The 144,179-nt window shown below is 40.8% G+C and overlaps 1 protein-coding gene across 24 annotated transcripts; it reads left to right on the plus strand.

Annotated features, from left to right (window-relative positions):
* The first annotated feature begins 21,706 nt into the window (after positions 1-21,706).
* Positions 21,707-102,263, plus strand: adgrl2a (adhesion G protein-coupled receptor L2a). 24 transcript variants are annotated; one of them, XM_027017368.2, is made up of 25 exons: positions 21,707-22,465; positions 40,601-40,779; positions 55,523-55,736; positions 63,866-63,975; positions 67,172-67,186; positions 68,387-69,187; positions 78,491-78,793; positions 79,171-79,274; positions 79,807-79,992; positions 80,377-80,415; positions 82,745-82,928; positions 83,058-83,180; positions 84,818-85,023; positions 85,660-85,833; positions 86,048-86,257; positions 87,020-87,240; positions 88,202-88,268; positions 91,543-91,634; positions 94,053-94,221; positions 94,417-94,545; positions 95,119-95,215; positions 96,449-96,577; positions 97,292-97,309; positions 99,550-99,588; positions 100,187-100,276. In XM_027017368.2, the coding sequence occupies exons 2-24, from the start codon at positions 40,704-40,706 to the stop codon at positions 99,585-99,587; spliced, it is 3,705 nt and encodes a 1,234-aa protein (XP_026873169.2). In that variant the 5' UTR covers positions 21,707-22,465; positions 40,601-40,703; the 3' UTR covers position 99,588; positions 100,187-100,276. The 24 variants fall into 24 exon arrangements, 23 of the variants coding, with proteins under 23 accessions (XP_026873169.2, XP_026873170.2, XP_026873155.2 ...); XM_027017369.2 differs by having other exon boundaries at positions 99,550-99,602; positions 100,187-100,267; XM_027017354.2 differs by lacking the exon at positions 99,550-99,588 and having other exon boundaries at positions 100,139-102,263.
* Positions 102,264-144,179: the final 41,916 nt, after the last annotated feature.

Below are 144,179 nucleotides of genomic sequence, written 5' to 3' on the forward strand. Positions count from 1 at the left end.
TTGACATATATTGAGAATAAATTGCAAGTGTTCTGTGTATAAAAGCTGCTGGACTCTGTTCTGTTTTTTTTTTTTTTTTGTACATATGGCCTTGAATTACAAACCAAGAACAGAATACAATTGAATTTCTTTATTTGATTTGATTTCTTTGAACACATAGGGTCCTTTTGAAAGAGGACATTGCAGGGTTTTTTTTTTTTTGGCCTTACTACAGTGGGGTTTCATTGCCTGCTGAGCTAACACTAATCTTGGATGTTGACCTCATTTGCCCAGTCATTTTCTTAGACCCTATTGTTTGCTCTGAAGATTGCTTGGCCTATACATTTATCTCAATCCTGTTAAAAAATAAAAGTGAGTTTCAGGCATCCCTTGGTCCTCTTCTGTGTTCTATACCTCCCTGTATGCAATCTTTAATCATAGATTGAGGAAAGAAGCACTCTGGGCCAGACATGGCCCAGCGTCTCTCCACTGGAAGGCGTGTGACAGTGACTTTGATCTTGTGCAGAAAAGGGGCAGAAGCTTCAAGAAAAAAAAAATTATCAATAAGAACGGGGGTTGTGGGGTTGGGGGGAGGGGAAAAGTAAACATTGCCCCAGCCAATTATCAGGAGTTATGTTTTATTCAGGGCTAGAGCTAGCTAGGCATGAATCTGCTGTACATTTGCGGTGGAAAATTAAAACAAAGAAATTCTTTCACATCACTGAGTTGTTTCATTTGTATCATGGACTCATCACCATCTCTTCTCCAAATGCCTTTTGTGGGGTTTGTGGGAGAGGCTGTCTGCTTTTGTCTATTCTATCAGGAGTACTCTACAAAAAGAGAGATTTTTAATAGATATATGACAGATGTCAACAATCATCCTTGTTTAGTAACAAGGAACATGCGTTTCTGAGACTTTTCAAATTCTTTGGCCTTCAAAAAGATATAAACCTACAAATGAAGATTGAAAATAATAGGAATTCTTAGGTTACACAAATCGCAAATTGGACATCCCATTTTCTCAAAATTAGCCTCCCCCAAAATAATATGATGGCTAAAAACTTGAATTCATTTTTAAGTTCCACAAACTAACTGGAATTTGATTAATACCTGACTGTAAGAATGTTTTCCAGTGTATCAGTCACATTTGTTCCAGTCACCAGGACTATGAAGAAAAGTGATAAATGTTGAGTCTTCAGTGGGTAAACAGTGCATGGTGTTAGGAAGCCATACATTGAATTCTGATTTTATGTAAGTTGTCCTATCCCATGCTGCGGTGACCTAATATGAAAAGATGCAAATATAAGTTATGTATCTGAGATAGGATACATGAGCAATGAAGTTTGCCAATTAACGTGGATGATAATATTCTTCAGAATGAGGCTAAGCAGCTCACTTATATGCTTAGCTAGCTGTGTAACCTGATTGCAATAATGAGAACATATTTCAACAGCAGGGTGCTTATTGCAACCATACACCATAGTTTTTCTCTTGAGATAGACCGGCTGTCAATCTGAGAAAAGCTACAGACATGCAATATGGCTTCCTAGTGGTGGAATAGGAAACATGAGGTTAAAGTTGTCTCCTTGTCTCTTGAGAAGATTATTATTGTAAGCACGAGAAGGCTAGAGAATCTAATGCATGCTTAGATTATTACAGCTGCCCCCAAGACACTGGGGCAAGCTGGAAATATTTAAAAAGTATTTGTATTCAGTTGGCTGCTGTATACAGCTGTATACAGTGAAGCGAATTTGTTATTATATATATATATATATATATATATATATATATATATATATATAGTATATATATATATATATATATGCCTAAATAAAAAAATACATACATATATGAAATATGAGAGAGCAAATAAATAGACAAAGTGAGTGTAAACATACATATATCTGCAAAGGCATTTTATTGAAATGTATTTATTTAAATGAACCCAACCTTTCACACTCAACCTTTCCATATTCTTTTCTTTGTAAGACATGGGCACGGGAGCAGCAAAAGCCCAGCGTTCTGCCTCTCCCTTCTTCTAGGTGCTGTCCATCTCTTTATTCAAAGAAAGCATCGCGTCAGACTGCAGCCTATGGCCTTTAGGCACACTGGAAAGCCGGGACATCACGCCTCTGGCATGAAGAGGGAGCCACAGCGTCTCGCTTATCCCAGCGCTCCGAGGCACCTGACGCCATCTGCGGCCCTCCGTCACCCCGGCATGACACAGGCGCGTTAATGCAGCCACTGAAGAGAAAGAGAGAGAGAAAAAACAATCAATGAAATCATTTTGGCGGCACTCATGAAGTGAAATGTTTTTCTTTCTCTCTTTTGTTCAGCCATCATTTTTTTTCTTTCATTTTCTGGTCAGTGTGTTGCATGTTGGGTTATTATAAGGGCAGAGGGAATATGGACAGCAAATGCAGCTAGAGTTGGAGGTAGGCTGAGGTCTATCTATACGTTTATTTAGATTGTAATATAAAACATTTATAGACGGGTTCTTCTGGTTGAAGTGAAAGTGTCAGAAATTGCTTGCATTTAAGCCTGAGCAACCCTACGTTACTCAAGATATACACAACATGTAAATGTTGTGCATGTGTGAAGGAATTAAGTTGGGGCTCTTTGGAAATTCCTGTGCGATGAAAGGGAAAGAATATCCACCCCAAAATGATTAATGTGCTGTTCAGGTACACAGAAGATTGAGCGATCCTGTCATCGCACCATATGGTACCAATTTATCCCAGCAAACTAAAAGGCCAGTTCACTTCACAGACTACTGTGGCTCTGTTTTGCCTCATTCTCATGTCCTGCTCACAGAGCAACTGCGGTTATTCCAAAGTGCTTACACTAAACAGAAGTAAAATGTATACATTTTTAAAAAATAACTAGATCAGTTAATTTATTTATTTCACTATATTTGGAGATGCACATTTTTGAAGGATATTATGAGATTTTAAGCAATTGTCCTCTAGGTGAGGCTGTATATCTGTTTACGGTTGTGCAAGTTTAAAGGCGTGCATGATCAATAGGCAAAAACTGCTCAGATAAAATTCATGGAACTTTAATGAATATTAATTTAATGATCCAAAAATTTGGATCAAATATTAGTAGCTAGAAAATTTTATGTTGCATTACTTACAAAATAAGAAAGGCTGCAAACAAGTATTTTCAAAAGAAAGCATTAGTGAATGAATAAAGAACAAACAAATAATGACCTCTGGTTTTAGGACAGCAGTGTAGTGACCTTGCCACTTGACTTGTTTATCTGAAAGTGGGGTTAATGGTAGGCTGGCCATCTAAAAGTAGAAACCAACTGAAAAATAATCAGTTACCTTGTCTTTGATACTTTGAAACATTTTGTTTCTTCTGTACAACCTTTAATGTGGTGGAGCAAGAAAGTTGCTTCAAACCTTTAGAGAAATGGGACATCTCAAAATTTGTTATTTCTAAGAATAAATGTATGCAGAGTTCAGCTTTAATACTGATATTCAAAAAGGTGCACTAGGGAGATGAATGTTCATGGTTCTCACACACACACACACACACACACACACACACACACACACGCACACACACACACGCACACACACACACACACACACACACACACACACACACACACAAACAGTCTGGTAATGTGGTAATATTACAGTTTCTTGTTACCGTTGCCTAAAGGGCTATCAAAAAAATAAAGGAAAAATGAAAAGTAAAAATAGAGTAGTACTGAGCAGCGTGAGCACAGGCCAACTGATGTATCGCTTGGCATGTCGAATTAAGCTGAAAGGTGTAATTTGCCATGTCTTGAGGTTTATCCTTTACCTCGTTTTCTGGAGAGTTTGCTATAGATTTAGAAAGGGACAGATAGATTCACTGCTCACATTCAATGATGAAAAATAAGGTTGTTGGGCTTTGGGGATATAATTCATAGCAGTCTTTTTGTGGATTGTTAAAACTTTAAACTTGGTAGACATGCTGAAAGTTGCTGCATGTCTTATTTTCATTTGACAGTTTGTTTTTCAATTCAAATATTATAATTACTCTTCTCACGGCTCTAAATTAGATGTCATATTTCAGTACACTAAAGGTTAAAAGTAGCTATTTCTATAGTTCTCACACATTTTATCACACCATTGTATAATAATGATTCATAGCATGAGCCCTTTTTGGCTATTATGGGTTACTGTAAGTTATAGTTGCTTGATCATAATAATAACAATGATTTTGACTATTTTTCAGTTTACTTTAATTGTTCTTCTCATAAAATATTTTTACTACAAGGACTTTATTGGTAGGTATTTCACGAAATCTCTAAAATCCTAAAATAAAGAATTAGATAGATAGATAGATAGATAGATAGATAGATAGATAGATAGATAGATAGATAGATAGAGTACAGTATACACATTTCTTGGGATGCTCTTTTCCAATCAGACACCTCTTTAAAATACACTAACAATCTTCTGTAAATGGGTATTTGTTTAAAATAAAGATAGGTATTTAAAGAGAAATACAGATTCATAGATTTTCCCCACCATTTTCCTCTTTTCCAGATTGTTAATTTTCTTGCCCCTGCGGGCTAGTATGAGTACAGAGGATAAACCTTTTTATAGGCCAAACTCCATTGGTTTTCATTATCTAAGATGTGATTTTGGTTTAGATTTTTTTTCTAATCCAGGGCCAATCCTTATTTATTTACTTTTCTCTCTTATTTGCCCCTCTCCCCCCTCTCTATCTGTCTGTCTGTCTGTCTGTCTCTCTCTCTCTCTCTCTCTCTCTCTCTCTCTCTCTCTCTCCTTCCTCTTTTCTCTCTTTGCTCTTTCAGTTGCTAGGGAGAGCAAAGAACTCACCCTCAGAGTGAATGGGTTGAATATGCTCCCTTAGCTAAGTCATGCTGACACCCATTGTTGCTGTATTGCAGTGTACAGTATCACCCTTTCAACATTTCAGCATTCGAGCTTTTTTTTGGCATGCTAAAGAACGGAATACTCAGAGTCACAGATATGCCATGCACCAGAGTGCTAATGGTGTGTTCTTCATGCAAAGGAAGATGACAGGCCTTGTAATTTGATCAATGTTTTCTCATTTCTCTTCTGAACGGTATACTGATGGAAAATAGCACAAAATTGACTGTTGTTGGACTAGTCAGCTGGAATAAATATTTCCCTTCCAACATAGTCATCTGCACACCTAATAATTACAGGGACACATCTTGCAGACTCCCTGGCTAATGAGTCTGTTCAATATTGGCATCATTGTACTGTGCCAGTATGAAAACAGGAAATCAAACTGAAAGCGGACAGAAGTTTAATGATTTGATAATTGTGCTTTATGGATATTTTTATTAACGTTCAATATTATCCAAACAAGAAGTGTGCAGTTTTTCTCAACCTCATATTTACTTTCATTTGTCTTAACTTTCTTTTATGCATTTGGCATTTATAATAAATTAATATGCACAGAAAACTCAAGACATGCACACTTGAAATCCTTTTCCTTAAACAAAACCTTCAATTATGAATCCATTGTATAGATTGGAAAATACAATTTGATTACTGAGTACCAGTTTTAGGTCTTAGGAATTTAGGATTTTTTAAAAAAAGGTTTCTGAAAAAAGGCTCTATTAGAACATAGCACCAAGAAAAGACTGCCAGTTTCCATGATATATGATTATGACTGGTTGCTTTTGTTTGAACTTTATACATACTTCTAAAACAAATGACAATGAGATGCAATGGAGAAAATGCAAAAATGCTCAGCAGAGTCACGCATGGGGCATTGCACTCTCTTTGAATCTTGTTGTACACTGACATGTTGCATGCTGATTTAAATAATACACGAGCTGAAATACTGCAAGGTGATCTTCAGATTTCTTCCTGGCTATTTCTGCTGCTTTTATTGCCAGTACAGGCACGTCTCATAACATGGGCTAAAGATTGTGCTCACTGAAACAGGGCAGATATGCAATTCAAACACAGCCACTAATACATTTCTGTCCATGCCAGTGTATTCAGTGAAAGATTCTAGTGTGTAAGCTGTAATTCTGTCACCTGATCATTTGCCTGACTATTTTTAGGAGTGTAGTATAAAATTGACATGCTATCGAGGTTGGAGGCATGAAAGGGCTGTAAATGTTGAAAGATGGATAAATGGTTGGAATGCAACTCTTTAGTAAAAGAATGACTTGCTTTCACAGTGTTCATATAGAACACTTGCATATTATAAACCTCTTTGTACCAAGGTAATTAATGTGTAGTGAGACTTATTTGTCAATTACATATTGCTGTCATGCAGTTTCAAAACAGGAAGAAAGCTCCTTGTTGAACCTGTTTTCTGTAGGAAATGTCCATTATTGAAATGTATTGATTGCCTTTTATAAGACCACAGTGATCTGTGCTGTGTATCCAGAAGAGGCTAATAGCACAAATAATCAATATTCAATATTCAAACTTTCAGTGTCATTCGCATCCAAAGTGTTATGGTCATCGCAGTTTTATTCAAGAAAAATGTATAATTTCTTTCTTTCTTTTCTTTCCAGTGTTGCTTCTTTGCTTTATTCACAGTCAGGCTTCTCCCACAAACTAGAACAACCTGAAGAAGATAAAAGATATTTGGGCTGGCTATTGCAGCTAGGGTTAGCTGCTGCACAACTGTCTAGAAGTAAAAGCAGTACAAGTTTTCTCACACAAACCTCTCCCGTGATCTCGTCACTGAAAGGTTCCTGAAGTTCAGAAAGTCCAAATGGAATTAGGGTAAACCAGAGCTCTGTAATGATTGGAACAGCAATGCCTGCTTGTAAGTTTACCGGGGACATTGACAGAATGATAGCCCCCATTTCACTGCTTAAGGACAACAATACAACCATTATGGATTAAAGGCTTTGTATTTTTCCCATTCACAAAGACTTAGGGAATTACTAAAATGAGTTGTTTTGTTGTCATACACCTTTACTCCAGCCCGGTACACCCCCCCCCACACACAAAGACACTCTTCCCCCAAAATACACACACACCCACAGACACCCACACACACCTATGCACACACACAACACACACACACACAAAGACACTCTTCCCTCAACACACACACACACACAAACACACACACACACACACACACACACACACACACACACACACACACACACACACACACACACACAGACACACACATACAAAAAGACACTTTTCCCCAACATGCACACACACATACACACACACTGAGTGAAACATGCTGTTAATTCATATTCACACTATTAACACACTGGCACCTGACCAGTGTCTGTACCTCCCCAGTGCCCCAGAGTGGTGGATGCTGCAGCCCACAACAGCAGGAGCTGAAGGGAGGTCAGTTGACAAGATGTCACAGCGAGTCTCTGATCATCAGGCTGTAATTAGTGCCTCCTCGCTCTCAGATGTGCAGCGAAAGGATGCCACCAGCAGCAGCGCTCTGCTTGGAGACCCTGGCCCAATTCCAGATCCTCTCAAATTGCTTCCTCTCCCCACCCCACTTCCTCAGCGACGGCTTGTGATTGGTGGAGCAAAAGTGGCAATAGTGCTCGTAGAATTAATCATAGGAGAAAGCAAGGAAAGGACACTCCTTCAGAGTGTTAGTGTTTGTCCTATCATCTCCTGCAGATCACTGGGCATCAGGACATATGAGAATCTTTTATGGCTGCAGATGGCGTCTACTTTGGCATTGTCACTTATTTACAGCCCTGAAGGATAGTGCCAGGGGGAGGAAATAAAGAGATAGTAGCTGTCTCCGTTTTACAGAACAGCTGGAACCCTTTCGATCATGAGGTTTGGAAAGGACCCCAGGTGAAAACCAGAATGAAACAACAATCAGGTTTGGGGACTACTGTGATATAAGAGTTTTTCCTCACAACCGAACTCGTCTTTCAGAACAAAGTCTGCCAAGCCCATCAAAACCTAAATGGCAACATAGCACACTTCTGTTGCAATTTCCATTAAAGGCTTTCAATGTTAAGTATGACTCAAATCATACTTATGTAAAACATATATTGACACTATAAAAGAAAAAAAAAATTTTACATCATGATGTTGAAGGCTTCTATATGAGTAAATTCATAAAAATTTCTAATTTAATACATATAACTACATACATAATATATAGAACTACTTTGAATTTTCATTCATTAAATATGTAAGCTAAACTGGCCATTGTCATTTAATTTCATGGATATTTGATATTTTTGTGAATTTTCTCTTGGTTTCAAGAAAGATTGGAATTATGGTTTGAAAGTTATGAAAGGAGGTTTTACTATGTCTTTTACAATTTTTCCATGTATGTATTTCACTCTTCAGATTTTCACAGGTCACAGTTTTAAAAGAGCAATAATTCATCAAAACAATTGATTCTTAGATAACAGGCAAATTTGTGATAAATGAAATTAAATTTCAGTAGTGATTAAATCCTATGTGAAATGTAATGTAAGTTGATGTAACCTGAAACTTAGTGAAAGGTTAGTTGATAATAACATTGGTGTATAATTGTGACTGGCTATTTTGAGGTAGTTGTAGTATATAAGGTTATGTGTTAGCATATGACTAGAGATTAATTTAGAAAAAAAAAATGGCCAGGATTTTATGTGCTTAGCTTGAGTCTTAATTTTAAGCCATTTTACTGTAATTATGCATTCTACATGTGGTATTTCCCCTGCTAAATGGCACAGTTCTTACTCTGTTTATTGGTACAATTACCATCTTATTTTTCAACTCATTTTCCAGTAGTGAGGAGGAAAAAACTAATTAAGGCTCAATGAATTAATAGGACAGGGATTCTTAGTTATTTCTCTTCATCACTGAACTTCACCAAGCGTCCTGTGCTTTATCACATAAATGGCCGGAACCAATAAACACAAAATATGTTGGTCTATTTAAAAAATGAATTTGAAGTCTCTACAGAGTGTGCTAAATTGCTTTCACCCCCTTTAGTTGACCCACTGAATAGAGAGTTAAATTAACTATACTAGTGGCTCTCTCCTTTCCTTTGATGCAAATAATTGGACATTTTAATAAACTAAGGAGACTTTATTAATTCTACAGTCGACCTTAGCTACACTGTACAGTGTATATTTTACTAGAGGACTTGCTTTGAAACAGCAAACAATCAGACATCCAGCTTGCATCAGGCAACCATTCATCTCACTAGAATCTGGACAAGAATTATTATAGCCCTTCTCAAAAAAGAAAAAGCACACACAAATAAGTAAATAAACAAAACATTCCCCCTAAAGGGCATCACTTACTATAAGATCTTTGCTGAAGCTTTTTAAAATGAAGTATTTAGGCAGCAGTGTTGGTAACATGGCCCCACCCTCACTCAGAGATATTATGAACTCAGACCAGTCTGCAGTTATTGCTTCCAAAACTCACTAGTGTGCAACAAAATGCCCCAAAATGCCCTTAGCACTGTTGGAATTCTTGCTGATTTTTGAACTAACATATTGTTTTACTGTCCTCTTAAGACAGGCCACTGCATTCTTGGTACCACACTGTTGTATATATATTTCTCCTAAGGCATGTATTAAGCATCATCCAGGTCTTTGAAATGATTTTCCAATGGACAATGACTATAAATGGTGACATTTAGTCCACATCTATATCTGGACTTAATCTGTGTCCAATAGCCCACCTTTTCTGTGGTGTCCTGAGTGTTACAACCTGACAAGATATGATCAGGGCTCTTAGCACCAACCTTAGAGGGCTGCTAGCAGAACTGGCAGTGCTGCCAGCACATACAGATTTTCTACATACCTGCTGCTCCTGGACTGACCTGTGTGCTATTGTGTCTTGATCAGAACTCTTCCCTGGTTTTGGTCCCATTCATTTAGTTTAGTTTTTTTGCTCAGCTGAAATAATGTTGCACTTTACTGTCGGCAGCCACTAGTCATTGCTAGCCTTGCTGGATGTTACAGTACTAATTCAGGCTAACAACTGACAGGACTTCCCTTACACTGTTGTCTGGCAACTTGGGGAGCTGATTTATGTGTAAAACAGTGAGTCATCGTTTTGTCGGGCATTGCAGCTTTGCTCCTGCTATTTTGTTCTTGGCTTGTCATCATAAACAAGATGAACAGGTTTGTGTTGGTCCATCAGCTTGGCCCTGTTAGAATTCTTACATACGTCTCCTGTCTTAGCCTCAAACATGCCACAGATAGCCGGGCACAAACAGGACAGCTGCTGGAGTTGTTCTCAGTTTGACATTTGGACCTTACTGCTACAGTGAGAATGAACTGCAGCCTGTCTTGTGCCCTGCTAGAGGAGCTCTTGCCTTGTGCAGGGTGGTGGTCAGATACCATGACACCATGCAACGGGTTATGATTAAGCGAAGGACATTTCACCAGGTGCGTCTAATAACAGGTCAAAGGATGGAGGGGGGAAGATGTAAGCCCTCCCAGCTGATCAGGTGACCTCTCTCATGCACAGTCTGCTCAATTCTGTTAGAGAGCCACAACATCAGCCTTATCTTATTATATTAACTTTCGTCCAGGCAGTTTCGGATTGGAGGTTTGCCGGGCGCGGCGTCCAACAGGGTGGAGCGCGCGGTCTGCGTGCTCCGTGCACTCCTGCCTCCTGCCAGATCTTTCTGCAAACCTATCGACAGGCATGGGGGGTTGGGGGTGTGGCTGCACTAATCCCTCCTCGGCAGCCCAGTGTGGGCCCAGTTTGGGTCCTTTCCCAGTCCCCCGGCAGGCTGCGCTGTCCCCCTCGTCCCACTGCCGCGTCCCTCGGGATGCGAGCCCATCTGTGTTTGCCCTTACTCCTCCAATCCCTGGCTCCCCCCGGCATACACAGTCCAAAATGCGGAAATGTCATTTGCACACATTCACGCATCACAGAAGCAACTTGGACATGTTTCCTTTTACCTTTCGGCACCACGTCCAAGTACAATTTCTGGCATTTCCTTTTGTAATACATTATTTTTTTGTAGTACATTACTAAAAATATTTAGTTTTATTGACCAGTTATACAACACAATCTTGGGCTTCTTAGGTCATTGTAAATTTCCTTTGATTCAATAAGAATGCACTCCCAACTGTAAAATACACAAGTAAACTGTAAGAGAAAGAAATTCTTTTTTATTTCAACAGTTTCAATACTCATAATGCAAGCCACTGTCATATATATCAGCTGCCTTTCATCTACACAGGCCATAGTAAAATGAGACTAGTCAGGTCTTAATGTAACCAACAAAAGCCGGATACAAAATCCATACAAACTCAATTAGGAATCAATTTGAGTTTGTGTCAGACAGTCTGGTGCCAACAGAGAGGGTTTTCTATCAGCTTATGCGCTAGAAAAAACGAAAGAAAGAAAGAAAAAAACCTCAAACAGTTTTCATTTGAATATTTCTCATGGCTTGCTCGAGAGGATCTTAGACATTTGCTTTCTCGTTGTTTTGCTTCTGAGCTCTCTCACTGTTTTGCGTCGTGTCTTCCCTCATGGGCCAATCAACGTACAGCGTTAGTAGATAAGTGGTGTCCTGGACCAGCCGGAGCGCGTAATGAACGGTATGAGTGAAGAATGTAGGTTCAGCAGCAAAGAATCAGTGTATTTGTGTTTGCAACACACCTGCATGGGTTTCTTGTACTGAAAACAAGCAGCCATATGCTGGAGTAAATAAACAGAGGCAGTAACAACACCAACAACAACAGCAGCAAATGTTTATCTTTTTTCTTCTCTTCAGGTTATTGAAAAGAACAGGCAGTTGGAAAACATTAGGTGGCTGCCACATTTTACGTTCATTTGGCACATCAGCGCTACACATTTTCTTGTGTGGGCTTTACTGTAAAAAAAAAAAAAAAAATCTTTTTTGGGGTCAATTTCTTTCTGGATCTGAAGTGGATCTGAAGATGTGCTCAGAACCAGTGGGGGAGCAGACAAGCTAACAGTGAACACGGTATACCACTGTGAGGTGCTTTGATTTCCTTCTCTTTTAAAAACACTCCCTACCCCCACTCTTGAAAATGTGCCATCCTCCTTTTGTGTTCTCATTTCTGTGTTCTTTTTCTTAAAAGGAGAGTTAAGTGTCAGAGAGGATCTTTATGATAATTATCCATTGGGATTGAAGTTCTGTTGCTGTACCCACCGAATGGAGGGTCTTGCCAGGCTTGCTTTCATAAGCAAGAACAAAGATGACTGCAGACAAAAGGAGAAAACAAGAACTGGTGGGTGGTGTGGTGGTGGACATGAGCCTTTGCTTAGATGTAGCAAAAACAGGTGAATTTTAAGTGTGACATCAACAATCAAGACATGGTTATTTAACATGTTTTAGGAGTGACAGCTGACCAAACAAGAGTTCGAGCTAACCTCTGATCTGAGTGGCCAATCAGTCTTAAAGGTACGGGTGTTGGTGTGGCAAGTCTCCAAAACAAAACAATGAGCTCACAGACCTAGACAATGCCCTAGTGGTTACTAAAAATACTTTTGCTTATTTTTGCGAAATTTCATCCACTTCCACTAATTCCAGAATAGTCAAAATATATCTACTGTCCTTGACAAATGAATGAATAATAAATGAATGGATAAATGAATTAACAAAGGAAGAGCACATTCTTCCTCTTTAGCATGGTTTGAGAAGGGAGATGTGTACACAAGCATGGCTGTGTAATTTGCTTGTAAAAATGGCGTATATATATCACTCCTAAGATCTTTAAAGCATTTGCAGTTGTAACACTGATTTTAAAATGATTGTATTTGTAACACTGATACTAAAATTAAGCTGCAAAATAAAGCTGCTTTTTTTCTCAAATGTCACAGGTTTAGATTTAACACAGAGCTGCACAGATATTTAAACCAGTGCTGGAATACTGAACCTGTACTGGATCTGGTTTTTATATGTAGAACACAGAACCTTCACTAGGATTGTGCTCCTCGCTGCATTGTGAAGAGTGCCATGTCTTGGGACTGGAAGTGGAATGGGAAACATTTGCACACTGGTTGAATGTAAGTGTGACTGATCAATTGCAGAGCAAAATGGCTGTCATGCACCTTCCACTCACATGCTGTGCCTTGCTCATATTTGTTAGTGCTGCTACCCCCTATGTCACAAATCAGACACCGCCTATGCACCAGATCGCTGTTACGAACTACACTCATACAGACACTATTAGGGTGAAATTTTGGCACGCTTTATTACCTCCAACCGGGTAGTAAGGAGTCGAGTGGGAAGTTTTGCTCAGTATCTTAGCAATATTATACTGTAATAGACTTCAAAGAGTGAATAATACAGCAGAAGGGTGTAAAATTATTGTGGTTGTGAGTGAGTGCCTTTATATGAGTTAACAGCAGTATATATAACCAGGCCCACTGCTCTGGCCCATTGTTGAAATTGCAGTTTCTGATGAGTGAATCCTGACAGCAGGACAATGGTCTATTAGCTCCTGGCTAACATTCAGGGACGCCGACTCTTGATCTAATTGCATGCAGTGATGAGTAACGGCGGGCCCTGACGACTCTCCGAAGAAAACCAGAGTGAGGTAGCTGTGAGAGGGTGGAGCCAGCCTCGGGCTGAGGTGTGGCTGGGCTCCAGGGAATCTGCATGGAGCCTACGGGAGCGTACAGGCTTCCAGTCACCTGAGCTCGGATCTTTTCTGAAACCAGAGTGCTCTGCTGACAGGCAGTCACTCAGAGGTGCAGCCAAGCCTTTCAGCAAGGCTGCCCAGCGGCCAGTGACCAAAAGAATATCCTATCACAAAGGGGCAACTCAGATTATGCCACCAGAGTAATTACCACAACTGGATATGTGGGCAAACGTACAGTTGTCTGATGTCTTAAATGACTAATTAAATCCAAGAGTTTTGCAAATGAGCTACTGTGATAAATATTGAGGAATTGCTGATCAGTTACCACACCTGAACAACGTTTGTGACTTACATTAAAAAAAACAACAACAACCCTACCTTGAGATAACTAGCCTTTTTTACATGCATCCTTCCAATAAGAAATATTTTACTTGCTGGACAGATTATGGAGCAGTGGTGCCTTCAATCAAATCTATGAGTGAAATGATTTCATTCTGAAAGCAGCTTGGTGAAGAGAGGAATAATGTACTCTAGGTGAGGCACATTTTAAAAAGCCTGCCTACAGTCCATATTTGTGGGGAATTCAACACTACTAGCATTAAAATGAAGATTCAGCTCAGAAATGTCTCAAGCACTGGAGAGTGATGCAATTGGATACCTTATTTGCTGCATCTGCGTCTTCATTGGTGCCCTACATTTGGAAGAGTTTCAGCCAATGAGTGATTTAAATGTGACTGCTGACATCACCAGCTTTAGTCTAGCCTGCACATACCTCTTGGAGCAATTGGTTTCTTTATTTAGAGGCAAAGAAGCATTGGCATGGCCGTTTGCATTTGTTGGGGTACAGAAATATGAGAGCTGTGAGGTTATGAGATGGTTTGTAGAGTCTTCCAACATTTATAAATGACATCCTCAACCCTTCAAAGATGTGTGCTAATTGCCTGAAATGCCAAATGCCTGGTTTGTTTGTTCAGGTTAACATTTAGTTCCCGCTGGTTGGGCTGTTGCAGGAGCCCCACAGTTTCATGTGTCGGCCCCTAAACAAGCACAGCCTCTCTAGGGGCAGGACTCAATCACGTAGCCCACACAGCAACCTCAGAGTGGCTTACTAACGTAACTGCCACTGAACAGGCAAGTGATATTGCATCAAACATCGTGGACGTAGCCTTATTACATTGCTAAGGCTATGGAAGAACATTCACCAGTGCTACAATTTTTAAACTTCCAGGTTTTGATGTTTTTTTTGTTTTGTTTTTTTGTTATCATACAGAAAAAAACTATACTAGCTTGAATTAGGCCGTAGGCAGAAGATTGAATGAAAGAAAGGGGGCATACTCGGTTTTCTCATGTGTATTGTATGGGTTAACAAAGTTTGACAGGGAAATAGGCACAGATTTCAGTTGCAGATTATTCCTATTCGTAAGAGGAGTCCGTTACCGCATGTCGCTATTTGGGATTTTGTTGACAAGGATATCTCTTGTGCATTGTGCCCTTTGTACTTTTACAATGGTAGAATTAACATTAAAATCAGACTGGATGGGGGGACGGCTCCAGTGCACAGTGAGCTGCTCCCATAATCCAATCTTCCTAATGGAGTCTGTGTGGTGACTGTGAAGCCCAACCAGCAGGGATGTCTTTTGTGGGAAAATTGAAGGTCTGTATGATTTTGGGCCCCGTACCATATAGAGGTCATTTTCCTTTGCTTGAGTTATATCCTCTAGCTGTGTTTACAACTGCTCGCTGGTAGGTGGCAAATCTTAAAATTAATCAAATGCCAGTTAGCCTTCTTGCTGTGGAACGGCAAATATTTATTTCCACTTTTTTCTGTCTCTTGCAGTCTTTGTTTGAGGGGTTAAACTAAGCATTGCTTTAATTACACCTTTGGAAATCCATTCAGGCAGTAGCTGAGGAGAAACAACTGAAGGATGCTTTTAATGGAAGAGCTTTCATATTATATGTCAGGTATGGTAATTTCTGATTCTATTCCTGAAAATGCAAAACACAAACAAGTAAATATACATTTCACTGAAAAGTTGCTTAAATCTGGATGATAGCAGTGAAGTTTTGAGGCCTTTTATATGGATCAGCAGATATCCATATGTAAAGTATGACCTTTTTATTATTTACAAATGATACTAATTGAACATATGATTTTGACAGCATTACACATACTGTAAATGAAACCATATGAAGTACCATAACCTGAATTATAGGTATGATTTCACACATGTCTAATTAATATTATTTAGAAATACTATTATTTAGATTTTGCATAAAGGTGTACAAATTACATTTATTTAAGTAGAGTTTTTTTGACATTTCTATAGTACATGTAAATATTTTCCCTTGAATGAAAGTGATTTACAGCTATTAAAGCAAAATATAATGAAATAACACAGCCAGCCAAGATAGAAATAAAAAAAGGGCAATCACAAACCTCAATTAAATTCAAAGCCTCAGTTCATTAAGTTTTTTTTCCCTAAGTGAAGAAAAGTCATCAGGCACAGCAAGCAGAAATTTTAAACTTACCAAATATGGCATTGTATGATTACCATTTATACAACAACACTCAGCATTGGTTGCCATTCATACCATATTATGTAGTATATCCACTACACTTAGAAGCACTGGTTGTATCAATTCTTGAAGTAAATACCCAATACTGAAACAATGCATTCAGAAGATTCATATTTTTTTGCTCCACTTGCTCTTCCTCATGAGACCAAATATCGTTAAAATTAGTTCTAGCAACTAAAGCTGTGCATTAATTTTGTGCCCTTTTATGCATTGCTGAACACCCCCTGAATATATTTAATAATTTAATAATACTTTATGGGAATAACTATATGTATTTTAAAAACTTTAATAATTGCAGCAATTTATACAAGCCCAAAGAAGGTCCTTTTAAATTAATACAATTAATAATAATATACTCCTGGACTGTGGATTGTGCATTTACAATTATGCATGTCTATGAAGATTTTTTTTTCTTCTCAATTAAAAATTCAGGCAATTATGAATTTCATAAGATTATTGACCTCTGAGGGGCTTTTTTCTCTTCTCTTATTATTGTATTCACTTTAAATCATAAAAAAAACTATTGATTAGCTTGTCCTCTATTACAAAGGTGAGATGCCTTTCTGACTACATTATGTTCAAGGAGTAGAAGTGTATGAGTTCCTATAGGTGTTAGATAATGGTGTTAGATAATAAAAGCTCTCAACCCAGATGAACACACTTACACTCTACAGCCAAATATATGTGGACTCCTCACCATCATACCTATAGTATATGAGCCATAGGCGTTAATATACTGTTGACCCTGATACTCCAATTTATGCCAAACCTGTTCAGTGGGGTTTACGTCAGGGCCCTGTACCATGTCTTTATGGAAACCATGTCTTTATGGACCCAATTTGTGTCCTGCATTCATGCTGGAAAAGACCTTCTCCAAACTGTTGGAAAGCATAGTTGTTTAAAATGTCTTTGTATGATGTAACAATAACACTATCCTTCACTAGAAATAAGGGGTCTCTTCCAAGCTTTGAATAATAGCCCCAGACCATATCACTCCTCCACCAAACTTTACTCTTGGCATTATGCATTCTGGTAGGTAGGGTTCTTTTGGCAACCTAGTCTCAATCATCAGACCACCAGATAATGAAGCGTGGTCCAGTGAACACATTTCCTCTGCTCCACAGTCCAGTAATGATGTACTTCACACTGATCCAACCTCCACTTGGCATTGCGCATAATGATCTTTGGCTTGTTTGCAACTGCTCGGCCATGGAAACCCATTTCATGAAGCTCCTAATGTATAGTTCTTGTGTTCTTGCTGCCAGAAGGAGTGTGGAACTTTGTAATGAGTGATGCAGCAGAGGATGGGTGATTATTATGTGCCTCACCAACAACAAGGCTGCTGATCTTGGTCCTAGATGTTTCCATGTCACGGTGACCAGGGCAGATCTAGCAGGGCAGAAATTTCACGAACTGACCTGCAACAAAGGTGGTGTCCCAAGACACGTTTAAAGTCACTTAATATAACACATTCCACTGTCAGTGTTTGTGTACGGATATTGCATGGCAATGTGCTTGATTTTATACACATTAGCAATGGGTGTGGCTGACATACCTGAACTAAATAATTATTAGGGGTGTCCACATACTTTTGGCCATATAGTGTATGACTGATGGTACATTATCATATCCTACAAAGAGTGTTCAACCTAATAAAATGAGTTTATAAACAAATGGATTTTCTAGGATTTTTTAGTTTTTAGCTATGTAAACCAGATCTATAAACCAGATCTATTATGTCATTTAGGAGAAACATTAGGAAACAACTGACTTAATTGGTCTAAAGCAATATTGTTCACAGTGTGATTTTAGGAGGCATCCACATATAGGCCCAAGTGTGGTGCACTGAAGTGGATCATTGGAACATTTGTTAATACTCTGCAAATACGTTTGTGTTTCAAAGTACATATAATTGTCTGTTAGAAGTGCAATCACTGTTGGCAAGGTACACTTTTCCAAGGATGTTTGTTGGAGTGATTGCTGTTTTTAATCAAAAGCCCATGTATTGCAGGTGATAATGTCACAGTGTCTGAAGCTCTCAACTCATGACCCTGTAGATACAATGCAAGGTCTTTTTTTATTTTTCTTGTGGCTTTTTAGAGTTGTTAATATTCTAAGATGCTCCAGTAAACATATGTAAGAATATGTGCAAGTGGGAGGGTATGTGCGAAACCAAGAGTGCTTGTGGAATGAAGAGTAATAATTCTTATCTTTACACAGTTCTGCAGGGTTCTTGTTTCAATTTAAATATCTAGATTTACCTTAGCTGGCATACATCACTACAAAGTAAACCAAACTAGAGTTGCTAGCTGCTGCTGCTCTATATTATGGGTCACCATATATCATTTCTCTTGATGGGATACAACTAAGGAACATCTGTTTCCACTTGGCTGTAGCCGTCACTCCATTGAGCCCCTAAGTTCAGACTTAACATCTAGTTTTAATTACAGTGACCTTAATAACAGTTGCTAAACCATTTACCACTGGTTGGATTTGTTTCACAGATATTTGTTTTAGCTGATATCTTATTTCAGAGCGAGAGAGAGAGAGAGAGAGAGAGAGAGAGAGAGAGAGAGGCAGAGAGAGAGAATAGCAAGTCATTCGATGTGGCATATACACACATGAACTGTTAAGAAAAATAAGGTACACAAGCAGACATTTTCTGGAATGCCATTTGTTTGCATAGTCTGTTCTCTTAACGGTCAACATATTTGACATTTGTATAATCCAGAAACAAGTGTGGTCATAAAGGCTGTTAAATCTGAACTTCCTCTGGGGCCTGCCAGCATGATTCCATCTGTGCTAGCCAAACAGTGACATTTAATATGAAGTGTGAAAATGTATTATTATTAAAAAAAAAATGTTTTGTTAATTCGGACTGATTTATTATTTGCGTATATCTCTATACTTTATATATAAAATATGTGTGTGCGTGTGTGTGCGTTTGTGTTTGTGTGTGTGTGTGTGTGTGTATGCGTATTTCAATATTAGAGCTATGTAATGATTTATTACAAAAATATAGAAAATCTGTTTCCCTGATAATAAACCTCATATTATTAAGTGATTATCTATACAAATAAATAAATTACTGGAAGGTATGACATATTAGTAGTTTTTGCACCCTGCTCATTTTAGCATCATTTATTTCCATTTATTTTCAAAATGTCACTATTTGACATACCAAGAGTCCTTACCTCACTTCCTTTTTGGGTCTGAAAATGCAATTAATAGAACTTCATCATGAGTGAGCACTCCCAAATCTGGAAACCAGTGTGAGCAATGAAACATCAATGGAGTCAAACTGAATTGCATTTGCTGAAATGTGTGCTGCCCTTTACTTAGACGTATGAATGCTATAAAATAGGCACCGGTGAAAGAAGGACGTAGAAGAGTTTAGTCATGGCTGCAATGTGTACACTTGCTTGACTAAAGGTGTAAAAGCAGACTGTTTTCTTGTCTTTTTTTGGCTATTTGACTTGGGGAAGCAAAATTACTTTCTGATTTCTTTTAGCACTGGTATTATGTTTTTCCATAATTGGAAAAGAATATTGCTTATGAAATGTTTTACTGTGCTTTAGCTTAATGTATTAGTCCACAAATTCTTCACTTAATGTTGACTTTTTGATTAGTTATACTCCTATTGTTTGCTGATTAGACCATATATTAGTAGATCTTACAACATGGCTAGAAATGATCATTTTAATCTTGTCCCACTACTAAGGCTAGCTCTCACATGAAAAAATATTCTTAGAATCAAAGAACTATGGACCCAATTAGGACACAATATTTAATTGTTGTATGAAATGTGAAGACACCCCCACTTTTCTCATTTAATAAGAGTACATTTGGGTTGCAGGAATATTGAATTTTGAATATGAAGTTAAATATTATTAAAAACATAAGATGATATATGTAGGCCTCTTTTTTAAACAACAAAAAATCCAAAGATATGATGCTGATCTTTAAATAAGAAATAAAAAGAAAACAGTTAACCTAAAAATCACAAGAAAAACAATGTAAACTCCTTTACTGTGTGTGTATGGGGGAGGGGGGGGGGGGGGTGAGTGAGTGCATGTATGTCTGTGGCTGTGTGCTTGTTGTATTTGTGTGGTAGGAAGCTTGATTTTTTTAAGCCAACAGATATTTTTCCATGATGTCTGAATTGTTGAACTGAACATGAATGAACATTATGAACAATATACATTTTTAATGAAAATATCGGGCTGCCAGTAAATGTGCAGAAAACGTTTAAAGTCTGTCCCATCTACCATTGTCTCTTTAGAGCAGTCTGGCCATATTCCATCTCACAGAAGAATATAGGCCTGAATTCAGTCAAGTTGCTTTAAATGCTAAATACCGAAAACAGCAGTAAAACTAAAATGGATAGAAAAAAAATCCACCACCACCAACAAAAAGAGACCTAAACATTTTCTGTACCTTGTTATATTTTTATTGTTATATTGTTTTGTGTTGTTATATTATTTATTACTCATTGACTATGTTTATTTAACTGTTTATTTGATTTGTTTATTAATATGTAAAATATATTAATTGATTAGATTGAATTAATTCATTGACTAATTCACTGTCAAATATATACTAATGTCAACCAACAGTAAACAGTAGGCTACTACGATAATGTTATTGTGCACAGAATAATTTGTGTCATACTCTAACTGAAAGACCCAATTAAATGCCTTAGAAAAGCACTGCAACAGTGTTTAACCCCTCCTGAGTTTGGTTGTTTCAGAAGATTCCACATATGTTTTCACTTGATGCAATGCTAATACATCGACATCACTAGTTCTCGGAGAAGGTATGAATATTTGCCACAGAATGACCTTTATTACATCTGTTTTCTCTTTTGTCCCCCAAAATGAATTGATTATTATGTAAAATTATGCTTACAAAAACACAGGCATGCCCACTCATCCTATAACCTTCACCTGGTGAGAATGAATTAAATTCATATTTCTCTGTGGTGGCTAAAAGACTTGATGTATTAAAGCCAGGTGTATAGCAACTCTGCACATAAGGCTTTTTCAGATAAAATGTGAAAATAGTGATCCAATGAAACAACTGGTTTATATCTTTCTCTAGTCTACTCTGGCCTTGTTTTATTTGACCATTTGTAAATGGTCTTCCACTGTATGTATGATATGTAATTTCTTCTGAGGTGTTTCAGAGAAATTGAATAATGGTAAACATTTTCATCTGTCATTTCAAACGGCGATATTTAAATTTGTGTTTTTGAAAGAGATGAGCAGCATTAGCATTTTTAAAGGTGTTGTGCACTCCTTGGCTTCGTGCACAGCAGTGTAGCTTCAGTCTTTCTGTTTCTGATTGAGGTCAAGTTTAGAAAAAAAGCAACCTGCACTTTTCTGCCTCTTCTTTTTGATGCATACTAGAGTTACAGCAAGAAAATGTCTGCAGTCATTGGTTGAATAGACCGGACTGCCTACTGTGAGAGAGGGACTGAGTCTCCAATGCCCCAAAGAAGGGCACGCAGTAGCTCAAATGGAGTGGAAAATTGCCAATAGTGGCATATATTTCTAGATAATCTACTTCACTTTCCTACTTTGCTCTCTCTAATCTTCTTTCACGACAGTCGGGGCTAAAAAGCAGAGCATTACTCTTGCTGAACATGATAATATGTTCATACGATAAGTTTCTTTGGCCGCGGCAAGGTCCAGTTCCGTCAGGTCAAGGAATCCATGTCAGGTTTTGATGGCAGCTTACTAGCAGACATCTCCTGCAGAATCCAGCTTGCTTTCGACTCTGCACTAGCTCTACCTTACCTTTTGGAAACCCGTTCCCCTATGTTGGGCTGTTCAGCGCAGAAAGCAGGATTCGCTTCAGATGAAAGCTGTTGAAACACCGGTTTCACAGAGACTTACACGTTACAGAAAAGCGCTAACAGGATTGAAATAAACAAAGAAGACGGGCTTTATTCTTTTTCCTTTGTTTTTGTGTTTTTCCTCAGTTGACGAAAAGATCTAGAGCACAGGTTCTCGGTGGATGACTGGTTCCCCTTTATTTACTTCACTGCATCTTTCTCTCAGTCAAAACCCGTAAAGAAGAGGGGAGCTGAGGTTGAATGCTCTACTAGAACTCAAAGTCATAGGTGAACAGTGCACTGTCACTGGACTGTGAACTGTCTGCGGGAATGTGAAGAGTCCGAGCGACCGCGCGTCCGACAAGACGCTATCTGTCCCAGAGACGCTGAGCATGCATCACAGCCTCCGAGCTCTTCATCGCTGCTGGTCGTGCATTGAGCCACGGAGGAGCTCCATTTGCCTCCACTGTCCATCTGATTAGACGTTTCCCGTCATATTTTTGAAACTGACCGACCGATCTCTCAGAGAGGTAAGAGTCCATTTATTTATTTAATTTCCTCCCACAATCATTGTCCGAGGTTGCCCTTCTTTTTTTAAAATCCCGGCGGGGCCATACGTCTTCAAGTTTAGTTTGCGTACAGAAACTTTTCTACTGTGCCATCACACTAGAATGAATTAACAGGACTCTGCCCCGCTTTCAGGTTGTCAGATCATGATATCAATCATGCACTAAGACTGTGTGTTTAACTTTTTTGCTCCACAAATAAATCACCGACCTGCGTAGAACGTTAGTATAAAAGGAAAAGAGCACGACTGCGTTTAAATTGCTTTAAATGAACAAACCTGCTCTGTTTAGAGTAATTAAAATGATCGAAAGGGGTACCATGGCTAATTGAGAAATAGTTAATCAAAACACAACCAGATGTGGATTGATTTGGTCGGCTGCCATCTCTCTTGCTCTCAGCGAGTAGGAATGGAAACTATTAGAGCGAAGGGCGAGTTCATATGAACCCAAACCCATAGAACCATTTTCTTGGAAATTCTGTCCTTAAAATCGTCATTAAATTGTTTATTCCTGCAGAGGTCTGTTTGTTGCCGTTATCTTTTAGGTTTGGGCAATGTCATAATTTTGGCGACCTTCATCATTTTTTGTTGTTAAGCGAATCTTCTCGAGTTTAGTTCGGTTGTGAAATTGAGGCCTTGTCAGAACTTGGCCGTAATTTAAAAGCAGTCGCGTTTTAAACGTCTAAACTTAATACATCGGTGCGGCTACAGTGGGTAGCAGTGGGTTTAAACAGGAGCCTAATAAGTTCGAAAATTCTTGAAGGTTATATCTCTAAATTAAGATATCTAAAGCTTACTAGGGAAAGTTTGCCAATGCTGTGACATTAGGGACTTAAATTAAAACATATAGGTTACGTTGATTATTAACCCACATTACCGTCAACCAAGTGTTAACCGCTGAGAAAGCTCGTGAGCTGTGCGAGACTGTGCTCGTGTCTGGTTCCTAACGGTGCATCAGTGCACAGGAAGGGATATAGCTATTTAGAATATTTCACGTTTACGGATTAATTATTAGTATAAACTAGCAGTAAATCGCAGTAAAGGAAGTGGTCGATGGTGGATTTAGGAGTTCTGTACATGGGAGGTGTGAAACCAAAACTGAAGTCTAATTGGATTTAATCTAGGCTACAGAGGTTCGGTGAGATCTTGCGCAGCACAGTCACAAACACTAAAAAGTCATTCATTCTGTATTTAAATAACGTGAAAATTAAGTTATTCATAACAAATTTAACTGGGAAAAGAATAATAGGAGTGGTGGCTTGTTATTTTCCATGTGAAACTATCAAAGAAAAACTAGATCTTAATTTAAAAAAATAGGATACTTATATTTAATTTTATTTTCTTATATGTAGTTATTGCTTTAGATTATATATAAAGTATATATATATATATATATATATATATATATATATATATATATATATATATATATATATATATAAGTGTATATATATTTAGTATACTAAATACTGTGCAAAACACCAAATCATCTAACATGAATTATGTTTACTCAAAAATTAAAAATGACTGAAAAAAAGAGAATTTTCACTTGCACACCTACTAAGTACTACCATATGGCATCTGAGGCAGATTTTTATGTTAAATTCTGTGCCGCTCATATTTCCCTGTGCCTGGATTTTTGTAGACACACTCTGGCCTTAAATGTTTTGAATTCATGCACGTGTGAATGTCCACTGTTTGAAGCTGTACTATTAGCATTTCAAAGTTGTCCCAGCACCATTTCAATAGGGGAACCTTCAGCCCGTGCCTATTAGTTTAAACAGGGGCCCATAGAGTGGGAGGGGGCAGAATGGAGGGGGGGGGGGGGTCATGCCGTTGGTTTCTCTCATTCTTTGTGTTTCTGAAAACACCGTCCCATCCCATTCATTTCAAAGGAAATTTTCCTTGGGTCTGTTTTCCTTTCTCTCCATCGATAAGCTTGATACATATTGTCGAAAAGGGTAAAGTGACTGATGAGTTACATGAGATCAGTTCATTTGTCGTCACACACAGATTGTGCATGTGTAGGCTCAGTTTTAAGGCAGTGTAAATATGTCTTTCAAAAGGCCCCCTTTCCTTTGCTATCCAAAGGATCATTCATTGTTAAATGACCTGCTGCCTTTCTTTAAACTCGAGCTGAATGGTGTTTGCTGGGACTGGAACTCTGTGAGCTTTGCTCCATCCAAGCATGGTGCACTGATATAGTGATCCAAATGGTGCCATTGGGAATGTATTGTATCTCTCTAGTTCAGGGTAGGCCCTGTGTATTTTTCTTTAAGACCTGTTACCACTTTTGTATAGTGAGCATTTCTCAGCGAAGTCCTCCTCTGTAGAATTTCCAGGAGATTAATGTTTTTTAAAGCGTGATTTGTGAGTTACTATCTTGATTTAAAGATAATCACCATATGTTCCATATCACGGGGTGTGTATTTAGTATTTCATGTTCCCTGCACATTGATATGTGGAAATATGCATAGACAAGGCAATGCAGCACCTACTGTGAAATCAACTGGGCAAAGACGCCAGAGATATGGCACTTATTGTTAAACTCCCAACCATGCTCATTCAGAATTGAATCCAGGACACATGGACATGAACAGAAGTAGAACGGTAGATCGGCTCTAGAATACAGAGAGCCATCTTTTATTTATTTATTTTTTTGCCTTTGTTGGCATGGCATAAGGATGTGGCTTCTGGGACCACACCATGAGACATTTGTCTAGCCCTGATATCATTTGCATTGGTGACCCAAATAATAACCGCAAGCCGCCATACTGATACATGTTGCTGATTCAGACATTGTCCAGTTAGGCTTACCTTGCTACATTTATTAATGAGCATATTGTATGTAAGCTCACTGGCCAGTGGGAAATGTGGCCACTTCAAGTGAAATATGTGCGTGAGAGGTACTTCTCCTGACTCCCGCGTAGCCTTGCTCTTACAGTGCCGAAACACGGAGAGGGCGCGTGTGATCACGCCGGAAAGGGAATAGCCCAGACGCAGAAGTGGGGTAAAGACGATTAAACACAATCAATGCTTCTTCCTTACAGCTCGGCCATGCGCAGTGCAATGCAATAATCTCAAATCAGGCCACTTCTTTCCCCTGGTTTTACACAGCCGCCTGTTTACGCAGTGTTTTGAACCCATGCTGTGCTGATAACTGCTCACCATTTTAAAGGAAATAAACAAGGCCCCCTTTTCTCTGCTTAAAGGCGGCGAACATCATGGTTTACACGCTGGGCTTAAAGCACCAGGGCATTTGGTGGGCTAAAAACAGCCTTTTATACGACAGGGTTTATTTTACGATTGGTAATCACACTCAGGACCCTGGCACTGGCCTTTCTGCCTGTACGTGGAACACTTGCCTGGGCTTCTAAAAAGCGTTTATGTCAGAGGGGCGGCTTACCTTCTCAGACGGCACAAAGTGAGAGAGAGAGAGAAAGAGAGAGAGGGGGAGAGACTCATCGCCTGCCACTTTAATTAGCTTCAGGAGCAGAGCAGCATAGGGTGGTTAAAAGAGAAGGACGAGTCTGTTATGAGAAAGCATTTACATCTTATTGTCAGCTGCTGGTTTTATTTTGCTGGCTTGCTGGTATTACTTTTGTTTGTTTTGTGTGGTTTAAAAGTGCAGCAAAAATGGCAAATAATAATAATAATAATAATAATAATAATAATAATAATAATAATATAAAGTTACAGCATAATAGTAAAATTCAGGATATAAATTATATTTTTCAAAAAATGATTTCATTGCACTAAATCAATATTTTTTACTGTTAAAACATTGCATAATTTGATTTATATTATGCAAATTTTGGTCTCAAATAAAAGATTAAACTCATTAATCTTCAGACACAAATGCTGTTTTGTGTTTAAATGTAAATGAAGCCCAATGAAGATTTTGTTCCTCAGATTTCCAGGAACACAGAACTTATATGAATAAGACATGAATAAGACATGTCCTTATCTTAAAAATTTTTAATTTCTCTTTCACAGAAGAGACGCAAAGAACCAAGGCTGAAAGTAAAGACTGTCTGTGGCCGTGCACTAGCAGCTTAGGGGAAGAGGGATATGTAGAGAGGGACAGAGCGAGGCTCGGATGGCAGTGAGAATTCGCAGGCTGCCAGGGAGAAGGGGTTGTGTCTCTGGCGGATTACACCACAGCGCATCACATCCACACTTAAAAGGCCCATTTTCTACGAGACAGACCTGTTATTTCAGTACGGTGAGGGGAGCTGGACTGCAGTGCAATTTCCCACCAAAACGTTGTCCTTGACAGATGTGAGTAAAAGGAAAGTAAACGGAAAGAAAATGTCTTTTGAAGTTTTAAATGATTGTGGTTTACTCTAAAATGTATCCTTAGAAAGTATTGGGTATTATAGATAATTATAGGCGTATTCTGTGAAGACAATATATTTAATGAAGTTTATTTGAAAACTTAAAAAAAATGTATATATTGTGTAAGGTATGACACCTTCAGCTTTTTAGAATGTGCATTTAGTGCCATTTATTGAGAATGCCTGCATTTCCCAAAGTGCTTTAGCAGGCCCCATGTCGGACGTTTTCTCGTTGACTTCCAGTGCTGCTTTATTGGTGTGGCTATGGCTGGTCACCCTGCCGTAATCAGAAGCTTTGTTTTCTGAGCACTCCGGAGGCTCACTTTATCTGGAGGCTCATCCCCTCCACAGATAAGATGCCTGAAAATGAGGAATCTAAGCCGGGAGCGAGAGTGACTCTGTCTGCTCGTCAACCGCGGGCCTGGCAATGCCAGTCATACCATCGCTGTGGATTTTAAACCCAGAGTCTGGTTGCCTTCCATTGTCTGAATTCCTTGTCTTCAGATCGCATGCAGCTTTTGCATGTGGGTGGGTTACTGCTTGGTATTATACGTAATGCACCTCTAGAACAAGGTGTCGAGTAGCTCTCTCTTTGAGGTTTTCCACCTTGGGCTGCCGTCAGAGTACCGACGGTTTAGCTGGAGGGAGAGGCCGCCGATGCTTTACACCGCTTGGGAGCACAAATTAACCTCCCAGTCCTCGCGCTTACTGAACAGATGACGAGCTCGCACTAGAGCATTTAAACAGATTGCCCAGAGTGTGTTTCTCCACTTATGCAAACCAACAAGTTACAGAAACAGCTTTGTGCTGTTACCATATAGGAAAATCCATCTCCTTAAGAATCTATAGGTTTTTAAGGGATACAAGGACATGTTGATTTGAGTAATAAATGCAGCTAACAGAAGAGACATGCTTGGGCCTGGTGGTTATGTTCATGGTCTTATCAACTGCACACACGTTTCACCCTAACAATGGCTCCTTTTGTTTGGTTCGATTACCTCCTCATGGAGTTGTACAGATGTTGATACTTCTGGATGTTGTCCTTTTTTGTTATATATATATATATATATATATATATATTATAATGGGTGTGTGTGTGTGTGTGTGTGTGTGCGAGTGTCTGTGTATTTTATTCAAAACAGGGAGCTCTTTCTAGAGCAGAGAATATACTTGTAAGTGAACAGTGCTGTGTCGGGAGGCATCGTTAGGTCTTCTGTTAACAGCATTTTTGTTGTGCATCGATATCATGCCCTGATCTTAGAGGAGTGAAGTGTTGCTTCATTAGCATCGCTGAATTTTAGACACGTCTCTTCCCCTCCCTCTATACAAAGCTTAAGGCCTGAGTGCACTAGTATTTACTCTCAGGACACTGTAAAGCAATGTTTTATTTCTTTTGCCTGATTAGATAATAAGTAGTCTGCAGCAAACACCTGAGGGAGGTTCGTACCATGGCCCACGGAGACGTCTCCATTGATCAGCTTTGGTGGCGCGCCGCCGCTTTGCATAACGCTGAGGAATTTAATTCCGACCAACAACGAGGTTGCCGCTCGAAGTTAATTACGCGCGAGGAGCAGTCATTACTCCTCGGCCTAGCGCTGATCTCCCCGATAGGGAACTGTTCCATGCGTTGCACACGCTGTCACGGTTAACCTGTTCATTTGGCTGGAATGGGGCTTGTCAGTGTTAATGTGTTCTGAGCGCTCTCCCCTGCTCATTTGACACAATTACTCATACGCAAGTTGCAGAAAGGTGACAGGGCTTATATTTACTGCTCTTTCTCAAACAAACTGGATGAGCGCAAGATTTATCTTTACTGAGTTTTTTGGGGTTTTTTTTTGTCTGGATTCTTGTTTCCTGCAGCCGGCTGGTAAACACGGAGGCCCGAGAAAGCTAGCCCAGACAAAGAGGCATTGTGCAGAGGCAGGTCTGGAAAGGGGTTCCAGTGAATGACTACCTCTCTGATTGTCATCTTGACCGTAGCGTGGGTGAGAGCGAACCGGACAACTGGCATTCCTGCACCTGCTGCCTCTTTCCTAGAAGAGAGACGCTGTCCTCCCCACAGGGTGGGACAGGGCCTACATGGGAGGGGGGCTGGCCATGCCGTCGACTCAGAGGAATTTCCAGGAACTGAAGGGCCAGTGTCACTTCAGACAGGCCCGTTTCAATCAGCCAGCCAGCCCCGAGGTGAAATGTAGTCCCACCTGAGCTCGACTGTAATTTTTCCTTTGTGACGAGTACAGGACAAATCATGAACTGACAAGCAGTTCAGAGGCCTAATAAAAGTAGCCCTCTTGTAGGTGTGTACGGCTGTTGTGCGTATTCCCGGGCTCTCTGGTTGAAACATAAGAAGGACGCTATGAGAGGGGGACCATTAACTTTACAAAGTGTGATGGCAAGTGATAAAAACCCATCTTTAGCAGCCCCGTTGCTTCCCAGCATTTGAAAGATAACTCCACGATCCATAGTGCATTTCTTTTCCGAGGCCCTCTGGGATGTGTTGGTTAATTGGCGCTTTGGGTAGCGGGCCAAGCGCGAAACGGAAAAATTCGAAGCATTCCATGATAGCAGTGTGAAACCTTTTCAAATGGACAGTGCATTCTCATTCCCCTCAACTCCCTACCAGAGGACTGTTGTGATGTAAGTGCAGTTAAGTCAACTGAAAGGTGCTGCTGTTCGCGTCGACACATGGTGACTGGAACTTCACAATCCGCTACAGGATGCTGGTTTTCAGGCTCCACTTTGCTTTGAACCCAAAAAGCATTGCAGGCTCCCCTAATTGTAGAACAGTAGAACAATATGGTTTTTTACTTTTATGTGGAAATTAAAAATGAAGTGTGTGTGTGTGTGTGTGTGTGTGTGTATATATGTATGTGTGTGTGTATATATATATATATATATATATATATATATATATATATATATATATATATATATATATATATATATATAATTTTTTGCATGTTTGTGGATGTTTTAGGAGGAATGTGACAGAGCACCTAGTGCACTAGTGTATATCTCTCTGTGCATATATATATACTCAGGTGTTTTGGTGGAAGTCAAATTTAATTTAAATAGGTGCTGTATACTCATGTGTTTGGGTCGCAGTTAAATTAAATTCAAACAGGTGTTAAATTCAAACAGGCTCAGGTGTTTGGGTGATAATTTGCTCTGATCACTCATAAAACCATTTAAATATGGTTTGCTTGTTTTTATAAAAAAAATTGTGAATTTAATTTTCATAAATTTGTCATTGTATGCACCCTTGTTTCTACTATAGAATTCCAATGATCTTTCTTAAAATGTGTTTGCAAGTAAATTGTAATGTCCTAATCCAAATGCTTGTTTAACCATGGACCTGTGTATGTATTGAAGAAAATATCAAATATTAAAATCCTTAGTTTGAATTTGGATGGCAATGTGACTTCTTAGTCACCCTAAATTGATAATAAGAATATTCCCTTTTTTAATCAATAGCAAAGTTGTGCATGTTAAATAATTTAAAAATATTTATAAAGTGGCTCTTTTGGGTATAGTGCAAAGATTGATTTACTAAGCACGTCATTTTCTTGCATACTGACTGCTCTTCAGAATTCTTGCTCTCAGTACACTATGGCAGACATATGGCTCCTCTCCGCCTCGTGGTGCTGCTGGCTGATGGGTTTTTGTCTGTCGTCAGATGGAGCTGTTTAGTGGTGAGACCAGCCTGAACGGGCATGAGACGGCTCCAAAAACGCCCAAAGCCAGTGTCCTCTGGGCTGGCCAGATAGCCCTGTCTGCAAAAGAAAAACATTCTTATGTGTATTTCCGTTTTTTTTTTGTTTTTGTTTTTTGTGGTTTGATAAGATCTAGCCGGAATGTTTCTCCAGCTTCCAAGGTCTCCCAGTCGTGTGTCTGGTTACTTTAGTGCAATTAAGAGAGAGATGGAAACACGCTCGATAGTATCTGATAGAAACACTGCTTTGTTGCAGAATTGTGTAAGTATGTGTGTGTGTGTGTGTGTGTGTGTGTGTGTGTGTGTGTGTGTGTGTGTGTGTGTGTCATGTGCTTCATAACTGTTTGTGGGGCATGATAAAGATTTGTAGGGGTTGTCACAGAATACATATGGAAACTGGGTTTCTTGTCTCTCTGTTTTGTGGGATGATGTTGTGTGTTTGTTTCTACAATTGCTTATGCTGACAAGAAACTCCCTTGTTTTCCTGGCATAGGAAGAATTGCAGGCTCCGTCAAAACAATTACCTTAGCTAAACTCATATTAATCTTACAATTGGAGATTGTTGTATTGCTTGAGCTTAACACATTCTAATACTCCAAATGGTTGCTCTCTCTGGATAACACAGCAATAGATTTTGCACAGAGCAAATGATGTCTTGAAAAAACACAGACACTGTTGTAAGGGCATTATTCTGTCACAGCAAGCTGTTACCTAAATGAATCCGTTCTCTCATTGAGTTCTAGTGTTTGTAGCCGACACATGTTTACACTTCACTGCAGTAACAATACCAAGATAGGCGGCAGACTGACTTTGTCAGGGACAAAAGGCAAAAATCGAAAACCAAGTCTTTATGAACAGCATGTATCAGTAGTTGAATTACGTATGCCCCGCTCTTGCTGGACCCACAAAGCTTTTCTGAGCCAAGGCCTTCTGTGTTTGTCTCATGCTTTCAATCCATGACCGACCCTGGATGTTAGAACGCCCGCCTGAATTGAATTGCATTTTCAAACAGTTGCGGTGTCATCCTGCCTGTTCTCTTGGCACTCCAGTCTGATTGTGACGGAGTCACGTCGAACGGCTTTGGCCTGTGACTGGAAAAACATCCCAAGAACGGCGCCGACAAGAGACGAGGACAGGACAGATGAGGAGAGGAGAGGAGGGGGCAACAGGAAAGGGGAAAAGATAGGAGGAGCCGAGAGACTGCTACGACTGCGGCTGGGCTCCTGGTGGCAGAGGGTGCTCAAGCTGCCGGTAATCCATTTACATTCGGCGTGATTCCTCAGCAGGATGAGCGCTTTGATTCCTGGATGGATTCATGGTCCATTGAAGGGAGGTCGTTTCCCCTGAACAGTGGTCACCAACGTGACTCCACTCCTTAAAGCCACTGGATTCCCCCAGCCTTTTCTGGGTCACATGCAGTACGTGCTGTATAAGGGGCTGTGTGATACCGGCTCCATCACACGTGTACGCATCAGCATAGTTCAAGCTATGGTGTGAGGCTAAGGTGGGCTATTTTCTGACCCATTTTAAGAAATGTCTGGGTGGTTCCCTGTAAAGTGTGCCATTTTGTTGGTATGAAACGTAGCCATGGTAAAGGCTGCCAAGGCGAGCGTGACAGGACTGCACTTCTCTAAATTGCCCATATTTCTCGTGCTTCATGAAAAAAGCTTTGCGTCAATAGCATTTATGGGGCATACAGTGGTACTGTTCAAATCAAATTTCTGGTACATTTCCGATTTACCATATGTGACCAGGAGAATTTCATTCTGCTTATTATATTGACTGGCACGCACTAAACCTCATTGTCCTCATTCAATGACTCCGTTATATGAAGTGAGTCGCATCAAAACTTGTTCTTAGTCAATAAAGAAGCAGCGGTGTGGTGTTTAAAAGATTTCCCATTGTGGCGTAGCTACAGATTAATAAGCCCTCTGTAGCTTTCAAATAGTTACTAGCAGAACCAGGCTAGACTGCCCCACACACACAGTAATCCAATGCGGGACAGTTTGCATCTCAATTACACCGATGGCAGCATTGGTTAACACATGTTAATGAAGCTAACGATCCGGGAAGAAACACCGCGCTGGCTCCTCCCCCCATCCCCTCTCCCACCCCCACACCCCCAACCGTCTTAAGCCTAAAGACCTCGCAGAAAGAGATCACCGCACACAATGAAACCGGATCCATCGGAAAGGCGGAGCGGGTCTTCAGCGGCCTGCTCCTGTAACCCACTTTCTTTCTCTCTACTGAACAACTCGCTTTTAATGCTCTTTGATTTGCATTATTTAGGTGACAATTAACAAAAAATGGTGTGTGCAGATTCTTTTTTTTTTTGGTGTTAGGAGGTAGGAGGCCGTTAAGACTTGTAGCAAATTAATCAATATTAATATGTCATTTTGGATCATATTTTGCTCCTCTAGATTTCATCGACTGCCTACTTGGATAAACAATTGCATGCAGGCGGTGATTCACTAATAGGGAGGTGAAAGAGGCTGGCTCAGTACAGATGCAGTGTGATCTTGGCCTGAAGAGAATTTTAAAAAAGTATTTATACAACATTATGTCTGTTCCCAATAAGTTAATCTGCATTATACAATAAAAAAGATCATCTAAATATTTTTTCTTGAAGGTATACAGGAAGTGTAGCAGCCAGGGAAGTCTAATGCAGAATTTCTTTAGGACAGGAAATTTGGAAGACAATGAGATATGTTAAATCTTTATTGCAAAACCAGTGCTTGCATTTTAGAACTAGAAGTTTTCCAAGATATTAGCAACTTCTAACCCTGGGTCAGAAAGACACTTCACCATAGTTGTCTTTGTTATGATAACCAGTACAGGATATATGGTATGTAAATGGAGACAACCCCCAAACCCTCCATAAACCCCCCAAGAAGTAAAACCCCTTCTGTATTTTTTAAATTTTGATTTCCCTGTTAACATCTGAAGTTACAGAAAGCACTCAAGCACCCATTCCAGGCACAATTTCGTACCTGAGTAGCACTGTTGGAAAAAAGTTGGAGATATTCATGAAGACTTCACTCAAAAATAACTTACACATTGTGTGTGTAGTAGCACAGAGGGGAATATGGGCATGAGTTTTCAATAGCCATGTCATTTTTAGCATGCAAAAACAATCCAGAGTTTGAATCCAGGAGCTAATGGCCTCTGAGTTTTCTTGGTGCCTTTGAAAAAGGTCAATATCGTACTGTCAGGTTTAGCAGGCAGCATTAACTGCTGGTTGTGTTGTCAGGAGAGATTTAGACCTGACAACTGATTTCTCTGAGGGAGCAGACTACACCCTCTCCCTTTGTCTCCAGATTTTCAAATGATTTGCTGTCTTGTGCACGCACTCCATCTCACACCAAGACATCACAGTTTCTTTGTTCTGTTTTGAAAAAACTCATTCTAGATGGCCAAAAAAAGCTTATTTGGCTTATTCAAGCAGCACAGACTGGAGATTTCTAAAGACATTTCTAAGTGTGTTCCTGAATAAATCACTTCAGTAAATTCACCACACTTTCAGAGGTATCATTTTTGTTGAGAAACTTTGTAGCTCATGTCTTTATTGCCCTGTATTGGTGTTACACAGAACTAAAAGCAGCCCATTTTACTTTAAGAATTATTTCGCTAAATACTGATACTAATTGTTTATTTTCCCCCACCACCTCTGTCCAGAACACTGCATTTTTCCTCCAAGATATTTTATAAAGCTCCCTTTTTATGTTTTGTGCTACCTCCTGCTATCTTAAAAAATTAATCATGCTGTTGAATAATGCCTCGCGATGATGGTGAATAATTGATGATCTGATGCTTAATAGAGGGACAGAGGAGGCTATTCTACAGTACAGCTGCTCATTCTTGTCTGTGGCATTCTGCGAGGTATTACATGTCTGCCCAGCGGAGCAATTAATTTTAAAGCGTCCATATTTTGGTCTCGCACTTAATATATTCGCCACGTGTGCGCATACCGCATGCGCACATATCCTACACGCCCTGACGGCCAGGTGCTAGTGTGTACTGAGCGTATTACTACGCAACCTTGCGTGAAACAGGGGTTTTGATTTTGTGACAACTTCGATATCCCAGTATCTGTGTATCGAAGCCAAACCGCTACGGTTACCGTTTGTTCACACTAGGACACGACAAAGCAACAGGCGACCATTAAATTTCCCATGAGAGTAGGCGGCATGGCGCTGCGATTTAGTGGCACTTGACAGTGCAACAGACAAAAAATTAAAGACATTCTCAGCTTAATGCAAGGAAGGTAGTACAGGTAGAAGCGACTGTCCTACTGATCGCCACAGCTTGCCGATGTACCCAGAGAGCCTAATGTTATTGCGTTCACACATTTTGGTTCCATGTATTCCTTTTCTATTTGCTCCCAAAAGGTTTGAGAAACACATACATTTGGTTTAATCTAACCCTGTATTGTATTATATATTTTTCCATTTACAGAGGTAATTCCAAGAAAGAATAGCAGATTTAGTTGTTGTAAATAGCAGAGGTTGTTGGCGTTTATGATGAACGTGGGTACGCGGTTCGATGGCTAGCTAACTACCTAGAATAGCTAAGCTGTCAACTCTTTTACAATTTCGAGATGTTAGTTGGAATACTTCGCATGTGTTTGAAAATAGGTAGCTATATCAATTGTATTATGCATTTATTGCACCACTAAAAGTTCACAACTTCAAAAAGCTGGACAATTAAATCTACATCCGCAAGCGACAAATGAATAGAGTGTGAGGCTGGAGAGTTTAAATGCAAATGCATCAGGATAGATGAACTCCAAATGACAGATGAGCCCTAGTCTGAGGACACATGGAGTGAGCCCCCCCCCCCCCCCCCCACCAAGCTATCTATCTATCTATCTATCTATCTATCTATCTATCTATCTATCTATCTATCTATCTATCTATCTATCTCTCTCTCTCTCTCTGTCTCTCTGCCTGTCTGTCTGAATCTCACACACACACACACACACACACACACAAGCGTCTACATTCCTACCTTTACTTTTGCAGTGTTTTAACAGCATTTCAAAGCTTTCATTATTTTAGAGGGAATTAAAAATTCTGAGGCTCATCATATCAGTTTCGACAAATTGCATACATTTTTAATTGCATGTGAAGCTACAAAGATATTTAGTTTTTGCTTGTTTGTTGCATTTTTATTGTGTTACAAAAGTGCGCCATAATCACTATAGATTCTTCAAGCATATAGAGATGCAAAGGATGGCTAAAGTGACTCCTCTACCTGTAGAGGAATAAGTATATTTTTATGTCCACACTGAAGGAGAAATGTAGCATGTGAAGGACTCTTTTACTTTGATTGACAGGTACTATCTGTATGAGAAACCTATATAATGGTGGTCCTCAGAAATTTTTTTTGACCTTCTTATTTATCTAGCTGTATTAATGTCAGCCCATTAACGCTTGAGCAGACGAGTTCTTGGTAAAGCCACCATTAAATAGCTGTGGCAGGATCCTCCTTATCATCTCCAACCTGAAAGGAGGAATTTGACGCTATCGGTTAATGGAAATGACATTTTCAAATTTCATTTTAAGATAATCCACTTCTCGTGCACTAAAACATCAAAATTACTGTTAACAATATGTGAAGGCTGTATTAAAACTTAGTTACCCTCACAAATCGGACCCATTATAATCCCCATTGAAAGACAGGTATAGCCATCTTGCTATTTTAATAGGATTTTCCTTGTGTTGCTCAGGTGATTATTGGGCTGTGCGTGTCATTTATCTGTGAAAATAGAAAGGTGTAAATCAAAACAAGGAAAAATAGTCTTAGGTATACAGTTTCTGGAAAACATAGCAGGTAATCTCATACCCGGTAATCTCTACCAAAGTGAAACTGCTAATTTTAATTCTTGCCCTTAGGAAATGGGACCATTTCTAGAATGACACTTTTTGTATATTTTATACAGAGGGAGCACATGGTTTGGGTTTTTACTCTCCTCCTGTTTACTTTTCTCTCTCTCCCCCTCTCCCTGCTCTCTTTTTCTTTCTTTCTTTCTTTCTCTCTCTATCCCTCTTTCACCTCCACCCCCTCAGCCCAGTGCAAGGGGGTGGATATGCACTTCAGATGCCATAAAGAGGCTTGATTATTCTGATTAATGTGTAAAGTGCATCTGTTTGTGGAAGGGATGGAGATGAAGCAGGAGAATGTAGAGCAAGCAGCGAAGAGAAATAATTGCCGACTTCCTTTGTAAACACCAAAGCATAGTTTTAACGTCTAAAATGTACAATCTACAAAAACATAGATGTACGCATTTACCCCAAATGGTTTACATATTTCATTTTTCGCTATAGCCTTGAATAGAAATAATAATGATACATATTACTAGAGTTGTTGAATTAGCTGTGGAATTCTTCTTATGGGATGTCAGTCACTTTCTTCCTAGAACATCAGAGCCATACACAGCATTATTGAAATATGAGGTGGGGATTCAAACAGCAAGTCATGTGCATTTGCTAAATTGCTCTCCAGTGTACAGTGAGCTGGTCGTAACACTCCCACTGCATGGGTCATGCCTGATAGATCAAGTTCTCGCCATAACCCTGTGATAAGCATGTCAAGCACACCTCGTTTGGTAATCAGCAAGCTTAAACAAAAGTCTCTGAATCTCTTTTATTGAGTCACTTGAGTGAATCTGTCATACCTTGGAAGGGAGATTCGCAAATGCATTTGTGTTGTCCTAAAGAAATGTAGCAGACAGATATCTTTTCACTGTTGTGTCTGGTAAATGATTTTCTTGGGAGCCAACATAACCTGTTACATTGGCTTATTTGAGTGATGGATTATCTGTGCAGTTGTAAAATTATGTGGAAACAACCAGATACCAATATATATTCAATTCCAAAGTTCAATTTGCTCGGTAACCAGGTGTTCTTGCAGATCTCAGAGTATCTGATACTGAGACTAATCTTGTGTTAACATGGCTGTAGTGTGCACACTTTGAAAATACCTTTGCTGCAGTAACAATGAGAAAGAGGTTTCAAAAAATGCTTAACATTTCTATGAAGTACTTCAGATGTCTTAATGTCTGAAATGCATAAGGGCATTATGGCTTTGCTCTATGCCATTACATTCCGACCAGCTGGGAGTGCTGAACTTGATGAATTGAGTGGGCTGTAAAATTGATGGATATACAGGAGGTACCATTAGTAAAACATCATACATCAAAGGATGGTTTTACTGTGCAAGTGTTATAACTGAAACAAAACTACATTAATTTGCCTTTAAAAATCAGTGGTGTATACATACACTATAATGTAGACTGTACATAGAATGTTCAGTCCATTTTGCTGTGTTTCAGACCAGTTCATAGTCTTGTAGGCAGTAAGTAAGTTGGAACATTGATGTTGATATGTAACACTGTCATAACATGCACCCACATAGAAAAGATAAAAATCTTGAAATACAGCAACGATAGCTTTTTTTTTTTTTAATTCAGCATCTTCAGTTCATCAGCAGTCAGAGTGCAGAGGGTCAGTCATATCATCATATGTTGAGCTACATCAGCTGGCCTATGTGAGAGCCATCGATCGATTTTCCTCTCCGATATCTGGCTCAGTGGGACACTAATGTCATCTGATCACTGACCCAATATCGCACCACTGGAGAGAAAAAAGGCTGATTTATGCTGCCCCCATACGGATAATGTTGCAATGGTGAATTCAAAAGGTAACGGTTTGTGTGACAAACATTTAACGCGTCAGCTTATGAAGTTCAGGGCTCCTCGGATTCCTGTGCATTCAAGCTTCACTCTAATGTGTGTGCACATCTTTAATTTAGGCCCATGCACTTGTCTTAGAGTAACGCGCAGTTTTGGCTTGCACCTTTTTTATACACTTGTCATATTCTTTGACAATCAATATTGTGGCTCTTTCTTTTAGTTCACCAAAGGCTTCGGGGGTTAATTCAGAGGTCAAGCAAGACTTGCAAGCTGTCAATCTTGCATTGTAGACACTCCTACCTCCCATCTGTGCCCCCACTCCCTCGTCCCTTGCCTATTATTTCAGGCTCCATTGCCCTGAATGGCCCCTACCTCTTTCTTTATCCTCTGGTGGCCCATACTCGGCCAAGAGAGAGAGAACGTGTCAAAGGAATGCTGCATTCTTTCACATCTGTGTCTTGTTTCCCCCCCAATTGTGGCATTAACATTTCAAACTGTCCCTTTCAGCCCTGATTTTAATGCCTACCTTCTTTGCCCACACTCCTCTTTTGTGGAAGAGCAACAAATGTTCTCTGGCGATGCACACTTCTGCAGCCCCTTTGATGAGGGACCTGTCTGCGGCATCTTCAGCTTTTAAAGAGCAGCTGCACAGGGGTGCACAGCTGTTTCCAGCTTCTGGGTCGATGCCCCTCTGGCGTCCCATCTTTCAAAGCACTTAAACATCTGTTTGCGTTAGTTTTATATGTAGTCAACACGGTGCGGCATGGGTTGCCATTTCACAACATATGCATCAAATCTCCCCACGTGTTAGGGAGCTCCCACGAATGCGCGGATGCAGTTCGAAGTCGTATCATCAGAGAAGGCGTCCAGAGCCTCCCACCGGAATGCACTTTGAGATTATACATCAGACTTCAAAGGCCCAGTCCTTTGCACATGAATGTTATAATTTTTCATGATGCAACAACAACGGCAACAAAAAAAAAAAGAAAAAAAAAGAAGTGCAACAGAGCCACCCCCCCAACCAACCCCCCCCCCCTGCTCTCCGGCCGGGGTTCGATCGCCAGTGCTCGTTTGAAGCACTTAACAGGTGTTGATCGGCGGCCTTCTCCACAGCTTAAGAAGATAAGGCTTCCAGCAGAGAAGAGAGACCCCGGCGCGTCTAATGAGGTGCACGGGAGGCAGACAGGCCGCTTCAGTCCGTGCCTTCGGTGCCTTGCACTGATCAGCATGTTAACCACTCTCAGCATGACACAAAGCTATGAAAGTAGCGAGCTGTTGTCGTCGATTTAGCCTTACACCCATCTGCCCGTGTAAGGGATCGGCCCTCCCGTTTCATGCATTTATTTTCCTTCACTGGGACCCTGCCGCACAACTATGCCGCCTTCCGAATCATTTGTGTAATCTGAAATAAAGTGCCAGAGAGATGGACTGTGAAAAACAATGTCTCGGACACACATACATAGGTTCCAGTCACCAATGATGTCATTTACACACATAGTAAAGTACATTGTTTTTTTGTTGTTGTTGATGTTGTTGTTTTTGTTTCTTATGTGTTTTTGTCTGATACAGTTTGTAGCATATATGCTATAGGTACTGGTCAAAACTATAGCCTTGGATTCTTCAGAATTGTAGCGTTCTGAGTAATCAAAGCATACCCTGCCACAGGTCTCCTTTTTCCCCTGCAGACCAGAGTAAATACCTTAGATTTGGACTGTATGTGCAGAGCAGGGAAGGGTTTGCTCAAGTGCGTCTTAAGCGGAGAGTGTAGGGAGGGGTGTGCTCTGTGGTGTTAATGGGCTCCTAAGTGACTTGTTACTGGAGTGACTGTGCTCCCCTGCGAGGGGTGTGAGTGGCTTTATGAGCAGAGAGCACCGGGACAGGCAGGAGGGGTAAACATGCAGACGGAGGCAAACAGCTGAGAACAGAGACGGACGCACGTCCAGGTGGTCTCCGAGCTTCAGCCAGAGGGCCCTGTGCCATTTAGCGCCCGATCCGGGATCCGACATCCTTGTGGGTAGAGAGCAGACGGGGGAGAGTGCAGGCACGGGTGTAGGTACGTACGCACAGACGGAGCAGGTGCAGCGGCAGTGACGTTGTGTGTTTTGGTGAAGATTCAGATTTGCGAGCTCTGTCATCTGGAAGATGGTGTGCCCCCTTTACTGGCACTGACTCTTTGGGATTTAGTCCTGGCTTATTGTAGCTTTTGTGGATTTGTACTCCTTTTCAGTTGTTTTTCTTTTTTTCTTTTTTTTAAGAATAAACAACGGGCTGGAACGGGCACGGTTTGGATGGAGACGACCGTCAGGGACCTGCAGTGATGGCCTCTGCGCTGATGACTGACTCTGGCTTACTTTGCAGGTGCGGACCTCAATAATGAGCGTCTGTGGGAGCAGTGCTCACAGACTGTTGTGACTGCAGTGAGTTCCGTGCAAACACAAGGAGAGTGTCCAAGCGGAGCGCGATGGCACGCACAGTGTGGAGTCTCTCTACCCTCTGCTGCCTGATATTTGCTTTGGCTGTTATGCAGAGCACTGAAGGTAAGAATCTATGCTATACTGTTACAATCCTTATTAATACATAGGCATCCATATTTGCCTCATGAAACAACTCCACATTATCCACAGATATAGCAAAATTATTTTTTGTCTAGTAAGCTTTAGGGTTCATGAAGATGGTGATGCATAAACACCAATATAGCCTTTGATATTCTAAGCCAATATAAAGCACAAACATTCCAAACATTTAAAAGTGTAACTTCTTGGAACCATACCTTCATTAACATTAAACATGCATTGCTTTTGCTCTCAATTAAATTAAAACCAATATCGAATATCTGACTCATCTATTTGTTTGAGTTATCTTTGCTCCTATATTTGCTCAGATGTCCTCTTCTAACTATAGGGCTAAGCCCAACAACTGTTCATTATAAACAATATCCCCAAGTAAACATGCTTCATTACGCTCCACCCCAGCCGTAATATCTTTTTAATGCATTTTATAATTGAATTAAATGGGTTACTGCCATAGCCATAAATGGCTGGAAGTTTTTTCTTCTGTAGGAGCTTCAAAAGATTAATTGCTCGAGGGTTATTTCCTTCTTTCCAGTATATCCCCCAGAAACGTTGCATCTCATCTTTCCTATTTAATTTTCCAGGGCTGACTGCTGTCTGTATACTTGGATGTAATTCATTTGTATTCATAGCTTCTGTTTCAAGGAAAGACTTTTACCTTGTTTCAGTATCTTGTCTCTCTCTTTTTCTAAACATACTTTCTGTAGAAAAAAGAATGTACACTGTGACACTTTTATTGATTCTTTGGAACAGTTGAGATACCTGCCGTTGATCTTTTTGATGAAGTATGCAAAATCAGCAATAGTTTTTCATATAAGTCCTTGTTTATATTCTCATAGTTGTGACAGGCTGCATTGCAGGTGTTCTCATGAATCAGGAATAAAAGTGCAAAGCTGGGATCATGTTTTTACAACAGTACATTATTTCCTAAGTATTTTTAAGGTGACAGGCTTACTGTCACATTAAACTCAAGAAGAAATGATAGACTTAATCATTGAATGTAAATTTAAGGTAATAACTTATCTTTTCCCAGCCTATAGAAGTGTCACCGTTGCAAAAATTAGGTCCCAAATTGCAACCTAGTAATTCTCAAAAGATCTATTCGGACATTGGAACTAAATAGAAGTCTTGGTTTGGAGTCCTGGTTTTGACAGCTTCCTTTTCTTCTAGTCTTTAAGATTTAGATTAAATTGAGGGGTCTGTCCTCTTCTCTGAAAGAGGGTTCTGTTGAATGTGTGGTGATTAACACTGGTACATGTCAAAGGGGGCAGAGTGACAAATCCCAACTCTTCATTTATCTCATGCTCTCGCTCGCACTCTGTCTCTCTCTCTCTCTCTCTCTCTCTCTCTCTCTCTCTCTCTCTCTCTCTCTCTCTCTCTCTCTCTTTCTTTCTTTCTGCAGTGGATTCTGCTGCACATGAGTATGCACACACAGAATTAGACAGCATCTGTCCAGGCTTGGTGTCAGTGGTACAATTGACAGGGTTGTACATGCAGCCCCACAGGTGTCAGGCAAATATTTTATGAGAAGATCGGGGTGGGGGTTGCTGCTGCCAGACCAAGTGTCACTGTGTCCTGGGCTTTTGTCTTTCCTGCTGGTCTAGTGAATAACATGGAAATATTCCTGCTGGAGATGCAAAAACAAGATATACACCCCCCCCCCCCCCCCCCCAGCTTCTGCCCTGTATCCATCAGTACTAGATTCAGTGCAGATTGTGCTTGTCTTGCTTTAGGGAGTCAAGTTGAAATTTGTGCCATAACAAACAAACAAAAAGAGCCAAATCATCCTGTAAAGCTTAACGTGCATCAGTAAGCCTGCAACTTAAAATGCTTGTACCATCGACATCCCGTAAAATCTTATCTGTGTATTAGAGAGGTTTATTACAATATTCCTACTCATAAAATGGCTCATTGTTTTTAAGAAATCCTCTTTCTAGGGCCAGTTGGCATAAACTTAAACCCGGGGACTTAAAGTCCTTAATGAAGTTAAGTGAACTAATGAAGTTAGTCTGCAGTCCTGGCCTGTCAGCTTCTCGGCCAGACTTAAGAGCACGCCTTTATTAAAACAGACTCGGAGTGTGATCCTTTTGTTCTGTCCTTCACAGTAAACAACCTCTGTGTGAGTCTTTCTTTCCTTTTTCTTTTTTTTTCCTTCATTTTTTTGACACCCCCCATCCCCACCCCCACTTCCCCGACGTCACACAGGGATTTTGTATCGGGCTAGGGGATCAGCCTACCCATAGTGCTAAGCTGCTGCTGGGTCAATACGCCATCGGCCGTCAATGTGGCGCGGGTCTTTCATCGGCAGTCACTCCTCCCTTGATGAGGCTGATAAGAGGACAATGGGACAGAGGACATGCTGCTAGCAAGGTGGTACTGCTGCCACAGGCCCCCACCCAGCGGAGCCCTTCAGATCCTCATTAGGATTTGCTGTTAAGGTTGGGGGGGGTGGGTGGAGCGGAGAGAGTTGGGAAAGGGTGGGGGGATTTGATGGATTAAGGCCCATCAGAGCTGGCTCCCGCTTTGTGTTTGTCATGCAGGAAAAAAAAAAAGAAAAGGCACTGCTAACTTATATTGTGGGATGTCTTAGACTGTATCCCTGATGAGACTACGATGATACTCAGTATTGATTTGGTCTGTATTAATGATTTGTCTATTTTGGGATCGTGCTGAGCAGGGACTTGCAGTCCGAGCTCGGAATCTCTGGCCAAGCAAGTTTATGGTTATAGAAACAAATGGGTATCAATGGAAACTGGCTAAAGCCGTTGTAAGCTAGCCAATGGTAATTTACCTTACATGGTTTCTTGGAAGCTCATCCAGTTGTTCTTTAGGCTATGTATGAGGAGACTAGACAACTAAAAGTTTTGGAAATCGAAGATTTTCAGTGTCTTATTGTGGCTGTTTGCCTTAAGCATGACCTGGGACACTCCAGGTAAAGTAATGTAAGGCTCCAAAAATGGGCTTGTGTTAGCTGAAACCTTTTTAATGACAGCAAATTGGATAAGGGGTTTAATGATGCACACTGGGGTTAGAACGAGGACACTCATTTCCTGGACGAGAACTGAGTTTACTGTTTTTGTCATCTACCCATATCCCTCCTATCTTTTTATTTAGTTTTTTGGTTTTTTCCCCCACTATCTGTCTTCTATGCTTTGTCTTGTCTTGTCTCTGCGTGGGCCCATTTGCGGGCCTTTAACAAACGTATCCCAAGTGATCAGCTTGGCAGAGTCACATAGCAGCAGACCACACCGTCAGAAAGTCTAAAGAGGAAGAAGGAGACCTGCCTTATCTTCCTCCCTTCTTGTCACAGACGGCATCTTGGCCGAAGTGAGCCATGAAACCCTTGCTGTTTTGTTTTGCCTTTTTGCGTCCCATGCAGGCTGACTGTATTGCGGTATTAAAGCACTGCTTGGCATGAAATGTGAGTGAAGTACATCTGAAAGATTCATCTGCAGCAGGATACGAATCTTTCCACTCCTTTTGTTTGTGTTTCTCCCTTTCCTTAAGTTTGAAAGAGCTAGACCCACCGTCTCTGAAGGCACACCATGTGCTAGCTGCATGTAATTCCAAAACAGCTTAAATGTTTGATCGTTGCTCACAGTTGTGGGGACTTGTGTTGCAGCAGAACTGAAAGAGTCACAGTTGTAGGCCATTTCGAAGCAGACTGCCAGAAATAGTATGAATATAAGAGGGGGTGAAGTCTGAGAAAAAGAAGGCATGTATTAGAGGGTCAGAGGGTAACTGGAACCAGTTTCCTGTTTGTTACTTTAATACTGTGGAATTTTAAGATGATTAGGACATGCAGCATTAGGGTCATGTTGTCCTGAACATTATTTAAATGTGATTCCTGGAAGGCTGTGTATTGTCTTCTTTTTTGAAGTATTCAGAAAAGGCTTCGGATAAACATTTCAATTATTAGGTAAACTTGGAGATGAAAGTTTCTTAGAATTGCTATGATCATGGCATTATATCATTGGCTAAGAGTTTAGTTCTACAGAGACAGACAGTTCCAAAACTTGGTAATTTTATTTTAAAATTTGGCAAAATGTAATTCTTCCACTTAGTATTTGCTGGGTTTAGTGGTTTGCTGTTTTTCAGTCAGTCGTACTGTTCTGGATGATTTTCTTGCTGGCAGCAAGCAGGTGGAGGGAAGTTCTTATGACCATGAGGCAGCAGAAAGAGTTTTGTGGGCTACACATGCACAAAGTTTAATTTTAAGAGCACCTCTCAGAACCAACAGTCCCTGCAGACTTCTCTAAGCCTTACCTAGACATCCCCTGACTAAAGTAAGCAGAATTGCTATAGCAAATTTAAATTTAGCAAGCAATACCACTTTAGCAAATTTAAATTGAAACTGGTATTACACAATAAAGATTTTTTTCAACAGAGTTGAAACTGGTCAGCTAAAGATATCATATCTGAAAATAAATAGTGTGTGATGAGTTTACAGGTATTTAATGTTTAAAAAATATTTAATGTTGTTTTGCAGTCTCCAATTGGTGAGCTCCTGGCCAGTTGACTTATCAGAATGTACACAGTAGACAGATGCTGTGTAGACACGGAGAGATGCATATCATATACAGACACTAGTTTCCATTACTACAAGCGTGTTAAAGTAACATATCAAGCTGTGACTTACAGCTGGTGATACTGGAGTTTCTAAATATATAAGCTGGCGTTAATTAATTAGCCTCCTGATTGTCTGTGCTCAGCAGGGAATCAAGCTGGCTAACCATTAGTCCTTTTGATGTATTGTCAGGTATTGAGGATATTTGTTGTGATTTATGTCTCTGAGTGAAACTAGTGTCCTTTTGCCCAGCTTGGATCACTGCTCCATTCAAACTGGCTGGAGTAGGAGCAAAGCTGCGTGATATGGCATCACATGCCACTTGTAAAAAAACAAAAAAACAAAAAACCTCCCATATATATATATATATATATATATATATATATATATATATATATATATATATATATATATATATATATATATATATATATATATAGACACACACACTCTCACACACACACACACACATACGCACACACACACACACACACACACACACACACACACACACACACACACACACACACATTTGTAGCTTGAATAGAATGTGCCAATATATTTATATTGCAGTATTTCTATTTTTTATTGCCTCTACACCAGCTGTTTAGGTTGTATATATTTGGCTACGTTTATATTTAAGTTGTCCACTTTTGTAGTCGCCAGGTCAGTGGCCTTGGTAGCATGCTTACTCTGCTCAAGACAAAGGGCCGTGTTCCAAATCAGAAAAATTAATCCCTCCCTCACTCCTCTTAACTACTTCCACTTGGTATAATCCATGTGGTAGGGGTGCACTGTCTCCATTTTTTAAACAAAGCAGCTTTGTCTAATTCCAGATAAAGCCTTTTAATTTATAGCTAGTATTTATCCCAAATTCTTTGCTTGTAACTGTGGAAACAAGCAATCAGAACTCCATTAATGTGTGCTCCACATCAGACATTCATCCGACCCCGCATCGTGCATGTGTAAAGTGGGAGGCAGCTGTGGAAGTGAGAGGAGCTTTATTTTTCTTTGGATTTGAACTGGCCTGCTATGTCCCTGAACACAAGCAGAGAATCACAATGACCTCACGCTGTGAGTCAGTGGTTGACCTGGTGAGTCATTTCATCTCCTTGAGCTGGAGATTGCCGGAGCCAGACATAGCAAGGCTGTAAGACTATGTTCTGACATGCTAGTGAATGAGGTTGAAATTTACAACTTGGAATGTCAATTATTAAGAGAGGACGAAGAATTGGCAGTCTGGCTAGAATGTCATTTATAATTATTCTATTAATTCATTTTAATGTGTCTTTCATGAAGTTCATCAATTCATATTCATTAATCTGTAAATTACTTACAAAAACTGATGGAACAGCTCTAAAATATGAAGAAATACTTTCAGTAGGCCTCAATACTTAGTGCATTTTTTTTCTGCTGCATTTTCCACCCTGTTTTTGATTGGTCTGCAATTTTTAAGGCTTCTTTTAGACTTTCTTGTCAAATACAATTCCAGTCTCCACAGAAAGCACCTTTTCTCATTTCAATTTGACAGCACTTTGCAACTCCCTCTTCATGTTAGGCATCCCAGACATGGAGTGGCGGTAACTAGAAATGTTCAAGACATTCAGTAGATAAATCCTTTGAGATTGGGGTTTGCACCAGATTTAGTGCTCAATTGAAATTAAAACAACTGGTTTGCTACAGTCAAATATTAAACCCATGCAAATCCAATCCAATTCCTACAAAGCACAGTACCCTGCATGCTGTAACCTCTTCTCTCTGCGGCACATTTTCAAATACAGACAAATGACTAGCCTAATAAGATGATAAAAGACCAAAGTTGAGGTCATTTTTGGTTGAAGTAGCCCTTTAATGGTTTAAATTAAACTGAATTTTCACACAGGGCGCTCATAAGACCTCTGCAGTGAGGCTAAAGGCTCACTGAGGCTTCCGTTGCTTAAATGATTGAGCTTGTTCGGCGGTGTCGGCCAGAGCAAACAGCTTGCTGGTCAAGGGGTTTAAATGCCAGGTGGAGGTCAGGCAAAGCAATGTCTGAATAATGTGTCATCGAGGTATTGACACGAAAGGGCACATTGCTCTTAGTGACAGAGAAGGTAGTCAGAAAGAGAGGGAGGGAGGGAGGCAGAGTGAGGGTGAGAAAAGAGAGAGAAAGGGAGCGAGGGAAGGGGAAAGAACACAATAAGCCCACACCCTTATCTTTAATGATATATGTAGAATACTTCCTTACTGATTGGAGGAGGACGAAATGGTCTATTGGTTTATTGGACCATTGGAGATCTCAAATCATTAACAGTGACTTGTAGTTAGGCCAATGACCTCGTTGTGCATCTGGCAAGTCTACTATACTTAAGAAAAGATGTATGCGTGCCTCTAAACTTAATAGATTCAGCCATAAGTATCACTTGGCCATTTTGAAGCAGCAAAGTGAATGATATAAAAAATACGCTTACAAAACCAAGGCTTTTGGAGCTAAAGAGAAGAGTAATGGGAAGATAAGGAGTGACAGTTCATTCATTAGCATTTTTGCAGTCCCAGAATAGTGTGGACTATTTTTAGAATGTAAAAAAAGGCCAAGTATGTTCCATAAGGTTCATTCCACTTCATGTCCTCACGTGTTAGTCTTTCAGCAAGCCCCCAAAGCCACTGGGGCTCAGAATCGAGGCGGTGTTAGAAAGTCATCAGTTGCCTATAGAAATGACGCTTTGTCAATAACATAGTAAAAGGCGAATTTATGACCTTGATACAGTGTATTGCATTTAATTAGGCTTAAAGATGATTCTCTGATATGATGAAAAGAGGACATGCAACCCACAGGCTCTGGGTTTAATATAAGCACCCTTTTTTTTTCTTTTATATATCTATGTCTATATCTATATGGTTTACACAAGTTATAGTGTAAGGTGAAGCTTTTACATTATGTGAATAATTCTATCCCATGTAACGTTTTGGAATGTGTTGCCCTCAAAAGTGATAAGGTTCTATTGATACCCATGTAGATAGACAGTGTTCCCATTATGCTAGTAATGTACACAATAATTTGCTTTTGTGTGCTTGTGCGCGTATCTCCGTGGGTGAAGCATGAGGGGGTGGAGGTGGAGGGAGAGCTGCTCTAGCGGGCAGATCCTATCTCCACCTTCTTTGATGGACTGAAGCTAGATTTTAAAAGGAACCACCCCAGCAGCGAAAAGGAAAAAACAGTGGGGTATATTTTTTAGAATGTCTATCTCGAGCTAAATGACAATGTTTTTTATTTTACTTTGTCTTTTTTTCAATCCTTCTTTTTTTTTTTTTTTTTTTTTTTTTTTTGTTAACCAGTACGCACCTGTATCAAAGATGCTCCTGATAGCCCAACTGCTGTTGCTATGGAAGAGAAAGATGTAAATGAACTGGGGCAAACCGTGGTCATGAATACCAATGAATCTCAGATCCAGGAACCACAGCAGTCTCAGTCTGACTATCAGGGAGCATATTGCCTTCTTGTGCCTATTGAACACCACTGATGGGCTGCTTATTTTCCTGTCTCGAGTTTTATGGTGTCCATCAAGGCTTGTCCATAACCACAGCAGGAGGAGGGACAGAGAAGAGAGGCTATGGTCTATTGGCTGCTTCACAAAGCAATGTGCACCGTGCTCTTGCCAGAGAAGCCAGACTCCTATTTATGGTGCTCCACATGGGAAAGTGAGCAAGGTTTAAAATTTGATCATTGCAGCTTGTCTGGCTAATAAACCCTAAGATTTGGGTCGTGGATGCCACAGATGTTTGCACGGACCAAAACTGGAGGAATGTCCACAGGTCAGCTAAGCTTTAGTGGAACCTCCTCCCCCAACAGGGAATATTTCTACTCATATCCACAATATTTTTTCATCACTTTCTACTTTTCTCTCTTGCGAAAACCAAACTCCTTAAGACAACATGCTATTGTAAAGGATATTGCTGGATTATGGAATCAGCTCTGTGGGAGGAAAGGTGACTTAGGGTGTCTTTGTCTTCTATAGACTTCTGTAGTGTTTAGTGCTAGTGGTGAACATAAAAAGGACTAAAAAAAGAAAGAGAAAACCCTCTAAAACTCAAGCTGAGTTTTGGCCTGATTCGGTATGGCATGGTTTTCTATTTCCCTCCGAAATCCCCTCAGCAAGCAGTCTTGTCACCCATGAGAGCAAAAGAATAGCAGTCAATGCTAGCCATGCTAGCTTGTTTGCAAGTAGTTGTATGCCACTGTCAGGACAAAGCCCAATCCAGACTACATTAACAGGCCTTGACACTTGCTAGGAGTGTCTTCGGTTCTTTTTTTTTTTTGCACTTCCGTGGGGAAGAATGCAGAGTGTCAGTCTTAGATAATCTCATGAAACCTCCATTCTTTTGCCCATCCCAAAAACACTGTCAGAACAGTTTCACACCAGAACTTAGAAACAAACATCCACATTTTCTAAAAAAATAATACAGATCTATCTATCTATCTATCTATCTATCTATCTATCTATCTATCTATCTATCTATCTATCTATCTATCTATCTATCTATCTATCTATCTATCTATCTATCTATCTATCGTCCTCATATAGGACTCACTAAGTAATAAAAAAAATGCAGAGATCTAAAAAAACATATTGTGATGGCTGGCAAATTTCTCCAAAACTGCATATTTCTTTATTAGGTCATGTGCTGAAGTGAATCATATGTTTGTCATCTGGCTTCTCAGCACTTTTTGTGCAAGGGAGATTAGAACAGTACGCTGCCGCAGAAGACGATGATGATCCTAATCACTCCCTGCATGTTCATTACCTTCACTTCACTGATAGTCATATCCTGGCAGATGGTCACTTTCCAATTGATTTGCCTCGTTGAGGAGATTAAAATATTATTGCGCCGCAGAGACCGGGCACCATCCCCGTCAAATGATCATTCTCGCCTGGCCGCTGCTCTCTGAATGGGCCAATGTCACCCCAAAGGTGCAAAGTGAATTAGAGCATAATCTTGGGACTGTGGCCCCTGTGGTGGAACTCTGTAGCTACTGCTTACTGTGCCAAACTGTGCAAATAGGATGATGTCAGAGTTGTAGGCTGTAGTTTGAAGGAATGCTGTGAAACAAAATGAATAATGTGAAATAAACACATGATTTCTGAAAAAGAATCCAGACAGTATTTCTGTTGGGTAATGTTGATAATGTTACTATAATTCAGTAATGTAGCCCACATTATTTTACTCCATAATCCGTTGTAATTAAAACACAAGTATCATAAGTGTTGTTTTACAGCGCTGAAGTACAGTTGCACAATAGCACCCTGTATTTACCCAAATATTTACATGGGAACAGAGCACTTTGGAGTATAATGGGACCAAGGAGTCATCTGTGCATTTGAACCGTGATTAAAAGGGTCTCCCCCTTTCACAAGTTGCATTGACCAGATTTGTGGAGTCATGTACAGTGCGGCGACTGATAAAGCTCGGCTCTGAAAGGCTTGCATTGTGTGGTGGCGCGGGGCCTGCTTGCCCAGAGTTCAGAGTTGGCTACCTATCTGCCTGAAAGGAATTGAAAAACGACCCTCATGGTGACTGACCAGAATGCCAGATAAGACTTGGTGTCAACAAGGCCAGGATGGAGGGGAGATCACAGCGATTATGGTGTTGCTATGGCAATGAAATCGAGCATTCTGTTTAATATATTATTTACTGCCTCTGATCCTGTTATTTAATTAGAAAGAGAGGAAAGGTCCACAGAGCCGCTCACTTTTTAAAGGCCTGACTGACTACCGACAGGTACAGTTCACTTTCCTGTGTTTTAGTAGGGTTAGGATGCTTCACAAGTAAAAAGATAGGTAGTAAACACATTGATGGGTCAGAAAGGATATTGTACCGTAACGCAGAGAAAAAATATTCTAGACATGAGAGCATAAGATATAGAAACACAAAGGTTGATATCTCTTCTTGAGAACCTTTGCTTTTATATCTTGGAACGTGACAAGCTAATCAAGATGTTAGCGTAAACCAGGAAACAGATACAGTACAATATTTCTCACAAACAGTTTGACCCAGGCAGGCTCTTATTGTGCATCACTTCAAAAGACTGCAGTGCAAAGAGCAGTGTATGCTTCGCTGGTCTCATTGTGTGTTACAGAGCATGCTGCAGCGAAAGGCAGATGCGTGAGTCCAGAGGCCCTCATTAAGGAAATTTGCCTCACGTCACTGAGGTGCTCTTTTCTCTGCTACCCAGCCTGCCTTACAGCCTTGACACAAACAAACACACGCACGCATGCACGTACCCCCCCACCCACCCACACACACACAAGCAAATAAATGTCAAATGGTAAGGATGCTGAACCTTTTTGTTTTTCCTGAAACCAGATGGTTCAGTTTGAATAGGAAGATAGTTATTTATTTACCAAATAAGTAAATAAGTAGTTAAATAATTAGGTAAGTAAGTAAATCCACGAAACAGTCCAAGGTCTGGTTCTTGTTGACTCCACAACACAGATAACATAATTGCCTGCACTTCTGGTTTATTCTAGCGAAAGATTATTCCATGTAGTTGAAATTGCTTGCAGTCTTCTCAACCGTCTTCTTTTCTTTTTGAACTTGTCTTTGTTCCCATGAACATTGTAGGTGTGTGCTTTAGGTTGTGACTGCAACTTTTCTTCAAAGTACTAAAAACATACCACTGAATGCCTTTTTGGGGCCTTTTTGGAGCCTTTAAATTAATAGTAATACAAAATGTTAAATAAATCACTGAACTGGGATGAGGACAATAGGAAAATACAGCTTTATTATTTTGAGCTGTTTTTAAATAGAAATTCTGCACTTCCATTAGTGTGTACAGACTTTGAAATGTTTAGGCTGACTGATTGCCACTGGGCTCCACATACTTTGGAAAAAGCCAATTGCACGAGTAAATCAAAGTGTCAAAACATTAAATGTGTCATAAAAATCAGGGCTGATCTCAAAAGAGCAATAGGGCCCCTTTTTCTGGCAAGTTGTAAGGACACATTTTATTTAAAGACGTGCTGTAGAACATGTGTGCTCCATGAAATGAAAGGAGCCGAGTTAAAGCAGCCTACAAGTTAATGTCCATGGTGCAGACTTTAGCTTAATTTGCACACGTTGCTTTTCTGAGTCGTCTTTCAGTATTTGAGCTGTTCCATTATATTTGCATGTCAGAAAAAAAGATGTCTTCCTAAATATACTTGGAATCAAGCTATTGATTAGTTAGTGGCTGTCTCTCCCACTGTCCTGAAAGATCACCCAGTGTCAGGCTGAGAAAGTACTTCATCACAAAGCCTAATCAATGATTAGGCTTTTGGAAAGCTGTTTATGAAACAGGCCTTGACATCATGATCTATGAACTGCTTTGGTGGCCATGTTGAGGCTCAGACAACAAGCAATTATTTCTATTTCATTTCCAGACATGCGAACAGGAAGGGCATCGTGCGTTATAATCCTGTCATCCCAGGCCACAAAGAAAATGGCAGAATTACTCATTAATTTGAAGCTGTACAAAAGTGGCAGTTCTTCCCTGTCCCACGCCCTCAACATGTTCTGGTTTCCTTTAAAGGGCCGAAATGAACGAATAGGAGCACGAGACGACAAAGTCAGCGCTGTATGGAAGAACCGCAGTGCTCGGAGATGTGAGTGCTTTTGCAGGACTCTTCACATGAAGTTTATGGGTGGTTTTGGCAAGCCATGCCAGATCGCGCCTGTGGCTCTACCTTGGCGTGCGAGGGCTCACTGTGCTCCGCCACAGTGGGAGGTGGCCAACGGACAGTGCTGCAGCCACATTGATTTATGGATGTCCCGTGTAATCTCTCAGTTGAGTCTGACAAACGCTCACACAAATATAGGCCAGGGAAAAAAAGGCAAACGTGTAATGATTTCAAGTGCTAAAGCAATCAGCCATTCTAAGAAAAACCCAAAAAGGAACATGGAAACAGGGAACTGCTTTGTTACGTATTCAAATGTATACTGCACTGAAATTTAAAGTTAACATTTATTGTTTTGGTAGATGTGCTTTTAAGCCCCAAGATGTTTGCTGACTCTGATTTTAGTTGTGAACTGGAAGTACACCAACGTTATATTGAGTGTCAGGTTTCTTCCTAGTTTGCAGGGGTTTTTTTTTCTACTGAAGGATTTTGGCAAGCCAAACCCTCTAATGAATTTTGCTTCACTTAAAAGCATGCCACAAAACTATATAACCCCCCCCCCCCCAAAAAAAAAAGAATTATAGCATATTGTATGACAGCTTTGAAGTGAATGCCCATCATCTCTCAACACTTTCATTGTGTCAGTGTGCATTGGTCGCACTGGAATCCCAAAGTCACAACGAGAGGACACAACAAAAATACAGACTCCTCCCCTGTCTGATTGTTGACTCAGTCATCCAGAAATTCAATGCAGTCGAGTGGACTTTTTAAAGTAATTTTAAATCCATTTTGCTGTCAGTGTACTCCAATACAGCTGAAAACATCTCGGTGTGTCAAAAAATCCAAGCCGGAAATGCCATCATAAAAAGCACTCTTGCTCACCCTTTTTCTTTTTTCGCTGTATAATTAAAGAATATCGCAGCAGTGACTTCTGAATAGGCAAAGCGAGTGTCAAACAATTTCCCTGTTCCTTTCAGAGCATGAATTAAAAGAAATGTGCCGAGCTAATAGCTACTGTATGTGCTCCCTAATCGAATATATTGCCATTAAGTAAATCAAGTGCACTGCACAGCTGAATTTAGTTGAATATTCCCTTAGAGTGTAACATTTTTATAGTTTGTGTGTATAAGCACAAAGAACACTTACTTCATTTTTCTGTTGCTGGAAACCAAGGAAGTGGCCAGTATTTTGTAAGTGGCTTTGATCCTAATACAAATGTTAAGTATAACATATTCTTTTCAGTGTGTCTCTTATTCTACCAGACAAGGTCAGAGATAGAACCTGCTAAGGAACGTTAGCGCTGCTGAATTTCATGAAAGACTCTGCAGCCTTGCAGAGTGGGTGTAGACTGAATAGGTTCTCAGTTCCATGGATACAAGTCCATACTGATTTCCTCTGACTGTCAGAAACTAGTTTGCTTTGCTAGTGAGACCTGTTAACTGTATACTATGCCTATAGCATACTGTATGCTATGCCTACAGCATACTGATATAAAGCACTATCTGTGCTGATACAGATAATAAAAAGACACCGCAGAGGCAGCAGTATGCCTATTTAGCAAAAAGACATGCATGATAGATTAATAAATTGTTCAGGCTTAAAGTCCTGATCTCCAGTTCAGCACAGCACATCCCAAACCACCCACAAGGGCGCTAAACCACTTCAGAGTGTAACTGCACCAAGAAAGCATAGGGACCATCTGCTTGTCAGAGAATTACCAGTGGGTTTCCACCTCGGGCAAATATTAAGTTAATGCCGACACACTCTCACTGGGTTTACTTTGCTTGCTCCATGCAATTAGCAAGCTTCTGCATTTTAGTTGAAATTTCACATGTAGAGTTGTTTGCAATATAAGGACCCCTGTTTATCTAAAATTGGCCCCTTCATGTTTGACATTACAGTGCTAGAAGAAAAATGCCCTCCAAATGATTTGCTGAGAGTAGTTTGCTTCAGACCCTGAGCACAGCTATTTGGCACTGCTCACATTTGCAGAACACAAAGCAAAAGTATTGATTTCCCCCCCCGCAGCCCCCCTCTTTACTTCTCCTCAGCCGTGCACATGTCTACTCTCTTACTGCCAAAGCTGTAAAATGGATAGAATTACCTGTTTCTTTTTGTTGATGCTTGTTTGGTCATTTCTTTTTTAAACCTCTGAAATATTGCAATTCCTCTAAGATATCGCATGTAATTTTATACATTATATTTTTCATTTTCATAATGACCTGGGGTGACTTCTCTTGTGTAAAATGTATTTATCAAGGATGTTCATTCATTGCCAGTGTTAAATCTGGCATTTTTTTCTTGACTCTTCATTGTTGTGTACTGTTTTTTACTCAAGACTTATTCCAACACCAGTATTCATTTCTTACACAGGTCTGAATGTCTCATTCATCTGAATGTCAGCCTGGCAGCCTTTGAAATAATGTCCAGGGTGTTTTCCCCCAATTTTTCACTTGATATGTCAAAGTAGTACTATTTTGTCTTTGATTCCTTCTCTCTATTCCTCACCTAGGGTTCAGTCGGGCAGCGTTGCCGTTTGGTTTGGTCAGGCGGGAGCTGTCCTGTGAGGGTTACCCCATCGACCTGCGCTGTCCAGGAAGTGATGTCATCATGATTGAGAGTGCTAATTATGGGCGGACTGATGACAAGATCTGTGACGCTGACCCCTTTCAGATGGAAAACATCAACTGCTACCTCTCTGACGCATACAAGATAATGTCCCAAAGGTGGGCTGAGTGCACACACCTTTCTGGGGGGAATTAACCTTGTGTACAAGCTCACTTGCAATGCTTATATGAGCATGAATCACATACTTGTGCAACTGTATAGGTAAAGAGCAGTGTCACTGCGCAGATGAAGTGCAGTGTCACTGCGCAGATGAAGTGCAGTGTCACTGCGCAGATGAAGTGCAGTGTCACTGCGCAGATGAAGTGCAGTGTCACTTCATGCCTGTACAAACTACTGTATATAAGCAATGTACAAAGTTAAAAGCTATCCTTACCTATAAATATTTAAGTTGCAAAACTCTTCTACATAAAGAAGTTATTTACAAAAAAATTTAAATAATAGAATCATCTCATTAATTAATGTTCATATATTTTAAAATGTCCAGCCTAATAAAATCAAAAGCTATTCATTATCCACATTAGAAATATGGAATTTCCCTCTGAAGTTTCTGATTGGTAATAGTAATGTGAAAAAAGTGATTTCATGCAAATATTCTATGTAGAATACATGTGATCTTGCTATTGGTTAAGTACCTTTACCTTAAAATGACATGCTTTTTGTAATTACCTCAAGTTCCTGGTAAATAAACTAAACTAAACTGGGACATTAATTGCATCTAATTCAGCCACTCCCCAGCAATCATGATTATTTTTAAAATATAATTCAGCACTCGGTCCTGAAATTCTATTAACTCTGTCTTTTCTCTCATTAGCCACATTTCTAATCCTGCTGCCAGGTTTCATGGCTCTGACTGGAATGCCCTTAATGCCAAACATGGAGAACTCACCCCTTCTAATATCTCGGCGTTCATTTCAAGCACTCCATTAAAAACCAAACAGATCCCGCTTCTCGTGTATCCAATTGCCAATTGATTGACTAGCATACATCTGGAGCCTCGCAATTCCCCCTTTCTAGCATTGCGCCGGCAAACAGGAAGCAATGCGCAAGACGCCCTTTGATGTGTTTTGTAGGTCTAGGCAACGCGGGTTGTTTGTATTTCCGCTCAGCTTATTATATGTGTGCCATGATTTGTATGAAAATAGGCCTGAAACTGCAGCGGCTCAATTAGGCCCTTCAGCTGCAGGCAATTAGCCGTCTCAAGTGGCTGCTAATCTACACGGGAAACTTTTCAAAGGGATATGCCTCCTTAGGTCTGTGTGAGCCCAGATGTGAAATTGCATTGTTTTGCACTTTTCATGTTGTTATTTCTTTTGGCCAAGTAATGAATCACCACCAACATCATAATCATTCATCATGACGGTTGATTAGTGTGCATTAATAATAGATGCGGGCTAATTTTTAGTGCCTGATGCTTCATCAGTGCATGGATAAAGTCAGAGCTAGAGATCACAGTGAGTGCCCTGGTGGACGCACTGCCTCGGGAAGGTTTTACCAGCTAAGCTCAGATTCAAGAAGCCAGGGTCAGCTACGTAAACAAAGAGACTGAGGGCCAAATGTAGCCCTGGCACCTGTAAAATCTCAATGCTATATCAACCTGATTTTAGCACTGGAGGTGGGTTGACTCAAGAGCGTGTACACTCAGTCACACACGCACAGACACACACACACACACACACACACACACACACACACACACACACACACACACACACACACACACACACATAAATATCATGTCTACTTGAGAGTCCTAGGCAAAATTCAAACATCTTATTCAAAGGGCACAAGCGAGCTCTTAGAAATGCTGAGAAGGTTGCATTAAAACGATCAGAGAATGAAAGCATCTTGTTCATTTCATACATCGCTGTCACTTATTATGCGCTCTGTTAATTATGCTGTTTAGGGGGATGAGTGTAGTGGTGGCACCTCCACTGTAGCTTGTGAGGAGAGTACTGCTCTCTGTTCTCACTATTTATATTAGTGACAGATCTGCCTGCACGGCTCTCCCCAGACCTTCTGTGCTCGGCACCGTGATGGCACACAGCCTAGCTGCTCCAGTCTGTCTATGACTTCAGTGAGTGTTTAATGTGTACCACATTAAGATTTCCAACGTCTCCATAAATGCAGGCTACTAAAAACAACTGCGCTTGTTTTTCTCAAATTGAGAGGCACTCCTAGGTGCTTCCCTAATTTCTAATCTGTCGAGGTGGTGGAGCATTGCACATAAAGAGTGAGGTTCCAGCTCTTGCCAGCATAATATGTTCAGGCAGGCACTGTAGCTGTTGTAAAATATGATCATACAGCTACTTAACAAAAGCAGAATATTGCCACTGATTGTATATCACATTGTCTTGCCACCAAAAATAATTTTTCAGAATATCTACTTCCTTCTCTCTTAGTGCTTCATTTATATCCTTATGTTGGTTTGAGGGGAGTGCACCATTTATATATTTTGCATTAATTGCCTCTTACCATGTGCCAGGAAGAATGCGATGTTTAGTTGTTTTGTCATAGTTCAGTCTAATTACCTCAGGCACAGATAGTAATTAGCATCTGCAGATTTAATGACAACATTGATTTGTTGCTGTCCACATTACAAGTGGTTCCACACAGCAAACAGCTATTTTCTTTGACACACCATTCCTGAGAGTGTCTTAGCGAATAATGAGAACCCTTGAGTGGCATTTTCAGGGGCTTTTCTGTGGTCTGGCTGTTCAAAGAGCCCATGGAACTTTCCAGAGAACTACTTTTTTTTAAGAAAGAGAAAAGCCTTAAATATCCCACATATACTGTTCATTCCAGTCACAGTCAGTGTTACGGTGGATGTGGAGCCTGAGCAGTAATCTTGGGCATCATTGTTGTGCAGCCTGTTCACAGCACCTCACTGGGTGCCCAGCTGCAGTCTGTAAGGCAAGCCAATGCTTGAGTGCTTTTTGACAATGGTCTTTTTTTATCACTCACTGAATACCTGCACCACTCTCCATTTTATGTTGTGGCAGTGAAGTTCTGCTGGTTCGTAGGTATCAGAATTATTTTATTAATTTCATAAGTCATTGCAATGTAACAATATTGTATGATTTATTATATGCCTCTAATGCATTTTTACACTACAAAGTTTATTCTGTGCTCTATGAAGGTTTTCAGTCTCCCAGATCATTGAATTTTCTAATAGTAGTAAGTCAAAATAAGTGGACTTACTGTATAATCATGACGACGTATCGCCACTTATCTGAGAGGCTTCATCAGTTCAGCGGAGTGGTGGGTAATTCATTGGCATTTAAACCTCTGTAGCATACAGAACCCGTCTGTGACTTGAACTCAGATTCTGACAGCATGGCCTCAGTTTATGCCTGCCTTCCACTTTGAAAGGTTAGAGAACTAAGGAGATATTACAAAAGGCTCAGAAACAATTTCTATATGAAACTGTCTGAAAAAGTCAATTCAACTCTGGTGCTCTACAACAGAAGAAAGATCAGACACACATAAAAGTGACATCACTTTTAGCAACCCTTTTCATAAACATTGGCTGGATTCAGTGTGTCAAACTTGCCCAAAATGTTAGAGACAAATAAAAGACAAGTTCACTACATTCTTGCCATAGGCCAGTAATACCAGAAGAGAATCTTATCATGTCCATGATCTTAGCTATCCACAGCAACAGTGACAAATAGGACAATGGAAGGACCAACTCCATCTTAAAGTCTCTACATTTCCTTGGAACCTTCCATTAAGCCATGGAAGAGAAGTGGGCTCTGACATCACTCAGCAAAGACCGAAACAGTTCCATTCTGCCAGTGGTTGAAGAGAGCTTAACACATGAGGGTGTCTCTTCAAGCTAATGATGCCAACACATTTGAAATTCTGAGGAGGGCGCCTACCAGCAGTTGCAAGTCAAAGGTTATGAACTGTTTACAGCAACATAAAGGACCAAAGATGTTTATTGGGCATTGTGTCCATCTTCTGTCTTTATCTTAAGCAACTTACTTCAGGCATATATGGATTTTCTATTATACACAAGAAAGGAAACCCTTTCAGATTGGTTGCCAGCAGTATAATTTCTGAAATTTACATTTTAGCCTAACACTTAGCCATCATTCAAGCTCCCTTAGTGGGAAACACGGTACATCGGAGAACACAGCTCTAGGAATTTCATTAACAAAGTTTCATTAACAAACTCGAAATGGATGAGACATGCATAGGTGTCGTATGCATACCTACTGCAGAGGGAGTTGAAACTGTGAGGAAAAGACTGAAATAGCTATGTATAAGCAATGAAGCAGAAGAGAGTTGAACTCTGTATGTCCTCTGCTTGACCTGCCTCTGAACACCACCCACTTAATGAGAATATCTTCTACAGAGAATATCTTCTACAGAGAGAACTGGACATAGATAGATAGCCATTGGTTCAGATATGTGGATTGAGTCTAGGTCAGAGTCTAGAAGAAATAAGCCTTTACTGATCCCATCACCTCAGTGGCCAGGTCCATTAAGTTCACAAAGATGTACAAAAATATGCTTTTTAGTCTGAGCAGTATGCATAAAAGAGGCTGGTAACCAGAGATTTAAGTCTACAAAAGAAAAACACTCATACTGATCAGTGTTTGCTATTTGACTCTCACCGCCATTGGAACCCAAGCCAGGGGTCATTAGAACTCTACACCACTGGGCTCCGAATATGCTGACCAGCACCAAGACCAAAGACAAGGACTGCAAATATCTCAGAGCAGCTTTGAAAGCTTGTGGCTACCCAGCCTGGGCCTTTGTCAAAACAGCAACAAGGTCCTGCAAGAACTTTGGCTTGACAGGTGGAGGGAGAAGTAGCACAGTTGGAATAATACTGAAATCCCCCATGTGGTTGGAGTGTCCAAAGATTTTCAGCAAACATCACATTCTTGTGCATATGTAGCTTAGCAACACAGCAGACCATAAACCTAAACAGATGCTGAGCACCATATTAGATGCAGCTCAGAGCAATAAGTAATGCACAGACTTTCATGTGGATAAGATGAAACAGCGTTATAAGCACACAGCCCCTAAATGACGTCCTATTTTGATATCCTTCCTCAGGTGAAGAGCTGTACATCTAAAGGATGAAAGATACTCCTTTGAGGACAACACAGCACACAACTTGGATAGAAAATATAATTGGTTAGAAAAAGGTGTGAAGGAGACAACCACTGTGTCTAAATGGGTGGTCTGTGACACTTATCAGCTAATCATAATGCAGCCATAAAATCTTTACCATGACTGTTTCACACCAGCTCACACCTCTGTACTCCAAATACTATCACGTGACCTTAACATGATCTCACAGCTGTAAACAACACAAATATGTTTAAATGCCTGGGAATCTTGAGGAAATGGCAAAGACACCTTCAAGACAAAACCACGTCAGCTGACTGATTTGCAACCATGCGTTTTGACTGGTACAGCTATCAGATGTTCTTTGGGAGTTATTTAAACCATATTTATAAATAAAAGTACAAAGTATTTATTGTATAGGGATTCCTGTTTTGGAGAGGCTCGGAATGTCTTCTAACAGCAAAATGACCTGTGTCAGTTTTTGAAGCTGTAAAAGTGAACGTTCAGTGCTCATTTCCACATTAAAAAAAAACAAACTTTTAGAACATCAGTGAGGTCCCAGTGGCGAGAGGTGTGCATGTTAGACATGCCATGTACAAGACAGTCTCATCTTCTCGAGAAACATCTTTGCTGTCAGCCAAGGTTCTATTTCAGAGGGAGATTTTCATCAACCCTCTGCTGTGCTCTCAAGCTGCACTGGCAGAGCTGGTCCTTAGCTCCCCTTAAAGGTCAAATATGGAAGGATTTGCTTGTGAATATCTTATGGTGATTTATGAAATCTTAGACATGATCTAGTGTCAGTAGGAAGGAGCCACGAAGTTGCTGTAGTTTTTTTTCCCCCTTTCTGCATCAGTAAGATGGACAGTAGTCCTAATCGGGACTGCTTTGCTCTGAAAGAAGATAAATTAAAATATGAACATGGGCTGAGTATTTTTGTTTAGATGCTTTTACATGCTGTCCTGCTTGGCATTTATCCCCCCCCCCCCCCCCCTTTAATGTATTGATTGCATTATAAAAGTATCATCTTAAGAGAAATGTCATTGTAAAAATTTGTTTCAGTCTTTGATAGCATTAATTTGGTTCCATGCAACACACCATGAACCATTTGTTAACCTTTTTCTTTTCTTTTCTTTGGAAGCAATCTTTGAACATGAATAGCCGTCTATATTTTACTCGCATATGCTATTATGCAAATGCATAGATGGTGTGACACAGTGAGATATGCAGCATGCAATGCACCGCAATTCTCTTTTAGTAGAACCACAAATAAAAAGAGCCAATTGGCACATTATTGCTACAGCTAGAGGTGTGTTATAACTTTACCACCATAATTCATTTATATGAGCAAACATGCTGGAAACATGCTGATATTCTCATCTGTTCTCACATAGGAGGGCCTTTAATATAGAAGAATTCCATATAAGAAATAGTTTTAACAAGACAGCTTCTCCCTGTGCATGTCCTTGTGTACCACCGTGACCATCAGGAATGCACAGCTGCGGCTGCCCATCTCTGTGAACGATATTGTATGGTGTGCACAGTAAGCTACACCGGATTCTCCTGCCTCGGAAAACATCTAATCCTGATTATTAACATGCAGAAAACAAGACAAATTAATTGTCACAGCGAATTGCTGAGGTAAAGAGAAATAAATGCAGAGAAAAATGTTGCCCTAAGGCCGGGTCAGAAAATGCCAGCAGGCTAATTCAGCCACCCGCTGCTTCTTTGTGTGGAAGTCTCCTTTTTATCCTATCATAGCTTCAGAGTTTCTTTTCTATAGGCACACTGGGATTTGGGAATCAATTTGCCTCTTAGCAAGTTCACTGGATTTTTGGCTGTTTTTTTCATAAACCATAGTCCACTTTCAGCACAGGGAAGGTAAACCTGTTATCTCTGCCCAAAAGTCAAAAAAGCATTTGCACACACACATGCACGCGCACACGCGCATGCACCCACCCACCCACGCATACGCACACATACACGTGCACATAATAAAAAAAAGCAGGGAAGAACATTCTACAGCGTTCACCAAGGTACTCTGGATAGATTTTCAGCGATCAATTGAAATAGTAGGCACTTGCCCATGGACAGAGCTATTGATTAAAGGCTACAGACGACAGATAAAATGCTAAGTCTCATCAGGGGAAGAGTGGCCCAGTGCGGTGGTGTAAATATGACCGCTGGTTTTGTGGCCACGGTAACAGTCTGTGACATCAGGGGCCAAAGTGAGAGGATGTCATGAGAGCTTAAGGTTTATTCACTCATTGGAGCATATAGGCTTGATCCTCTCAGTAGAGCTCAGATAGAGAGAGAGAGAAATGCTGTTTCCTTCCCAGAATGAAAGCACAAAAAAAAAAAAACAACAAAAATCCAAAACAAAAAAAGTGGCAAATATACACAGGAAGACAGCTACCCACGCTGAGCACACAGCATGGTTTGTTCTGAGTCAGATTAACATTCTAGGGAGGGATCTACTTTTAAAACTGCAGACAGCATGATTAATCAATCAGCATTTACATTGTAACTAAGCAGCACTGATGAATATCCATAATTAGAATGCATAATTTTCATTGTTTTTTTCCTGTAAATCTTTGTTGTGAGTGAAAACCAAGCTGATCGACCCTGGACAAGCATGTAATCCATTACACCCTGTGACATTGTGAAAAATTCAGCAGAGTGAAATGGCATATAAGGAGACTGAATCCATCATTGGCCCAATCAGCATGGCCTGAAGGATGTATACATAAGATCCGTATAACTCATGTGCTGGCGGGTATGAACATCATAGATTAGGTTGTTTATCTCTGTCGCACTGTTGAAAAGGGGTGCAGTGGCATCTCTGTACTTTACTAATATCCAACCTTTTTCATCTCATCCTAAACCGAGCTGCTCTTTCTGATTCACCTGGCCTTTTACTCTAACATTGCTGTTTGGTTCATATTGATCTGTGCAACAAGAAGACCAATTGCATTATTGACAACTGACAGCTGGTTCTCTGCAAAGGTGCATGCAGTGAACTCTCCCAGGGTAATCTCTTGTGTGATTTATTTTTTTGTAATTCATTCACATTCCATCTCTCTCTCTCTCACTCTCTCTCTCTCTCTCTCTCTCTCTCGCTCTCTCTCTCTCACTCTACCTCCCTCAGGTGCAATAATCGAACCCAGTGTATTGTCATTACGGGATCGGATGTCTTCCCTGACCCTTGTCCAGGAACGTACAAATACCTTGAGGTCCAGTATGAGTGTGTCCCCTATAGTAAGTATATGAGCCATTATTTTCTTTATGTTAAAATTGAACCCAGTTTTGTTCAACATTATTCATTTTCACATTCTCCAAGGACACACTGGATAAAAGCCTTTGTAAAGTGCTTATGCGAAACATATATCACAAGGGAACAGTGCAATATTCATTCATTCATTTTGACAATACCCACTGCATCATCTTTTGTATTTATCATCTATGCCATAGCTTTTGGAGAGCCTTTATCAGATTTTTATTAGTTGGTTTTATAGATCTTTCAGCAGTTTGTCTAGTCTTCTTTTAAACTTGGCCTACAGAAATACACTCACCAACCACTTTAGAAAAAATGTATTAGAAATCTGTTGCCGCACACAGTTTGTTAGCCATCCCTCAAGCCTTCATTGTTGGTCAGCTTCTGATCACAGAGCTGCTGCTGCTAAGATATGATTGGCTGGCAGCCCGCTTTCAGCGTAGCAGTAGCATTCACATGTGTAAAACCTCCAGCAGCACCACTGGGCCTGATACACTCATAGCAGCACTACACCCACTGCTGTGCAGCTACCACGTCAGTGACACTGCAGTGTTGAGAATGGTCCGTCACCCAAATCACTTTCTCTTAGAAGTGGTATGGTGGTTAGAAACTGATGAGTGATATAACAGAAGATGGTGGTTGACGAATACAGCCACAGATGGTCTGTAATTATACACGTATATTTTATGTGTAAGATAGTCATACCTAATAAAGTGCCTAGTCTGTGTAGGTGGAAGGTAGGTATTTGTAATAAGGTGGTTAGTGAGTGTACACTGCATATATATCCTTCACCAGCAGATCCTTTTGGTAGTGTTTTGGTAGTGTAATTTTCTATGTGTCAAAAATTCTCCTCATTAGCTGGATGCTCTTTATTTAGTGCTTTGGCATCTAGTGTCCTTCTGACTCAGAAAATTAATTACCTTAATACATGACACATAAAAGTAAAGGAATGTCATCATTAGACTTATTCTTGGCATAGTAGAGGACAGGTCAGAGCCAAACAACCACCCTTACAGACGGAGCGAGCGCATTAGGGATGTCTAGCAAAGGCAGCACACATCAGACAAGCAGCACACTGATGCTTTGGTTATATCTTACCGGACAGTGTGTAGTGCCTAAACTCCAGCAGTGTAATATGGGTAGCAAGGAAGACAAATGACACTGAAAAGAAAAAAACAACAACAAAGTCAAACCAAACAATTCCATTTTGAGATTTTCCATTACATTACAAGTATGGATTGTTGTGCTCCATTAGGTAATTAGATAATTAGATTATCCTCCAGTTGACTTGTCTCATCTACCAAAACGTCTCTGGGATTTTGCTGTGCGTTTAAGACATTACCCACCTAGGGAACCCTAGTGAGTACTGAACATTTAAAATGCATCAAGTTTTGACAGTAAATCCCATTTCTCTGGGCTGTATTTTTGGGGAGTTTCATTATTTTGTGCTAATAATATTTAGACATAAGAGAGTATAGTGAAAATATCCCTATTGGGATTTAAGCCAATTATTAACTCTTAGGTAAAACTAACCAAAGTCCAGGTAGTGCTATTTTGAATGGAATGCCTTATTTAAGGTGGTATTGGTTCTCTTGACATTAGTGCCTTTGACTGTCTTCAATCTCCTTGAGCGCAATCTTAAGGAGATATCCTCAGCATCCTCAGACTCATTTTGTAACTCCTCTGTTTAAATTTTTATATCGAGCACCTTTTTCCTTTTAACACATGTTGTGGTGTTATCCTTTCCAGATTCCTGCCTCCATTCACTGGCTGTCCACAACAGTGTTAATATATTCATCTTGACCACTTTTTGTTTGACTTTTTAGGAAGCTCGAGCTCTCCTTCTCCCTGCAGTATGACGCACTATAATGCACTTGCTTCTTTACACCTATTATCTTGAGGAAGATCCCCCCCTCCACTCCTTTATCTTGTTAAAGACCTAATCAGGAATCACTCCAGCAACAGATACCAAGAATGCATCACACCTGTACACACACGTAAATCTGCCATGTACCAAGCTGTCTGCATTGATGGCTGTGTCACTCTTTTGACAGTTCCTGATTGGATCTTTAATAATCTTTTTCCCCCCTTTTTCAACACATACTCACACCGCAGACTGTGTAATTAACAACAGGTGCAATGTAGGGAAGCACAGAGTATGTATACATGCATTCAGCTCCAAAATGGATCCATGTTCTGTGTGCCATGGTGACACAAACATGGTAGAGCTTCGCTAGCTTAGCTTAAAGCAGCGGTCCATGTAGAGTAACCAGCTCTGCTTGTGTTCAGCGCTGCATTAACACTTTGCCCAAAGAAATGGGAATTGCTTGGTATAATTGGAATATTAACTGAGCAACATATTTATAGAAAAAGAACAATGGATATCTTGTAGATGTCTTATTTTTAGTTTATGGGTAATTGCCGTATTTGTTTGTTATGTACCAAATGATAATGAACCCCATAGTTATTGCATTTCTGTTTTTTGTTTTTTTGTTTGTTTGTTTGTTTGTTTGTTTGTTTGTTTTTTGCGAGCGTTGCTTCTTTTCATTTGTGCATCTGATAAGGGATTTTCTTAAGGACTCAACAGTACAATTTTTAAAGAAAAGCTACATATTTTAGTCACAATAATTTGTTATATTTAAAGTCACAATAAATTGTGTTCTGAAAATGGTTAAAGTGCAGTAATTGTAAATTACAGAAAGAAAAACAGTATAGATTTGTTTTTATTGTTGATATTCCAATGCTTACCCTTTAAAAGATACAGATACAATATCAAATGTCAATAACATCGTTATCTCAAAGTTGATAAAATATTTTAGGTAGTGGGTTGCTATGGATTTAGTATTTTTGAATGCTATCTTCAATTTGCATATTCTCTTGAGTTCTTTTGCAAATCCACCTGTGGGGTTCTATGATGCACTCTGTGTTGTTAAGCAAGCACCACCAGCACACACTTTCCAAAGCTTCCCTGCTTTGGGCCTCTTCAGAGCAGGGAGATGACTTGTGTGTCTGCGTGCTCTAACCCAAGTCTCTCTCTTCCTCTAACTAGGTAGACCTCTGTAAATAATGTCCTTTAACTCATGACATGTGAACTGCATGTGTTCATGGACATGATAGTTAATTCATGTTAATCTCTTTTTCCCCCTTGCACACCTCTCATTCTTCCAACGCATAAAATAGAAGTGGAGCAAAAAGGTAAATAACTGACAATCTAAACTCCCTGTAGCTCCTGTTTTTGTTTTGGTTTTTTTTGCTTTGTTTTGTTTGGGATTTTTTTCCTTCCTTTGTGGCATATGGTTGTAAAACCTTCCTGTCCATACTCTTGGCTTTCTGGTCCTAGCAGGCTGTAGGAAAAATCCTCCTGATTCAGTAAAGGTCAGTAAAGCTGCAACACTGGGAGGAAGACTCATTATAAAGATATGATAAGCCACTTGCAACTTAAATGTTAGCTGTGATGTTGAGGCTGGAGTCTGTAGGGATTTCTGCCTGCTTCCCCCAACACTCTTGGGTGCTCTTTCTGTTTGGCATAGTCTCTTACTGCCTGACTTTCCAGCCCAGCCCCCTCAGTAGCAAGCCATGGTAACAGGTTTTCTCCTGGCCTATCATATTCACTCGTCGTGCTCCCACTCTCTCTCTCACTCTCACCCCCCTCTCACTCACACACTTTCTTGCTCTCTCTCACTCTCTCTTCTCACTCCTGACCCCTCCACTTACTGCTCTCTTCACATTTGATTGTCTGTGTACATATGAAAAAGAGCGAGAAAAAAAAAGATACAGCACAACACTTCAAAACTTAATGTCATTTTAAATCTTAATGGTTGTGACATTTGCACCATTTAGTCACAAAGAAAGCCTCTCTTAGGTATAGCATAAAGGCCGCGTAAATGCCAAATGTCTCAGTATGCACATTTGCAGACTTTTTGTATGCTGCTTTTGAACACTTTTGAAAATCTTTTTTCACCAAGTGTGTTTTAGTCAGTTTTGGTTATTTACAGGACACGTTGGTTATCTTTTTCTTTCCTTTTCCTTTTATTTTAAAATTTTGGTTGCTGGTTAATACCCCCTCACTTCCACATACAGTATGTCCAAGCAGCAGTGAGCCTTTGGTTTCAGACACTCGGTTCTATTTTTATGTTGTTTTAGCTTCTATCACTTTCAGATCCAGATTCTTCACACCAAAACAAACTCCCTTTTATTGCACATGAATACTGAATAGCTGTAGCCTCGTAGCCAATCCAGTGTATGTGTTTTGTCCCCTATCCTCTCAGACTCACACCACCCAATTATCGAGCTCACATAGAGCCAGACTGCCTGCTTGGCCTTCTAATTACAATATGCCTGGGCTGCGTTTGCTTACTTTTGACTGTTCTCTGTTCTACTCTTTCCTGTCACTAGTTTTTGTTTGTCCTGGAACTCTGAAAGCTGTTGGAGATCCTTCCTTTCTGTTTGAAGCGGAGCAGCAAGCTGGGGCCTGGTGCAAGGACCCCCTTCAGGCGGGCGACAAGGTGTATTTCATGCCCTGGACGCCATACCGAACTGACATGCTCATCGAGTACTCTTCCCTCGACGACTTCCAGAACTCTCGACAAACCACGACGTACAAACTTCCGCACCGGGTGGATGGGACAGGATTTGTGGTCTATGACGGGGCTGTGTTTTTCAACAAGGAGAGAACGCGCAACATAGTGAAGTTTGACCTGCGCACCCGCATCAAGAGCGGCGAGGCCATCATCAACAACGCCAACTACCACGACACGTCGCCGTACAAGTGGGGTGGCAAGACTGACATTGACCTGGCAGTGGACGAGAACGGCCTGTGGGTGATCTACGCCACCGAGCAGAACAACGGCATGATGGTCCTTAGCCAGCTGAACCCTTACACGCTGCGCTTCGAGGCCACGTGGGAGACGACCTACGACAAGCGCTCTGCCTCTAATGCCTTCATGATCTGTGGCGTGCTGTACGTGGTGCGCTCCACGTATGAGGACAACGAGAGCGAGACAAGTAAGGGCCTCGTCGACTACATGTACAACACCAAACAGAGCCGCGGCCAGTACGTGGATATTCACTTCCCCAACCAATACCAGTACATCGCGGCTGTGGAGTACAACCCCCGAGACAACCAGCTTTATGTGTGGAATAACTTTTACATCCTGCGCTACAACCTGGCCTTCGGACCGCCCGACCCGGCTCACGGTAAGCTCCACTTCGGTCCCTGACGTCCACCCCGCGGTCTCACAGGGTCGGCCCAGATGTCTCAGCTGAAGCGCTACTGTGATTTGAGTCGCCATGTCCGTTCTTCTGGTATTCCCTGGCCTTCGTGTCAAGTGTTGCTGCTGAACGGGTTTTTTAATCTTGGATTTAATATGTGCTTGATGTGCTGCGGAAACTTTGCATCGACGGCTCGCTTAGCATATCATGAGATCTGTATCGGGGGATGTTCCGCAGACGGTCCCTCCATTCCCCCTGTGCCGAGGCCCACGGGGCCTGTGTAACCAACTCCTCAACCCCCACCACTCCCGCAGGCCCTGCTAGAGCCTCCACTAGAGACGTACCTGTCTGGACAGGTATACAGGCTGCCTCGGAGCAACAGCAGATCTCCCCCGACGGTGCAGGGTCCCGTTTGACTGTCAGGCTTTGAGCAAACAGTTCGTGCTGGCGAAGGCCCGGCGATTGTGGGTGGTGAGGGAGGAAAGAAAGCCTACGAGGAAGAGGTCTCGTTCTCAAAGGTCGCGTCAGTGGAGCATGTTTTTAATTTAACTGTCGAGAGCTGAGACGAGGGGGCCCAGACTATGTGTCAGATAGTCTTTACATTGAAAATGTAATAACCATAATTACCATAATCCTGACTCACCCCCCACACTAAGGCCCTAGTAATACTGTAGAAAGACTGAGCTGAGACATAGAGGTCATACGACTTTAAAGAGCTTACTGAGCTTTTTTTTTTAACCTATTGTCCATCACTGACAGACCGGGGTCTTCGTAACTGACCATACTACACCTGGAATTTACTGTAACCACATTTCATATTCTAGCAGGTTTTCTTCACCAGGGATGGTGATCAGTATGCACCAACTGGAGTAGATTAGATTGGATTAATCAAAGGAGGGGTGACCACTCACTCGTTAGCTCTTTTCACCTTTTCACATGTGAGCAAATTGCTCAAGTTGCTTCTTTACCAGTGAAACATCAAGAGATGTAGTTACTGCATTGCAATGAGCAACTGATCTTTATAGATGTATGGTACAACACTCAAATGTGGTTTGATATTGTAAGAAGTAAAACTTGCTTCTATGTTATTATTATTATTATTATTATTATTATAATGATTTAATGGAATAATAGTAGCGGCATATGAAAACATTTTTATTACTTTTACCTGCGACTGTGTGGTAAAGTGGTCTTTATGCCCACCAGCGAAGGACACAGTGATGCCGTCTGACAGCAAAACACAGCAAAAACACTAAAAAAACAAAGCAAAGTTGAACAAGTTTTGAGAATTTTACATCAGCATTGGCAGGCCTATTTACAATGGTCTCAAGTGCAGCATTTATTTCCATTGCTTAAATGGATAGTGATAGAGGAAGAGCTAAATTGAAAGGAACAGAATGAAAGTAGGAGCAGAAACAGACCCGGCAGGGTTCCAGTGAGCCACACTCCCTGGCATTGTAATTGGAAATATCCTAATTCGTTGGGGTGGGGGGTTGCACTGGTAGTGCAACATCCGAGATCAAGGTGCTGGGAATGCCGCAGATAGCTCTCTTTGTCCCGCACCCCTGGAATGCGCTGGGTCCACGTGAGCGTGGCACCACGTAGACATGGATGTAACGGCATGGAAAATCACCCACATGGCCTATCCCGGCACGCGCCATCTACCTACGCGTGCGGGTGACCGTCTCTGCAGCCGCTGATAGCAAGGCCCAGCATGGCCAAGTGTAAACAGCCCCTCCTCTGTAGCGGACGCCATGAGACAAACGCCGCTGAGGTGCATCGAGGTTCCCGATGGGCTCTGGCAGTGTCATAGGCCAGGCCGCTGGAGCTCATTTAATCAGCGTTTATTACAGGTTCCTCACTGTCATGAAACCACCACCATGCAAGCAAATGAGCAACACGCAAGTGGTGGATCGGTCAGAAAAATCACACAGTTGCATTAGGGCCTTTTCAATTCAGTTTTCTCTTTGTTATTGAGCTTTCTTGAAGACATACCACAGCATCCACTATAGGTAAAGAATTGACATAACAGCTGTGATAAGTGGTAGTGATTTGTTTGAATCACAGCCTACAATGCTATTCAGCTTTATCCATATCCACTCAGGAGATGGCATCAAATACATTCGTTTGTTCTACAGCCAGTGCTAATGATCCAAAATGGCCTATTTTATTAGGCATTTGAGCGTAATAAATAATGTTCAATATACTTGAATCCAGTCTGCCAGATTTTTATAGGCCTACTAATGTGTTTTTATTTATAGTGACTGATGCAATTAGCCCATAGTCTGGATAATCAGCTAACTGAGATGATAGCCATAGTTTCTGTTAGTGGTTTTGCGATATACTCCTCCTATGTGCTGTTGGTTACACCCACAGCATCAGATTTGCACAGGTGGAATCCATTCATCCTAGTTTCCCCACCATGGTTGATTAAATGCAAGAATTACATGACCATTAGCAAACGGTATTGATGCATTGTTTCCTAATAGACTAGTGGTTCTGCATTGTCCCGTGTTTTCTGTGGGGTTTGTTACAGAATATAACTCGTCCTTCATTTAACGTCATGAGGTCTAGCACTACTTAAGGTAAAACGAGCTGTGAATTTATCAGCTCCCAGTCCCCTTTGCTTACTGATATGTTAGAGCTATAGCTTCATATGGGGGCTTTTTTCTGTACATGATTAGAATCGTCGTTTCCAGTAAAGTTCAACTACTGGGATGAGCATCCAGTGATTCTCATTCAAGTTCTCAGAACTATTTCTATACACCTTCATTCAGCGTATCGATACACCACTGCAGACTCCAAACGTTTGGACTAAATCGCTCACATGTCTGGGAACAGATCTTTTTTTTTTTTTTTTTTTTTCCCTCAATTTTCAGAGCGTGAGCGAGATATAGCCCGAAGGTGTATGAGAATTTGCTGACTTACCCGCGCGAGCGAGCGCGTGCGCGGAACACGTTGAAGCGAAGCCTGGCGCACTGAGCTGCGCTGCTTGGGATGTGAGACACGCAGAGAGCGCAGACAGGGAAAATATACGCGCGGCACAGTCAGCTAGCTCGCTGTCGATTCTGTCAAACTTTTCCGTGGAGTTTACATTCTACTTCATTCGGCTAAAGAAAGACATACTGATAATGCGTCACTGACCTGATTAATATCATTGACAATGACTTGAACTTGTGTATTCCTTACAGTGAGACTTTATTGTCGATTATGAATACAATATTATTATTATTATTATTATTGTTATTATTATTATTATTATTATTATTATTATTATTATTATTATTATTATTATTAATAATAATAATAATAATAATAATAATAATAATAATAATAATAAACGCTTATTTTTTTACTGTAACGTTCTGAATACAACCTACTACACAAATCCTTTAATATAATTTGATATGATCTGAATTATAAAACATCTGAAATAGACCAAGTAGCCTAAACGGCCTGGGCAAAGCCATTCTAAAACGATTCATGATATAACGAAAGAGGTCTGCATCGTAGCATACGTGACACAGGCTTATCTTTTCATGAGATATAGTCGTCTAAATGGAAGCCTAAAATAAAGCGACTTATAATGGTGCCACCAAACCGGTGGAATCAGGGCAGAAAACATGGTGCAGCTTGTTGCTTGATCTCATTTTTCTACCTCATTAATGAGGTTAGTTTGACACTAATAATGATAATTGGTAATTGAGTCAAATGATATGGCACTGCTTTTAGTCATGTTTAGAAAAAGACCCAGTTATACAGGTCAGAGCACTTAAGACTGTTTCAGATCTTTTCCCACACCATTGCTGTTTTATGCACATGGCCTCTAATAATACATGTGGCCTCTAATGATAATTAATTTTGGTGCCTTTTCTGTAGCCTTCAAAGATTTTCAGAAGCTTAATTGGTTACACCTACAGTTGAGGGGTCTGAATGCAGAGTGTCGTAATAAATTTTCAGATCATAAATAAAGCCTTCTATTCTGACAAATAGACAGCCAGCCCGTACTGACGAGGAGCATAGAGTGCTTAAAAGGTTACTTGCTTCTAATAAATGCAGTGTATATTATGAGAATTCATCTCGCATTACTGCATTTCAAAGACTTGTAAAAATTGTAAAGAGCCCTTTTAAATAATGAAGCTCATTCCTAACTGACACCTTTAAATATTCCCTGTTAATTATCATTACAGCTGAAGCATCATACACATCCCACTGTGATTTTTAAGTAGTTTTACAGAGGCTGATCTTTGCTTTGTGACACATCCTAAAATAAAAAGAGGCCTGTAATTGTTTGAGCTGCGTTTTTGACTCCCCCTGTTTCCTGTTGCACTTTCCATTACGGACTGATTACCACCTGGGAGCTCTGTTTCACTCATGATGAAGATCAGTGTTTAAAACGCTCCCTCATCGCAGCACCGAAGAGGAGCTAATCAGAGGAGACGTCCTCGGCTGCAGCTCTGAGCGTGATAATCTACTCAGCAGCAGCTGAAGGACCCCATGTCACTCCTGTAGATTCGTATGTCTTCTTCGCAAATTACCCCAGGCATTGATCTTGCTGCACACCTTTCCACCACCCCCCCCGCCACACACACAGCCTTTAGTTGCAGTTTCTCAACACAATGAGGCACGGCTAACGGGCCACACATTACTCATGTGAACAAGCGAGCTCTGCACATCATAAGTGCAGCCATTAAGCATAATATAGAATATACACTGGTTGTCACTTTTCATTTTTCACCCCACACTCGTTTTGTGTGTGTGTGAGTGTGTGTGTGTGTGTGTGTGTGTGTGTGTGTGACTGAGAGAGAGAATGAGCAAGACAGAGAGGAGAGAGAGAGAGGGGCACACTGGCACTACAATGTTGAAACCAATCTCTGTGCTGACATGCAACTACTTCCCTCTTTCACGTCATAGATTATTGCCTTTATGTTCCCGGTGAATCAAAGCTGCCTGTGCCCTGTGGTGATTCCTGAGTTATTAAAGTAAGTTTAGGGGGTACGCTGTACTGGGTGAGTGTCTGTCATCTTAGCTGCTTATGAATACGTCTGTTATAAACTTCCTTTGTAAGATTTCTTTTTCTTGACTCTTCTTCCGTGACAGCTAATTGAAGGTTCCCTTTGGGTTCCCTGTTCGACAGAGATATTAATTTCAGGGTTGCTGGTCTACTGAGCTTAAGAAAAATGTTCTTTGTTGTAGCAGAGGGAAAATTAATATCAGAGGATGCCTAGGTGCTGTATGAATAGTGCTTGAGTGAACCGTTGCTGCCATAGCTTCAATAAGCACTAGTTTCGGGCAAAATTCTTATACTCAATTGGTCTTCACACAATACAGTGTTAATGGAGGGCTTTAGAATAATGTGCAAACAATTTACAAATAATTTAATAATTTTACGATAATACAACACATTTGTAGTATATTCTTGCCACAGTGGGAAACAGTTTAAGCACTCCAAATTGATCTTATAAAATGACTTAAAAATACTATTTAACTTTTAAATTAAATAAGAAATGAAAAGGTGGGTGATGATATGATATTTATATATTACGAGCAGATTCCATACTTATAAGGTTTCCTTAATCTGACCTGATTTTATTAGAATTAACTTGAATGTAATTGAAATCGCTTGCTAAGCAGTAAGTAGAAGTCATTTGACAGTAGCATATGGTAGAGTAGTCAACTATCTATGCACTGGATTCATGAATGCCAGCTGTCTATTAAAGAGGAACATGCAATATGCCTGCATTGATTGGTAATACCCACAGAGCGTGTGGGCATGTGTCATGTGCCAGGAGAAATTATGGTGGAAAGTAAGGTCATTCCTTTGAAATTTTAAGCACTTTTTTTTTTTTTTACATTTAAAAATTACTTTAAAAACCCTACAGCCATTTCTGTGTTTTGTAGCTCTGCTATCAATATGGAAATTGAAAACATCACAAAATTCCAGTGCTACTTTCACCGTATGCTTTCAATTGACTCGAGGAATATTGTACAATTCCAGAAGACTGGAGGATATTGCATAATTTCAAATTAATGACATTGTCGCTACACAGTACTGTAGGCAGACACACTAAACAGTGGGAGACACAAATAAATAAATAAATAACTATGCTGTCATTGTGTACTGCTCATACAGCATAGCAAATTAGCCATGACTCACAAATGCAACGTAGACATTCGAAAGATTATGATATGCCTCCTAAGCAGCAGCCTGGATTTCTATTCGGCAGTGTCACTTGAACAAGTATTACCACTGAAAACAGCCCTACTACATGAGAGTGTCTTTGAAATACAATCACTTATTTTTATTCTTGTCAATTAAAGAGTGGCGGACTTGACAAGGTGACGCCTGCTGCTGTTCCTCCCCTTTGTCCTCCCACTCCAGGTTCCACAGTCAGTTCCACTGGAAAACTGCAGTGAATCCAGGAACCGTTGTGGAATGCATGACGGCTGTGATTGTCATGATTTTCCCTACATAAGCAAGACTAGATAGAGGAGCTAGCCAACTGTTTACAGGGGGCTTCGGTTTCAGGCTCACTTTACCTTGTGTTTCATGGACTTCTAGGCGATGGTTGAAGGCTATGTATCATATTGTTAGTTTTCCTTACATTGGCTGATGCTGTTGTCTCTGCTTAAAAAAAAGGCTGACAGTCCAAGTTGATATTGTTTCATGTTTGGCTAGCTGTAGCCAAGAAGTAGGTTCACTGGAATGTCTTTGGCTGGAGAAAGCAAGGACTCAACCGTAGCTTCTATCAAACTTTAACTATAGATAACTAGTAGTAACATAATCCGATGGCTGGGATCTCTCAGCGTAAGAGTGGCACATGCTTCTGAGGTAAGAGCAAAGCACTGGGCCATTGTTTGAGGCAAGCAGTTAATGGATTTATCAGTTTTAAAAAAAAGAAAAAAGATGTGGCATTCATTCTGGATGTATCACCAGCAGTACTTTTCCTAATCACTCCTTAAAATGCTTTCACTGATATTTATAGTAACATTTTATATGTTTCCGTAAAACTCTTGAATTAAAACCTTTAAATTATATGGTTGTTGTAATTTCAGGCAGCCGGAACACTAATTTATTAGATGGGCTCCTCAAGATGTATACTTTCACCTTGTTTGAGAGTAAAAACATTGGCTGCTATATTTCTTGGCAGCGCTCCTTCCCTCCTGATGAATAATACTGCTCGTTGTGTTTTTGAGCATCCCAACCATGGACAGCACATGGCACAGGTGGGATCTGGATCCACGCCAGAGTCAAGCAGCGCTAAACCTTGAGAAAGATTTGAACATTTTCATAATATGCCCTGCCATTGTATGTTGTAATTTGGTTAGTTGCCTTTGGGCATTATTCACTATGCACCTGAAAGAGTCATTAGTTGATAGATCCCCTCCTCCCCCAAAGCTTCTGTTAAGGTGTTTGGCAAGTCACAGAGCTCCTGTAGCCAGAGCCTATAGTAACACTAAATTGTGTGCCCATTACTGCTAAAAGGCATTCAGGAAAATAGATGTGGAATTCTGAAGCTGCAGTTGGAGACATTTAAGAGACATAATCAAGCGTGAACCATATTGCTCCTTTATTTCACCCTTATTGAATATTTGCATGTTTTATTTAGGCACCTTTATCCAACGGTCCTTTCAGCACACGCCGCATGGAGTCATGGCTCCCCGCGCACTGTGATGTACAGCAGAGATTTTTCGACTGCTGCTCAAACCCCGGGCCCCATGTTATTTCAGCCCAGCATGATAAGCAGAGAGCCTATGTGTGCCCGACCGTGGGCAGCGAGGAGCAGATTACAGCAGAGGGAGCTGCCACCAGCACCAGGCAGAATGCCCAAACGCCCGACCGGGTGAATGCGGCAGTCTGCGGAGTTTTCCACAGGCTTGAATCAGAGCTCTCCAGCACTCAGTCGGGACCAATTCACAGCAGGCTATGACCGAGTATCAAAGAGAAGGCTCTCTTGCACACGCGCGGTGCTGGAGTCCTGCGATGGATCCCTGAGCCTGCACTGCGGGCCACTGTCGGCGGACAGGCACGCCACACTCTTTCCATCAGAGTCTCGGTTTCCAGTTGAAAGCAATGCTCAAAAGTATTCTTTTACCTGTGAACGTACCGCGATGGATTTTACATTGCATAGTATTTGTGTAATTTAGCTGGTTGAGTTAGTTTTAGTTTTCAGGAAGTGTACTTTATATAGCAAAGAGCAACATTATTCTAAAATGTGGGCAGTGATATATAAATGGGAATTGGATGCAGCATAGCTAATCTCTATGAAATTTAGCAAATCAGTGTTTGTCAGCAGTAACGGTCATTTTTGATAGAACACAAATTTACAGCCCTGTGAAAAAAATGATTTCACAATGGCGGAAATAATGGTTATAGATTGAATCTTTTATGTGTAATATTGAAGCCACCAGACTCCAGCCCCACTAAAAACTTTTGGCTTGACATGTCAGGAACAGGCATAAGATCAGAAGCCACCAAACAAGTGCAGACTAAAAGAAGCTTCATTTGCTGATGCAACATCATGATATCATCAGATGTAGGTGGAACTGTGCACCACACTGTTTGGATCCCTGAACAGGAAAAACAGAAGAAATATTTAGTTTCAGAGATTCTGAGTTCTCAAATGCAGCTGGATTTGTGAAATGACAATAACAGTTGGAGTTAATGTTTGATTTATGACAATATCCACTTTACTGTATGCAGATACCGTTTGATTTTGCACAAAATGCCTGGCATGCAGTACTTTTTCATGGCAGCATATCTAGCTACAAAAAAAAAACTGTTTCAAAAAACAGTTGTTCATTTTCATTTACAGCATATGAAAATAGTTGTAGTGAATGCATGTTTCTGTGTGTCCTTGTTTTCCCAAAGCAATAAGTACTTCTGCTTTTTTGTCGCCTATGGCATCACATTAGTCATATGCTGTCTCAAAACAGGCGGGTGGGGGCGTAGCAGCAGAATAGGTGCAACAAAACGACATGCTCAGGTGGGACATTTTTTTGTTGAAAACTGATGGAGCATGCTTGAAAACAGCAGACACAAGCATTGTTTTTCCATCATTATTGCTTTTTTTATGCCACTTACCCTGTGCCTTGAGTTATATGTAGGTCATGAAAAAGAGCAAGTCTTTATATTGCTCTCTTTATTCCAGATCTTGATTTGAAATCAAAACAGATCTGCTGGCAGCTGGAACGGGCCTGGAAGTGTCCTGAGAAGGTGCAAAAGAAGGGAACAACAAAAACAACAACCAAAACATCATCATCAAATTGAACTTCTTTCCTTTTTAGCCCCACCCATCTTGGAAGCCACCTCAGCACCGGTGCCGCCTCGAACGACCACCACGACTACAACCACCACGACCACAACCCCGCAAAAAGGCCTGGTGACGACCCTAACCATGACAGGGACCAGGGCTGCTAACAAGCCCCTGAAGCCCCCTGCACCCCCTCCACGGACCACCTCCCCGCCACCCCTCGACTCCTTCCCTCCCCCGGCGCGCTTCTGTGAGAGCGTGGAGCACAGGGACATCCTCTGGCCTCAGACGCAGAGGGGCATGGTGGTGGAACGGCCATGCCCCAAAGGGACCAGGGGTAGGCCTGTTTACTTTTCCACATGTGCTGGCTGCCATGTTTATCCTTAGGGCTACAAACCAGCGGCAGGCTCTGTGCCGCATGCGCTTGCGCTGTGGCATATCCCGCGGGATGCTAATCACCGTGCATTTGGGATCATTACACGGAACGGTTTTGGCGAAGTATCGTGTTATGTGTTGAAACATTCAGGAGTGTCGTGCCATCTTTTAGAGAGCGCGCTGTCATTTCCGTGACTTAGGATGAGACTGCTGGCTCGTAAAAATATTGCAAGGCCAAGCAAAATGCGAGGAAATGTGCTAAATAAAAGCCATAATGTGCAAAAGATGTGGACATGTTTTGTAGCGCTTCGTATAATTAGTCTCAATCTTTTCTCCTAGGCACTGCCTCCTACCTGTGTGTGCTCTCCACCGGGGCCTGGCACCCGAAAGGTCCTGATCTAAGCAACTGCACATCCCACTGGGTCAATCAAGTGGCTCAGAAGGTTTGTATCGGCCCGGCTCCACTTTACCAGCAATACAAATGTGCCTAATAGCTCAGACAGTTTGCTGAGCTCACTGTCATGAATATAAAGCAGTCCCCAGTGCCAAATTTTGAGACCCATGCTTCCCACTGTCATTGGCTGAGATGGAGGAACGTAGCCTTGAGCTATCCAATAGGGCGCCCCGCTGCTTGATCTGATAATGCTCTTCTGAATGTGCGCTCTTAAAGGGCTAATGTGTGCTGCTAGCTGAGGTTAGAATGGGCTGCCATTAGACACAATGGACCACCCTCACCTCATGCGCCTGCAAAATTAACTTTTATTCAAAGCAGGGGGGGAAAAAAAACGCCTTGTCTAATGCGCTCAGGAAATGTTATCAGTTTTTAATTACTAAACGATTGCTCATGGGTGCTGTTACTGAAGCATATTTCCTCACAGCACGAAGATGTCATAATTAGGGGCGAGAGGCGCACGGACGCAGAGCGATACTCTTTTTCGGACGCCCGCTGAGAGGCTAATTTCCACAATCTTTCAGATTCGGAGCGGGGAGAACGCGGCCAACCTGGCCAACGAGCTGGCCAAGCACACCAAAGGGCCCATCTTCCCTGGCGATATCAGTTCCACCATGAGGCTCATGGAACAGCTGGTGGACATCCTGGACGCTCAGCTGCAGGAGCTGAGGCCCAGCGAGAAGGACTCTGCCGGACGGAGCACAGGCAAGGTAGGGACGCGTCCCCGCTCCCCCGTCTTCCCACCCTTGCTGCTCGCATTCCCTTTTCCGTCTGAATCAGGGTTCAGGGACGCAGAGCTGGCTCGCCAAGCCCTCCCACCCCACCAACCCCGGTCGGGTTTGCGTCTTCATCAAACTGCAGAAATTTGGCGAGCCACTGTTCACATCTGAAGTGTTTTGTTTCTGACGGCCTTCGCCCGCACAGGAGAATGAGGGCCCGGTGCGGTGCGGTCAGAGCTGCCGGAGTTGGCGCGGTCGGGACACTGTCCCGAAGACCAAACCCCGCCCACCCCCACCCCCACCCCCCACCCCCCGGCGGTTTCTAATGGTCTCTTTCTTTCTTTGATCTCTCTTTTCTTCTTTCTTACAACAAAGCTTCAAAAGCGAGAACGGACGTGCAGGGCGTATATGAAGGTACACTCGAGCCATGCTCCTGTCATGGCGCTCCTCTCCACGCTCCCCCCTCCGCCTCCTTCTCCTCTCCCCTCTGCCTCCCGGCTCTGCTCCGCATGCTTCCGCACCCCTGCCCCGTGGCCCTGTCATCCTCTCCATCTCCAGCTGCATTCGATCTGCCCGCCCCGCACTCTCCCTGTTCACACCGCATATATTGCATTCAGTGGCTTGGAATCATTTGCCGTTACTAATCTCATTCCAGCCCGAACCAAGACTCACTCCCCCCCCCCCCCCCACCCCCCTTCAGTTTTCCTTTTTCTTTCCTCTGATTTTTTCCCCCTATGGTTGGAGGTTCATGCTAATGGCCGTGCTGGTATTTCTTTTGCGGCTTGTTGTCCCTTGACCTTGCATTGTTTTTGGGGGCTGGATTTGAATGGCTGCAAAAGTGTGATGCAAGATGCCTGTTGTGATGATAGATCGAGATCATGGAAATATGATTTTTGCTCAAAGCTCTGACCTCTGCTTACGGAACATCTACTATGTCTTCCACAGTGCTGGCGCCTTGGGTCCAGGCTTCCTCAGAGGATAAAGCCCTCTAGGACACATATGGGATAGTTAATCAACACGTGTAGTGATTAATAAGACTGCAGAGCCTTTTGCATGTAGATATGATTGGGAGGATTCAGGATTGGGCAATGGGGTATCAGGAGAGACCTGAGACATGATTACAGTGCGGTGTGTAACTAATTGGATAGTGACACAATTTTTGTTGTTGTAATTTTGTGCCCCAGGACACTGGAGTTGAGATAAAACACTAACGATGGGGGAAGTGCCAAATGTCAGCTTTAATTTGAGGTTATTTACATCTATGTAAATACATGAGGTTATTAAATATGGCATCTTATACGTGTGTGTGTGTGTGGCGGTAGAGCACAACCCACCCCCAGTTGAAGGAGGCCATAAGTAATTGGACATTTGCCTGATCAGTTATTTCTTGGCCAAAACGAAAGCTTGTAAAAGATCTTGGGCTGATTCTGGTTGTGCGATTTGCATCTGGAGCCCCTTACTCTTTTACCATCTCTACTTTTATTGTTTCTCAGCATGAGGACCAAAGGAGAGTCAGAACCAGAGAAACAGGCCAACATGAGGCCAAAAACCCAGAATAAATCACACATATCACCACATGATGTTAGGTGTGTCATAGCTATTTGATTGATTGCTATGAAGCAAGAACACACTGGTGATCTCAGTAAAAGCAAACAATATTGCTGACTGTGGAAAACCACAGTAGAGAATGGCCTTCTGTCATGAGGAAAAACTGTTGGATAGATCAAAATCAGTATCTAAGCACAGATGAGCCAAAGGCTACCATAGGCCAGCATGACATCAGAGAGTGTACCACAAAATGCAAAATACTGGTAAGACTTAAGAAGAAAAAGGCTTGCTTTATTAAAACATCCACGAAAAGCACGTCACCTGACCGGTGAAAGCTAGTGGCATGCATACGTATATGCCGGTGGGTCTGGGTCACTTGTCTTTTTTGATAATGTTACTGCTGACGACAGCAGCAGGAGGAATTGTGAAGCATATAGAGGATTCTCATCAGCTCAGATCTGACCAAATGCCTCCAGACTCAGGGGTTGGCACCCCGTGCAGCAGGACAATGACCCCGAGCGTACTGCTGCTGCCAATGAACCGTTCTCGGTTAAACAGTGGACTCCACTGGCAGAGTGAATTCCCTGACCGGAGACCTCCGAGCATACATTTCACTCACATAAGCCTGCATGCCAAAACCTGTGAAACAAGCACGAACTGAAAATAGCCACATGGCAGGCCAGGCAGTCACTAAGGATTTGCGATCAAGAACTAGACAAACCAGATTTATTTACATTAATTTGCCAAATGACTTCTGGTCTCCTGGAATAGGGGACACAAGTATAAAAAGTACTGTGCACCCACTAGAAATGTAAATACCTTTAAATTAGAGCTGACAAGCTACACTTCAACTTAATTTCAAATGCAACATGTGCTGGAGTACACAGCCAAAAAAGGAAATCTGTCACTTCCCAACTGCACTGTATGTGTCTGTGTACACACACACAAACACACACACACAAACACACACACACACACACACACACACACACACACACACATATAATTTTTTTCTTTATTGCTTCTTATTTTGGGTGGGATATACCATTATGAAATTAATGAAAACTGATTGACGGAAAACGCGGCTTGATCGTGGTGTCACAATCCATCTGCTACTGGTGTAAGCCATGGGCTTTAACCTCTGACTACAGAGCTGTTGTATGCACTGACAATGCTGTACACCATGTGGCTGCAGGCTATCGTGGACACCGTCGACAACCTCCTCCGCCCGGAGGCCCTGAAAGCCTGGCGAAGTATGAACAGCACGGAGCAGATGCACACTGCCACCATGCTACTGGACACGCTGGAGGAAGGAGCCTTCGTCCTTGCTGACAATCTTATGCCACCAGCTATTGTGAAAATGCCAGCTAGCAATATAAGTGAGTAATGCCAATAAATGATGCACAAGTGATTTGAGTAAGACAGCTAGGCAAGTGACTGCCTAATAGCAAGATTACAGAAGTTAATGCTCTCTGTTTCTCTCTCTCTTTTTACCGCTCTCCATCCAGTCCTTTATGTTTACGTGCTGAGCACAGATGACCAGGTGCAGGATTTAAAATTTCCACAGAGCAGCAAGGGTGGTATCTCTATCCAGCTGTCCGCCAATACTGTTAAGCTGAACAGTCGGAACGGTAAGCCCCAACACTCACACACGCACTCACACACGCACACATGTACACAAACACTCCTCTCTCTCTCTCTCTCCCCCTCCCCGGCACGCTCATGCTCACTTGCTCACATACTCACGCACACCCTCCACGGCAGAAGTAGAAGTGTTTATAGAGCGTGAGGAGTGTTAAGTGCCTGCTGTAACCATGGTGAAGGTGGCTGCTGTCAAATTGGTCCTTCTCTGCGGCCTGAGCTCGGTGACTCTGGACCTACAGCGTGGCTTCAGCCACCTTCATGTGGTTCTTTGATCCTGCAAAATAATGGCATTTGAACATTACCTGAAGGGTACCGGGTCAGGGCTTCATAATGCTTACATAAAGCATTTCTGATATTAGCAGAAGAGATGAATGAGCTTTCATTACTGCTCACGGAGAGAAATGCACATTCACACATTGTGCACTGCGTGCAATATGGCACACATTATAACATGCTAATGGGTATCAGTGGATTACCTTCAAGACTGGACTTCTGGCCATGAGGCTTAAAAGGTTTTCAGTAGATAAATCCTGCTGACAGTGTAATTTAGTCTGAAAATAGACTTAATGCCTGGTGTTTCGAGATAAATGAAGAATCTGTGACCCGCTCCCCGGCCCCCCGATAAAAAGTTAGGTCAAGCTGCTGCTTTTAGTGGAAATGTCTTACATATTTAAGAACTCTCATCTCTGCCATTGTGAATCACTAGTCTGCAATGCTCTGTAAGATTTTACACACATATATTCAAATTCTCTGCTAGATTTCAGCCCCTCAGTTGGGTGGTCAGTCGCTCGAGAATTTGAAGAGGAGCAACAATTATCTGTAACGATAACTGTCTTTGCTCAAGTGCTCATGACTGTCTTCTCTCCCTCCTGCTGTTTTCTTCTATTTTTTTGTAACTTGGTCCTCTACAGCAAGAGATTTAGTGTCTGCTCTTTAAAAAGAGATTTGTTTCCTTGTAAGGCCATTGTTTCTGTGGAGTGGGGCAAATAACTTTTTGGGTTTTTTTTCTCTTTCTTTTTTCCTTTGCAGGAACATAGCAGACAAATGTATTGATTTCAGACATATAAACAGGACAGACGGCACCCTTTTGATAATGGTTTCAGATGAGACAGTCTAAAGTCTCTTTTATTAGTGATGCTGGGACAGCGCTTATGACTGCATATTTTGCGTGTTCATGGCCAAGAGCAGTTTTGTTCAAATACTGCTGCTGCATGATGCCGTGGGCTTAGAGCTTGGTCCACCCCCATCCCTCTGTTAAATGATTACCCAGCACTTCAGCTTAGTGTCTGGCACTGCAGGCATCGTCTCTCTCCACCTCTTGGGGCAAAGGACTCCATCTTTCATTCATGCTGTACACCCCACTGTCCATTAATAAACGCCCACACTTATTCAGCCTATTGACTGCTCCTGTCCATAGAAGGTTGTTTAGCTTTGTTTCAGAGCATAAAGAGCAAATCTATTGCTATCAGAATATGGTTTGCTATTGCACTGACAAATACTCAAGACATTCTTAAAAATTAAACCAATTTTCACAAAAACACGTAAGTGAATGGTTATGTAATGGTCATGGAATCCATATGGAGAGCCTAATCTGTCATTTCTGTTATGTTTGTTGCTTGTGCAGGAATTGCCAAGTTGGTCTTTGCTCTGTACCGAAACCTGGGCCAGTTCCTCAGCACAGAGAACGCCACCATTAAGCTGGGTAGTGAGGCAAGCAGCCACAACTACTCAGTGGCAGTCAATTCCGACATCATCGCTGCCTCGATCAACAAGGAGTCCAGTCGTGTGTTTATAACGGAGCCGGTGATTTTTACCCTGGAGCACATTGACGTGAGTTCCCGCTGATTAACAGACATGTGGCTTTTAAACGCAGCAGGGAAGGCAGTCTTAACAGGAGAGATAAGGAACGTGTGAAACTTTCTCCCATTTCCAAACACCCCGCAAGGTCATGCCGCAGTTTGTTTAAGCCATCGAACATGAAATTAACTAACAATGAACTGGTGATTATTAGGGGTCTAGACGAAATTCTTAATGAATACTAATTCGTTCGTCGACATTAGGATGTAAATGATGCAATTTCCCTTTTTTTCGATTGGAAAATTAACTCCCAGATTAGCCGTACAATGTGGGATGAAATTACCAGAGGACCAATTATCTTCTCTCCTTTAAAGTTGTCAGAAGTGCTCCCAGAGGAGGTGGCAGCTTGATTTTTGCTCTCTATCAAAGTAATTGTGTGATTTTCACAGACATGCCTCAAAACCATTATACTCCCTATTAGCACCTCATATAATCAATGGTCCCATGCTAGATTTCTCAGTTGTTTGCAATGGGACTGCACACTGAGTGTTTAGTGTTTTTTACGAGGGCAATGCGTCATTAGCTTGTCAAGGGGAAGAATGAAAGCTTTGCAATTTAGGTGTGCATTATGACATTGGGAATTTATCTTCTTTCTCCCCATGCCTCCAGATGCAACACTACTTCAACTCAAACTGCTCCTTTTGGAATTACTCCGAGAGGAGCATGATGGGATACTGGTCCACACAGGGCTGCAAGCTCATCGATTCCAACAAAACTCACACAACCTGCTCCTGCAACCACCTCACAAACTTCGCCATCCTCATGGCTCATCAAGAAGAATCGGTAAAATATGCCACTCTTCAGCTGCATAACACAACGGTCCCCTAACACTTTCCTTCTTATGTCGAACATAAATTAAACAAGCTGTGTTTTGTAGCCTTTTGCAAGCTACAGCAGATGGTTCTGACAGACGTTATGTATCTTTGACTTGGCGAGCCAGGTCTTTTCAGCTGATAAACAGATATGTCCTCTTCCCCCCCATCCTGCCTTGCACCAGAGCCTGGACAGCGTGCACAAGTTGCTTCTCTCAGTCATCACGAGGGTGGGCATTGTGGTGTCCCTCATCTGCCTGGCCATGTGCGTCTTCACCTTCTGCTTCTTCCGCGGCCTGCAGAGCGACAGGAACACCATCCACAAGAACCTCTGCATCAACCTCTTCATTGCTGAGCTCATCTTCCTAATTGGCGTCGATATGACAGAGCCCAGGGTATGTTGTGAGATACCGCTATCGACTTTGGGATTCGGTTACCTCCCCTGTCCACCACTTCCCACCCAGATGTCTTCCTCTCCAAAAAAAAAAACCCCAAAAAAACAAGTGAACCTTGTTTCATTTTTCAACTGTAGTCTTGTGTGCTACAGAAATGCAGCAAGAACTGGTCAACAGTTTGGTTATGTGCTTACTCATCTCTCATTTGGTTAGATCAGATTTACCCTCCCAATATAAATAAGCACAACTGCTGATGCTACATTGTTTTTGCTTTTTCACTTGTTTTCTTTATGTCTGCCATTTTCTGGTGTGCTATTACTTACAAGTGCTTCCTATAATTGTAAGTCTTTACTTACAATTATAATTATAAGCTATAATATATTATATATAATTATAATATACAATTACAATTATAAGTCCTTATGGACAGAGAATTAGAAGGTTTATGTGAAAAGCTTCACAGCTTCTCTTTGTATTTTTTATATATTTTAATATGGCACTACAAAATATTCCTTGGTCTTATATTTCATAAAAATGCACATTTTGCTCTGGTCTTGCCAAAAAGAAATCCTGAATATATACCAAAGGACCACGCATTACAATGCATGTTTCATTCAGGGTCAGCCTCCCAGCTGTGGCGGAAGTTACACTGATTCTGTGAACCTGTCAGATTTAGATATTGCAAGAACCTGACCATTTCCATCTTTTGTGTTCGACAGCAGTGTCGCGGCCAGCCCACCAAAGCATGTGTTTGTGTTACAGATTGGCTGTTCAATCATCGCTGGGATCCTGCATTACTTCTTCCTGGCCTCTTTTGCGTGGATGTGCTTGGAGGGGGTCCAGCTATACCTGATGCTGGTGGAGGTCTTTGAGAGCGAATACTCACGGAAGAAGTATTACTATGTCTCGGGCTACCTCCTTCCAGCCATCGTTGTGGGCGTCTCAGCGGCCGTGGACTTTAGGAGCTACGGCACGAAGAAGGCGTAAGTGAACATGAAAGCCAGGCATTCAGGAGCCGCTCGAGGGAGTCTGCTGGTTTAAAGTCTCTCTCATACACGGAGCACAGAGTCTTAGGAGAATCTATGCTATGGCTGAGCAAAGCATAGAATACTGTTTTGAGCACACACAAGCATACGCACACACGCGCACGTGCACACACACACACACACACACACACTCTTACTAGGCCTTCAGAGAACACCTGAAGGACTGTGGTTTTCATCGCTCTGCTAGTGCGTTTGGCACAAAGAGCCTCTGGTGACCTCTTGTTTGTGAAATGCTCTCTAGCAAAGACAAGTGGTGCATGGGAAAAAGCCTTTTACACAGATTAATGATGGTGTTTTAGCTCAGCCTGGACTCCAGAGGTGGGAGGGGCTTCTTCTTACGTACGTGTTAATATGTGCATAAAACAGGTCGAACTACCCAGACTGTGCTTTTTTTCTTAAATTGTCGTTGTGACTGGGCGCAGTGATACATCATTAAGTGCAAATGTACAGGGATATGTGTAGAAACGGAGGGTTACGCTTTTAAGACGTTTTGCTGTAATGCTGCATTTTGTTCATTCTTTTTTTTTGTGTGTGTGAGTATTATGTCTCCTGCGGTTTCTATTAGCACAGTATAAGTTTGCACTAATTTAGATAATCAATATTTCCTGCCGGAGGTCACAGACAAGAGCACCTGGGTACTTTTACAGACAATTACCATCTCTGAGCTGCATTTAAGAGTAATGTATATACTGGCTGTCCAGCCCTACAGCACGGTAACGTGATCCGCACCAGACGCCATGCTGCTTCTCTGAGGGAGTGTCCCCCACCCCACTTGTAGCCCTTATCAAGACAGGACCTTGTTGTCTAAATAAACGCATTAACAAGTTTGAGGTTTTCGTTCTCCCCCCTCGTAACCTGAACCGGGTTCTTAATGACTCCGATTTTCCTGTGTCTGCAGATGCTGGCTGAGGGTTGACAACCACTTCATTTGGAGTTTCATTGGACCCGTCACATTCATCATCATGGTACGTTCAGCCTCGTTGCCAGCTCCGCACGGCTCTGTCACGTGTTGCGAAGCAGGGAGGAGCAAAATAAACCCCAAAAAACGAAAGAAAGACGGGGGTGGGGGGTGGAGGTTTGGGTGCCAGACCTGGCAGTTTAGCCAGTTACTGACTTCTCCCAGCCAAGGGCAGATGCAGCGACGTGAAGTGCTGCCGCATGAAGCCATCGGGCCGGGGCTGCCTTTGTTGGCCCTCCTCCCCTGCCTCGCCCTCCTCCCCTGCCTCGCCCTCCTCCCCGGCCTCGCCCTCCTCCCCGGCTTGGCGCAACAGATTGCGGGGCTTCGATTTCTGCTCAGATCAGTTCAGTCTCAGCAAACACGGTCAATGCAGCTCCGCTGCAGGAAAGAGGCACTCGCCAGAGCTGCAGTCCAGGGCCCCGAATAACGTTTTGCCTGGGAATAATTGTGCCATGACGCAGGGAGACTTTCTTAGCGGAGCGTTAAAGCACAATGTTGCTCTCAAATAATCCTCAGCACACTGGCAGAGGGTGAGCCAAGGTTACTGTAGGCCAAGATTCAAAAGCAGTCTGCAGTACTGTTGTTGTTTCCATTTCTGCAATTATTCCTTTTTTTAAAGAAAAGAATTGATAGCTGTCTCTAATGGTAAGGGCACCGCCAGGAGCATCTCAAGAGCCTGCTGAGGGCAGCGTGCAGGTGAAGAATATGGGGCATATCATATTGACACAGCTGCCGTTCAAGCATGCAATTATTTACTGCTTACGACCTTAACTGCCTCCAGAAGCTAGGAGCCTGGGGGAAAGAGACAGAGGGAGAGAAAGGGGGAAGAGAGAGAGAGAGAGAGAGAAAATCTAGCAGGTGGCTAAGATGGCTGTTGCTTTGCCCTCTAATCTCCATGCCTGGGCGACGGGAAGCTGGTCAGTGCACACTGTCCTCGAGAAGAGGAGAAGGCAGAGGAGTGTCTGGCCAGGGCTGGGGGTTCATTATCCACAGGCGACGTGACCTTCGCCCGTCCTCGTCAGATGCTGAGATCGTTTCAGTAGAGCGTGGGACCCTGAGCTACAGCACATGGGTAGTTATCAAACGTGAGGAAACGGAAATAACACACCGAGCAGCGGGCAACGAAGGCCACGCTCGCATCACGTGCAGCCCGTATAACGCAGGCCCGTGAGTGGCTCTTCTCTCTTGTCAAGCTGCCCCTCCGCGGCCCGACCCGCCTCGATGTTTGTGTCTGCAGTGGCTCCGCTAATCAAAGTTCTTGCTGAGAGTCACGCGCAACATCAGCCCCGTGACCCCTTTGCACAGCTGATTTATAGTGGAGGACTCCTCTCGGACAGCGAGTCCCTGCTCTCCGAGGCACGGCGGCCCGTGTTTCCGCCGCTGACAATACGAGATGGAGCACAATGGCTGCGAGATCTCCTGAGAATGGCTGGGCCCAAGGTTTCCTCCTAAACCAGCGACCCTGGTTTCTCAGCAAATTGGCTTTGTCCTTGTCAGGGTGGGAGGGGTTGGTAGGAAAGGAAAAAAAAAAAACACAAAGAGAATCTCATTATTCAAAGTGCTACAGTTGCGGCTGCCTGGTTTCTGTGGTGTGTGGGTTGGGGTGACGACTCTGCTTGAACCTACGGCGCGGCCTAGGGTGGTCTTTTAACTCTGGAAAAAAACGCTGTCTTTCCACTCCCCCCAACTCCTCTTTCGTGGATCGCCAGCTCCAGTAGCGCTTTTGGAAAAATGTGAACTCTGGAAAGCTCTCGGAAGCTTGACGACATCCGGGGGTTGCCCTGCTCCGGGACGTGTGGGGCGTTAGCTCGATGAAAAGAAGGACATGGAAGTAATGAGCAGTCTTGGGGCACTGGGGCAGACGTGCTCCATTCAGGCGTGCTCGGATCATGACACGTCACAAGCTGTTTGCATCATCCAGACAGCTCTATATGCACCTTTAATATTTCATCCAGTTCATCTGGAGTTCAGTGGCCACACACGCTCTGACTCCCACAGTGTAGTAAAGAGCTTTCTCCACACTCTCAGAGTAGGGCCCAGGGCCTTCTGCATGGATAGCAGCAGAGAGAGGTAGAGAGAGAGGTAGGGAGTTAGAGAGAAAGAGAGAGAGAGAGAGAGAGAGAGCAAAGGCTAACTCAGCAACAGCTCTCACAGAGGGAGCAGAGACCCTGGGGGGAACTGTGGGGGAAGTGAGGTGATGTTCTGATGGCCTGGGGGGGGGGGGGACCGGGAACATGGGCTGGCAGCATGGGGCGCTTTCAGAGTGGCCCTGTCCAGGTGTTTGTTGCTGGTACCACACACAACTCCTACACCAGCCTCATCAGATCCATGTCACCACTTGTGCTGGCACTGTATACAAGCGCAAGCTCACTGCAGCCTGTTCATCACGACAACATTACTGCCACATCACTGCCACATGCCTGCCAGGTCGCAGCAGAATGACTGGGGGGCCTGCCATGTGAAAGAACGCAGCTACACTGCCCTCCCACCTGCCTTTCATCCTCTCACCCATGTTCCTACCTCCAACTGCCCTACAGGATGCATATCTGAGATATTCACACATTCTGTTGTGAATACGCTGTCATTTTAGCAATTGAAAACTAAATGAGTTTGAATGAACAGAAACCAATGAACAGAAACCAAGAAGGCAAATGTCAAATAAGCATAGTAGTAGTAGTAGTATTAGTAGTAGTAGTAAACATCCATCAGTACAGGTTGGCATCTCCGGCTGGGAAACGAAGGTGAAACACGGGAGGAACATTCCTGTGGGCTTAAATCACGAGGAGCTCAATAAGGGACACATTTGCATAGTTTAGCATAGGTGATTGTGAGCAGGGAGTGGAGGTGAGTGTGTGTGTGTGTGTATGTGTGTGTGTGTGTGTATATATATGTGTATTTGTGTGTTTATTGTGTTTTTTCTATGCCTTACATATATTTATGTATGTGTGTGTGTGTGTGTGTGTGTGTGTGTGTGTGTGTGGGTTCAAACTATTCCATGTTTAACCGTTTGTGTGGACTTCTCTTAACCAGCCTGTGTGTTTATTTTGCAGTGTGATGAATTTCGATCCGTTTTTCATGCTCTTATCAATATAGAATGACCCAACTCTTGGCTCCAGTCCTCTTGACATGGTCCTGCCACACCTGCGCTATTGCGTTAGGCGCTGGCTGCAAAGACGTTTACGTGGCTCCATTGGAAGAAAACTACTAAAAGACCTTCTCTCTACTTTCATTTTGGTCTGATGTCTTGATTTATTAACACAGGCATTGTCCTTTTTTGGCAGCTTAATCTCATCTTCCTGGTCATCACAATGTACAGGATGGTGAAGCACTCAACCTCATTGAAACCTGACTCCAGCAGGTTGGAAAACATAAAGTAAGTGAAGTTCAGAGTCTTTCACTGTCTCCTCACCTCCAATGTTTGCTCACATGTAGTCCAAGTGCGAAGGCACAGTTTTCCGCATAGTTCTACACAGACAGCAAAAAAAGAAGATTTTTTTTCCCCTCCATTTTGTCGTAAAAGAAGAAAGTCTTTTTCTACTAAACCACCTAATATTTGTTTAAATCAGACCAAATCAAACCAAAGGAATTCAAATGGATTGAAGATTAAAATAATTTCAGACAGGGTCTTGGGGATTTTTTGAGATGGGAGATGAACAGAGCATCACATAATGATGACAACATTTACTTTGTGAGAGTCCTTTTTAGCCTCCAATGTAACAGTGACCACAAAATGCTTCTTGGCACAAGTCCCTGTATTCAAAATCTCCCTACAGCACAGAATAAAAGGGTAGCTGGAAGAGCTCTTTGAGTGGGTGTGTGTGAATGTGAGTGCGTGTGTGTCTGTGGGCGTGTGTGTGTGTGTGTGTGTGTGTATGGGGTGCAGCATAAAAGAGAATGAAAGCATTTCCATGTGTTTCTTTTGGAAAAAACACAAAACCTCTTTTAATAGCAGAAAAGAGAACATATTTGTCTATCAAGTTGTGCTTGCCTACCTGCCCTCCAGCTAAGAATGCGGTTTAAAGGATGACCTAAAAAATCTTGTCTACGTCTGTCTGGCAACTATTGTTCACTGAAAATCCACTTACTCCCATTTTTGCCATCAATAGAGTAGTTAATGTTTAATAATACAATAATTCAGCTTTTTTCCCCGTTTATCCGCTTTTAGATTGCATTCCGGTCAATATATTGCATTTCTTCCTGTGTGATTGACACAAAACATAACGCTGCTGGAACAGGATAGAATTCAAGTAAATAAAACTGAACAGTGATCATAATGCGAAAATCTCAGTGATGCCACAGAGTGTTCTGCTGTTGGGTTTACTGTGTCAGCACTGCTTTTCAACTGAGATTGTAGAAGTGAGGAACGTAGAATCACTGTTGGTATGTTGAGTATGGAGAGAGCTAATCTGTGGCATCTCGTTTCCCTCCTTCCCATTTTCTATATATCTCCCTCCCTCTCTTGCTGTTTCTCTCTTCTTCTACCTCTCGCTTCCTGTCCTCTTGCCCAAACCAGTAATTATCGCGTTTGTGATGGCTACTATAATACCGATTTGCCAGGGTAAGCGCTTGCCATATATCACCACTGATAGGAGCCACTCATAAAATTTTACAATAAATGTTACATAGCTAAAAAGTACAAAAAGCACATTTTCTATTAAACCTGACCCAAATAAACCCCACTCTGTCAAGATGGTTTTTAAAAACATGTATATATAAATTTAATACATTTCTTTTTATCAGTTTCTGTTGAAAAAAGAGAGTGTGGGAGCTAGAAAGCCCAAAATCTGACTCAGTGTAGAGCACAACGTTCTATGCCAGTGAATTGGCTCAGCAGAGTTTTGAGCCTCGTCATGATTAACAGAATATTAATGATTGTAATCTTTCCACTAAACCCGCCAGCTTCATCCAGTTACTCCTTCACAATTGACATAAATTCTAGCATTGAAGTTTTATATCTTTGCTTGTTTGTTGGAGACTGGACTGCATGCTAACCAAACTGACCTTTCTGACCTGATTTTGTCTTTCTCCCATGCTTGCCACGCTTTCTAGCTATGAAGATAATAAACACTTAATCAAGTAAGAGTGGCCTGGTAGTGCACCCTCATGCCCGCCGCCTGCTCTCGGCCCTCAAACTCTGAGCCCCAGCTTCCTCATCCTCTGTTCACAGTGCCCATCCTCCATGTTTGTTTGTTGGTGCTGCTGTTGGCAGGCGCCGGCGTCTGAAGGCTCCCTCGGACCTTCACACGCCACGCCCTCTTTCCCTCCCTTTTCCCGCCTTTTCCCTGCTTCCTTTTTTCCCCTCTAACTCCGAGTCTCTGATTTCTTAGCTAGCCAAGACAGACGTGTTGTCCACGCCTCCTGTAATGGATCCGATATGATTGCAGTTCTCGAGTGCAATATTCCCTTTCTCCTCCTGTACGCAGCTTAAAATCTCACAGACATTCCTTCATCTAGTAGTGTGGCATGTGCAAAATTCCCACACTCAAAAGATGCTAGTACATTACTGAGAACCTAACTGATACACAAAATGTTTCACTCACAACTTATTGGTTCAGATCACTGTGCATTCCCTTATACTGTTCGTCTCTCTCAAGCTCAGGTCTGCCTCCAACTGACAACGATCTGTTTTTAAACTTTACTGTGTCATAAATGTTGTGTGTTCTTTTTTCCTCTTTTCTGTGGTGTTTTTCGAGCCGCGTCCTTCTCATATCTTCATCAGTGCTTGACTGAAGGTCTCGCAAGCCTGTGGTCTCAGCCTGAGCGCTGCTGTGTTGTGTCTCTGCTTCATCAGGTCCTGGGTCCTAGGGGCCTTCGCTCTGCTGTGTCTACTGGTTCTGACCTGGTGTTTCGGCCTGTTCTTCATCAGCGAGTCCTCGTTGGTGCTGGCCTATCTCTTCACCATCTTCAACACCTGCCAGGGCATCTTCATCTTCATCTTCCACTGTCTGTTCCAGAAAAAAGTAAAGTTCACTCGTCTCCCATGTAAAAATGATCGCTTAATTAGCAACATATTTCATTTAAATCCCTTTTATTTCAGTCTGGTGTAGAAATCTGGATTGAATTAAAGATATTCAGTACAGTCTAGATTTAAAATGGTTATAAAAGAGCAGTTGTTAAAAGCAGGACCTGAACGGACCTTTCTTCACACACTGTAGGTTCGCCGTGAGTACAGCAAATGTTTCCGCCACACATACTGCTGCGGTGGCCTGCCAACAGAAAGCTCTCACAGCTCTACGAAGACGGCCGCGGCAAGGACGAGCGCACGCTACTCCTCCGGCACCCAGGTACGCAGGCTACTCAGCGCCCGGGAGAACCGGCCTGACCCACTTTCCACCGGCTTTCGTGATGAGAAAAAGAATATTGCTCGTGAGACCTCTAATGATCTGGTGATATGAAAAAGGTGCTCTATATGGAATGTGGCGCTCTTCTGCTATGGCGTGGAATACACAAGGGTTTGTTACGCTGTTCAGTTACGCTCCCGCTTCTTGTCTTATCTTCTCCCTGCTTTGGACTAAGGCACTTCCTTGTTGCCTTATTATGGAATTTTTTGATTACTTGATTTCTGTGTACATCTGGACTTCTAACATTAAGGCAGTGATGGTAGATGTTTACAACATAATATCACAGAACACAACATCTCATGACAAAAAACAAAAAGAATCAATCACTGTCTGAAACTGTAATTTTAAAACTTGTTGTACATGAAGTATAAAGAGAATAATTTGGTGAAACAAAATGTCTGGGGCCACAGGTGAAGATAGTCTTTTTTCTAAAAAGAAATCCCAGTACGCTTGTACACAGTTTTCTTCTATAGTAGACAATGGGTCCTTAATTGCTGCCCTTTGTCAATCGAACAGAGTCGAATCAGGAGGATGTGGAATGACACTGTACGAAAGCAATCTGAATCCTCCTTTATCTCAGGGGACATCAACAGCACATCAACCCTCAACCAAGGTCAGTCGCAATCTATTGATGTTACATGAGAAGAATTTCAGGCTTTTGAGCTCTTTTCTAGACATAATGAGGCAGACTTATCACGAGTGTAAAAATCACTGTTACTCTGAGCCCAGTGAAATCGCTTCCCTTCTTAATTGTTATTAGGCCCTTATTCATCCCAAGCTTGTGTAGAGGATTTTGTGTTTTCAACGCCAAGACTTTGTAGGTTATGCCTTTGTTCAGTCAATTTTGGGGTAGTTTTATATGTGTGTGTGTGTGTGTGTGTGTGTGTGTGTGTGTGTGTGTGTGTGTGTGTGTGGTAACACTAAAATACCCCCAAAACATTTTAATGTACTGCAGAAAAGAAACCACAAATTTGAAAGTTCAGAATTTCTTTTGTGCCTTACAAACATAGATTCATCAATTATTCATGATTTAAGGTGACCTAGTGGATGCTATTTGAAGGATTTAGAAAAAAAATATGTTATTTATTATTTAGCCAGGGCACAAATGTATGATGATGAGAAGATGATGTTCAACTCTAGCTGACCCTGAGTGGTAAGGCTGTGTTATTCAGAGTTGTTGCTTTGGCTTGCTCTGATACACTAAAGCAGCTCTCCACGCATGCCTCTGTTCCAACAGCTGATGCTGTTTTCTTCTCTTCGTGCTTCTGTTCCTCTGTACTGACGGGCAACAAACATTTTGGAAAGGGACCTTTCTTAGGAAACTGCCTTATTTGCACCTAAGGTGTCAGTAGAATGGGTGAAGTTTACATTTCCAGTGAATATGGTCACTAATGAAAAGATATTTGCCTATTGTTGTCATCTGTTTACATAAATGTCAATTTTGAACTCTATGTAGATTATACATTTGTTTTTCTCACAATTTAGTAGTATTTATAAGTGGAACAAACATGAAATTGATATAATAGTCTAACAAGTACATTTGGTAGTAATATAATATTAGAATATAATATAATACTTGGTAGTAATATAATAATTATTGTCTGATTATGTACAAGAATGTTTGTCCTATCAGGATAACAAAGACAACAATATAATTAGTATTATTTTTAACAGATAGCAACAAAACACTGACCAAATATCAGATGCAGATATATTTTGGAACTAACATTGTCAGTTACGACCATAATTCCAACCTTTCCTTTGTCTGTAAGTCCAGTCTGAGCTTCAACACATCCGCCTAACTGTGCTGTGATCTCATATCTCCTCTTCTGTCTTGCCGAAACAGGAATGACGGCCAATTACCTACTAACAAACCCTCTTCTACGACCCCAAGGCACTAACAACCCTTACAATTCGTTATTGGCCGAAACGGTTGTATGTAACAGTCCTACGGCTCCCGTCTTTAACTCTCCAGGTGCGCTTACTAAACTGCTGCAGAAAAAAAAAAGTGGTGGTCTTTTTCTCTACTTTGCTTGTAGTTTTTTTCCTGAATGTCTGAAGTGAATGAGAGCAGAGTGTGGTGTAGTATCATTCTCTCAGCACTCTAAAACTCCCACATGATCAGCCCTGACTGAAATGTTTTTATTACGGCAAAATCCTGGCAATAGCTATTCTGTACAAAATTCTGAACCACAAACTTCTGATTGATGTTTGTTCATTTTCAACAGAGAGAGAGTGATACTACATATGTATTTGCATTAATATTACATAACGAATACTGTTCTGAGATGTTGTATATGCTTTGATGTTTATTTTTGATTCTGGAATAGCTCCTATTGTATTTCACTGCCTATTTGTGCAGCTAATCCAAAAATGTTCACCTTACCGTAATCTATACATTTTATTCCCATCTATTAGTACCACAGTTGCTACTTTTTTTTTTTTTTTTACAGTTAACTCAGTAATTAATTCTGTTGGAATAAAGCCAATTACACTTACACATAATCAAGTTAAAATTGATTGCGGCCCATTGCATAGACCCTGCCTAAAGCTCAATTAAAGCACATGTGACTCTAATTCACAATCATGCCCCGGAGTGTGACATTCAAGTGTTCTGACATTTTGGAAATTGATGTGAAACCTTACTGTCTGTGTGCTCTGCTTTCTCCCTCTCGCCGCATCCCTCTAGTGACCTACAGAGAGACAAGTATGGGAGTAAAACTTAACTTTGCCTATCAAATGTAAATTTTTTTCAGCATGATTTTCTCAAAAAAACCAAAAAAAACAAACACAAACAAACAAACAAAAGAAAAAGAATGAAAAAGAAAAAAAGAATGGAAAACACGACTCACTGGGTTTACCTCAGGCCATCCGTATACAGTGAGCAAGCGGTTCAGAAACTAGTCACAACGTTCAAAAATGGTTTTGTCTCTTAGTCCCTCAGTAGGACACATATGAATGCCAAAGTAAACAAGTTCAATCAAGTTTACGTGTATGGGCCCTATTTTCCTGAGTGTTTAAAGACACTGGTATATTCATGACCATGCGAAGGGTGCTTTGGTAATTCAGTGCCTCACACACTGCACAGTGCACAAGCGCACCGGGGGGTTGGTGCAAATGTACGAGACGTGCACGTAGGGGAAGGGCTTCTGTTTTAAGCAAGATTTAATCACAGCATCTAAGTCCTGATGCATTAGGTGCAAATACACTCTGTGCCAGGAATGTGCAACAACCACATTGGGTCATGGGATAATAGCCATGGCAGACAGAGACATGTAGCTCAACAATCAATTACAGGCTCATGTGTAAGCCGTCATAACTAGCTCTTCCCTCACCTGATGATGAAGAGGTAAGGGTGGTGTAAACTTGATTCTCCATCGTGCTTCCAGAGCTACGTGAGGTAATATAAGACACAGATGCACTACTTCCATTGTTTTTTTACTGCACTGCAAACAGTCGATTTTGACTACTAATTTCTGGTGAGTGTGTGACTCCTTGTAATAAGCTGTGGTTAAGCAGAGTAATGGAAGACATTATTGTGGTTCCAAATATTCTACGCGCTAGGTTTGCAAATCACACGTGCACATACACACACGCGTGCGCGCGCACACACACACACATCTCCGCTAGACCTCTGGTCTTAGTACAACTGCTTAAAATGTGTGTGGCGCAAGATACAATAGGCTGAAAAAGATGCTAATTAGTTACCACCCACCCAACCCTTCTGCGCGGAGCACTGATAACAACGCCCACATGAAAATAGCATGTGTCTTTCGAACCCACTCTCCTGACTCTGTGCCATTTAAAAGCACTGGTCACATGATATTGTACTTTGAGTGACGGAAATAGGGCCGCGAGGTTTTAGTCATAATGGCGCATGAGCGAACAGGGCAGTTTCCTGTCTTCTCTCCACATTAAATTATTATTTGGTAGGTGTTTAAATAGATCATTTGACATAGGGATAAATAACCTGAATTCAGTTACTTGTCATTAATAGCAGCTCGAAAGCTGAAATTGTTCTGCTTGAAAAATGACTAATAATCGGTGCGCTAAACCATTGTTGAAAAGTGCAGTTATACCTTCAGTTGTACATCATTAGCAATTAGTATGTTTGTTACTCCAGTAACTCTGGATTTACAAAGCAGTCATTGTAATCCAGCTCACCACTCAAAAGATTTTTTTCCTTATTTTTGGAAGGCCATTTTAAACCGATAGAAGTAATCAGTTTGAACATCACTGTAGCACCTGATTTTCTTTTGTCTACTTCTTCATGCCAAATCATACATCACATTTAAACTTTTATTTCTAAACTGTGATCTTTCTTCCTCATTTTTGTGCACATTACTTCTTTGCTGTTATTAAAACAGTGTCACAATAAAGTACATCTCTCCCAGAGCGTTTGCTTCACTTCCCCTCTCAGGATACTAAACCCTGCTAGGCACTACAAATGCACCTTTCTTTTTTTTTCCTGTGGTCTTTTTCTGTCTTTCTTTCTTTGTTTCTGTGACCCCCATCTGAGGAGATTCCAAGAATTGCTGCCTCTGACCAATCCCAGCTGTGTATACATGTAGGCCTGCACTCCCCCCCCAAAAAACCCAACGACTCGCTATGTTTGAGTTAGCCACTACAAACGTGAGAAGCGAGCATGGCTGTAGGCTTGAGCTTGACCGTTACCTGGCCAAGACAGCATCAGCTCACGTGTTCACTCAGTTAGCTGCTGACATAACGGTGCGGCTCAGCCAGCAAACTGCGACGTTTAATGAGGAGAGAAGCCTCTAACTGTCTGTCTGATCTTATTCCGCTGAACCCTTGCTTACGCTGACGTTGCAAATTTCACGTTCATTCCTTTTTTCCTTTTCTCTTCTTTTCCTTCTGTCGGTGACTACTCATCGCGTTTTACAATAAAGTCATTTGTGCTTTTTGTTTTCGTTTTCTTTTGGACATCAGCTACTCTTAGGCCAGATAGCCTGAACAGACAGACATGATGTGAGTTGTCTAAAGTGAGTCATTTCCACTGGCCTGTCTGTTGTGCTCTTGGATGGTTGCTTGTGCTGGCTTCCTGGTACTTGGCTGTTTGTGTTCTTTTTTCTTTTTTTTGTTTTATTTTTGTGGTCAGTGGCTTTGTTCATTCTCTTTCTCTCCTTTTCTCCCACCTCCCTCACACCCCCCCCCCCCCCCCCCCGACAATTTCATTCTCACATGCCTTCCCGAAATAAGTTGGGAGGCTGAATTATGTTAATATCATAGCTTGTCCATTCGTGACTCTACATCTGTGGCGTTCTTTAAAATGTGTGTTTTGTGATGTTTGTGGTTTACAGACTAATTTTTTGATGTTGTTTAGGATATCTCAATCACTGAGCTATATTGACCAAATATTTAAGTCCATTTCTGGTCATGCATCTAACATCCATTTACAATAGTAATAGGGACCATTAGGCTAATTTTTGGGCCACCTTGTATTTACTGCCGTGACTCATATCTGACCAAAGCCCTAAACAACATTAAACACCTTTTCTTGTCTTTTCTGTCGTTACAGGGCCAGTAGTAACTAATGTACAATCCCTCGCATATTCTGTTGTTGTAGGACACTCAATGAACAGTGCCAGGGATACAAGTGCAATGGATACTCTACCGCTAAATGGTAACTTCAATAACAGCTACTCACTTCGTAAAGGGAACTACAACAATGGTGTGCAGGTGGTGGACTGTGGCCTCAGCCTTGACGACACAGCCTTTGAGAAGATGATCATCTCGGAGCTGGTGCACAACAACCTCAGGGCCTGTAGCAAGAGCCATCGCTCCGAGCCCCATGTCACAACCAAAAGGGGGGCGGGGACGGGGAGTGGTGAGGGCGTGGCCAACACCTCGACCCTGGTGCGTGTGGGCGGAGAGGGCGAGCAGCTGGTGGGGGGCCTGAGCCTGAGGCCCCACCACCCCCAGCACCAGCGGCCCAGCGAGCTGGAGGCCCCCCTCATCCCCCAGCGGACTCACTCGCTCCTGTACCACACCCAGGAGAGAGGGAGAGCTGATTCGGTGGCTCCGCCCCCGCCGGCCACCTACACCACCCAGCTCCCGGCCCAGACCGAGGGCGACCTGCAGTCACCAAACAGGGACTCGTTATATGCCAGTCTGCCGAATCTGAGCGACTCACCCCTGGCCAAGAGCGGCCTGGACGTCAGTGAGGACCTCTCACCCTCCAAGCAGAGTGTGAACGAGGACGTTTACTACAAAAGCATGCCCAACCTCGGGGCCGGCCAGCAACTCCAGGCCTGCTATCAGATAAACAGGGGAAGCAGCGATGGTTACATAATCCCCATCACTAAAGAGGACAGTGTCCCAGAAGGAGATGTGCGGGAAGGACAGATGCAACTAGTCACAAGTCTTTAAAAGTTAGAGGGTTTTGTGTTTGCTTGTTTTTAGAAACAGTCAGCTCCATTCGCTTGGCGGTTGCGAACCAAGGAGAGGGTGTGGAGGGTGTGTGCTTCGAGGGAAGAGGGGTGGGTGTGCAGTTTGGACAAACGTTTCAGCTCTCCCTTCCTCTTTCCTTCCATTACAAAAATGGATCCTCCCTGGTTTGACTGTCATCCCCCAAAGATGAACAGGTCAGAGTGTGGCTGGATTGCAGTGTCAACCTGACTGTAAATACAGTGTCGATCGGACGTGGTTTGACGGACAATCAAAATGTCTTCGTCTGATAGTGCTGCTGCTGTTGAATGACTCATAGTAATGGAATGATTTCACATAAAAAGAGCAAAAAATATACCAAAAAAATAGTATTTCTCATTTCAGCTCATAAAATGTTTGTCAGAGGTTGTACATAGGTTCTCATATTTCAAATCCAGTTTTGTATTATATACAAAATGGAGTGTCCAGGACCTAAACAGAGATGTGTAATAAGATTGTATGATGAAATATTCCTAATATGGGACTGTTCATTTAGGAATTCAGTACCCTAGATCTAAGGCCTTTATAATGAAGATTGGATTGTGCTGTATAACCATTAGCAATCAAACCCCTGGCCTTACCTTTTCTCAGTTGTAAAGTGAACCATCAAGGGTAATAGCATAAAAATATATATTTTGTTGTATTTCTGGTGTACAATAAAAAGGCAACCATAAAAAGGATACATTTTAATTAAGACTTTAATTAAGACATTCTCAAGAGACTATTGTGTGAAAATTGCACATGTTATAAAAACAATGTGTTTATTCTTAAAATTCATTCATCATAATATGTTTGGAAGAGGATTAAGATGAAATGAGGGAACAGAAAGCTTGGAAAGGTTGCTGACATCAAATTCCATCTTGTTTATGAAAATGAGCTGCACCAAAGCATCGGGCTTTAGTAGGTAATTAGGATTTTCTCACCCTGTTCAAAAGATTCCATAGGAATCTGTACAGGCATGAAAGTCACACGAAACCACAGCCAAACATCATAAAGCTTTCCATACACGTTCTTCCATCTAGGTTTGGATATTTATTTATTAAATTATTCTAAAAAAGAAAGAAAAAAAAGTGACACTTTGGAACTCCTTTGTGAATACATTACAGCACTGGTTCGTTTTTTCCATTAACATGTTATTAAGGAGCTCATACAAAATAATGTAAAGTTCAACACTTGTTTAACAATAAATAAATGTGAATTTTTGGCTATTATAACAAGTTCTTATTTACCTGACTTTCAAGTGGTTGTGTGTATGTATGTGCAAAAAAAGATAATCAAAACGTGTGTGTGTGTGTGTGTGTGTGTGTGTGTGTGTGTGCGAGTGTGTGTGTGTGTGTGTGTGTGTGTGTGTGTGCGTAAGCCTTTGTGTGTGCAGAGTAGTGAGTTACTTCAGACTAATTAATCTTCTATTATTTTCGCAGCTCTTTCACAAGAGCTTATCAGGAAGCTCTTATCAATTGATAAAGTCTTCAACGCTGTTTTTAACACATTCAGAACCCCCACGGTGAGATGTTATATTATATTTGCTCTAATGTTTGGGCATAAACACAGATGGAACGCAGAAGTTATGTCGTGTTGGCTACTTGTGTTTAGTAGACGCTGATGTTGGGGGCAGGGGGTTGTTGGGCTGTTAGCCCATGAGGAGAGCCTGTAGAAAAGCTGCAGCATACATGTTCTGAACACTCGCAGCCATGCAGTGTACCCTTGAAAAAAGAGCACCTCTGTGCAAAGCCTCCGGTTTTCAAAATGTGTCCTGTCTGCTGACCCACAGCTCTCTTGCTCAACTCCATCTACTGTATTCTTTCAAATTCATCCATCACAAACTGATCTCTGTCACACTGCAGTGTTATTGTCACCCTTATTTTTTAAAGCTTGTAGGGAAGAAGTACATTGAAATTAGTATATGTTTTGTTTTGTTTTTTGCTATTCACAATAGCGTACTCTTAAGATGCAGGGGTGATATTTTCAATTTATAAAATCAACAGGAGCACAGCTCAACTTCTCTAATTGATAAGGTTGGGAGTACAGGTGCTAGCCTTGGGTTTGCGACTGAATATTGATTTTGCATTGCCTTGCTGATAGCAAGATTGCTGGGTGGTGGCGAGAGCCAACGATAAATATAATAAATGTCTCTGACATATAGTTTTTTGGGTTTTTTTTCCCCTCATCAAGATTCCAGAGGAATATTCAGACAAAAATGTTCGTGAAGAATTTGTCCAAAAATGCCCCAGGAGCTGTTGAATGCATTTGCACTGGCATTCTAAGATGCAGTATGTCAGTTTTCAAATATTCATCTTCCTTATTTTCTTGGTATGAGTGATGAAACCAATTTCAGGCTGGAAAAGGTTAAAATTGGATTTAAATGTATTTGATAAAGCAAAAGGTATGCAGTTATTCTTGTACTTGTAGCAAAATGATTCTTAACAATAAGACCAGCTATGTTGATAGCTAGCAATAATGAATTGCTTTATCTTATATAAGGAATATCCCTGCTGGATCCGGAGTCATGGCAGGTTACTTTATGATGTGAGTTTAATATTCAGAGCTGTCACCTATATTATTTCTCTGCACACCATCATCATCCCGTCATAAAGTGGTAACACAATCAAGCTGATTTCACCAAATAGATCTCCTTTTAAAATGTAATATCTTGTGAACTTAGGTTCAGCTTTAATAAAGCACAGGTCTATGGAATGTCTGTTTGACTAAAATGAGAGTGAATTTTAAGAAATGTGTTTTGCTACTGCGTCATCTTTGTGTATACTGGTTAATGTGTGCTTTTATTTATTTTTCATTTGTTTGTTGTTTGTCAGCTAATACCACAACTACAAATTATAACTGAATTGGATGAATGTACCAGTGCCACTAACACTAGACCATAGCGTCAAACATGAATTTACAGAAAAATTCCTTTTGACTGGCTTCAGTTTGAGCCAGTCAAAAGGCTTCTAAAATCCACAAATAGCTTAATTCTTATATACAACACTGTGTTAAACATCTTAACATTACCAAATACAGAATTTCTTGAGAGTAATCAATTGACTGCTTTTTCCCCCAACAGATTAAAGGTTTTTGTGCTGTTGTCATTGGTATATATAATTAGTATGTGACTTTTGAGACTGAATAGTATTGTTGTTGAAATGGATGAAGTGGCTCTATTATTACTATTAAAAAGGGTAAATAATGAAAAACATCTAGCAGAGACCTTTGAATTAGTTGATTCCTTTGTAGTATTAGGATGTTTTTATAAAGTTTTTATTTTTTGTACTATTTGGACTTGGGTCTAACATACTTTCAGAACTTTCTTTCCTTACAAGATTCATTTTATTTTTAGAACTGTCTCTGATCAACCCAGTTTGGTTTTCACTTTACACTCTGAATGCTTGCTCTTTGAGACACCACGGGGTTCAGTGTAGCTGTGCTGGCGGAGCAGTAAAGGAAGAACAACCCACTAGCATTCAGCAGCAGTAGCATACATCTGATGAGCGCTCCACTAAGTAATGATAACAAACAAAAACAACAGAGCAGAGAAAAAAGAGCAAGGTTAAACAAGACCAGTGCCAACCCCAAATACAATTCTCTAGTATGTGTTTGCCAAATCACTAACAAGGAACATTAAAAAGCAAGGTACAAGACTATGAAAAAAGGTCTTAATAATTGTATATCAAATAATTTATTTTTTATGAGTAAACAAATGATTCTTTTCTGTTGCACAACACTTCACTGAGGTATATAAAGCCTACCTCTTCGTGGTTTTCAACTGCTGTTCAGGCATTATTAGCAAGAACCTCAACACGCTCACAAAAGAGAGTGCTGGTGTACCCATGGGTGGCTGTGTATTTTAGAGGAGAATGTTCTTAATGGAGATTGCTTTCAATAAATGTTATTTTGAGTGATTGGACAAAGTGGCCACAACTGAGGCTTTGTTTTAGTAGATTTCATCAAGATTCTGCCCTGTTACAGAGCTTTGCTACATGTTGATGAGAAGACAGGGTCACATTACCAGGGTCCATGCAAGAAAACATTCTTCTTCACCTGTAGATATGAAGTGGTTATATGTTTTTAGGTTTATATTGCAGCAGCACAAACAACACAAACTTAAATATTTTAGGTAGATTCTGTTTGTACTGTTAGTTCAAATCCAAACCTAATGGTCTCAACATACTACTGCCTAAAATTGTTGCTAGACTCACCCCTGTAAACGTTAAAGGCATTTATTTGGTTACGGGATTATTACTTTGATTAAACGTTTTTGATGAATGATTAAATTCCTCTTAGTGTACTCTAAAATCCTTGTATTGAGCACCAAAACAAAAACAGTCTGTTAATGCTATACAAATTATGACAAAGTTCTAAATATTTAAACTTTTTTTTTTAGACTGTAATAAAAGAAGGAGCTGAACCATACCCAGTAAATTAACAGAAGGAACATTTTTTGCTAAAACAGAAAACTGTATCCATTCGTTCCGAGTACTTTATATTCCATTTAAAGTAATACTTCTGTAGTCAAGCTTTTAATAAAGCCCTGATATGTATTGAAGTGGCTCTTGTAAATATTGCAACTGCATTAATCGAAATTTCAAAAAGGGGAAAGAACTAGGACTGACTAATTTCCTCTAATGGAATTCATAATGGCGCCAAATGTGTCACGATGGTTAATGGTTTCTTTTTCACTCAAGAAATATTTCATTGGGTTTGGAAATGCACAAAAGTGCACCTTAACCTGTTACAGACCATTTCACTCAATTTAAGATGGTTCCTTCTAATTTCTCATTCATTATTACATTTAAATTCGTGAAACATGTCACTATTCCAATTTGTAACACATGCCATATATTATCAGGTTGAAAATACTTATTAACTGCCTTTTTAGCAGAGGAAATTTTTGTTAGAAAGTGATTATTGATGTTAAATGATTATCAAGGATTCTTCTAAATATTTATAAAATACCATACCTCTGGGTAGTCCCTCCTATCATTTGTAGTAGTTGAAATCTCAGTTTTACTGCTGGGTCACTGGTTCCTTTGTCTCAAGGGTTCGTTTTCAGTTTAAACTACTGCGCTAGTTAGGTATTGTCAAAGAGAACCACTGAGTAGATCTAGCAATTAAAGATCTCTGATTAATCAGTGGATGTAAACATACAGTGTCTTCAGAAGTCATTATCTGATTATATTCTCAGGGGGAAAATCCCTCCAGGACTTTTTGTGTGTAATTAGAAGAGGCACTTTTTTAAACTTGAAAAATAAAAGCATGATTATCTGACTACAGCTCTCTGATGATCCACCCAGAGAAAAATGCAGTCCAGACAGTGATGGAAAAAACAGCTAACTAGGAACAGTTTAAAAGAGTAAATCTAAGCTGACTTGGAGTAAGAACTGTGCGAAACTAAAAAGGAGTCGCACATCTGCTTTTTCTCACTAGGGAGTTTTGTGGTGAAAAGTTCCTATGAACCTGGTTCGAGTTGAAGCGCTGTAAGCACTGTGTCCAATTGATTATTTGGCAAACGCTAACCTTTCGTCAGACAAAAGCACTTCTATCTCTGGACAGTGTGTGTGTATAAAGTTTACAGTAACTTCTTCACATGTCCACTACAGTGTGTCTCACAGAATTCAAAGGATTAGAAGCTCTTCTTTCTTTTTGTCTTTCTCTTCATCTATCTATCTATCTATCTATCTATCTATCTATCTATCTATCTATCTATCTATCTATCTATCTATCTATCTATCTATCTATGTCTCTCATTCTCTCTCATACACATGCATGCATTGTTAGGAGAATCTACACTGTGGCTGAGCAAAGCATAGAATACCGTCTTGAGCACACACAAGCATACATACACATGCACACACACAGGCACGCGCGTGCGCGCGCACACACACACACACACACACACACACACACACACACACACACTCTCTCACTCTCCATTCCAGTGTTTGTTGAACTGCAACACAGGTTCACCTTACTCTGCTTAATGAGGTAATGATTAGGTGATCACCTGAACACCTGAACCAAATCTTATTTAACAGGGAATGCGAAAGCCTGGTGGATAGCATGCAACGACGTGTGAAAGCTGTGATGGAAAACCAGTGTTATTCCACCAAATATTGATTTCTGAAGTCTATGTTAAAATATTAGCATTGTGCTGTTTAAAAATGAACAAATGTATTTTTTTTTGTTTTGCATTATTCAAGGTCTGCATAATTTTATTTTGACCAGTTGTCCTTTTCTGCAAATATATGCTCTAAGTGACAATATTTTATTTGGAATTTGGGAGAAATATTGTCAGTAGTTTATGGAATAAAACAAAAATGTTTATTTTATTCAGTTACATTTTTGACAGGGAAATTTGTAATTATATATATATATATATATATATATATATATATATATATATATATATATATATATATATATATATATATATATATATATATATATATATATACACACACACACACACACACACACACACACACACACAGACATTGTTTGAATATTTGCAGTATAATCCTGCAATTTAAACTGCTTTGCACATATAAAAGCAAACAATACTAAGCCTGTCTGTAGCAGGATAAACCTTTAAACCTTTATTTTGAATGTCTGGGACTGTGCTGCATTATCCAGGAGAAACTTTGAGTATTTGCTACAACACTTATACTTAGAGGATGCAATGAGGCAATTCAGCTCAGGGCTAAGGGTTCGGTTGCCCAAAACTACACTTTAATAGTGACCTTTCCCATAATATGGTAAAAATGTATCAAATTTGTCTAATAAATTGAACATAGTGTGTAGCTCAAAATGAATAAAATAAAAAGTAAAAATCTTATGCAGTGGTATTTTTTTTGTTGATGGTAAGGCCATGATTGAAAAAGCACTGTTATATTTATGCAATAATACATGTTAAAATTGAACTGAAAAAATATGTTCTGCTTAAGGGAGAGGAAATTTAATGCAACCTTTTTGTTTATACAGCTACTATAGTCTATCCACCAATTCTTAATGGAGACAAAAGCTGTAGGGCAGAATTGTACTATTCAAAGATTTTAATCAGTTTTCCAGCATAACAAACTTAGACAGTCTGAGTTTTAATCAGCCACAGTGTGGCTGATGAAAGCTAACAGCTATGCTAAGAAGTTTGCCCATCAAAGCGAGAGGGGCCATCTGGCTGGTGGCTCCCCTATTTGGTTGCACTCAGTGTGGGTGATCTCCCCGGCAGTACTGGGTCTTTGCCAGGCCGTGCACTCTCTGGGGAGAAACGCAATGAGCAGCAGAGCAGGCTTGGTTTGGATTTATGGGCAAGAATGGAGGGAGAGAACCTGCTGAACCATGAAAGAAAAAAGGTGACAACATGAATTTATGAAACAGGGATGGTAGTGGTATAGCGGCCAGCCTCTCCTGAGGAGATTATTCTCGAGCTAGCTACAAGCTCAGAAGTTTGCTGCAAGATATTTTGCTAGTGTGTGCAATGGGTGTGCACACATGCAGTATTTGGCTGTGCAAATGTATGCACTTGCAAGTGTGTTTGTTTCCAAATTGGTGTTGCACCAGAGAACTTACAGCACAATTAGACTTGCACAGCATCTACTGTTCAATCCAACCTCACCTTCAGCAAGGTTTCTTGGCCTCAAAGTCTGAATTTTCCTCTGTAAATTAATACAAATTTGACTCTCGAGGTTTCAGTTTGCATAATACAGCATTATACCCTGAGGCCTGTCATCATGTATGTTCAGAGAATTCACAAAATGGAGGAGCAAATGAACTCTTGCCAAATTAAAAGACAAAAGCATACCCGTCTTCATATAATGTAGCTCACTGAATAGCATTCACATTAATTAATTTGTCTAACTTTATATGCCATGCAAGTGACTGTTCAGTAAATAAAGCTAAGTTGTTCACATATTAATTACTTAATAATGTTACATGTTAATGTTATGGCATAAACTTGTTTATCTGGAAGAGTTTACCCAGCTAACTAACATACTGAAGGAAACAGAGACAGGATATTTATTTTAATCTTATTGTGTGGTGAAGGATACAGAACTATAATGGTAAATATGCCCCTTGGTCCAGATCTCAGAGTTATTAGTCTCTAAGGGACTTTAACCTCTGCCAAATAGCTGTTGACCACAAACCCACAAAGACCAAATAAGCACTTCAGTTTCAAGTCATAAACAGTATGCAGACCTTAATATATAAACCATTGTACAAGATTTGGGAATGTCTAAAGAGGAGGTGGGGTTCATTTTAATGATTAAAATTTCCCAGAAGTATTTTAGTCTTTAAAGTAATGAGTCTCAATATTCAAATGAATAGCATGTCTGCTTGTTCTCTAAAGCAAACCCAAATAAATGTTCACAATTACTCATGAAAGTTGTTTCCACATTTATTCATGACAGAAGAGCACAGGCCAATGGCTGTGGTCTATTTCCTAGTTTTCAGTCACTGCCAGTTTGGGAAAGACTTACTGTAAAACTCATGGAAGAAAATACTTAAATATTACTTACTATTAAGTATGTTTGGAATATTTCTCATTATTACTACAAATGAAGTGTGAAATCCTAAGGTGCTGATTTCCAGATGGTACTTGCAGGAGGACAGTGTTGTTTTAATATACCTGCAGTATGCCACGAAAGCGTGAGTGGACCCAGTTTGTTCCCATCGGAGAAGGCATGAGAATAGCTTTGATACAGTACTTGTAAATGTGCTTTGGGCCTCCTTTAGAGACGTCACTCATCGACTTTGGGAAAATCCTGTGTTTATTTAAGACTCCCTTCAGTGAACTAAGCAGCGATGGAAAGAATTAAAGTAGAGATAATGGCCTGTGGCTACTCTGTCAGGAAGTTATGGATGCATCAGTTAAGTGAGTGAAGTTTCTCGCTGCCCAAATATGACATGTAGATTAGGAGATCTTTCACAACAGATGTCCATGTTCTGCTTGTATTTGTATGATGTAACATCAGGCATCTTGCATATGAAGACAGGTGTAGGTGTAATGCATTGGAAGTAGGTGCAGTTGCATGAACCTCTTTCATTTTGGCATTTCCAAGAGCCACATACACAGCAGGTCAATACACGGGCAGAATGGCACAACACGCAGGTCCATAATCACATCCAGAAAACCGGTAAATGGCAAGGAAGGCATGTAGAAAGACAAGAAACAGGACACGCAGATCACTGATACTAACAAACACCAGCAGGCCTTTATGGACAATGGATAACTATATACAGATGGTGATGACATCACAGACAAGGCACAGGTGCAGATAATGGCAAGAGGGGAGGAGCCAGACTAGGAAATGTCCAGATGCAGACAGCCTTCTTAGGTGATGGAGCTTAGTATATAAGACTTTATTTGTTATCATTTATATGATAATCAGACTGCATTTTAGAAGTCATCGATAAATCCAGATAATTCCAAAGGGCTCACATTTTCTCTTTACAAAACTACATATCATATCCTACCAGAACAATTTATACAGTTATCCTTATTTTTTGGGAGTGTCTCACTACTTACCAATAGCCCCTGAGATTGCACCAGTAATGTCTGTAACAGCACCAATAACTGCATTCGCCTTATGGTTTCCCATCACTCTCGACCTACGGAATGATGACTCTCTGCTGCAAATCCCCACTGCAGGGATACTCAGTCCCCAGACTGGAGGGCCAGCTGGCACACATTTACCACCTTTTCTTCCTCTGCTTTGGAGTCTGGTGTCAGCACACAGTGGACCATCAGTTGCACAAATTGTTCAATTTAGTACCAATGATTAGAGAAGGAAAGAAAAGTAAAGTAAAGAAAAGGAAAAAGGTGCGTTTTAGGTTCTGCATTCTGGTTCGGCTGCAAGAAAGCCATGCTACATATGCTTCAAATCTTCTTTTTCCTGAACATTTGGATTTCAGCAATATGGATTATTGTTGTTCCTGCACGATTGCTTTCTATAGTAAGCCAATAGAAATAGGACTAGCTCATAGTGACATTCCAGTGTTAAATAAGAATAACAAACAAACAAACATACATACATATGTACATGCATGCATAAATAAATACATTTATAAATAAATTAAAAATAATGCATACCTTAATGTACTGATATTTTAAATACTGATATTCACTTGTATACAGTCTTTTTTTTACTTCCTATCTGTAAATACTTCAGCTGGGAAAGCTACTGGTTGGTAATGTCAAAGGACGCTCAGCTTCACTCCTAAAGACTTGCTATTGGAGAGATTGGTGTCTTCTCTGTAGTGATTTGAGAAATCGATGACACTATATACAATAGGGAGTGTTGATCACATCACGTTCACTGGAGCAGTGTGTTCAATCAATGTGTTTGATGTTTGTCCTGCAATGACTGGGATGAATTGATTGGGTGGAGGTTGGGGTTGATCTTATTTCGCTCTCTACTGGCTTACTGGGAGAGCAGGAGAGACTAGACTGCTTAAGATGAAGACAGTGCGTTACTTTTTAAAAATACTGTTATAGAAAGGAGTCAAACTCTTAACATGATCTATAATATACGTTGTGCTACGACTTGTATTTGTAAGCTCTAACTGCCTTTGGTTTAGAAAGGAAATTTGGACTGGCTATAGCATGCATAACAATTCAGAAAATATTTCCTCTGCTTTTCAGAGTAGCCAACCCACAGTACCCACCAAACAACTTTTATTTATGTCTAAAACTATTTAATGATTGATCCTATTGTATCAGAGGGCTTTGTTAATTAGCAATGGTTAACACCAATTTCATGAACCAATTGAATCAATAAATCTCTAAAGAACTAGTGCCACTAATGTCTGATTTTATACATTATTTATACAGCACCATAAAGGCAATTTGTGTTTGTTATCTTATTCATTAAAATGATGGGGTTATTTTCTAACATCACAATTTGTTCTCTTAATATTATAATCCTTCATTGCATGGTCATATATTTCCAGCGCTACCCTAAACAGACTAAACAAAACAAATCTAGGAGTTGATGGGTGATGAGGATTAAACATCCGCTATAGCACAGAGAAATCCACACCTGGATTATCTGGGATAGGATGACAACCTGTAATTCTACTTCTCTTGGATCAGGAGAATGATCAGCACAGGAATACAATGACAGACTAGGCTACATTTTATTGCGCTCCTCAGGGGGTCTGGGACAGGATAAGCTTTAAGAAGAACAGGATTAGCTAATCCTCAGTCAAAGGCGTATTACTGTAGTTTACAACGGGATAAAGGAAATGGACCTGCACAACCTAACTAAATTTAAGTTTCACCAGAAATCTATTCCTCTAAGCTTTACAGAAGTGTATTCACATCACTGCCTATTTGAGAAGGTAAAAAAAGAAAAGAACACGTTCGCATTTGTTATGATGGAGATTCCGACAAGTTTATATAGAGTTGTTCCTCTCCAGATCTCCCCAGGTTATGAAACACAAGACTATCAGCCTCATAATAACTAGCCTTCATGACGAATCCTTTTTTCGCTAAGGACGTTTGTGTGCTTGCACATGTTTGAATCCACTCGGCCACCTGCTGTTTGAGAACAAATCAGCACTTCTTGAAAAATGCAGGTGTTGCTTTTTTTTGCTTCTCCCCCCCGCATTTTTTCTTCATAACACTAATGAGGTAATCATTAGAGGTGGTCAGTAAAATCCAGATTCTGATTCGAAGTGGATGTGAGAATGCTGAGTAGACGCACGCGAGACTCTATACACCTGCAGAAAAGAAGCATGGCAAACCAGCTGGAGTCTCACAGAGCTCCTCTCCAGTTCCTGTGGCAGTTCGCAGCTGCGAGGCCTCTGTGTTGGCGACGTTCTCCGGTGGCGACGACCCCCTCCCACACACACCCCCACCACCCTAGGTTCTGCGATTATTAAAATGAAAATACAGCTGGGCCCATATTGGATAATGAGGTCAAAGCCATTCTAATAAGTCCAGGGCTTAAAATATGGAGCCTTGCAGCATCTAACTGAGAACAAAGGACAGGTTTTGGCCACGGATCCACATTCTAAATCAAACCTTCCACACCGCAGACCGAACGGCATCAGGATGCCAAGAAGACAATGTTTTCCACTACTTCATACTACAACTGCACTTAGAGCAGCAAAGAAGACTATGTTCTTTACACACGGTGTTCTGATTTACAATTGAACACATGACTTGTGGAACTGTTGCACATTGCTGATCAGGGACGATGACCAAATGGAGAGATGACCAAAGATTCCAAAATGCAGTGACAAGGTAATTAAGTGGAGCGTGAGGAGGGAAGGAAATGTAATTTAAAAAATCGGTTCCAAGCAACTAGTATTTATTAAGTACTTTAATGATAAGATTATAGATTATGATTTTTTTAATCTCATATAAAGATGATTATGAGAGCTTCATTAATTATATTTAATTTAACACCTTAAACAAACAAACACACACACACACACACATACAGAAAAGACTTGTAATGTAAGAATGGGCATTAAACTTTGAATGCGTATGTAAGATACTCTGGCACCAGAAAGTTACAAATAAAAGTGTCCGTGCTCTAGCCCAATGGCACGCCACCACGCGGACGCCTGATTGACTGTTAGCTCACGTAGCAGAGGAGAGGGATCCTTTGTTTCCCTTCCCTCCTGTGGAGCCGGGACTCCTAGATCAGTCATCCCTCTAGGATACCTGGCTATGGATGACACACAGCGCAGATGGGACTGGACCCTGGTCAATTGTCTCGAGGCATGCAATGTTGGGGAAGAGGATAAAAGTCTTGCTTTCTTCTTTCAACGGTAGTCTCTCTGAGTGCTAGGCAGTTCCAGCATTGCAGTCACTTTGTTGCCTAATTACCCCATATAAAACAGCAATGACTGAGCTGCCTAAATCCAGTCTATTCGTGTTGCCAAACAACATATTGTTTTTGTTGAATTTGTCTCCAGTCTTGATGTTTTCGAAGAATCCCCTGAAGAAAGCAAGCAGCAGCACATTAAGGCCAGTTTATTAGTCCATTTCATTCTTGTCCCTGAAGGTAAACATCGCTGTGCATAATACTATCTAGAAGAGGAACGTATGCTTCACGAATATCACACACTCCGTAGTCGTTAAAAGATGCCGACTATTAAATACCTTTTATTTTTAAGAGAAGCATTATCGAGATGAAGTTTTCAATTTCTAGTTTATATATTCTTAAAATAATTTACCTTTCTTTGTTTCTTTCTTGTGTAAAATAATATTTTAGATGTACTGCATAACTTAACAGGAAAAAAGTAAAACAATTAAATACCTTATGGTAATAAATAAATGACAGTAATAAGCAAAGAGTAAATGACAAACTGGGTGAATTCAGGAGTCTCTGACCATTTATGGGAAACACAAAAACATGAGTCCATATATATTTTAAATGATGCTGAGTTTCATGTGTTTGAGAAGCTTTATATTGTTTGAACATTTTCTAACATAAACCCCTGGAGTAAACCACCCACAAGCCTTCCCAAGTTTCCTTGTAAATACAGCCATGTAGCCGTGGCTGCATCTGAGAGAGAAGGAAGACCACCATTCTCAGTCCAGTCACTTTACTGCTTGTGTGGACTTCAGAGGTCTTCAGTGTATGCTTTAATAAAAGCTGCTAACATATCAGCTGTGATTTCAGTCAAGTGCATATGAAATTATCATGAAAGACCAAACTAATGCATGCATACCCTATCACTATGTGCATCATTTCCAACAAAAAATCTGAAGTGAAATACACGGTGTCGAGACCTGTATTTAATTAACTGGATGGACATTTTGAGCTATGAATGCTGATTATATTCCACATTGAAAAAGCACATGGTTTCCACATGTTTTTAGTCACTAACATACAAAGGACCGTTTCTTTCTAACCTTCACGGTTGATGTAATGAAATAGCGTTTCTTCAGGTTGACGTGGTATTTCGGAAGCAATATTAACAAACAGCACATCTCTGTAAAACTAACAACTTTTTCCTTCTACAATATTTAGTGTACAGTAAATTTAGCAGGAGACAAATGCTGTATATTTTATTATGGTTAAGCTTAATGTGAAGGAATATTTGTTCTAATTCATCATAACCATCTCCTAGTATTAGGCTGTCTAAAGTTTCTGTCTGCACTCTGAAGCTGGGAGAACTTATCGAGCAGTATTTTTGAATTAAAATGAAACAGAGGGTAGTCTAATGGGGGCATTTTGAAATCATCTATAAGAGGGAGATGGAACGAAATCTGCATAAAAACATTATATCTGCATGTTAGTATTATATGTGTATGCATAGTTCACAGTGCTTGCACAGGGTTGTGGAACACTTGCTCCAGGAGGTCCGTGTATCTAATTTTTGACAAGCTCCACTAATTAAGAGCAATCGTTAGCACTGGTGGAGAGAAAACAACTCGTGGCCCAAACAATAGAAAGTGACATTAGGTTAAAATTACTATTATGACACGGATAATGAAGATTGAATTTAGCGTCTGGGGTACAGAAAGGGTGCGTAAATGAAGAGCGATAATATAATGATGGAAAAGAAGTCACTGTGTCAGGACTCATGTCAGACAGAGATACTGGCCTGTCAGGCATTCCACAGACAGTGCTTTGTCAATGAGGAAAATTGATACTTTGCCTGTTGGGACATTATCATGCCTGTGTAAATACAAAGTATGTCTGTAGAAGGAGGGAAATCTGCATAAGTTAATTATTTTAAATTAGCGATCTTTGTTTGTTTTTTCTTAATGCACAGCTGCACAGCAGTATGCAGTGTTCAGTTTGAAGCCAATGGTTTCCCTGGTGTTAGCTATGACATTAGCTATTTAGGGTCAATCTGAAAATGGGTGATAAACTGTATGAATTACAGAGATGATAATGATAATGGTAGGGTGAAGCCAAAGTGCCAATGATTTTGATAGATTGAGGACCAATTATTTTCTACCGTTTAATTTGTGTGGTTGAATGGCAAGCAGCGAATGAAAAATCATTAAAAACTCATGTCTGCACCATTCGGTAAGAGCATGTTTTATTCAGCAGTGCTGGAGGCCATGGCCAACACTGACATGTGAGTTAAAACTAATGTTAACAAGAGAAGGTTTCATAATGAGCATGTGTTTTGGTGGGGCCTCCTCAACACAGGAGACCTCTGATACCTAACCAGCCACCTGCCTAGAGGGAACCATAAATGAAATCAGTTGTGTGTTGTCTTTCACTGGTACTCAAGCATAACAAGCAGGTATTACAGTGAATCAGAATATTGATAATGCGAAATGCCCTTGACAGAGGAGAATTCAAGTTAGTGAGCCAGTCACATACCCTGTAGTGCAAAAATTAACATTCATAATGCCACATAGAAATATTACGGAGAGAGATAACCGAAAACATTGCCTGTTGACACCACACACCTGTTCAACAAATTTAATTGAAAATAGTTTAGGATTAGTGTCATAACTCTGAATGTTCTGGTTGCAATTTAATTAAATAAGATATTCAAATTACTAAGCACCTAATAATAAGGTAGACAAACTAACAATAAAGAACCTAAAGTATACAGAATATTGATACTTCAGTATTCATACATACTGTTAAACTTCAAACAGCTAGCACAGAAACAGTTTATTATTATATAGAGTAGCTATCAACAACAGCCAACATTATTGTAAAGTGTACTGAGTGAGGTACAAGCTTTAGTTTCCAGTTTTAGCTGCGGGTTGAAGTTTTTTAGTCAGGTTTTATTCAGAGATAACAAAAAGAGTACGTCCGTTGCATAGTGCTCGCCAACCTGACCTCATGTTAGAATAAGGTCTTGGTGACAGTACAAAGAAAGCAGTAAGATGAGAACCCTGTTGCTTGATCTCATTCGCTTTCGCTGGCTTCTGTTGCAGCGAGAGACAGGCAGCGATGAAAGAGACGTAAAACAAAATGAAAAGGATCTTCATTGTAAAGGTTAACGTCTGGCGTAGCAGTATGGCCAATTCTCCTCATCTGATTTTCCCTGCACCTCAAGTATTCAGCCCACACATCCCTCGTCCTTGAAGCACAAGTAGCTATGAACTGCAAATCAAGCATCTGTCATTCAACTTCTCCTTCACCCAGTACACGGTGACAGCGAGACAGACGCTGCAGATGGACCCTTGGGAGAACGAAAACTCGCCGCAACGTTTATCCCATTATCTCCAACAGCAGCAGCCAGACCCATTTTACACTGTTTCAAACCAAAAAATCCCGAGAATGTCCATTACCCAAAAAGCCTATAGGTCTGAAAAAGGACCAACTATACCAATGTTATGTCAGTTTTAACTGCATTTGTTTTTTGGTAACCTAACTTGTATTTTACTCATATGTATTCTGACTGTTAACAAAATTTATATTTTGATATAGAGGAATTCAAACACTTGAAGCTCATTTCTATGCCACAAAGTGAAGTCCGGAAGAGCGCATCTCTGTGTGGAGACACTTTCAGAGAATGTCTGGGTTTACTTCCCTTTTATTGACAGCGTTAGGTACTAATGGGACAGCACTTAGGTATGGGAAACGAGTGCTGTCAGTCATAAGGTGTACTAACATCCATAAAGGGCTTTTTGAATTACTCTTAACAGGGATGAGGGATGTTTAGATAATTGGCGAAGATGGATTTGCGTCCCGATAAATATTTCAACACGTTGGCTTTGTTTATTGATTGAGCCAGTAATTTCCACACATAAGACTTTAGCACTAATGAAGGAGGTTCCAGCCTGTCCAGACACTCTTCACCACATCTCACTTAGCCTGTGAATCATGCTGTAATAAATTAACAACTTCTGAAAGGACTTTTCCAGCCAGAGAAGAAGCCTCTCTACAGCACTCTCCGTTTAATTCACGTGCAAAGTGCAAAATAAAGGGAATAATTTAAATCAAAGAATTTAAAAATTGCCTGTAATGATTCTGCATATTGGTTGTTCATATTTTTGCATAAACCTCCCTCTGACTGTCTAAACTCATGCTTTGAGCATAGTCAATCACAAAATACTGTGTGTAGCCCGTCGTGATTTCAGGCCATTGAGTCACTCTTTCAGCCATATTATGCATCACTTATTCAGCTGATGAAGTTTGGCCCTAATAACTAGTACGTATTTCATAGATAACTCACCACTTTTCAGCTGATCTCAGGCCAGATTTGTGTTTTAATATCTGATGTGGAAAAACATTTCAGGAGTTCATGTTGGTCTGAGACCAGCACTTGGGGTTAAAACTTCCCTGCAGAGTCCCACTGTGCCTGGAGGAACAGACAGGAAAAGACTAGTACACAGACGTGCTAATTAAAGTGGAGCTGCTCTAACAGCACACACACACACCCATCTCACCCCTCCCCCTGCCTGGCGCCTCATGCCATCACCATAATGAGAACATCACATTTATTTCCCAATACCCAAATATCTCCTTAAGTGATCAATAGTGTGCATCACCATAAATCACACTGGAGCTGCCAGTTATTATTCGGAAAGTCAATACTGACCATGGGACCCACTAATGCTAGATACAGTACATTTCGTCCGGAGAAGCCAGAAAAGGATAAATATATAAAGTATTTATAAATAAATAAAATATATTTTAAAATATGGCCCATGCATATGCAGAGAGTAACTTTTTACCTCTCAGGAAAACGAGGCAGAGCGCCAATCCCACACATGAAAAGCTCACTGTGCTGAGACTCCTTCGTCATGCGTTAAGGGGCAGAAATGGTGATGTTTCATGGGGAACTTGGCTGCGAATGTGCACCATTAATTCAGTGAGCAATTAGAGCAAGCACATGAGAAGAAATTTGCAGGATGTCTTATTTAGTAGACAAAGCAGGCTTTTAAAATGCACATTAATACCATGTATTATTTTGACTGCATGCAGGAAGGTTAAGGAAGATGCCATGGACTGTTGAAATTGCATTTCTCAATTTTATTTTCTTTATTTTTGCCATGTTCAGTTGAATTTGCTGAGGGAATACACTCATGGCTTCCAAACTGAGGTGTCACACTTATGGACGTGCACATTTCAAATAATAATTGTACTGACAAAAAGGAGGACATCTTTCTTTGTACTAACATAGATCAATCTAAAGAAATATTTATAGAAGGACCTCTGTCCGAAACATGTATTTTACTACAATTTTGAATATCTCTACATGTCTTCGAATCTTCTTCAGATATATATATATATATATATATATATATATATATATATATATATATTCCTAAATGCACAGGTCCAACAGAGCACTTGTGATTCTTACATGGCTTCTCAATATTTCAACTGTCAAGCACTGATGCTCTGCATCACTGTTACCACATAATGATCCATTTCCACTGGATGGGGTGAGCATGTAAATCAGCGGTTTTATGGCACTTGCAGCCCTGAAAGGCCAATAACATCCTCGATTAGTGTCTACTTAAGTCATGTGTTTAGTTTCACCAGTGAATACCAAAATGTCAGCCACTCCAAAGTTTTGACAAGATCTGAAAGACTATTTAGAAAAAGAACGGTGTGTGTGTGTGTGTGTGTGTGTGTGTGTGTGTGTGTGTGTGTGTGTGTGTGTGTGTCCCAGAAGGAGGGTGCTAAATAACAGGCTCTGTTTGACAGTCTGGGATGCTGAGAGTTGACAGGCAGCTCACTCCTGGTCAGAAATGTGTGGGAAGGGAGGTGTGTGTGTGTGTGTGTGTGTGTGTGTGTGTGTGTGTGTGTGTGTGTGTGTGTGTGTGTGTGTGTGTGTGTGTGTGTGTGTGTGTGTGTGTGTGTGTGTGTGTGTGTGTGTGCGTGCGTGTGTGTGTGTTGGAGGCGTGGGGGGTAGGGCGATAGACTCTGTGTTTTGACTAATAGGAAGACAGTTCTCAGCATTTCCAGCAGCTAGAGAAGACAGTTGAAATCTCTGGGCAGTTAGCTTTGGTTGCCTTTCAAAGACTTCCTGTCAGATCACGTCTATAAAGGTTGAAAGGTTTTCAATAGTACAGAAAAGATATGTGCCAGAATGTGCTTCCTTTATGTGAATTTAGTGATTTGTAAAGGGTTCAGAGAAAATGTGATAATTGTATCTTAATACAAAAACAGGCAAAATACAATGGAATGGATTTCTGCTATATCTAATTTGTGCTATATGAAATGTAATAAAAAGATGAAATACCTTCATAATAAAAAATGAAAATAATATTAAAACGCATCATAAATTAAATTTTCCTGATGACAGAAGTTCTATATTCTTTAAATTCTTCTAAAGAAAAAAGTATTAGCTGGAAGCAGCCAGAATTTCAGTTAAAATTAGCAATTCAGTCAAACTGAAATTTATCTGGACCAAAAGCAGTTACAAAAACATACTTAAATAGTTAACAAATAGTAAATACTTAACTAAATAGCAAACAAACAAATAAAAATTAATAAATGCTACTCTATGGTCAGTTTTAAACAGATTTCATGTACCTTGCAACTTTGCACCTTTCAATGTTCTTTTCAATATTAACAGAAATGATTAATTCATAGAAATTCTTTGGCAAGTTTTAAAACCTTTTAATATTTCTTTGCAGGTAAAATCATAAAGATATAATATGCCTCATGTTTTATAGAATGTTTTCAAATGGTGTATTTGAATAAAGATAAAGACTTTGTGATTAACAATGACCATGGTCATGTGAGTTCAAGAGATCTCAAACCAACACAGTTCTCATTGATTGAGTCTGCCTGTTTGAATAAGGGTGAAATTCTTTTTGAGAATAGTTTGGAGTGGATATGTAGTCATGTGGCAGTCAATAGAAAAGCGCTCTGTCCTTGTACCTAAGATATAATGCCCTTTAACAGTAATCAAACATGCCGCAAACCTTCAGTAATATTAGAATAATGAAGTCCCAAACCATGGAAAAGTTTTTCAGAGGGTCATCTCGGCGCTTTCTATAGGGATGCTATTAGACATATCTACTCTATAGTGAATTGTCATGTAGGTCCTTGCCTGGGGGAAAATATAACCATTTGCCAAAGATGCCCTGCAGTGATTTTCTTTCCTTTTTTCACTTCACTTGTTCATTCTTTCACTCTTTCACTCTCATGTTCCCCTTAAGAGTATAGCAAGTGTTTGGGACAGTAAAGGCAGAGGTTGTGTCCTGTGCCAAGTTGGATTACTGTATGGTTTTCAGTGAGTTGTACCTCAGTGGAAAATTGGTCTGAAAAGCTCCAGATTTCATGAGTAATATTACAAGTGCAGAAGGTGAATGACACTGTTAGAAAAAAATACTCTAAAAATCACATGAAAAAAAATACAAATATCATAAAGTAGTTTTTAGGGTGTGCTTTTGCATATTTGTCTACAGGAAACCAGTCATGAAACAGCAGTCAGTGAAGTCACTGATCTAGATTTTGAAATCCATGTTAGACTTGGCCTCGTGTGGGTGGCAGACGCTTCCAGATAAGGCTGAGTAGGATTTTCCACACTGGATATGGCTTCCTGGGAATACTGCACTTTATCTCAGTAAGTAAGTGATCACTTCTATGCATACATGCTGACAAACCTCAGAGCTTTGTGGAGTATGAAGTGGCTTCCTGAACAAGATACAGCCATTGTTGAAATCTTTCAGTCATGTGGTATGCCGATTTGATAAACATGGAAATGTTCGCAGTAGACTTGGATCATTCACCACCCAGTACAAAGATGATGAATAAACCCAATAATGTCTCACTTCCTGAAAGTCCATAAAAAACGTACATATTAATAATTGAATTAGACACTATCATTTAGATCGGATTCCAGTATGGCAGGTTTTCAGCTGGTTTATGGGCTTTTTCATATAGCTTATGTGTGCCATAGTCGTCACTGCTTCTGGGAATGATCTTATTCCAATAGCATTTATAGGCTGAGATGGTGGAGGGAAATGTACCATATGTTTGGAGTTCAGTGCAAAGCTTTCTTAGTAAGATCGGGGACATAATTCAACTTGTCACATCTGCTCACTGCCTGCTCTACTAGGATTTATCACTAATTCAGATGGTTTCTGAACTCCTCTAATATCAACCAGAGGGTCTTTTGCACCCCACCCCCCCTCCTTAGATTTTACAGACAGTCTGCACCATGGGGAAGGAAGTTGGTGTTTAGCCATTACCATCGGCAGTGGGCATAACAGTGGTGAATATTCATAAGGAGATGGCATTTAGCTCACAAAGTTGATGATGTCTCTGAAGCAGATTACATTGAGCAAGAAGGACCTGCAGATCTATTCAGACAAGTCACACCTCAGGGTTTCCTGTAAAAGCAAAACTTTGAATGCACATGAGTACATTTGCACGTATATGAATTTGAACATAAACTCTTCGGTGGCCTTTATCAAGTAATTCTCATGTACACAATCAAGTCTGCACGCCATCTGGTGACTATTTGGCCAGTATATGGGGATTTGGAAGGGTTCCCTTCAGTAGACACAGATACATATCCATGTCATTTTTGATACTGATCTTGAAAATGTTCCTTTAAATGGTGTCAAATGGAACAGTGGTGTGGGAAATCACCAAGCTGGTGTCCATTCAACACAGCCCACAATACAGAAAACCTCTCATACATCCTACAAACATTAATAAATGACACCATTACCACCAGTGAAAGTTTTTCAGGCATTTTATCTTAAAGGCTTAACATGCATGTGATCAGTCCAATGTAGAGATAAAACATTTGCTTTTCAGAATTATATGACAATAATGAGACGCTTATGTTTTGACTTACATGGCATGGATAATTAGGAAAAAGCCTGCTGAAACTTTATGATGAAACTAATAAAAACATTAAGCAACCTAAAGACTCAGAACCATGATAAACAGTAATGTTGTAGAAGGCAGGCTGTCTATGGGGGATTGGTCGATGTGGTTTATTCGCTAATATGGAATATGATTGAAATTCCATTTACTCTTAATAAATAATATTTTGAGTGTTGTATAGCTACAACTTGACACAGACATTCCAAAATGCAATGCTCCTATTATAATAGCAACTACAGGAGTTCAACCATTGCTACTCACAATATGTGGCAACAAATCACATAAACAATTTGAAAAATATTGAGAAATAATTTTGGTGGATTCAATTTGGTCTTTAAAGTTTTATGCTCTCGGCATGGCTCTGAAATACAGAGTCTTCTGTTTCCAAAATATTCAATAGGGTTATTATGTCACCAATTACTTCATTTAAAAATAACGTGTCAATCACATGCCTTAAAATCCACAGAATGCAGACAATAATGCAGAATGCAGGTTTAGCATGAAATATTATTTGAACAGAGGTCCATTATTCAATGTAATAAAATGTGGAGACTACAATATCAGAGCATTATTTTGTTACCCAGTGTACCCCATCTGAACGCATTTCAGGGTCAGTTTATTCTAGCAAATCTGATACAGCAGAATTGTTATTTAACATTTACGTTATATAAGTTATGCTTTTTTCAGATGTTGTACCTGTGTTTGATTTAAACATCATTACCATAGACATTCTGATGATTTTTAGGACTACATTCATTTTTAAAGCCTTAAGAAAAAAATGCATTTCTAATAACAGCACACCATCTCTCAGACCAATTGAACAGCTCATATTAGAAGTATGCTTGTGGAGAGGGTCACAGACATGAAGGAAGCAGTTTCTTTATGCAAGGGGAAAATGCAACCATGACCATTTTGACTTCTCCATTTAAATGTTCAAGCTTCACTGAAATTTTATAGCTTTTTAAAAAATGTACAATTATATAACCATTACAAATTTTGTTTGATATGCTTTGAGCTTAATCTTGATTCCTACAATATCCCGCCTTTATTCGCAAAATTTCAGAATTAATTCAGCCTGTATTTTGATTGCTTTTTTTCCCCAGAAAATATAGATGCTTTTTAACCTGGCTTCCCCACCCCGACTTAACTGTCTGGACCTGAAACACACTCTTCGCTTAAAGGCTGCACTCATCTCCTCTCTCTGGGTAACAGTACCTTATGACACTGGGGCTTCACTTTGGCAGGAACATCTGAATTAATGTGGTTAATGTAAAACAAGGCCAGCTGTCAGCTGGTAACACGGCAGGGCTTCTGAACTCGACCTAATGATGCATAGCCACCAAGCTTTAGGCTTAGGACTGTGTTCACTTACCAAAGCTACAGTCGCCCTGGGCTCATGTAGTGTGCATGGCAAACACATACCTCCCAAAAAAGGCAAAATGTTTGGCTGAGGTTGTTGCCATGCATTTTCTCCTTGTTTGTTCGTACAAAATTTATGACAATAGATTTGAAACAGCACAACACGTATGAAAAGGAACAATACATTTATTAGCAGGGTAATTGATGAGACCTAAAATCTTGCTCTTGGCTACGCCTTGGGTTACCATAAACATGGAGAAAAGTGCACAAGGGCTGGAAGATGATTTCATTTCAATGTACCAGTTAGGTTCAAAGTGCTGTGACATATATTAACATTAGTGTGGTGAATGTGTCATTTTAGTGGGCAGGTACTAAAACACATGCTAGCAAGTGACACTGAGCACCTGGAAACAATGTTCTTTCCTGCTGAATTAAAAAAAGAAACTACTCAAAATGCCATGAAGTAAATGACGTCTGGAACCTCTGAAAGAGATTTGTGTGGTACTGGTCCTATACTCCTTATTAATACATATGAGCCAGGTTGCATTTTAACTAATTGGAAAATTATTTATTATTCATTTTTATTTTAATTTTTGTCCCTCGGCCTATTCTTATTGGGCTAGTGCGATCACCCAGAGCACGCAGGGTTGTCTGTTCATCACAGGTGCTTCATTGTTTTTAAATAAACTGGCTTTCAAGAAAAAAAAGTCTCCAGGCTTTTCTTCAGGACAGTGATAATATCCCTGTCTGGGGCTGTGGAGATATACTAGCAGTGTTGCTATCTGTCACTGTCAGCCTGAAGAGAAAGGAAATGAGGGGGGGAAATAGGCCAAAAAAAGCAGAGGTGTGTGTGATTAAGAATAATGAGTAAAACGTTGAAGGAAAATCCTCCCCTAAATCATTCATAAACTGTGCTACAGTTGCTGTCAACTTCCATATCAACAGTGTTACATTGACTCATCTCTGGCAGCGACTTCAGTGCTGGATCTACCGTCACTTTACTCTCCCAGGAAAAGTGTCACTCTTCAAATAATGAAGAGAGATGTTCCAACAAAATATTTCACAAGTGACTTAGAGTTGTCGCATAAACGAATTAATCATGGAGGTGATGTTTAGGCAAGAATGATTTCCCAAGCTGAGACAAAACATCTTTATAAAACACACGATGTCATATTTTCCCATTACGCCAAACTTTGTCAAATGTGCTTTCAAAAAAGAGTAGCATTCTCTAGTGGAATGAGGATACATTGTATCTAATATAGCCTTCAAGTGTGCCAAGACCAGCTTAATAACTTACAAATAATAAAAATGTCCTATAGTCTCCACCAAATACTTCTATGACTTTGACATCTCATTGCCAACAATTACGACTGTGATTCATACAAGTGCTTGAATCGATTTGCTTGCTGTTCACATGCTCTCACGTGTCAGTCATACACAAGGGATGTGTCACAGTCCCAGGCATAAGATTGAAGGTGGATTTTTATCATGAAATGGAAATGCTCTCCCTGGTAAGATAAGTTTATATTGAGTCCTCAGCCGGAATGCAGCGAAGGACATTCTCGCTCATGCACAGAGGACTCAGATCCGGTACATGGGTCACGCTGTACAAGCATATAGCATAGTGGGCTAACGATTAAAGGCTGTCTGTATTTAAATTAAATGTCTCTCACATGAAGGAGATGGCGATGCAGACAGACAATTGTACAATAAGGATGTCAGTCTCCCCGTAGCTGTTTCAGTAATTTAAAATAAACATGATTTTTAATCTGCTGGTGGCAGCTGGAAAGTAATGAAAGAGTAAAGAAAACAACAGCAAAGAGAAAGAAACATGGATTCATACTAGTGCTTTGAAGTATCTTAGTCTTAGAAAACTCGAGTTCAAGTCATCAGAATTCACAGATCCTCCACGTTTCCACATCTGTGCTCTGTTGCCGGCTCCTCCAGCAGCCTGCCAGACCTGTCAACAGAGGAATGTGTCAGGATGTCAGACGGTTTTTACACTGCATGTGCAGGACACTGTATTTGTCAAATGGATCTCCTTCCTCACTTACAGCTGTGATAGAGTCCACTTCTCTCCGCTGCTCTCTTAGCGCCTGAGAGCCATCCATCACTATTCTGTCTATAATTTTTTTTTCCCCTTGCTTATGGGAGGGGTTGGGGTGAGGTTGTGGGAGGTGTGGGTGGTGGATGCAGTGTGGAAAAAGGCCTTGTTTAGAAGGAGTGTTCCCTGCTGGTGAATCAGTGCCTGTTGGATGGGAGAAGACTGTGTGAACAGGCAACATATGAAGCACAGGGTGATGAAGTTTAGTCCACAGAGAGGTTTCTAGCATCTGTCGAGAGCTTAGCTTTTAAATGGTCCATCTTCATTTTGTGCTCGGTAACTCCATTCATGATCTTATACCCATTTGCCATGTCTTACAAAATGACTCCTTACAGTTTGCTGCACCATTTATAGTTGCTATCGTTGGTGAATATGAACCCCAGTGCCTGGGATGATTCAGAGCACTGTGCAGGATTGGCTCAGTGCAGCGAAGGCGGCAGGAAGGAAGGCGAGGGAAAGCACGGTGCCTTGCTGCACTGTCTAACACCCCGGCTGTCGGGGGAGCCTGTGCAACTTCAACACTTCTTAAATGAGCAGTCAAGCAAAAACAACTGATACTGTACCTACTCCAGCTCCTGCCTCTCTGGCTCGAACAGCTAGCGTATTCAGATGGAGGGAAGGAGCCTTTGACTCCACAAAATCCCTTGTGCAACACATGTCGACAAGAAAGAAAAGTCAAGTGGCAAATTTGTCCGTGTGCCAGCCTTGTCTGCCATCGTTCCCACAGGCCGGGCTTATTAGCATTGGCTGAATTATTGCCGTAGTGTCTCTTAGAAGAAGGAATTCAGCACTGGTGAATTACTTCCGTACTGTAGCTTAGAGGAAGGAATTCAGAACTGGCCGAATTACTGCCCTACTGTATCTTAGAGGAAGGAATTCTTCTGGTAACATATAGCCAAGGACAGATGAAACCATGCTTCTGTGGGATGGGAAAGGGACTGAAGTGTCATAAAATGAAGATCAGGTTGTTTGGTGTTGCAGTATTTGAGCTTTGAGAAATGCCACATGTATTGATGTTGGTTAATCAAAACCGCAATTACTGTAATAACACAGTGGCAACAGCATGATTTTCCCCTGGTATTTGGAGGAAATGTCACCATGAACAGTTCCCAGTTCCCTGGATTTCTTTTTTTTTGGGGGGGGGGGGGGTTGAGAAAACACTTTTGAAAAAATTATAGTGACAATCTTTGACTAATTAGAATATTTTCTGTTTAATGTTAGCAAAATATTGGAAATGTAATTCTGAAAATTAATTCTTGGTTATTCACTGCGAAAACAAAGCTTAAAAAATGATTCTACTCTGAAGAAAATTTCTCTTAACCAACTGACAGTAACTTGTTTAATGGCTGTGCCAAAAAGTGTCAGTCTGAAGTGGGAAAAAGTGGCAGTGAAACTTCCTGACATAAGGAAGAAACCTAAGGATGGAACAACGGCTGAAGTCAAAGGCGCAAGCCGTCCCCCTCCGAATGAACAAGGATGAGACACTCAGGAAAAGCACTAATTGTGGACTGAAGTTCCTGTCAATCAGGAAAGCAATTTAACAGGAATTAAATCAGGATGGTCGCTTACACCACATGTATTAGGATAGAAGAATGTTTAAGTAAATAAAGAAAACAGCCTGGGGGCTCTCCAATTATAAATGAGGAGGAGGTGCATTCATTTGTGAGGCAGCTGAAAAAAAAAATCAGTTCCTTGATAATACAGTATCTGTCATCATGAAACATGGCTGTTTTAAACCGGTTGTTTGAGACAGGTGTGAACAGGCCACATGGGGGAGAGCTGTGGGTCTATTGTTGGCAGGATGGGCGCAGACGCACGCGACTGATGAGCACAGGAGGTACAGAGTGGTGGCGGTGGAGGTGTGGAGGGGTCATGCGCTGCCGTCCCGGGAGAATGAGCCCATCCTGTGCCAGGAAGAAAGAGACAAGATGCATTGTTAAACATGTCGGCACGGAAGCATTTCCCTTCATTAAGCATGCTCCGCAGTAATTGCCTAATAATTCATACCTCTTAGTTACAAGCTGGAAACTAACTCAAAGAAGCGCCATAATCCTCTGCTTGAGTTAACCTTGACAGAGATTTTATGCTAATTCCTCTCAAATGTAATTGAGAAATTAACTTGACCCTTCAAAATCAACCAACTTTAAGCAGCACTGGTTGTAGACTGAATAATCATTATACCACATCTCAGCTATAACAATTAATCTATATGCAGAAGCAGCAAGCAAATAGACTCTCTGTGGTCCTTCTCGGTTTCACTGTAGATTTTAAATCTACATGACCCACTCAGTATTAGCATTTAATCTACCCAATTCAGTCCACAAGGAGAAAATGTAACACATAAAAACTATAAATCAACCTGAGGGTTAAAAAAATTGCTAAATTTACAAGGGACAAGGATTATTAATCCCGTAAAAATGGTAATAGGGCTTTTAAGACACCAGCTTTTGATGAATTTCACTCCACTTTGTTTCTCTTTCTACACAACTGTGTAGGGCTTTTTTCTTCTTTCTTTTTTTTTTTCAAAATGCTGTATTTCCTGAATCTGATATTCATAACCAGGTTGTGGTGCATGAAATGGCCATTCGTTTTTTTCTCCCTAACAACACTCAGTCTCGGCTAACAATCCGCCTACTCTGTTTACTCTTTGTTCACATGGATTTCACATTACAGTAATTCATGGCCAAAAGTCATCAGACTGCATCCTAGTGTGAGAGGGGAAGAAAGATTTCATGGCAGGGCATCAGAAAATGTCTCATTGTAGTAACATAATTTACATGTAGAAAACGCTGATGGTTCACAGTGCTGGTATGCCACAGACGTCAGAGGAGCCCCGTTACACGTCTCCACCTGACACAAGATAGCGGTGCATGACTGCACAGACACTTGATGGTAAAGTATGAATGTTCAATTAAGCATGCAGCAATAATGGTGCTCCCTTCCGACTGTCATACTGCTGTAGGTGAAAATGTTTTCTTTGCAGACAGCTTGATGTGCAGGCCCCTCACTAATGCATTTGAATGTGCTGAGGCTGCATTCTTGCCAACAAAAAAATGTAAATGTATCCAAAGAGATGAAATGAATGCATTGAAATTAAGCAGGAAATCAGCAATTAGGAAGCATGTTTTTAAGACTAGATTTAGAGAGATATGATCAATATGATTTTAGGCAGATGTAATTTGCTATGGTTTCACTGTACTCTTCTAGCCCTTCGAATAAGGATTTGTGTGTGTGTGTGTGTGTGTGTGTGTGTGTGTGTGTGTGTGTGTGTGTGTGTGTGTGTGTGTGTGTGTGTGTCTGTGTGTGTGTGATTTTAGAGATTTTACAATCTCTAAAGAAGAGAGGGGAAGACATCATTAAAGTATTTATGGTGATCTATATTTAATGATGCTCTATATGTGTATCGGTGTGGGTAAGATGAAAGCAGTACAACAACCAAGTTTTGAAAAATTCATCATGTTTTCTTGTTTAAATGTGACATGTCATTCTGTAGGAAAGGTAAAAGCTTACTCTTTAATACACAATAAAGAAACCTTGAGTTATTAATTTTAAATTGTAGAAAGCAGTGAGTTAAAGTAACACCTGTTTATATATATATATATATATATATATATATATATATATATATATATATATATATGTGTGTGTGTGTGTGTGTGTGTGTGTGTGTATAAAATGTATCTCTCATTCTGACCTGCCATAATTACAAAACAGCTTGGATTAGAGATGCTTTGTTGGTAAAACTATTCAAAATAATATAATGTTAATCAAGACAATTAAAATAATGTCTTAATTTAAAGTTCATAAATATGACTCGTGGATATTTATGGGAGGATATTTGAAGGAAATTATGATTTCTATTTTTTTTTTTTACTATTTTTAGGATTGTAAAATAACAATTTTTAGGATTTAAAAAATTATATATATAGTAAAAAAAATGTATATATCAAATTTTGCTTTTATATATAAAATATGTCCTGTTCAAGTCCAGTCCTTAGAGTAGCAGTTTAGCTTTGATACACTTACTTTCACTTTGATACACCACTTTCACTTTCTTTAAAGGTTTTGAACAGTCTGGTAAGTCATTCTTTTCAGAGAAGCATTACCACCTTCATAAGAGAGAGGCAGATCTAGGCTGTAAAGTTGGTTAAAGTGTATATTTCTTTAGTGATGTAAGACAACTATATGCTTGAAACTGGCCAGCCCAAAAGTTCTCCCCATTTCTTAAGAGAGAAAGATATTCATTCTCACACTTCAGGCCTGTCTTTGAAAATCGAACTGTGAGATTCAAGAGGTGTAATGTTTCTCAATACTTTTCCACTCCACTGTCTCCAAGGAAGATTAATCATTGTGCCACAAGATTATTCAACTAATCACTTGGTTCACTGTGAGGAGTGAGTTCTGGTACTTGTACTCTAGGAGTTGTGAAATAACCCCATACCAAGTTCTCACCAGGTGAGAAAATCTTTCTCTCAGAACCAAATGGATTCCATTCAGTCCACAGAATATATATTATAAAAAAAGTGAGCATTTTTTAATTCAAGCTGATACCTGTTTCGTATTCCAAAATAAAAACTGGTTTTACCTCCTTGATTGCTTGTGTGAGCATGTATATTTTCCCCTTTTTCTCTGTAGTGCAAGTGCTGTCGCTCACGCTAACATGTTTTGCTCATTCGGTGCTCTTGGTTTCACATCTGCCAAGTAGCGCATGTTGTCAATGCACTCCCAATGACATCCCACTGTTCTGAGCACTTGATTGACAGCTCAGGCAGCCAGCACGAGCAGGAAATCAATACCGTCGGACCCTCCAGACACTACAGTGGTAGTCTTCAAGGAACTGGCCTCCTGGCCACTCTGCCAATCACCGACCAGAAAATGTAAGGCTAGCCAGCCATGAACAAAAAGATACCCAAAGGCAGCATGACGAGGCCAAGGTTTAAATGGATTTATACTTTTTTTTTTCTTTATTAATTTCAACAGACAGCAGGAGAGAAGGGGTGGATTGTGAGGGCGGGGCTGAAATGTAGCTACTGTTTAGATTTCTTCATTCTCATTCATATGTAAAACTGAATTCAAGTGAATTAAGGGCCATTGGGAACGTTCTACAAAATGCAGGGTCTCCTCTACAGTCAGAGAATCACTTCACTTAGTGAGTGGCTCATATCCTGAAAGAACAAACTAGCATGTGACTTTGTTACAGAAGTTATCACTATATATATATATATATATATATATATATATATATATATATATATATATATATATATATATATATATATATATATATATAAATAAACATTTATAATATATTATATTTTTTTAGCAAAAATTAAATATCTGTTTTAATGGAATACATATCCATGTATTTACTTAAAATACATAAAATGCAAATTAGGCCATTTTGTTGGTATGCATTTATACAAGGTTGATTTGTTAGTGCAGTCTAACCTCTGTTCTCCAAGCTGTTTTACATTCAACTGCGTATTTTACATCCCTATTCAGGAGCTCCCTAGGAAAAAAAACAAACAGTTTGAACAGTTATATCTACTTACCAAATAAATGTTTAAATTTTTACAGCAGTTTAAGGCTGAAATCCAAGCAAATATTGAATTCTAGGTGTGGTAAGTTCGTTGTTGCCAATGCTTTTGATATGTTTTTCAACAAACAAAAATATTCTGAATGTCAAATAAAATTCTGAAAGATCTGTTGGTAACTGATATGAACTAAGCCCTAGTATTACACTGCTATAGAAAGTAGTGATAAGATTGAGTTCGCTCATGACTGCCTTTTTGATTTAATCATTCAAAATACGGATTCTTCAGGACTGTAATTATAAGCTTATTCAAGAGTTAAATTAGCTACATAAACCTTATGGCCAATTGCCAATCATTTATAGTTAGGCTCAGAATATCATATACTTAATGCATGGCCTTGAGAAATGCCCCATAAAATCATAGTATTTTTAGCACAACAGTGTTAAAAAAAGAACTAATTTTAAAACTAATTTACACATTCAAGTCTGTGCTATATTTAGACCTATATTCTTGTTACAGCCCAGTCTAGGTTGAGTGCATGATGGTAATGGTGAACCAGTGTAAGTGGGGAACCGTAACAGTGAGGAGCTGTGGGAATGTGAATAACAAACATCACCAGACTCAGAGCTAAGATAAAGGCTGGTTGTATTGATAATGCATATAATATGATAATATATACAACGTGACAATAAGATGAGAACCAACACACCAGAAGACTGGGGTGGCCAATGATGAAAACTGAAACAAGTAAACAAAATAAAAACCCTCACTGACTGTACAAGGAGTGACTACCTGGCATAGCCAAAACAAACAAACAAAAATAGTTTTTAAGAACATTATTGACCCTTCTTTTATCACATAACTCCATCAGATTTTCTCAAACTCACAGACACAACCTACTGTTGTGCAGCTCACTGCTGAGCTAGAGAACACTTCCTTTGAGGAGGCACGTGGCACGTGGAGATATAAGACCTCTGCCTCTTTAGGAGGGAAGGAGTGTCTTAACTAGATGAACAACTCGGGGGAGGTGGTTAGATGCAAAACAAAACCAAACGAGTCAGCCTCATCTGACACAGACTGTAATGAAGGTGGGTTGTGTTGGGGTCTTTGGAAATCCTGAGTGCAAGGCAAATGGAGCTCGGGGCTCTTCAGAGGTCACGAGTCTTCTCCGCTGGCCTTAAAGTGTCCTGCTGCTGCATGCATGTTGGAAGTGTATTTACTGCTGGAAGAGCAGCTTGACAATCAGCACGTAGCCGCTGTTGTGACCTTGCTGGCAGGCTTTGGCACTCTCGCACACATTTGAACATTTTTCAAATATTGTCACCCTGGGCCCTCTGCCTAGCACCTGCACATTTTTTTAAAATGTCTGCTCTGACAAAGGAAAAAAGAAAGAACAGGGGGAAAAAAAAAATCACATTTCCATGGTTACTGGAGGAATTAAAAATGCATCAAAACTTGGAGCAAATGGTGGAGATAGGACGACAGCAGCAAGTGTGGGTGCGGGGCCAGGGGCTGACACACGTGAGGTGCACGGCATCTCCGAGCAAGTCTCCATTTGTGCTGAGGCTCTCGCACAGCCAAAATAATCAAATGCTCCAGCGTCAATTTACAGCCAACAACTGGTGATAGTGTCTTTCCCCCCCCTGCCTCTTCCATGGTCCTTCCCTCCCGCACCTCTCTCTCTCTCTCTCTCTCTCTCTCTCTCTCTCTCTCTCTCTCTCTCTCTCTCTCTCTCTCTCGCTCACTGCCACCAACCCACTTTGCTTTGGAGATGAATACATTACTCTGCCCTCTCCCTAGCATTTTATTTCTCAGATGGATGTTTGTGAAATGGAATGGAAAAATGTCTTACAGTCTTATCTTTCCCCCGTTCTCTCTCTCTCTCTCTCTCTCTCTCTCTCTCACCTGCTCTTTCTCTCTGCCCTGCATTCTAGCAATCTGCAGATTAAGAATAACCCAAACAGGATATGAAATGCTGCTGCAGCCGTGGGATGTCCTGTCGTGTGGTAATGGTATCTAGCTGCGGGCGGATCGCTGGGGTCTTAGGTGAGCGGAGCGCGTCGGGTGACGGAGGAACAAGGCGGGGGTACGGTGCACGGATCAGAGGGCGGCGATCCACAGCTTTGCAGGGGAGCGAGCGTGTGCCCCACTGTCATTCTGCTTCAATCAAGGCTGGTTCAGCAGGTCCTACATTCCCTGCAATAAAGGAATCTGTTCGAGATGAGGTGGTCTGAATGGTCATTTTAGGTCTGTTATGCTTTGCTCAAGCTGGGCTGTGACATCATCTATGTGAACCGAGGCCCCGAATGATCAGCGATTAGAAGTGACCCACATTAATGTTTGGCTGCTTTGATGTACAGTGCCCTGCAAAAGTATTACAGCTGTGAAGTCAAAGAGGTTTCTTTGGCTGTATGTTCAAGCGATTTGTATTAAAGATGAAAAGACAAACTGAAAGCCAAAGTATAGGATGTCACATTGTATTTGGGGATATTTACAGACCCTTATAATTTGGAATGTTGTCGGAATAATAGGACTTTAATGAAGTAGGTTATATGTAGTAAGTTAAATGTTTACTTGAAGGACACAGGTTAATAATGTTTATCACCTGTTGGTGAGGGTCAAGCCTCTCTGGAAAAGCAGACAATCTGAAAGGAGGAAAAGGAAAAGTGGGAACGCTCTGTAATTAAGTCACACAAAGTGTAGAAAGAGAAGCGTCCACTAAGCTTTCATTATTGGTGTCATATAGCTTTAAGCTTAACTGTTTGAGAGTATGGCAGGCTGTGGTAAAATTAACAATATTTTATTTCATATCCCAATATTTATGACATACTGAGCCAAGTGTAGCTGAGTCTCCCATGTTTACAGGAAAATAAGGACAATTGCCAACAATGCATATCAGCCTAAAGGGAAACATTTTACTTATATTATTACATTATATAGAGGTAGACTGTATTGTCACTCCTCTAGAAAAAGAAATTCAGATTTTTTGGGTTATGAAAGAGAGTGCTCAACCAAGCCAGAGAGCTGAGGGTGCTGACAGGCCAACCAAGCCAAGTGAAGGCTGTGTATAGGCTAGGGCATGCGGGTCAGAGGTCAGCGGAAAGAAACCCACTTAACTGCTTGTTGTTCCTTCCTGTCAGCACTTGAACAGCATCTGCTGAGAGACAAATGAAGCTGTTGTGTGAAATGCAGAGGAAGGTGGGTTGGGGGGGGGGGGGGGGGCAGTTTACAATGTAGCGCTGTTCTTTGTCAGGTCTTAAGTTACAGCTAGAAGACACTTAGGACTGCAAGGCATGCCGAGACTCACAAAACCTAATATTTGCCCTGTCGTTTCCTCCATAAAATCACCAGCGAGTCCTGTGCAAACTGGGTTACGTCTGGTTTAAGTTGATCTGCACTGGACACTGGGCAGTTCTCTCTAGCTGTCACTCTCCTGCAGAGATTACATCGCAGGTTTGGGCTTGGATGGATGGCTTTGGTGAAATCCATGCTACGATGTGTGGATTTGTAATGATGACCTAGAAATGGATGCACATGATTCCAATCAGGCCAAAAGTAAAGTGTTGGAAATATCATGGTGTGTACATACTGCTGCCGATCAATTAAATACAATCCAATCCTAATGATTTTGATTAGATTTACTTTGTAGTTATTCTTTTTTTTTTTTTTTTTTTGAATGGCTACATTCGAAATCTTACACAAATAAAGAATGTAAACACATTTTAAAAATGTTTTTATTAGTATTTTATCATAGCTTTTCAACTGGTCAAGTCAACTTAAATATTCCAGTGTTGTTCAGATAGCATAATCTGCGTTTAACATTGTACTAACATCTGAGGGTGTATTTTTTACAGTGTATGGAACGTTTACATGGTGATTTAAAAGAGCAGGTCTGTTTGAACTTTGCCAAGCCTGAAATATGCCTTGGCTCAGACTTGGACAGAGCATCTCAAAGAGGCCGCATGCCACTGACTTAGAAATGCATTGTGGCAGCATTATAAAGGGGTCACTGACAGATGAAGTCATATGCTTACTCTGGAAATAGGACTAGTTTCTTGTGGAGAAAAAAAGAATAGAAAACAAAAAGAATTATCTTGGTCGTGACCTTTCCCTGTAATATCAGCCGGTTGAATTCGCATATTTGTGTCAGTTAAATTCATCCCGGCAATTCCATCCATCTGTTTTAACTCCCCGTCAGTGTGGTTGCCTGTTAAATGCCCACATTACCGCTTCACAGCAATAGTCTACACTCCGAATGCTCCGGTCTCTCCGGGGGTAAAGTTTCAAGCCTCGTGCCTTATCTGTTTGTTTATTTGTTTTAATAATGCTGCCCCCCTGCCCCACGCAGTAAAAGAGAGCCAGAATCAAAGAGGAGGTGTGGGAAGGGGGAGGTGATCCTCTGTGGCCCTACACCGCACATGGTTAATAGATGGATATAATAAGGCTGACTTCTTTGAAGAAACTTCCACTGAGAAGGGCCTCGAGGGTAAAGACCTCTACTGCACAGGCACAAAGTGATGTAATTCAATTGAAATTCTTCACTTGCTTCAGCCAGTCTGTGCCATGGCAGGCAAGGCTAATTCATCTGTGGTAAAGGAAATTGAGAAAAAAAAAGAGCTCTAGCTGACGACTCCAGCTTTTAGTGAATCTTTTTAAAAACATTTTTAAAATGTATTATTTTATGACCTTGCTGTACTTAATTTACATCAATTACTAGTATAAAGTTATGTTGATAACATTTCACCCATTAAGTTATGAAGTCAGTAAGCGGGAGCAAAATTTTACACTGTGCAGCCCAAAGCGTTAATTAAAATATCAAGCACTAATGATACCTTTAATTAGCCAAAGAAACAACCACCAGAACCATTTACAATTTTATAACATTTTAATTTTAAGGTGACTACAGATTACACTATTTGAAATAACCTGGTGAGCCATGGACACCTAGAGGCCTGGTTGTAATTGCTCATTGCTCCTGTGTATAGTAAATAATTAAAAAGGAAAAAATGGTTAATTGTGTCAATGGTTAACAATGTTTAATTGTTTCAAATTGGAAAAGAAAGCAAAATCACAATACATTGTTATAACATCATTTGTCTGAGACTGTGGTGCTACAAGAGCTCCCTCCCCCCACCCACACTCCCACAAAACAAACAAAACAGACAAACAAAAAGTCCAGCGTTCTACTGAATCCACAGTGTGGTTAATCTCTCTAGGAAGCGTGTTTCCATTTGAACGAGACGCAAAAAAAAAAAAAAAAGGCTACTCTGCATTGTTCATCATGTCATGTTATTGGAGCCTTTTCCCCCAAGTTAAACTCCCAGAGAAAACCACATAATTAATTTGTTTACACTTCCTTCCACAGCCACATGATCCCAGTAACATTATGTGCATTTGTCCAGGGAATGCTCTGGCATTATAAAAACATCACATGTATATCTCTGGCTGTCTGCCTCCAACACTGATATTTGGTCCCCGATGGCCTAGCCTACACAGTTCTTTCTGAATGGAATCCATATCAAATGATCTCATGCAGCTCCTCAGAGGGGCTGGGCATTTTTATTTTCTCCCTTTGCAAGTACCGTGGCAATGGCAATGCCGGGAAAACAATAGCGGCGGATGTTGGTTGAGATCTGCGTGGAGGAGAGCTGGCGTCTGACAGCCAAGCCCACATATGAAAGTCCTTAATGGAAGGCTCGGGGGACATGCATTACCAAGGGAGGAGATAGTAGGAGCTGATGGTGCACATGCTTGCTTTGGTTGTTCTGCTGACCTGCCAAGAGATATCTCCATCACGTAGCCTGGACTGCTAATGAAAGGGATTTGGTTGTCAGTGGACTGCATCACATAGAGTGCTGAAATCTTAACATTGAGAAATAATTTGAGACACTCCTGAGATGTGCAAAGTTGTTCTTCTCAAGTTGTACAGTGGAGAAAATGATTCAACTATGGGTTAGACTTACCAAGGCTCCTAGAATAAGTTGCAAATACATTTTCAGTGCTTAAACTTTTATGTTTTATGTAACTCTCATTTCTGCATACCTCAAATGATTGTAGTAATCCCCAAAATGAAGAAAATGTGTTCACCAGACATTTGAACTCCAAAAACAATAGATAATCAGTCACGCATTGGTAAATGAATCTCACTGGTATGATCACTGCAGCCAATAATCAGTTAAATATTACTACAAGAGTAGTTAACATCAGTCTCTGAAAGTTGTCACCCCACAGGAGGGAATTCCATTTCTTTCACCAGCAACCATTTGTTGATTCCACTCTGTTTCCTGTTTCAGGCTTCCTCCGTCAGGCTGATGGGAAATGATGTCTTCTCTGTGGGGGACGGAAGCTCCCCCTGCCTGCACACTATCCATCACGAGCGTGACTCTGGACGTTAACTTTTTTATCCATTGCTCTGTCTCCAGCTTGTCTACTGTCCGCAGTCTTCTAGCTGCCCTTTCTCCTTTGCCGGCTCTTAGCCCAACCTCACTGTGGTAATGGAGAAGCAAGGAGCGGCAAAAAAGTAATATTAATGAAACCGCAGGAGATGAAAGCAGTAATTTGTCATACGTGTGTGATGTATAATCATTAGCTTGTAGTGGCCACTCCTTCACATTTGTCTGTACTGGGCTTTAATCCACATGAAAGGCATTTTTCCTAATGTCATCTGAGCCATAAACAGGCAAATTTGGAAGCCGACACTTTTATGATTTCTTTTATTGTTTTTTAAAACACAATAGTCACAATGGCATTTTCCATCCAAAGCTATTTGTTCAGGCTCTGATACTACCACTACATCCCTATTAAACTAACAGATGAGATCCTTAATTCAACTCTCTGCCCCATCTGCTGATTTTCTAACTCTGTCCTTTTTTTTTCATTTTAAGTCCATGATTTGTTAAGGGCTGTTTTTTATTAGACATGTGAACCAGCACTAACATTTTGGCCGGTTGCAGGCCACCTGTCCCCTCTCTTTCTCCCCTTAAAATGAAGGAATTTGAATGCGAAGGCAGCCTTAGGGCCATCAGCAACAGGATTAATATTTATGTATCAGTCCCTTGGGTGCCATAGCGGGTAATATGTTTGCCATTTATCACATCCTTTGGGGGACGTTTTGTTTGGGCCTTAATTACCGAGCATTAAAATTGCTCCTATTGTACAAAAAGTGAAGAGTTCTGAAAGTTTCGGGGGGGGGGGGGGCTGGCTTAGGTGACATTATAGAAAGCCCCAAAATAATAAAATATATAAACAAATACATTTAAAAAATAAACAATAGGCACACCACTTTGCATCTCACCCTGGCTGGGAAGAAACGTAGGGGATCCATTGCCTGCTGATATGCTCACACAGACAGCCAGCACTCTCACTGGTCTCATCCCTCCAGACTGGCAGCACTGTCTAACAGGAGAGAGATATAAGGAAACAATGGAAATTGCCTACAGCTTTGCAGCTGACACTAAGACAAAATTTCTGGGCCTTGTGCAAAGAGCCAGAACACCCTGTTGATAAGCCACTGGCAAATGCTGTCCTTCATCAGCAGTTCCCCACACCTACCGACCCCCACCCACCTACACTCCACCCGCTGTCGATTGTTCTCAGGGAGAGATAAAGCTCCCCGATAAAGCAAGAGCTAATTCAGATCCCCCGCCAGGGAACAGAGAGTGGACATTTGGCTTCACGTGTGCTTTAAGAAATATCTTGGGTTAATGTATTCCATACTGCTCTGTATTGTATCCGCTAGTGTTTAGCCCCTTTGCTGATTAAATGCAGGTGCATAGTGATCTGGATCAGCAGCCGATTCATCTGTTGCAGTAGTACCAGGAATAGAAGGACTGTACTGATGTGGAGCGAAACTTCTGCTCGTCCCCGTCAGTGGTCCCACTCACAAGACCAGTACTGACTTCTTTCACTCTGTGAGAGAAGAGCTTGTGTGTAATTTGACAGTGTTGTATAGTTTTAAAGATCGATATTCCGAGAGCAGCTTGGAGAAGCCGACCTGTAAGAACCCATTTTCTTTTTAACCTTGTTTACCTTTGTTTATATTTAGGGAGTGAGGCAAAATTTATTGTCTTTTATTTAAGTTTTCTTTTCTTCACTTTTCTCATCTTTTCTTATCATTTTTCTGATAGGTCACTGAGCTCTTTCTTTCGGCGTCATTGTTTGTTTGAAGTTTTGGGCAGTGATTGCTCCCAGAGCTTATACTTCCAAAGAAACCAAAAGAGAAAGAATACACATTTGTTTGTTAGTATATAGCTGCTTTGCTGTCTTGTGCTTGTCCTGGTGGCAGGAGACAGGGGGAGTAGAATAGGCCCTTTCAATTTCCTACTGCGTCCTTCCTAGACATGTCATAACAATAGTGTCCGTATAATGTTTTCCATAAAGCCTTTCAGACACCTGAATTTAGTGAATGATGATGTTTCCCTAGTAGAAAAGCTCTCCCTTCTTCCGTTTTTGGGATCTCTTTCAAAACACACACCAGTTAATATTTAAACAGGCCTTCAGGACAACATTAGGATACTCGCCAGACCAGCAGGGCCAAAACAATGGAGCTTCTGTCTGCAGCTACTGTTATGACAATCTCTTGGTAAATGAATTAGTTGACATCTTTGAACTTAATTACATAGAGTTCAGCATTCCCTTCAAAAGTAATAAAACACTGAATATGGTTCATTTGTTAAGGGAGAAACAGAGAGCGAAAGAGACACTTATTGGGCTTAGACCACTGTATGAGCAGAGTTAAATACATCTAGGTCTCACTGATGAGGTCTAGGCCCACGGAGAGTAACACAGTACAGTTACAGCATATTGTACTTCAGAGGAATTTTTATGTATTTGCATATTGCATTTTACATGATTATTTCACGTTTGAGACTTTAAACCTGAATTGCACTAACATTAAAAGAGATCTGACCCCTATTATATACTGCATACAGTATATAGTGGGGACAAAGTGTGGATCATATAATAGCTTTTAATACTTTAAGAAGAAAAGAGAAAAAGAAAAGATTTTTGGAATTATAAAATCTTTTTCTTCACACATTATATATATATATAAACCTAACATTTAAATCTATGAAAGTTCCCCTGAGCTGTAAACATCTCATCACCCACCATTGGCAGGACTGGTAGAGAGGGCTAATGGGACAGAGAAATCCAAACTGGCAAAAATGTGCCAGTATACTGGATTGAATTGGAGAGCCGCATTACCCCTTATCCTAATGAGCATGAGGTGCTCAATAAATCGTACCACACTTCCAACAAAGGACTTATGTTTTCAATATAACGATTCAAAAATTGTACGCCCAAGTACATCCAATTGTGGGAGCGATTGCACGAGGGCTTGTTTTCCTTGACGCCCCCACCCTCACTCTGCATCTGGACAAGATACAGAGCTAAGCTGAGCAGTCCATGCAGGTATGCAGGCAGCTCATCATTCCTTGGGGGAGAGAAGACATGAGGCTAGGGCATGCCCATTAGGCCCGGTAAGCGGCCATGCCGGATGTGATCTGCTCACACCCTTTTCACTCCAGTGCACCTTGACTCTGCCTTATGGTCCAATTTTACAGGCCGAGTGTCTAAAGGCTGTGAGGTGTGTGAAAGCCCTTACAGTCTTGCCATAACTGCCATCCATCTGTTGCTAGTCTTTTAGTTTCACAGAAGACTAAGTTAGGAATTACGTGGACATACAGATATATTATATTAAACAATATATTTGAGATCCACTAAGGCAAAATAAAGCATTAAATCAGTACAACCTGCAAATGAATGCACTCTCATTATATTGCCTAATTGTAGTTTACTTGAAGTCACATAATTGGATTTGCGTATTACTGTCCACTATCTTAAATCATCTAACTCTGGACTACGTTTTTGCATTCACCACAGTGCATTTGAAATAGGCTGTATTGACTGATTTTCCTAATGATTCTCCTCTGGGAGACTCAAGCACTGTTAAAAGGTGGACACTTTACAACAGGCTCCATGGTTTTTTTTAGGTTCATTAAAATAACATAGGCCTTGCTTGAGCTGGAGAACAAGAGGAAACTGTAATTTGTCAAAGTTTTAGCTCCTCTGTGTCATTAATTTCCATACAGTCCAACACTCCCTAATGATTTATGTGCTTCTCAAAAGGCGCACCAGAGGTTATAAATGATTGCGTCCTTCGGGAAGAATGAGCAAAATTGTTTGAATATAAGCTGATATTATCATGGAGACAATAAGGTAGGGTAGGGGTAGGGCTTCTGAAATGAACCTGATAGGCAAACATGTTGTCCCTGTTCATGAGGACTGTAATGGCCTGTGCAGGCCAGTGCTGCCAAACGTATGCACAAAACGCTGATAGGATGTTAAAAACATCTGGCGTCTATTAAAATTAAATACAGTCTGATTATTTTAACTGTTGCCTACATTCTATGTAACGTTGAAATAAAGGAAAATACAAGCATAATGTAGCGCATACAGAAATAAATCCAACAGCCAAATGCAGACCTGCATATTCCGGTCCAAACTACTGCAGTACTGGTGTCTCGGGTTAGATTTTTTTTTCCCAAGACCCCTCAGGTTCACTGCCGGCATACGACTGAGACAGCGGCACTTATATCGTATCCGAGGAGATGCACACGCTGCGCTTGTCCATCCTCACAGTCTATCGTCTGCAAGGCAGTCTGCTGCCTCTCTTCATCTGTTCTGTGTGAAGACACTGAGCCGAGTGTGAAATATCACACACTCAGGATCTCGTGTATGATGTGCCAGCTCCTTTCAGACATGCCTTTTCAAACAAGACATTTATATCTATAGTCAGTGGATCATAGAGAATGGACTGATATTAATGGTCTTTACAACTTTTTTGACCGTTATAAGCATTGTTGATGATAAACTTGCTTTACAGTGATTTAGTCTGTAGCTCAATTTATTTTTAAATCATATTATTATTATTATAATTGTTATTATTATAATTGTTATTATCTACTTTTTTTATAACCACACACACACACACACACACACACACACATATATATATATAGATATATATAGATATATATATATAGATTCAGACATTTATATATATATATATATATATATATATATATATATATATATATATATATATATATATATAGAGAGAGAGAGAGAGAGAGAGAGAGAGAGAGAGAGAGAGAGAGAGAGAGAGAGAGAGAGAGAGATAAAAAATGTCTGAATCAATTAATGCAGATGTATCAGTTAATGGTAAGGCTCACTAAGAAAGTCATGCAACCTGTCTTGGGAAGAACGCATTTTCTCCTCACAAGCACAGACCTACAGGTGATAGGCTTGACCTTATCATCCTTTTACTGATCTAGAAAACTAGCAACAGATGGTTTTTTTAAATTTGGCATTGGAACTCTCCATGGTTGGTAAAGGTCTATTCATGCATGTCTTTATGTCAGAGATTTAGCGAGTTAGTTGTCAGAGATAAAAACATCTCTCTTTATAGCATGACTCAAAGTACAGAAAACATATCTGAACAGACACAGCAGAGACAGAAAGAACTGTATATGGCACCTGTCCTTATGTAAGAATTTATTTATGAAAACAATCATCACAACTTACATTATCTAAAATCTGCATCCATCTAGAGTGTATTCAGTATGCTATGAAACATTTAAGGCTTTAGGTATAGTTTAGGTATAAGTATGTTTACTTCTGAAAATTGGTATCTTAGTTATTGGTGGACAACAAACCAATCAGATGGTTAAAAATGAACTTTCACATTCAGATAAAACAAGTCTATACCTCAAATAGTGTGAAAATCGCTCTGTAGTGCAGCATCTTTATGTTAGAGAGTAAATGTTCTCTTTCATTTTCTGGTCTCTGTGAAACTCATGAAAGACGGTGCACTTGGGCTGGTTGTAGAGGCAAGCCTGCAATTTCACAATGGTACTGACGGTGAACACAGTGAATCCGACAGCGATACACGGGAACTGCAGATAACATAAAACAAGGACTGCAGAACGTGGTACTGACTAGACACACTGCTGGGAAGTGGAGCATGCAGTACAATGGCACGTACCAGAGGAAACTTGAGGAATGCAGGAGCAGGGATCAGAATAAGCAGGGATGTGCTGGTGATCTGGGTGGAGCAGTTGAGGGGGAGGAGCATGTTTGGGACACTCTTCATCTTATCGAACTGCAGTACCTACAGCAACGTACATATAGGGAACTGAGATCTGAGAGCTCTTTATTCTGAGCAGAAGGTCACAGAATAATCTCTGCTTCTTGCACACCCCTGGGTTGGGCTGCCTCTCCTGGGCTGCAAGGATCATTGCACATGAAACTGAGTAAAATCATTTCTCATGGCACGTGCCCTGCATTGAAAGTTAATCAGGATCACTGTCCTCTCCTCTGCACTCAGGGACCCCCAGATGACTTCAG

This window comes from Electrophorus electricus, chromosome 26 (genome assembly GCF_013358815.1).
Source record: "Electrophorus electricus isolate fEleEle1 chromosome 26, fEleEle1.pri, whole genome shotgun sequence".
Classification (NCBI taxonomy): Eukaryota; Metazoa; Chordata; class Actinopteri; order Gymnotiformes; family Gymnotidae; genus Electrophorus; species Electrophorus electricus.

Excerpts from the sequence above, each read along its gene's own strand:
- adgrl2a (XM_027017354.2), top strand. The coding sequence starts at position 40,704 with ATGGCACGCACAGTGTGGAGTCTCTCTACCCTCTGCTGCCTGATATTT. Across the intron at positions 40,780-55,522 it reads TGTTATGCAGAGCACTGAAG|GGTTCAGTCGGGCAGCGTTG; the intron begins GTAAGAATCTAT and ends TTCCTCACCTAG. Across the intron at positions 69,188-78,490 it reads ACCGCCCGACCCGGCTCACG|CCCCACCCATCTTGGAAGCC; the intron begins GTAAGCTCCACT and ends TTTCCTTTTTAG.